This window comes from Cynocephalus volans, chromosome 1, assembly GCF_027409185.1.
Source record: "Cynocephalus volans isolate mCynVol1 chromosome 1, mCynVol1.pri, whole genome shotgun sequence".
Classification (NCBI taxonomy): Eukaryota; Metazoa; Chordata; class Mammalia; order Dermoptera; family Cynocephalidae; genus Cynocephalus; species Cynocephalus volans.
The window spans coordinates 292,975,147-293,119,325 of NC_084460.1; the positions used below are offsets into that span (position 1 = coordinate 292,975,147).

Sequence of the window (144,179 nt, forward strand, 5' to 3'; positions counted from 1 at the left end):
GATTTGAACACCTGATGAAGGTAGGATCATGAGTTACTGCAAAACAATACTCAACTACTTACTTAAAGTGACCAATATCTTCAAAAAAAAAAAAAAAATAGGAAGTAACATGATTATGAAGAATCTTATTTTTTTCTAAGTGAGAAAATTTGTTCTCTTAAATAATCAAGGACATCATAAAGTCAGCACAAACCGGAGGTTATTCTGGTAAAACACTGAATCTTTGTTCTCTAGGCAAACTACACAGAAAGTAAAGGATAATGTTTTACAAACTTGTATTCATTTCCTCTTGTTGCTCTAACAAATTACCATACACTTAAGGGCTTAAAACAGCACAAATTTATCATCTTATAGTTCTGGAGATCAGAAGTCCAAAATTGGTCTTGCTGGGCTAAAACTAAGGTGTCAGCAAAACTGGTGCCTTCTGGAGGCTTTAGGAGAGAACCCACTTCCATGTCTTTTCTGGCTTCTAGATGCCCCTTTCGTTTTTGGCTGGTGCCCCCTTCCTCCTTCAGAGAAGTAGCGAAGCATCTTCCTGTCTCTTTCTGTTTCTATTCTCATATCACCTTTCTCTCATTCTGACTCTCCTACCTCCCTCTCATAAGCGCCCTTCTGATTACATCGAGCCCACCAGATGATGCAGGATAATCCCCCCACCTTAAAGTCCTTAACTTAATCATATTTACAAAGTTTCTTTTACCACGTAAGGTCACATATTCACAAGTTCCAGGGATTAGTATGTAGACATCTTTGGGTGGGAAGCATTGTTCAGTAAACCACAAACTTCTTTATTAAAGACAGGCCAATATTTTTCTCTTTTTAACAGAGGAAAAACCAAATTCTAGCTTTGCATCAGAATATTTGATACTAAAGCTCTTTAATAATTTTACAAATAAATTTATCAAACCTTAGCCAGTTTTGACCTGTCAAAACTCCCTTTTCTAGAATCTTCTTTAGCTTTCTATACCTATTCAGGTTGTGTCCTACACTTTCATCTTTCTCACTGGGGAACAACCAGTCATTTTACTTGGGGCAAAACTACTCCTTTTTCCCTTAACAAAACCTATCCTGAAACGTCAGTTTCCAGGAACTGCCCGTCTGTTTCACTCAGCCACCCTCTCCCGTGGCCTCTGTTCTCTTCTTTCTCTGCTATTATGAAAAAAAAGGGGACCCCTCTTCCTTCTTCTGTGCTCCTATGGAGCCTCCTTCATCCTTAGGGTCCTCTAGGTATCTGTGATCTCCCCTCTTTCCTGTATCTTCAACTTCTTTTTTCTTTCTTTCTTTCTTTGGATGACTGGTCAGTGCAGAGATCCGAACCCCTGACCTTGGGGACACCATGTTCTAACCAACTGAGCTGACCAGCCAGCCCCAACTTCTTTTTAATTATTCCTTCCCATCAACATTTAAACATCCTCAACTCTCTGCTATCTTCCAGACCCTCTCTGGACCAGACCTTCCTCCCCAGAAACCCCCACCCCACTTTCCTGTTGTGCTAGCTGTCCTATTTATTTCCATGTCTCTCATTCACACCTTAAACTCACTGCCATCAGGCTGCTTCTTTGCCCAACACTCCACTGATACAGTTTTCTCCAAGGTCACCAAAGTCCTCCTGTTGCCACATCCAACAGGTACTTTTCAGACCTTGTAATAGTCACCCCTACTGCAGCATCAGACAGCTCATTATTCTTTCTCTTGAATTGTGCCTGCAGGACTCAATGCTCTCCTGTTTTCCTCCTGTCTCCTGATTGCTCCTAGATAGTGTCTGCCTAAATAAACAGCCCTGCTACCCACCAGCTGCCTATATCCAAAGCCCAGATTTCGCCCCAGATTTCTCATTCTCCCTTACCATCTACATTCATCAAATCACCTGGTACTACCTTCTAAATGTTTTTTTCTAACTGATTCACTTTTATCCATGCCAACTGCTACAGTCCTAGCTCAGGTCCCCCTTGCCCCTCGCCATAACGAGAATGGCCTCCTACTGGCCTCACTGCCTCTCATCCACAGTGCACACCAGGATCAGAGTGGTGCTTCCAAATCTATTGTCACTGCATAGCTTAAAGTTTCAGTGCCCACCTCTCCACCCTATGCCCACTGCCTTCATGTTAAAACCCAGTCTCCTAAACATGGATGATATGGCTCTTCAAGGTAGGACCTTTGCATACATATCTTACCTTACCTGGTGACAGATCTCCTTCTTAAACTCTAAGCTCTATATACTGAACCACTCATATGCAGTTCCCCAAATTCACTGTGCTTTTGGTGCTATTTGCATAATTTTCCTTGAACACTTACCCCCATCTTCAACCAGCTAAATCTTATTCATACTTCACATCTCACTCCTCTATAATTGCCCATTTACTCGCGTGTATTTCCAGGATTATAACCACACCGAGAGCAGGCACCATGTACCGTTCAATGTCTCATTCCCACTGTCTGTGCTCAGTTATCATTTGCTCCCAATAAGTATTTGTTGAATAAATAAGGTTTCAATGAGATTTGGAGCAGGTTTGGTGAGTCTGAGGGTGTAGGGAGGGTGGGGAGATGGGAGGAGCAGATAAATAGAAGAGCTACAGAGTTCAGCGACTGCAGTGTCCAGGGCGGAGCTGAACAAGTGGTTGTTTCAGTGGAGTGGAAGGGAAGGTCACTGGAGCAGAGAACGCAAGGGAACTCTGATCCAACAGATTGGGTGAGTGGCACTTGCGTTGCCCAGGAGCAGTCAGGCACCCTGTGGGGTGGGAAGGTTGCTGTGAGTCAGGCTCCGAAGTCCTTTCACAGATGGTGTGATTAAGGCAGGGAGGAGCCTTTGTGGCCCAGCTTCAAAGGGGGACAGGAAGGGAAATGAGAGTGATGGAAGATTGACTCAAGAAGAATGATGACCCCCTGCCTTGTGACCCTTAGATCTGTGGGCATGGTGCAAGAGAATGAAGGGCCTCTTTTTGAGAGGCCTTCAAGATGAAAAGCTGGTAGAATTTTCCAGAAAGTGATTGTGCCTATCAAGAAATATTTTAATAGAAAGGGCTTTCTAGAAAGCCCAGTAGAAGGGTTTAGAAGGTGTCTTCCCAGTGTAAATCCAAGTAGTCAAATGACATGATTCCTTCAAGTTTGGTTTCAGAATTTGTTGCAAACCCTGCTCCGGAAAGTTCTACTGTCTTGCTTCTCAGCTGTAGTGGGTTTATCCCAATTAAGAGATTAATCTGGAATCCTACTCTGACCCTTAAAGCAAAGGACTCAAAGCTCTGCATATGGGATTATCCACCCCCATGCATTCTTTTATTCTGTGGGAAATTGGGTCCTGGCTTGTTTTCATGAAATGTCAGTACAATAAAGGCCTCTCGTTGGGACTACAGTTAAAAAGAACTTTCATCTTAAAAAGAAAAAAGAAAATTAAGCTATGGGGGTAAGGTCCTTAATGAACAAAATTTCAAAATTAGATAACACTTACAGTCTCACTTTCCAGGGCCAGGGGCCAGGCACCTCCCTTCCACCCTTCCAGGGTTAACAGAGAGGAGCACAGGGACAGGCAAACAGCACCCACCCGACTCCAAGGCTGCTCAGGACTATTGTCAGCTGATTTTTCTCTGAGCCCAGACTGCCCCACAAGGCTCTTCTCTGCAAGACTGCCTGGTTTTTCTAATAGCCTCCCATATGCTTGAGATAAGTCGTGCTTGGTTGCGATGGACTTTACGCTTAACACGCTGATGTTTTACTTATATTTCATATGTTTTAGTTAGGTTTTTCATCTGTCTACCTATGTATCTACTAGGGCACTTCAAAAAGGTCGTGGAAAAGTAGAATTTAAAAATTATACAAATCTTTCCGTGAACTTTTTGAAGTACCCTCATATGATCATGAGCAAGATTAGTCTACTTTTCTTTTTCTGTGTTGCATTTATTGAGGTTTTGGTATCATGCCAATACTATAAATCACCAGCATCTTCCCCCACCCACCCCCAGCCTGTTAGAAATGCAGAATCATGGGCCCCAGTCCAGACCACTGGAACCAGTATCTGCATTTCATCAAGATCCCTTGGCAGTGCACATGCACACTACAGTGTGAAAAGCTGCCCCAGGCCTGGTCGTTTCTGAAAACTGCTCCTTCCTTAATCTCAGTGTCAAGCAACCTGGCCCTCCAACTAGCTCCTCCTTCTTTCCAGCTCACTCCCCTACTGTGCTGATTGCAACAATCCTTTGACAACTATGTCCCTCCAGGGATCCTACTTACCACTTTTGCCTGGTCTCTCTCATTCCCCACCTCCTCTTCCTCGCTCCTTCCTCGACAGACTTGGATTCAACAGTCCAGCATCATTGCTAATTCCATGTACATCCTTCCACCTTCCTTTCCCCTCTCTCCCTCCATGGAATTATCTAGCAAAAATAACCCTGGTAGAGTCCAATTCCCCACTTTCCTGTGCCTGCACCTTCCCAGCAAAATGTGGCTGGTGAAAACACAGAATAACCCTACCGACTGGTCCTGCACACCTCCTCCTCTTCCCTCAAACTCCCAGCACCTCCTCTCCTTCTCCGTTCTGCCTGTTTCACTGAGAAAACAGAGGCCCTCAGAAGGGACCGTCCACATGTCCCCAGCACCCAGTCTACCTGGCTCCCTAACTCTGTGCCCACATTCTGTCTGTCCTCCTGTGCTGTGAGTGAACATCGCCTTGCTTGTATCCAAGACCTTCCACTGGACACTGCATCCTTCCCCTCTTAATCAAGAACAGCTCTCCAGAAAATGTCCCATCCCACCTGCATATCAAACTTTCCCTCACTACTGAATCATTCCCATCAGCATTTAAGCATGCTGTAATAGCTTCCATTCTAAAACCAAAATGAAATAAACCAAAAATCTGCTTTCATCCCACATTCCCCTCCAGATGTCACCTCATTCCTCAGCTCCTTTTTAGAAGCAAAACTTCATGAAAAATTTACCTTCACTCATGATCTCTCTAGAGTCCCCTTTTTTCTAGAAATCTTTCTAGGTCTCATTCTTTCTAGAGACCACTCCAATCAGACTCCCCCACCTACCTCTCCATTGAAACAGCTCTTACCAAGGCCATTAGTTCCTTGGTGGTGCTGAAACCAATGACCAGTCACCAATATTAACCTAACTTGAACTATTAGCCACATTGGCAGCAGTGATCCATCTTCCTCTCTGAAAGGTGTCTCTGGTCTGGTTTTCCTGCAGGTGATTCTCTTCAATCTCCTCTTGCCACACGGGCTCCTCCTCCTCTGAATCCTTTGCTGGTTCCTTATCATTCCCCGACATCTCAATGTTGAGGGACTTGATCTCAGTCCTTGCTTTTTCATAGCACACACTCCCTAAATGATCTCATTGAATCCTGAGATTTTACCTACTCCAAGGATTCCCAAAATTCTAACTGCAACCCAGATCTCTCCCTTGAACTTCAGACTTCTATATCCAACTCCTACTTGGGTATCCAACAGGCAGCTCCAACGAACATGCCCCAGAATGAATTCCTGCCTTTCCCCCTTCACTTGCTTCTGTTTAAGTCTTCCCCATGTCACCAAATTGTATCTTACAGTTGCTCGAGGAAAAAAAAAAAATTAGAAATCAGCAAAACCCTGTCCCCTCTACCTTTTAAGTGTTTCTGGAACCTGACCACTTCTTTACTCCTCCACTGCTACCACCCTGGACCGAGCCCTGTCTTCTCTTGACTGAATTACCTCAACTGCCTTCTAACTGTTCTCTCTGCTGAAATCCTAGGCTCATTAGCCCTGGTCTTCACACCATAGCCACAGTGATCCTTTCAAAATGTCAGCCTATGCCCATTCTCGGATCAAAACCCACCAAATAGCTTCCCATCACACTTAGAGTAAAACCCCACGTCCTCACTTGGGTCTACACGGTCCCACTCTCTCCTCATCTCCTTGCTCTCTCAGGGCTGTGGCCTCACTGTCCCTCAAGCTCACCAGCACATTCCCACTTCAGGGCCTTGTCCTGCTGTTTGCTCTGCCTTTCCATGCACAAAGCTCACAGGCCCTCACTTTCTTGGTAGCTGCTCCCTGGAGGAGCAGGACACATAAAAATACTCCACACTCTCGCCCCTCCCCACCCGGCGGTGTTTTTCTCCACAGCACTTAAAACTGTTCGATGCTGTGTTGATTTGTTTACCGTTTGTCTCAGTCCCCAGAAGAAGGGACTGTTTAGTTCACTGCCCCACAACCTGGAATAGCGCTGGGCACATAGTGCTCAGAAATACTTGTTCGGTACAGACTAAAAACAAAGAAACAAAAAACATGTATACATGGCATTTTTATGTACCAGACTCTGTTGTCAGAGCTTTGCAAAAAAACCATTAACTCGTTCAGCCACATAAGCCTGTGGTAGGTACTACTGTATTTTGTATACAAATATATACCAGGGTACTTCCAAAAGTTTGTGGAAAAATAGAATTAAAAGATAATTTTCCATTAAGTTTTTGAAGACCCCTCGTGTGTGTATGTATATATATTGCAGTATATATATGTTAAATTTAATGTGTGCGGAAACCCAGGCACAGGGATGTGAAAAAGCCTAGGGATACTAAACAGTGGAGCTGGGACTTAAATCTAGGCTGTTGAATCCTATTAATCTGAACGTTCCATCACTTTCCACGCTCAGCCGGGGATGCTAAAATGAAGTTGTCTGTCCCTCGCATATGAAAGAATGCGTCTGCAGAGACAGCTCCTAGGCTTTCGCAGAAATAAAGCTTTGTGAAAAGTTGAGGAAGTGGTCATCGGACGTGGGAATGAGATTCCTCCAAGAAGAGTGCTGAGGCCGACGAGAAGGTGCTGAGCGCCAACATTTCAATGGAACCTGAGAAAGGAAAAGCCTCCCGCGCTTCTGCTTTCCTCTGCGTCCCCTCCGGCTTTTGCCAGGAGTGGACTCCTGACGCCCTGAGTCCTCCCGGCCGCCTGGCGGCGCCCGAGGCCGAAGGGGGCGTTGCGGCGCCGCCCGACGTCGCTCCCTCGGCGGCTGCGCAGTGCGCACGTCAAAGCCGGGCTCGGGCCGGGAGCGGGGCGCGGGGAGCGGTGCGGCCTGGGGAGACGCTGAGCTTTTCCGGAGCCGGGCGAAGGCGAGGGCGGCACCGGGCCCCGCAGCAGCAGCCGGAGCCCGAGTGATCGAGGGGTGCATCAGCGCGGCGGTCGCCGCGGGAGCCCCTGGGCCGCTGTCCGCCTGCGCAGCCGCCGCCGCCGCGGGAGTCGGTCGCCGGGAGCAGGAGCGGGCGGAAGACAACGGAGGGGCCGAGCGCCCGAGCCGCGCCGCGGGGACCGAGCGAGCAGCCCGAGGCGGCGGCGGCCGAGGACGGGGACGGCGACGACGCGGAGGCGGAGAGGGAGCCGCCCGGCCGGCCCAGCCCCGTGAGTGACCCCCGGCCCGGCCCTGCTCGCGGGGCGGACGCCCTCCCGGCTTCCGCCTGCCTCACCGGGCCAGTCACCGGCCCCGGGGCTGCCTCCATTTTCTCGGGTGGTGGCTGCTCCGGCCCGGCTCGGCCAGGCCTGTCCTCCTCGCCCGGCTCGGCTCCTCACTGAGCCTTCCCTCTTGCTTGCCCTGGCGCGGGGCTTCCCGGGGCCTGCGGCCGGCCTCCCCTCCCACTCCCTCCGCGGTTCTTTGGCGGGGCTGTTGGCGTGGGGCGTCCCCGGCCAGCGTCCGGAGGGCAGGGAAGTGCAGGCCGGGCTGACTGTCACTCCACCGCACCCTGGGCTCCGGCCCCGGTAAACTTCCTGTTACCGGGAGGCAGATACCATCTCTGCGGCCACCAGTTAGGAAAAACGCCTAACCGATTTCTGGTTAGGAATAGTGCGGTGGAGCGTTCCCGAGTTCACTTGAACCTGCTGGAGAGCTGACTGCGGCCGGGCGCCGGAGTCGATCAGCACCGGGGGGATTCAAAGGTGAACCGTGTGCTGCGGGCTCCTCCCCCGAGGAGCTCATGCTCTGGTGTGGGAGATAAGACAAGTACACAAATAACCGCGATACCAGGAGGAAGGTGATAAGTCCGGAGAAAGATCTACACAGTGCTACAAAGGCACCCAGAGCGACCGGTCGCCTGCGCCTAGCAGAAACCTGGAAGACTTCCCGGGCGAGGCGGTGCTGAGCAGGGTCTTGAAGGCCTGGCTGATAGACGAGGGTTGCAGAAGACTCGGTATGGGGGTGAGGGGTGTGGAGGGGGCGCAGCAACTAGAGGACAGAGGGAAAAAGGCATGGTCTAGAAATCGTGGACTGTTCAGTTTGCTGAGGGCCGTGGTGTGTGCGTTGGGGTGGGGGTGGGAGCGGCTAAAGAGGTATTTTGGGGGCCAAACCCGTGAATGCTGTAGAGGAGCTGTTTGAGCGGCACTCGAAAGGAAACTTAGAGCTCATTTCTCAGTGACTCATGAGCCCGGAAATATAGGCTAGGAGATATTAAAGGCGCTCTTGTGAACGAAAAGAGAGGAGGAGGCCCAGTCAGGAGCTGACATTCTGTGCCTTGAATATAATGCAGTTTGAGATCGATTTTGACAGCTTCCCGGATATTCAAGTCAATCCATGTTCAGGCTAAGCAAAGTATCTTTTGCAAAAAAGCTTCATTAGATGTCAGCCTCTTAAGAGGTAATGGAAACATGTATATAAAATAAGCTTACTTATATGCATAAGGCATTTCCATTGGTGCATTCGCTAAAATGCATTCAGAACTTCTTGCACCATATATTTGGTGTCTGCACTTTGGGAGTACTGAACTAAACCTAAATTAACTTATTTGACATGGCATTTGTGTAAAATAGTCTAAATGGATGACTTTAAACAGTCAAATTGTTACTAATATTCAGGGATAGAAAGTTGGACGTAGACCTTTTTATAGAAAGGTCAAACTTTTTAGTTAGAAAATCTTTATAGGAGAGCCAGAAGTGAAAGTTTTAGCTTGTAGTTTTTTTCAAATTACTAGCTAATACTTAGCTGTATTTGAAGTCCAGAGTATATGATCTGTGAAAGCAGTTTAGAACCTATATTGGCTTTGTAAGCACTTATTTGTTGTTTGTGTATATGACAAGTGTGCCAACTTTTGTCAGTTTTAAAATTTTTCGCTTATCAAAGTAATACATGATTTTTGTAAAATGCAGGAAGTACTTGAGAAAAAATTTTTAAATTATCTTCTGTAATCTTACCACTTAGATTTGGTTACAGTTAACGTTTTTTGCATATTTCCTTTCCAGTCTTTTTCTATATATATTTTCTTTACATAATGAAATATACTGGGTGCATATTATATACATATATATATTTCTTTTATTAAGCTTTTGTCATTAAATATCTTCATATAAAAGTTTTTACCCAAGCAAGAAAAGTTTCCTTAAATGTATTATTTCTTTCAGATGAAATACAGTAGTCATGCTTAATATCTGCTACTGTGGACAGAACTTTTTCTAAAGGCTTCTTGTTTGAAGTGTATTATTAATTTCTTTATAAGATTGGATCCTAGTGCTTATTGAATAAAATTTTTACTATTTGGCAGGGTGCATGTTGTCATAAAGTGTGGAAGAGAACACACAGATCTCTGCTGTATGAGTGGAAGTACTTTTAAAAGGGCACTATGAAAAGATTACTTCTACGGCTTGTATACCATCTCCCATGCACTGATATAGCGCTCCTTCCCATCCCCCACTCCATTCCTAAAAAACCATCTATACTAGGGCCATTCATATAGGTTAACTACTTTTTGATCGTGACATCACAAAAGTTCAGGCTGGATGTATTTAGTTTTTCTTTTGGCATTTCTTTAGTAAAATTTAGAATTTGTCATGAAATGATTTGCTGCTATAACAAAGGGAGCTTTTGTCATTCAGTTTTCAAGGCAGCTCATTTTAGTTCATCATTAGCATTTTAGACTGCAGGTTCTTGTATTAAATCTGTTTTTTCCCTTGTGCTTTACATTCTAAAATGTACGAGTATTAATAAGGTCTCTGTTTCTGTTTCTGATGGCATATTAGGTTAATGCTGAGTTAGACTATAAGTTTTCATAAAGCTAATATAAAAGAATAGCTAGGAAAGTCCAGTTCGAGTATGGGGTTTGGTTTTATAATTTGGTTTTATTTGAATCTTTATGTGCATACTGCAAATGTATACACCACACAGCATCTTTATTACTTTCGAATGTTTACTAGAGGTCTTTCTTTTGATCAACTTTTGTGGGATTATAGATTTTTGTAGCTACTGCCATACTTTTTACCTGAGAGCCTTTTTCTTTCCCTGGGAGATTGCCAATCATTCAGTTTTGCCATCTTCCATAAAAATACAGACACAAATCCAAACTACCCCCCCACCCCACCCCTTGTGAAAAAATAAAGCCCAGTAGTAGGACAGAATTCCATTTCAAGTAGCGTCATTTGGTTATTTTTCAGGTAGTGTCTTTCTGTTCCACCTCTATTTAAAATATTCATTTTCCTCTTTTCCATGGCTTCTTTTAATTAGGGGTTTGATTTTATGGATATCCTCAGGTAGTAGAGAAATAGGAATGTAGTAGGTGGATTAGTATGGATAGTGGCACAACTTTGGTTGGTAAAACTTTGGTTTTTACGAACAAATGAAACGGTTGTGTGATAAAATTGTGGGAAAGAAGATCAAATCTGGGAATCTCTGGGTTAGATTACTTGTGACTTATTTTGTTATTTAATTTTCGAGGTGTAAAAGACCTTGTGTTTGTATGAATGCAGACCAAGCCAAGTAGCCTAAAAATTGCACAATGATTTAGTCATCAGTCTATTTTTTGGCTTCATTGGAGAGAAGACTGGTATTGAGCTTTCTGTAGTTAAGGAATTGAGCTGCATGCAAGTTCTTTGTGTGCACTTAACGACTATTCAGTTGAACCATAACCACTGTTTTTATCAGTCCAGAATATGGGGGCAGAGCAAAGTGAGGCAAATATTTCCACCACCACCATTTGTGGAGTAGATCAGTCTGGGAATAAAATGAGAAATGTTCTGCTTCTGTTTCTCAGGCCCTCCAAGGATTACAAAAAGAATTTTGGGGGGATTGGGTGGCAGATCATAGACTGGTGATGAAATAAAGTTAACAACAGCTTATTGCCATCAGCATTTTGAGTGTGTGTAGTCCTCAGTTGTGCCATTTCTACATCACTGAGCTTTCTAGTTCCACTGTGCTTTTAACTTTTCTCCTGAAATGGTAGGGGTGAGCGGACGGCAGAATTGTGGTTTATAGCAGCTGTGATGTTAAGCAGGCAGGGGAAAGGAGAATGGCATGCAGAGAATTGCAAAAGGTCAGTCAGGTGTGAAGTGGCCCCAGAGGAGGAAGGTAGCCTGCCCTGGCCCATTTATGTTAGCCATGTCCAGTACATACTTATATGTATAATTCTTAATAGATTGTGTCTAACCTGAGATTTTGGTACTCAGATTCAGAATATAGTGTTTTAAGTTATAAGTTTGTGTTTGTTTATATGTGTGTATGCGTTTTTATATGTGTTACCAAGACTGAGAAAATCTAATTAACCAATATTTAGTGGCAGTCTGGTTTTATATGGTAATTATTCCTTTGGAGCATTATACTGCAGATAAATTGTTGCAGACCAAGAAAGTGTGATAATGTTAAAATATCACAACACTTTGATTATTTTGATAGAATGTTTGTCTGGGAAACAAAACATACATTTTGTAGCTTGATCTTAATTAAGTTGCTGCTTTATAACCTTGTCTAATGAACTGTAGCTTGCTCTTTTACAGAGTACTGTTATCATGTTAGTCACTGTTGTCTCCCTTCACAATAGATTATATATATCAGCTGTATTTGGGCACAAGAAAGAAATAGCGTGAACAGGTTTCTGTTTACATGTATATAGTTAAGGCCTACTCTTGGATTTACAGAATTTGGAGAGGCAGTCTTAGTGAGTGCTTGAAAGCACAGGTACAGCCAGACCACCAGGATATGAACTCTTACCCCTCCTTCTATGGGCTCTATAACCTTAGGCAATTTTTTTAATCTTTTATCTAGCTTAGATCCTTGAATGGGAATAATAATAGACTATATCTGAGAGGGTTGTAGGAGGATTAAGTGAGTTATTACATCTAACGTACTTAGAACAGGGTCTGGCACATATCAAATGCCCAGACGTAATAAGTTTTGTGATGCTGATGCTGGACTGTTCCAGGTGAAAGAAATCTTTAGAACTTCAGAAATAATCTAGGCAGAATGGTTCTTTCAGCAGGTGGGAACACTGGGGCCCACTAACTAGAGCAGTGTCTGGTTAACTTTGAGCTGTAACAGATGGAGCTTTCAGTGAGATGAGGTTACTTGCCTAGGGTTATAGGGCTTATTAACCACAGGACTGAATCTAGAGCCTGTTTCTGTTCATTCTTTATACAGGGTGCTTGAATGAAATTAAGTTTTATACTTTATGCAATAATGTCTTCTTTGAATAACGTTTATAAAGATTGTATTTACAATATATTAAATACTCTTCGGCACATAATTTTTAAAAAAGGTTTAATATGCTAATGTCCATAATATTCATGATGTAGCTGGCAAGTTTTTTATGTACGGGGCTGGGGGGAGGAGTTGTATGAAGTTAAAAGTTGAAGTAGACAAAGAATCAAGGCAGGTGAACAAAAAATTACCACATAGCTTGTGGGGAGCAAATTACCACTTGAGTGCCATTAACTGTTGGGCCAACCCCTGAAGTAGATAGTATTGTCCCTGGCATCATTACAGATGGGAAACCAAAGTGAGGGGCTTGTTTAGGGTCACACAGACATTGCACAGTTGAACTAGGATTTGAACCTAGATCTCCCTCACTTCAATGTGTGTGCTCCCTGCAATACGGTATGACTTGCTTTCCTTACATGAAATAATTTTATTTTCCTCCTTAGGGTCTTGGTTTCTTGTTGATTTTTTTTTTTTTTTTTTTTTTCTGTTTTGGCGGCTGGCCGGTACGGGCTTTGCTGAATATTTTTAGTTTAGTATTTTAGAATGAAGGTTTATAAATAGAGCCTAATGAGGATTTAATAGGTTTCCAAATAGTAACCACATGTTATGATCCAAAATGAGATGGTTTATTCTTAATGCTTTAGTTGTATAGAGTCATAATTTGATAGTGGTTTATAGTTTTGTTACGCCAGTAGGTAGTATTTATTTTTCATGTTAGTCTTGTAGAGAAGATTGGGAGGCATGTGTTACAACAGTGGGAAATGCAGAAGCCTGGGAATCGGAAGATCTGGGCTGGGTCCTGACTCGATGACTAAACATGTTGTCACTCTGGACAAGTAACTCCACCTCACTGGGCTTCAGTCATCCCATTATTATACCAAGGTGCCCAGATTGAAAACCCCTCAAATCTCTTTTGCTCTTATTTTCAATGATCCTATGTGTGTAGGCTTCTGACTTGCCTTTTTCTCCTATACTAGGTACCTCATTTTGCTTGTGGCCTTTTTTTTTAATAGAAAATATTGATATTTATTAGCATAAATTTTCAAAATTGGTATTCATTTAGTGAATTTATTTTTACCCTAGCTCTTTCAAAAAATAATTTGAGACCTGCTACCAAAAAAGGGCATAAAAATAAGGTATTAGGAAAATCAAGTTTAAGCAAATGAAGACAGGGCAACAAATAATGGTAGGCCTTCTAATATCTGAAACAAGAGGTGAAACACAAGCTACATTATCAAAAAAAAAAAAGAAAAGAAAAGAAAAAAGAGAATATTTTCTTAGGACAGAGAAACTTTTTTCCCCTGGCCATTCCATTTTATTTTATTTATTTATTTTTATTGGTTATTGCTTGCGGTCTTGAAGTCAGTTTCTTTATGAGAACTTCATAGCATGTTTCTGTGCTTTAACATTTTTTTCTCCCAGTTGGTCAGATGCCTGGTGTTATTTCACAGTTCTCTGCTTAGGGTGATGTAAATAACATCAAAATATGTATTTTCATATTTGCTACTTTGTGCTTATAAATAAATAGTTAAGAACTAAATGTTATATGGTTATAAAGTACAGGCTTATTAAATTAGGTTAATAATTAACAAATCCTCAAGCCTTATACCAGTTTCACTGTCACAGTTGTATTGTGAAGTTCTATGAGCTATTTGGTTTTGGGGGAAAGGAAGAACATTAATAAACCAAAGGCAGTGGGTGGAAAAGAAAGGACCAAAAATGTAGAATAAAATTTGGGGATGTCAAGAAAACACTAAGGTAGTTTTCTTTGGCTGTAATTGGTATTAATCGTCTACCTACATAAGGGTGGTATGCTGGCTTAGATCTTAGGGTCCTTGTTAGCCCAGAGTTCTATCACTGATAAGTAATGAGGATGCTTTCACCACCCATGAGTATTTATAACTCCTCAAATGTCTATGATTGGTTAATTTGGTCCACAGTTGTTATTGCTTATTTTGCTGAATACTTTTCTAAATGCTGGGTCTCAAGGAGTTCTTAAATGCCTCTTTCCTGCTTTGATGGCATATTATCAGCCAGCTTATTTACTCCTGGATTTTCCAGCAGGGAGACAGAAACTCAGGTCACTAACATGGTCCCACTCAGATGTTTTGGCTCCCATCTCTCTATTTACAGTATAGTTTTTTATCCTCTGTTCAGCCTTTGTGTGACTTGTAAATTTTTCCTATGCATGTAAGTTGTGTCCCTCTAGATTGAAATTTATTTGAATTGAATATTTTTTTAACTTTTTAAAATCTGTCTTCTCTCCCCTTCCCCCACCTTGTGTTTTTAGCATATAATACATTGTTTCTATAAATTTAAATGATACAGCCGCATAATAGTACCATAAAACTTCTGTTCAGCAGGGATGAAATTCTTAACCAAAATACAATTTTCTGTTTATCTTTACTATATTTGTGCTTATTTGAAAGCGATTTATATACAATAATAGCTGAAGCTTATGAGGATCCCCCTTTCCCAGATAAGTTTTACATAAAGCAGTGTTTCCCAAATTGTGTTTTGCAGAATACTAGTCTTATGAGAGATTAGTAATTGTTGGTAGGAGAGGTTCCAGAATGAAATTTTAGCTTGGAAAAACACTGGGTTAAACATAGTTAATCAGATTTTTATTTTTGATGGTGATTGTGTTACTGTTTTTCTGCAGAGCTTGTCAGGGTTTTTAATAATGTTCATTGTGACTGTCCAGGAAGGAAATATAATGTGCAGTATTTCCCAATTTGCCAAGTTTATTTGGTCACAAGAACACCCTTTCCCTCTCCCCCTCAATCCAGGAAATACTCGTAAACATTTTGAAGGAGGGTTCCACTTGAAAACAATTTGAAAAACCCTCTTATTTTCATGCTTGTTAGTGTGGCATTCAAAGCATTTACTTTCTGATTGAGATGATAACTTTTATCACGATTGGAATTCAGTTAAGGTTGGAATAATTTATTTTCATTTCTTTTAAGGAAGAATGAACAGTTTAGATCAGTAGTTTTTCAAGCCTTTTTTTTTTTTAACTTCAACCCACAGTAAGATATTACATTTTTTGATCAGTGACCCAACACACACACATTCTCAAAACTGAAAAAGAAATTTTATGAGACAATACTTAGGCCTTAGTATATATGATGCATTTTAATACTTCCTATTCTATTTTTAACACTTGTATGAGCTATTAAAGTAATTTACCATGCAATTTGAGAAACAGTGCAAGATGATATGATTTTATAGAATCATAAGATGTTAGAGTGAGACTATACCATAGAGACTGTTTTATAAGTGAGAAAACTAAAGCTCAGTGCAGAGATAAGAGGAGGAACTCTAGACTTAGAATTCTGGATTTAAATCCTGGTTGTGTGTTGTTGGGCAGAGCGTTTTATATACCCTTTCTTCTGCAGCTTTCTCATCTGTAAAATAGCAGTAGTAGACCTGATGCATAAAGTAATTGTGAGAAGTCAGTAAGAAATGCTGTGCAGTGTCTGATATGTCCTAAGTGCCCGGTATATTTTAGCTTTTATGATGACTGAAGATCTCAAATTCTTTCTGCTGTATCATATGTACTTTCAAAAATATTTCAAGACTTTGAAAATGTTTAAGCAGCCTGTAAGTGAACCTGGACTTTTTTTTTTTTTTTTTTGTCGTTTTTTCGTGACCGGCACTCAGCCAGTGAGTGCACTGGTCATTCCTATATAGGATCCGAACCCGCGGCGGGAGCATCGCTGCGCTCCCAGCGCAGCACTCTACCGAGTGCGCCACGGGCTCGGCCCATGGACTCTTTTGATCTATGGTTGAATGTATCATTTGTTGTGATATCAGTCCTCTGAAATAGTAAGTTTCAAAATAGCCAAAAGGACCCACTTAAAGTTGTTTTGCCTTATAGTCGCAAATGGACTCATAGTTGCCAAACTTTATGCTGAATTTTTGTATAGTTCTAAAATCATTCTTTTTAAACAGTATCTTAAATTTGGAGTAATCATTATAAGCATGTAATTAAATACAGATGTGCAGAAGATACCTATATCAGTGATTAGAATTCTTTTAGTTTAATGCACTGTAAGAACAAAAGTTGCTATCTCCAGTCTTACCCCATTTCTGCAGGTTTTTAAGTTCTTCCATCCTCGAAATTTTATAATGCTTTGGGGGGTTAATTTTGTGTCCTGACCTAAGAAAAGGGACATTTAAAGGTGATTAACAGTGACGAGGGCAAATTCCCTACTGTCTTAAACATAGCTGGCTACTTCATATAGTATTTATGTCACCTACTGAGGCATTTGTGTTTTATAGCCCTGGATTAAATGTTTCTCAGTTTGTTTCTTTTATCGCCCATTTGTCTTCAGTATGGCCTGAAGTTGCTGAAATAAGAGGTTCCAATTAGAATCACTGACACATACTAATTCAATATGAAAATAGCATAAAGATTCTCTACTTATGTCAGCAGGAGGAATGAGGTAAAAAGAACAAATAATTGCCAACACAGCACATATATGTCAGCTGCTGATACGTTGTTTAAGACCTCTGTAAATATTTACCTCATTTAATTCTATAACAACCCTATTTGAGAAAAATAAATAATTGGTCTGAGGTTATACACCTAGAAAAGGGCCTAGATTTGAAACCCTGGTTGCAAAGTTTGAACTATTTTGGCGGGTGTGCAGGGGGGGGGGGAGGGCAGCTGGCCAGTAACAGGAAACAAACCCTGGACCTTGGTGCTATCGACACCACACTCTAAACAACTGATCTAACCAGCCAGCCCCCTGAACTTGTAACTTGTCATACTCTGCTGTCTCTACCACAAGATACTGAAGTGTAGAATCATCTGGAACATAAGAAGTTTCTGACATAGAAACAGTTGAGGTCAAGCCTCCTGGTCAGCATGTGTGATATCCCATGACACTGAGAGAACTTTCACATTACTGAGTTGCTGTCAGTGATCTTTTCGAGCCCTGAAAAAATGGAACCATGCAGGGAGATAAGAGAAGTTAAAGAACTGTTTTTCAAAAAAAGGAAAAGGTGGAATCCATAAATCATAGAGGCTGAACTTGATGTTGTTTGCTGGACAGAGTCCTTAGCTCAGTATTGATTTCTAGAAGCTACCATCCATTTATTAACTATTTCCTTTCCTAATAGGATTTTATTAAGTGTCTTGGACAGGGATGTAGGCAAGATATGGATATCTAACAGAATTCACAGTTTTGTCCGTATTTGTTATTATCTGAAAAATGTTAAATTACACAGTTTAAGTTGGCCTATGTTCTAGGACTTGAGATTCATCTTAATGTTTTTACAAGTCATTTTACTTATACTCATTTATTAGAATATAGCTATCTGATGAATAGGCTTTTCTCAAATGTGTGTGGCAAATTAGTCACAGATAGGATGGGCTGCATCCCTGTGCCTCACCTTCTCAAGAAGGCAAGAAGGAACTAAGAATGGTAACATCTCCCTGTTTGTGCACACAGCAGAGTAAATACTTACTAGTTATATATAGTTAAAATCATTCATTCTTGTTCTTTAAGATTGTCTATAACCCATTTATTTACTTAAGAGCTAATCTTGGTCTTGTTCACAGAGTGACTGAAAGATGAGTTGATGAGAAGAGGGCACCCCTTCCTCACAGAAGCTAAAAAGGGGTGGGGAATATTACCTTTTCCTTTTTTATCCTATAGAAGCACCACCAGTTTTTAAATTAAATGTAATGAAGACAGAAGGGATCAGTGTGTTTAGCATAAGATATTGTATCGACACCCCATAAGTGTTTGTAAAAGTCAGTATTGTCCTTTACAGAGACTTTTTGTTGTTATTCTTGAGAAGAGGAAGGAATAAGAAATAGGGAGTAGGAACAAGACATAGGCGTATATCCAGAAGAAAGTGACCAGACAGACACTGTGTCTAAATTTGTACTTCATACAGCTTTGAAAGATCTAATCGTGAAAGTGGAACTGGTTGTTTTTCAGAATTGTCTAAAGAAATAGAGCACTTGAATAGATTGTTGGTCATGGACTGTATTAAGTATATGTTAAAGGCAGTGGCCTCCCAACCATAGAGGTGAGGGGGAGCTCCAGACCCAGATAGTGTAGAAATTATAAGTTCTTTTTAAAAATTTGAAAAAACTATCTCATTTATTCTAGATCCTAGAAAAAATACCAGAAGATATCAAATTCATGTTACAAAACTAGCATAAACTCCTAGAAACCTAATAAAATATAAAAACAGCAACCTGATAAGACATTACAAAGGAAGAAAACTATATTCCAGTTCACTTATGGAAGTAGCCATGAAAGTCCTAAGTAAAACACTGGCAAATTTATTTAAATAAGAAATGGTCAAAGAATGCAACACTTGGTATTTACTATGTGCCAGATCCTATTCTAAGTACTTTACCTGTATTATACCAGTTAATCCTTACAACCCTAAGAAAAGGGTTATTATTATTACCCTCACTTTACAAATTAAGAAATTTAGGCCAAGAGGTTAAATAGTCTACTGAAAGAATAATTGCAAGTAAGCCACAGAGCTTGGTTTGGGACCCTTGGGGGACTGGAACAAGCATATGTTTAACCCTCAGGTTGTATCATCCCAATGTTGTGCCAAGATAACAATGTTAATTAAATAGTTCTTCCTGAGTTATGAGCTCTTGAAATCAGACAACAAAACAAGGATGCCCAATAACACTGCTGATGTTTGATATTATCCTGGCCAATGCAAGAATACTTTAGATAAAAGATATAAATGCTGGAAGAAACGGGTAGAAAATAGCAATATTTGCAGATGGTCGCAATCTTAAACCTAGGATAACCAAGAGAATTAATTGAAGAGCTAAAAATAAGAGTTAAGTAAGATGGCTGTGTACCATGTAAAGATATTTAATAATTGGTAGCATTTTTCTTGCTAGCAATAAAAAATATCAGAAGAAAAATTTCATTCGTTATTGCAATAAAAAAATGGAATGCTTAAAATGGGAGGATCTATGTGCAATGTTTGGGATCTCTATAAAGAAAACTATAAATCTGATTGAGTGATAAAAGACTTAAATTATGATGAAGAGTTACCATATTCTTAAATGGGAAAATTGAGTGTTATGAAGGGAGAAAATTTTTCCAAGTTAAATTACTGTAGTATTGGCCAGAGAGTACTGTCAAATTTTTAAAAAGTCAACCTGTGGAACTCAGTATATTTATTAACCTACTACGTGAACGAGATCACACATTAATAGGAAAAGAAAAAGAATTATTTAGCAAAAGATTTTTGGATAATTTGTTATCGTTTGGTAAAAACAGTTTTGATAAGCTATCCTTTATGAGAAAATAGGAGGAAAATAGAATGAAAAAATAATATGGATCTTTCTATAAACTTTTTGAAGACCCCTTGTACATCTGATGGAACAGTGAATAAAAAACATAAATTAGAAAATTTATATGAATTTTTATGAGAACTTTGGGTGAGGAAGCAGCCTTATTTCCATTGCTATCAAGTAATCATTGAAAGGAAAAAAAAAAGCTTGTGAAAAAATTTTGCGTGAAGATGGACAGAGAGTTGATATTCAGTAGAAGCACGCACAAACTGATAACTGCCATTTACTAGTAAACGCCTCTTGTGTTTTTTTTTTTTTTAATTTTTAATTTTTTAAAAGATGACTGGTAAGGGGATCTTAACCCTTGACTTGGTGTTGTCAGCACCATGCCCTCCCAAGTGAGCCACAGGCTGGCCTTTCCTCTGTGTTTTAAATGCTGCCTGGGACACTTTATTCATGTTAAAATTTTAAGTCATCTTATCATTTTATGAATAATTGAGACTCAGAAAGTGAATGTTTTGCCCCAGTGGTTTTGGTGCATAGTTTTACTATAGAGCAGAGCTGGGATTCAGACTTAAGTATGATAAAAGCTTTTGCTCTTAACCCTTAAAGCATGCTGCCTTTCAAACAAGTTAAAGACTAAAACATTGGATAAATGAACAGTCAATTCAGATAGTGGCTAAAGAAAATAAATGCAAATCAACAACGGGAGGGGACTGTTAGAGATTTTGAAAGTGGTAATGCATAATGCTAGTAGAGATGCATTAGAGACACAAGACAAGACAGTTTTGTATACTGCCGGTAGGGCCTTTCTGGGAAATAGTTTGGTCCAATATATATCCAGATTGTTAAAATGATCATTTTATTATGTAAGCTAGAGAAAAATAAAATTTATTTTTTGTCCTTTCTGTAAATGTGATCTCCAGTGTCTTAAAAAATCTAGCTATTTTACTAGTTATAGTGGTATGGTTGCTCACTTTTTTTTTTTTTTTTTTTAGAGATCTGAAGTGATTATACTTTTATTTCCTTCACTTTAAGCTGATCATGAAATTTCACAGTGATTTCTGGGGTGGGGACAGAAGGAAGGTGGTGTGAGGAGTCGTTGGGGCTGTGGCCCAGTTGGCCTGAGGAGGTCCCGGGAGGGTGGGCCTTCACTGGGGCAGCCGGAGGAGCACAGATTGCCCTGCTGGTAGGTAGGTGGTGTTCTGAGAGCATCGAAGCTGGTGCGTGATGTCCTATGCAGCTTCCAGTTTCCACAGCTCAGTCGGGCTGCCACCTGCAGTGGCCGGGGAGTTGGTGATCAGCTCAGCTGCCTTGGAGTTGCCCTTGGCAGAGATGATGGCTGCCTTCGCTGCTGCTCAGCCTTTTCCACCAACAAATCTTGTCCTCTCTGCTTCCTGCTGAGCCTCTTGTTTGGCCTCCAATGCTTCTGTGAACTGTTTCCCAAAGGTCAGATGTGTCAAGGACACGTCATCCAGGATGAGCCCAAAGGTTACTGCTTGCTCCATCAGGTCATTGCTCACGTGTGTGGAGACCAGTTCCCTCTGGGTGATTAGTTCTCCAGCATCAAAGCAAGCCAGCACTGACTTGAGGATGTCTGTAGTGATGGAAGGCAGCACATGCTCATCGTAGTCCTCACTGATGCTGGTGAAGATGTGAGGAAGCTGGCTAGCAACAGGCCAGAAAAGGATGCACGATGTGATGTTGACATTCTGTTAATCTTTGCTACCAGTGATGACTGGAACATTACGTGGTCTAGAGCAGCAGTCAAAGATAATTGGTTTCTGTACCCAAGGGATGAGAAAGTGAGTCCCTTCCCCTACCACAGTGTCCTGCACTCCGTGGAATTGGTCAAAGATGACAGCTCTGTGCCCAGCGTCCACATTTTATAAGACATAGTTCACCACGACTCCTGCAGCAGGTAAGGCCAGGCCGAACTTGCCGATGGACTCAAACCCTTTGGCAGCCATGTTTCCTTCTGCTGGACCTATTCACACCTGCTTCCATTCTGACCTGCACATGAATTCCCACTCAACTTTGAATATTCGAACTATTGAATTATATGCTTTAAATAGGTAAATTGTGTGGAATATGAATTATATCTCAAACTATTATTTTAAAAGATCTAGCTATTTTAGCTATTGGGTGAAAGAAGAAAATAGTTTGTTTCTTTAAATCTTTGGATTGTTAAAGATATTTGAACAAGTTAGAGTCTTCCAATTTATGCTGCATTGATTTTATTGGTACATCTCATTTGATGCAGTATCATAAGCCTATAGAAAGTAGAGTTAGTACTGAGAATATCTTAGTGGTCATAGGAGAGAGAGCTGATTGATAGTCCAGTGAAGTCATCTCTCAACAGAAGAACTCAGAAGTTTTACAAGTTTCGGGTTTATCAAATTCAGTCTTGAGAACCACATGCTTGGGCTTTCAGAGATACTTTCCGTCTTTATTTAAAACTCATGTACACACAAGCACAGTCTCTCCTTGTTGATTTTCATTTAGTATCTTTACCTGGGAAGAGAACATGAAGATATGGCCCTTGCTCGCTAGGGGTATGCATTAAAATGTTTTTAAAAAATAATTTTCAAGTATAAAGATGCATAAGCCAGGGTAAAAAAGCTCAAAGATTCAGTGGGGAGAAAAGCTCATGTTGAGATACTGGGCTGTTGGGGAAATTAGATCAATTAGATCAGCCTGTTCTGATCCTTGGCAATGGAAGCAGGATGGGATGAATCATGATGATAATGAAGTGCGTGCCCATAGGGTAAATGGCAACTAGTTGAGCACCTGGCCTGCATCAGTGTTGTTAGTAGGAGATTGAAAAGTTAGTTATTCCATGACATGGGCGTATTCCTCCATAAACCTAGTGAATTACGGATGTTTACTCATTTGAAATATTGAATATTGCCAAGAAAGACTTCTTTTGATCATCACTGTAGGGAAAATATAGGAAAGTGGTCAGGGCCCCTCAGATGTTCAGAATCTTGCTGAGCATTTAATATAAATATGCGTGAGCGCCTAGGTGTTCCTTGGTTATTGTCAAATGTAATTGCACATGTGCGCCCAGGTGTCCTGGGTTATCGGATTTAAGTATAAAGGACGAATGGCTCTGATCCACAGTGCCCCCTGCCCGCAGGATGCTCCTGGGGAGTGGGGGGCAACGGGCAGGCCACCGCCACTGAGGACTGAGCTCGTGTCATCTGCCAATGGCTCCCAGGATCTTTCCCAATTACCTAGCATGGATCCGTGTGTGAGGGGTCTGGTGACCCAGTCTGTACAACGGGTTTGAAGGGTCTGTGAGCCCTAGCCATAGCAGTACAATTGGAAAACTTAGTATAACTAAAACAATGAAACATTTTGGCTTTAGTTATGAATTGCCTTAACCCTTAGCCTTACAATTGGCTACGACAGCAAGATGCCCACAGTTGCCCTAGCCACACAATTAGTGTCATCACTTAGCAATACAATCACTAACAAATATGTGCAGATGATGCTCTAAGTGGAGGGTGCTTTGCCCTTGATAGATGGGGGAATAAGCAAGAACAGAAAAGTTGGCTAGTCATAGGGGAATCAAGATAGTCACGGTTTCGTAGGGGTGACCGAAAGTCTTGATTTGCCAGGGAAAGTACATGTTTATGCCTATTGTCCTCACATAAGTATTAATTGTACCCCCCTTTATTCTCCAAATTGCCCTGGTTTGGATGATAAATTGTCATTTTACCATTTTGCAATTGCAAAACTAGCTGTTTTCTGACCCCCTCCCTTACCCTCCCCTTTCTCACATGCTCTTTTTTTTTTTTTTTTTTTTTTTTCCTGCTGCCAAGGCTGTGCATCAGTTCTTCAGGTGTCTTCGCCTAAGGTAGTTTGATTCTGAAGTGGTAATTCTGAGGCCATAGCAGCTTGCTGGTCCTTCCTTGGAACTAAAAGGTTTTCAGTAGATTGCCTTGACTTTTTTTCCCTTCTGAATGAAGCTACCACTTCTAACTCTAAAATGTTCTACTTTGCCTCAAGTTAGAAACTTGAAAGGAGAGATTCTAAGTGTAAAAACTTTGTTTTTGCCCAAATTCTCTCTTCTTCCACTCTCATGTACGTCGCTTCTCAGGAACTGTTGAAAAAGAAGTTTGGGAGCTCCAGTTTTTAAATGGTGATTGTTGGATGTCTTATAACTGTTAGAAAGGACTATTTAAGGAAATAAGTACCAGTATTCTTATATATTTATGTAATTTTTAATTTTTGATTTTCCATGTCCCTTTCAAGTTTCAGAGCATATTTATCCAAGGGATCAGGAGTTTTACAAAATCATTTCGGGAGTTCAGTTTAGGATAGCCAGGGGAAAAAAATTGCATTTAATTAGCACTTGCTTATATAATCTTGAACTTTATTCTCAATTTGTAAGAATAAACAGACATATGTTTTCACACTTTTTTTTTCTCATGTTTTTTCCTCTGCTTAACAAGACATTTCAGATCTCCAACCGCAAAAGTAGGTATGCAGAGTATATGTAAGAATAAAAGACAGCACCACTCAGTCTTTACTAGACCAGTTTGACCCTCTAGAAGGTTAAGAGGAGAAATGTCTGAGCCCTGCCCTTCAAGCTGTTCTTCTTGGGGCAGAGGACTGGAGCAGTGAAGCTGAAGAGGTAGCCCCTGTACTAATTGGAACTCTTTCTTCCAACAAAGCAGGGATTTAGAAGAATTCTGTCTCAGCGAAGAGTCAGAGATGCCCCGGGGTCTCAAAAACAGTTGGAACCAGAAACACGAACACCATTAAGATTGTCTATTTCCTACCCCCTTTCTCTTCTTGCTCACCCTGTCTTCTCTGTGCAGACCAGCTGTGTCCACCTGACAGAAAATCTGGTTACCTGCGTTTCATGAGTTCTATCATGGCACTTCAGTCCCTGGATAGAAACTCACCTCCCATTCAGCATCAAGCTTGCCTGTCTCTCTCGGTTACTTTGCTGGGGCCAGCAGGGGTATGGTTTGTATAGGACTACAGCACCTCCCATTGGAACTATGTGAACAGTGCATGTGGGGATGGGGAGAAGTTGCCAGAAGGAAATGATGCTGGGGATGTTTTATACAGTGACCCTACGACCTTTCTGAGGATTGTTGGGGTTCTCTCATCTTCCCATCCGATTTGTTTAGGTGTCCAAGATAAAAGCTAAACAACTTCTTGGTTATTTGTTGGCCCTAGGCCACATATTCATTCCTACCTATATTTATTTTGTCATTTATGTCTCATTTTAGCCTTAAAAACAGGCACTCTTTTAGCACCTCTGGCCACAAATGTTCTCAGGGCCTGGGGCTGTCTGTAAAGGACTGGACCACAGGATCCCAAGAGCACTCCACCCCTGCCTAAAAAGCCACTCATACTTATATTCACTCAGCCCTCCCAGAAATACAGAAGGAGAGACTGGAAATATTTGCTAACCAGGTCGAAACATTGTTCTGCATTATTAGCCTTTGGTCTGAACCACCGATATTTGTTGATTGGGTAGCATTTTTTGGTTTATCTCATCATTCTTAGCTTGTTTTCCATTTACATTGTGCTCTTTACCTTTTACTTCCCCAACTGCCTCCAGCCCCACTTGTATTCTTGTTGCTGTCCTTAATTTTCTTATAGAGATTGGAGTGGAATGTAGAATAGTGGTTTGCAAGTACAACTCAGCCATTATTTTAGTTTCTGAATGGCATTTTTTTATACTAGTTGAATATATGAGGGGTCTTCAAAAAGCTCATGGAAAGATTTGTGTTATCTTTTCATTTTTCCGTGAACTTTTTGAAGTACTCTCATATTTTGTATTCGTGGTTTAAAAATATTCTATAAATAGTGTCTATAATGCCTCACACATATTAGGGAGTTGAAAAGTATGTCGAGTAACTTGGGAATATTTTTATTTATCTTTGTTTACCAGAAAGGAGAATGACAGGAACTAAACAGGCATTGCATGCTGGAGTAGCACGGGCTTTTTGAGAGATGGAGGAGCTGTGACAGCCATCTCTCAGGCTACAGAGAAGGCCTGGGCCATTGTTACTCACAGATGGAAATTATTTGACTCCCAAGAAAAATGATGGAAGTCCCTTATTTTGCTCTACACCGTACATGTTGATTGCCTTGATATGCTTTCCCTATCTGACTTCATTGAGTAATTTCTCCCCAAATGGGATGTACCCTTGGCATTGTTACCTCTTTCCACCTCAGCAAGAAAATTGACATGCTGGATTTTACAGTATTTAACAAATTTATCATGGTGGTAAGGTTAAAAGCTACACCCTCATGCTAAAATCAGATTTTTTTCATGTTCCTTGCCTATCATTTTAGGGAAATGGAGAAAATTGGGGGTATGTTTCCCCTTTTCTGTCCCATCCTCCATCCCACCCCAAAGAATTAGATAAGGAACAGTAGAAAAATAAGGAAAGACAAAACGATTCCTAGGGCAGGTTTAGTACACAAACAAATGCATGTCTTTTATACTAGGTAGATGGAGCCCACACACTTGGCTTTGAATCTGAGTCGCTAGAACAAAGAAGGAAACAGGGTCATTTCCAAGAGTTCATGAAATTAAAAGCAAACCAGCTTCTTAGGAGATGCATTATTTTTTTCCAAGAATTGAGAACACTGTGAATTCTTTACTAATGTGGGCTCTGGGTCCCTAGCATACTTCTCTCAAGTCTCTACAGTGTCTGTAAAAGTGAAGTACCTGAGTTCAAGTTTAAGATATCCTAGGATAAGACATATAAGATAATATTAGCCTAGAGTGCAGTTTAATTAAATCATTGGTTTTCTGATACTTTGGAGCTATGGAAGCAGCTGTCTACAATTATTCATTCCACTGAACTTTTTATTAAAATTGGCTACCAAATTGGTTAGACCGTGGTGCTGGTAACACCAAGGTCAAGGATTTGGATTCCCCTACTGGCCAGCCAAAAAAATAAGCAAGTAAATAAATAAAATTGAGTACCAGAGAGGTCTAAGGTTATATAGGCTCTGGTAACTGCTCTGGCTTTAACAATTGGCTGAGCTGGAGAGAAGTCCTAACATCTGCCTTGGAAAACTGAGAAGCTTAACCAAGACTTCATTTCAAATGTAGTTATGTAAATTGACTTGGAGTCCAGTCAGTGTTTTCTTCAGAAAATAGTTCTGTGCCCAACATGCGGACATATTTAATGAACATTGCTTTATGTCATGAAATAGTAGTTTTAAAACAGTTGTTAAATTTATGACATAGAAGCCGAATGTGTAAAACTGATAGGAGTGAGATATTGAGGCTGGAGAGAAGGTGGATCTTCATCTGCTACAGACCTTAGGTAGAATAAGGCTTAAAAGCCACAGTCAGAATCATAGCTAATGTCATTTTTGTCAGAAAAAATTTCAAAGCCTGGATCACCAATCTCCCACTGTTATGTAACAGGCTCACCCTGTTTTCTACCCTTCCCCGCAAGAACATGTTTAGAAAACCTAATTTTAATCAACATAACTTCCTGTTCAAACCACTATGATTCTGACAGGTTGGCAGTATGGTTAATAGTAAACCCAGCATTTGGGAGACATAGTTAAAAACCAGGAAGATAGATTTTTGAGGCTTGCACACGAATGATCATCTCTATTTGTATGTTTTTTGGTAGATTACAGAGCACTTTCTTTTTTTTTTTTTTTTTTTTTTAAAGATGACCAGTAAGGGGATCTTAACCCTTGCCTTGGTGTTGTCAGCACCACGCTCTCCCAAGTGAGCCACCCGGCCATCCCTATGTAGGGATCCAAACCCATGGCCTTGGTGTCATCAGCAACGCACTCTCCCAAGTGAGCCACGGGCCAGCCAAGAGCACTTTCACAAATATTTTATTTAGTCATCACAATCAATTTGAGTAGCATTCCACTGCTGAAATAGTAAAGGAAAAATGAAATCCCATGCTCAAAATTTTTGTTGCAAGGAATAAATTTTTAATGTAAGTAAATACCTGTTGAACTCCTCCTGAATGTTTTGAGGCCTCTGACTAAAACTTAACTTTTTATGGTCCCTTGGATATAAAATGCTTTTGAGATTAAAAAGCAAGTTTTCCAGTTTGACTGTACTGTGATGTCAACACTTACCTGGAAAACACCACTCCATAAAGTGTGGAATGTTCTTTGAGTAATAAAAGAAGGCATGTGGTTATTCTGTAAACAGCACTTGGGTTTACAATGAGTTTTTCACTTTCTGCCTTCCTTTTTACTCAATACTTTATTACCTATCAGAGCTTGATGAAATTACAAAATAATTTTTATTCCCTTATCATAGTTCCGACTGTTGCATTAGGTCTCCAGTCAATTGTAATATATTTTCTTACTCTTACCCAAATTTTTCAGTCTGTAAGACGCAGTTCAAGAAGCCTTTCCTCAGCTGAAGTCTGGAACTTAAGTGCACAGTGTTCTATCTGTCCTCTGAACTTGCTACCCATATCACTTATTTGGGGTTTTTTCATACATGGTCCAGTGGCATGGCACGTATTAGTCTTCCATTGATTGAAGTCTTTTGTATGTGTGCCTGCCTCCCCAGCTGTATTCTGAGTCCTCACACAACTAGCGAATACGTACAACTTCTTACTGTACTTAGGTTTTAAGTTCTCATCTTTTGGTCCACGCACTGAATTTTGACTGTATGATTGGGAACTTCTTCCTCTGAAAGTGCAAGCAAGAGCTTTTATATTTGATCATTCCAGTGAGTTGACAAATGAGGTTCAGTTACTTCCTCTGAAGTGAAACATTTTTTAGCCTCATTATTTCATCTAGAATTTTTCTCTCAACCAGGATCAAACCTTCATGTGCCAATTTGTGTATTGATTTAGAGGGGTGGAAAGGATACGTTGACTGGTTAGGAGAATTCTCAGAGAAATCATCCTTGAGTAGAATGTTCTACATAATCCTCCAAAAGGTCATGAAGTTGTGCATTTTGTGACTCTAAATACTTCTGCTGGAAAAAGTATGTTTACACTAAATACCACCATACAGCAGCCTTTGAGCAGTTGAAAAGAAAACAAACCTTGAAATCTCCAACTATGGTGGTTCAGCTGAGGCTGGTTTTGTGGCATGTTTGTGCTTTTGTGGGCATTTGGCCAGTACAGAAATAGCAATACTTGGACCTTGAAGGAGAGTGATTTTCCAGGTTTATATCTGATCCTGTAGAAATAAGTTTAAGGCTGTAAATTTTAAAAAGAAAATTGTTTTTTTTCAAAATGCTGTTCTTTATTGGAATGAGTAAAAAGAAAAGATAAAAATCATTTTATTATCTTTGGGTGTAACTTTTTAGAACAGTAGCATTTTAAATCTACCTTAATTCTTTGACACACAAGTAATTTTCTAAAAGACTTTGTTTTTTTGTTTTTAGCCCTTTATCTTTACCTCTCTCGTTGCATTTTGTGTGTGGGGGGGTGTACAGTGTATTGGTTCAATACATGCATATCCTGCACAACGGTTCGTTTAGATAGATAGCAGAGTTTTATCCCCATTAATCACCCCTAATCTTTTCTACCCCCACCCCACCCAGCCTCTGATAACCATTATTCCACTTTTTTTTTTTTTTTAAACATACAAAGATTGACTTCCTCATTGCAAAAAGAACTCTTAAAAATACATTAGAAAAATCTAAGCAGAAATTTGGTGAAGAACATGAGCAAATAAGTCACATGCCCCCAAAGGAACACACGTGGTTAATAAGTACATTCTAGGATCTGGTTGCAGACAGGGGCAGGGCTGGCCTGACCCCCATCTCTGGATCCCCAGCATGGGCAGGTTCCATTGTTGGCCTGGATGTGCCAAGGCTTTCTTTCTATTTGAACTTTTGTTTCAAGTTTTCTCATCCATTTATAGTTCCAATTTTGAGTTAGTCATTCTTTTAAAGGAATTGTTTTTTTAAAAAAACAGGATTGGCTATTTGCTTTTCTTATTTACCAAAATGTGGATGAGGCCATGATGTTTGCCTATAATCATATGGACTATGTTTACTTACACAGCCTTGTGGCAAAGTGAGTAGTAAATTTAACCAGAAGAAAAATAGATTTATAATTTCATTCTTGAAGATTGATGGCTTCACATTTTTATAACACAGACATTTATTAACCTTTTGTATTGTTAAAATACAGAGCTAATTTGCCTAGAAATGTTCACATTTTCTGAAACTAATTTTAAAAATATGATAATGTAACTCTTAAATCCTTAGGATATTGGCTGGTCAGATCACATATGGAGTGTGGAATCCAGTTTGGAATACCACACTTTTTGAGAGGGACAGTGACAAACTGGAATGCCTGGAGAATAACTGAGAGGGTCCCCTGGTTGAGTCAGCTCCCCCAATGTTCATCTTCTTTATCTGTAAACAAAACTAAAGCTGGATAAATTTTACAGGAATTTGGTTTCCACTATGCTAAATGTAGTACAGATTGAATGTGGATATATGAGTGGCTCTTGCTCCCAGACAGCTCACGGGGTAGGGTAGAGATGGTAATTTATACATTAACATGTCTGATTAAATTGTTCAAAATGCTTTGAGTTCTTTCTTCATGACATCTCTCATTTTCAGCTCACCTCAGTCCTAGATGGCTCGGTGCTTAGGACATGAGGATACAGGTCTACCTCAAGATCTTATCTGATGGCCACTGAAATGGCTGCCCAGGTCTGATGGTGTATTTTGTCAACTGCTAGTTCTAATATTTGTCTCTGGCTTGGCTTGGACTGGGATGAGGTCTAGGGATGGGGATTCTCTCATCATTATTTGGAATCCATTTCTAAATGGCATGTCTATAAATTGAATTTTTAAATATACTCAAATCGTAGGCCTATAATTTTGAAAAATGTGTCAAATAAGTTTATGTAACGCCAGTACTTATTAAACATGTATTTAGGTATATATTACCATATATAAAAAGTATACTTTGCATCCCCAAAATAACTTAGTTGGTGATTAACTGGAGAAAAGTCATTAATTTATATAATGAATTTCTTGATTGACTTTTTTTGCTGACAACTAAGTGGTGCTATAATGAAAGTAGCCCCCCGTTGTCAAACTGGGTAATATAGGGAGACTTGTTAAATGAGGTTCTACTAGAATGGCTTATTTCAGAAGAATATACCATTATTTAATTGTAAAAAATGTTTGATATCTATAAATATGGAATCTTGCATTCATATTAAACATACAGTTGCAGGCCTAGTAGGAAATCCAAAATTCATGAAGGAAAAGATTTATAGATAAAGCTATAAGAAAATGAAAACTTTGTACATTAAGTGACAAAGTTGAAATGCAAATGGCAAACTAGAACATACTTGGGGTGGGGGGGGAATCCATAACAGCCAAAGGATAATATTCATAATTACACAATATCTTACAAATCAGTAAGAGAGACTCCAAATCTAGTTGGCCTGTGGGCAATAGAGATGTACACACAATTGAAAATATGTTTATTGTCCTCAATGATCAGCAAATTCAAATCAAAAGAATTGATCAGAGGGGTAGGAAGAGGAGGAGGTCAAGAAGATAGAATTTTTTTATCTGGCAGATTAGCAAAAATCAAAAGGATTGATAGGGCCAAATGTTGACTAGTTGGTGAGGAAATGGCTGCCCTTGTGTAGTGTTGATGGCTTTGCAAATTGGCATAAGCTTTTGGTATGAGTTAAGAATCTTCATGTTTTTTGTCTCTCAGACTACTGCCTTTGCTGAACATCTCTCAGAATCTTCATTTTACCCTGATATCTGGCATACAGACCTGCACAGAACATTGTGTGGTCTTTTTGTGGCCAGAGCAGCCCTTTGTTTAGTCATCCCTTATGAATAGCTTTCTAAGGTGGGCAGCTCAGGGTTCATTTCCTCAATTTTTGTGAAGATAAACTGATGTAAGTTCAGTGACTGTTCTGAGTCAGATAGGTTTGGCTAATAGAGAAGGGGACAAGCAGTGCAGTTTCTTTTCCCTCACTCACTTTATATGACTTCCAGGGACAACTGGGCTAGTACCTTAAGACAAAGTGAAACTGGATAGTCTGCACAAGAAGGAAGGGATGTATACAGTAACTCATTAGAAATAAGACCCAAAGCCTATGACTTGAAATAATGACAGAATAATCTATCCTTTGGAGAAGTGCTGCAGTGAACCCCTGCTGACTCAGGAAAGAGCTGTGTTGGTCTGACAGTTTCCACTATGAAGAAAGTATGTTTGCCTTTATAATTAATTTAAAAGACATTAAAGGTATTCTCTGTGAAATTATTGATAAAAATATTGAAAGTTTTGCCAAGCTACATTTTACAGAAGATTGAAACATAGGGACATAGACCTTAATATTTTAAACTCACTTTATTTATAATGTTAGTAAGCTCATTCAGAGATTCATATTCATTTGGTCACAACTAGAAGAAAGTCATTTAGAAGAATACTCCTTGTTAAAAAAAAATAGAAAAGAAAGAAAGAATACTGTTGACAGCAACTTTTTTTTGGTCCTGAACAAACTACGTTTCTTTTAAACAACAAAAGACATTTGACAACTGCTGCTGGAGCCAATACTCAACTGGGGCAAAAAGCAAATATATAAGGAGAAGACTTTTTGTTGTTGCAAAATCAGAAATTGCGTGTGTGTATGTGTATGGGGGGTGCTATCGGAACATGGTGAATGAAGTCACAGAGCTCTGATACCTGTTACATTCTTAACTCCTAAGAGTTACTTAGCTTTGTTCAGTTTGGTTAAAATACTTCCAACCATATCTTTAAGTAAATTCTGGAACTGTTTAAGTGGATGTTTATACATGCCCTACCTTGTACACGAAAAGATTTAAGGCAGCTTGAAATAGTCTATTGTACTTAACTATCGTAACTTTAATCTTTGAAATCCATAATGACTGCATGGTACACTGAAATTACCACAGTTAACTTTACAATAGTAGTATGATTCTCTCAGTAAGTATTTGAGGTTTAACATGAAGTTTCTGTTTGTAAAATTAACATGTAGCTTTTTATAAGAGCTGTTGCTTTTTAGAAGTCCTTGTAAAATTACTTTTCTCTAAAAAATCATGTACTACTGTAAGCCCTCTTTCTCCTATAAGCAAATATATTCCGCTTTTTTGGTCAAATGAAAAATGAACTTTACCATTACTGCATAGTTCATAAACATTCATAATTTGACATATCTCACATTTAGTATAAGTAAAAACTTTCAGAGATTAACAGAAAGCATTTTTTAGCAGAACACAAATACTTGTAAACATTTCATTAAATACTCATTCTGTAATTCATTCAGAACAAAAGCTATTAATTGAAAATATTTTTCTAAACATTTAACTTATGGTAATACTATTAAAGATAGGTTAGCAAAAGAATTATATAATACTTTAATGACAAAAAAAGAATTAACAGTCCATATGACATACATATATAAAAGGTACATTTAGCTTTAGGATCATGGAGAATGTTCTACTAACAATGGTCTACCCTCACCTAAATTGTTAAAAGGTTAAAAAGATTTGAAATCTTTGAAAATCTTTTTTAAAATATTCTGGAAAAAATATAGGCATATGTCTAAAAGAGCTTCATTTTAGTTAAGACAGCATTTTCTCAAAGGATGAGTGTATGGAGAAGCTCATGGTCATCCAGACCAACACATGTGCCCCACAGACTTGGTTGGTACTGGAAGGTAGTTTATAGAATTTGTAACCTGCTCTCTATGCAATGCATAGCTGAGATTTAATAGAAAAGGAGTTTGGGTTGTCAGAGATGAACAATAAAGATCTTGAAAGCATATGAAGCAAAGGTATGGGCCAAGCTTTTTAAAAATTTTTAAAAAAAAAATTTTTAATCTTGGAAACCCGGAATAACCCCTACTAGCTTCATGATATTTGAGCACATCATCGAATATGAGCAAATATTTTAATAATGCTTTATTTGAGATTTTATCAGTTACACATTATTACCTTTCCCATGCTGTAGAAATTCACTCTGTCACAGTACTAGAGACCAGATGTCTAAGTAATGAAAACCGATGGTAAATTTTGAGTCCTAGTTTACTATAGAACCAAAATAATAGACTTTCTCTGAGGAATGAGGGATCAAAAAGTGTCCCACTGTTTCTTTAACAATCAAAAGAAATAGTTCATTCTACAGTATTCTACAAGTATGCACCACACACTATTTTAGTTTGGGGGATACAACAGTGAAGGAATGAAACCAACAATGTGCTTGTTTCCTGAGACTTAGTAATAGAAAAAAAGGGAGACAGGTAAATGTCAGGTTGTGCTGGAAGAGAATGAAGCAAGATAACGAGATGAGAGCGGGAGAGAGGTACTATTTTGGAAGCAGTGATCAGGGAAGTCCTAATTGATAGTGTGATTTGAGCAGAAGTCTGAGTGAAATGAGGGCTAAGAGTCCATGGTGATTTGGGCTAAGAGCTCTCCGTGAACAATATGGAGGATGTGCCTACGCTTGGTCCAGGAATGTCAAACCAGGAGTGTAGACGAAGCCTAGAGTGAAGGAGATGAGAGCAGCGAGGAGCAGATCACAAGGAACCTTGTAGGTTTGGTCAGGAGTTCAGATTTTATTGAGTGAAATGGGAACTCAAGGTGGGGGTGGTGGGGGTTGAACAGACAGTTCTTTGTAAATTGCACATGAGAGATCTTACATTATTTTAAACATTGCTCCTACTACCACCACCAGTATGGTGGTTTACCATCTAGGCTATAAAAGAATTTCAGTATGACTCCTGCATTGCATCCAGTGTTGACCATCATGGAATCTAGTCAAGAAAAATTAATTGCAAAGCATACTTCAGTGTCTTGTACGTTCTTGAACACTTGATTTTGGTTTTGACGTAATTGATTTAGAGCAACATATTTGGCAGCATTAGTAATTTACCAAAGGTTCGGCTGCTTAAAGCTACTCATGGTTTATTTTTATTTTATTTATTTATTTTTTACTTTGCTGGTCTTGCTAAGGCATCACATCTTAATTGGAGCTAAGAAGGGCATACATCCCGTCCATCCAAGAGCTGAATCAAGACTTATACGCAGGCTTAAAAAGGATAAGACTGCTCGTTTTATTCCATTTTATATTACTATCCAGTCTGTAGATAGATACCTTATCTGTCCATTTTGATTCTGGAAATAGTAGTCATTGATCAGGTTTTAGAGGTAAGGGGAGGCGGGGGGAGCTATCCCCTACTACTATTTATTCAGATTTTACCATATGTAGACTCTGATCTAAGCACTTAAAATCATGTAATTTAATTGTTACGCCACATTGTGAAGTAGCTGTCATTTTTCGAAATGAAGAGATGAGGAAAGGGGGATTAGATGTCTAAGTCAGTTAATTAAGGCATGGTGAAGTCAAAATCTGAACCTAGGCTATCTTTAAAGACCATGTAATTAACTACTGTGCTTTATACAACTTCCCTGCACAACCAAATAGGTAGTCTAGCACCTAACACAGTATCTGTAGATATTTAGTAGTTGTTTAAATTAAGCAACATCAGCCCAGGAAGCAGATTAGGTCTTAGAGCCAGCTATCTAAAAAAAAAATGGGTTCATGCATGTACTACATTTCACACTTTCCATGACTGCTTAATTAAGTACCTTAATAGTCCTTATATGCAACAATCCTATTATTGTGTGTTGGGTTTGTTTGGTTTGTTTGCACTTTTTGCATTTGACCACCAAGTTTATGAGTCAGATCTAACACATATGTTAGTATGGAGTCTTATGAACTCAGCTGTCTAGGAATGTGTTGTCATTCAGCAGCTTTTCATTATTGTCTCTAAACACATACACCCACAACCACACACATCAGAATGTTGTCTTGAGAGTAGGCACTCTTGATGCCTTATGTTTGTGGCATATAGTGAGTACATAGTTATTTAAAAGAGTGAATGTCCTAATGACTGGCTTATGTGCCATTTGACTGCTTTCTGTTATTTGCCAATACTTACGTGAATAGGAGTGTGTTGCTAAGCCAAAAGCAATCAGATTGCCAAAGTTAGGCAGTACCAAACAGTCCTAATTTTAATAGCATGGACTTTTATTTTCCCAGGGGGTGTTCTGTATACCCTCCAGCACTTTCTTTGTACTCTTAGGAATATTAACGTAACAGAGCAGTGATCTGAAATCTTTGCGCTTTGTAAGACAGAAATGACCATTTCTAGTGTCATCTGGTCTCCATCTGTTTTGGAGAAGGGAGTAGACTCCCAGTGTAAAAAAAAACCCCACACATATAAGGCAAGTAATAAAAAGGAGAATATAGAGAATATATATCAAACTGTTAATAACAGCTGTGTTTATAGGTTTTGCAGGTGATTTTCACTTTCTACCTTATGTAATCCCTTAATGTTTGAATTCTGCATAATGAACAGTAGAACAATTATTTAAAAGCTAGAAATTTAATTCTCGTTGATGGATTTAGATGCAGGAGTAAGTAGAAAGTCTGTCATTATTCTGACCCCCTGTCCCCCCTATGGAAGCTAGTGAACAAGAGCATGAAAAACAATGCTTTTTTTTTTAATGGTGATTTCAGTGGTCAGTAAATGTCCCAGTTATTATGACAACCAAATTTTCCAGAACATCCCTGTCTTAGTCCATTTGTGCTGCTGTAACAAAATACCTAAGACTGGGTAACTTATACAGAACAGAAATTTACTTCCCACAGTTCCGGAGGCTAAGTTCAAGATCAAAATCAAGGTGCCAGCATCTGATATCTGGTGAGGACTGCATCATCACATGGTAGAAGGTAAAAAGGGGACATTGTGTCCTCAGAAGAGAATGAACTCGCTTCTGCAAGCCCTTTTTGTAGCGACATAGATCAGTTTTTAAACACCTCCCATTAGGCCCCACCTCCCAATACTTGCATTAGGAATTCAGTTTCCAACACGTGAATTTTGTGGTATATTCAGTCCATAGCAATTCCTTAGGGGTGATAGGACAACCCCTGGCCTGTGTGGAGAATGGTGAGGGTCTACGCTTGTATCCCCTATAGGGAGGGATACACTGTAGGGATAGAGAGATTTAGAAAATAGAATTGACTGAAATTGTGAAATGATTATATATGGAAGAGTTAAGCAAGCGGAGTGTGCTTTGACAACCAAGTTTTGTGACTGAGTGAACAATGGATCCTTTCACTGTGAAGGAGAACATAGAAAACGAAGCAGGATTTGAGTGAGGTTTGGGTTGTCTGGAGGACATCCATAGGGAGCAGCAGTTGGAAATGTAGGCTGATTGGTTGGGGCCGGAAATAGATTTCACATTGTTGAAGCCATAGATGAGATCACCCAGAGGGAATATAGGGTAAGGAGACAGCCAAGGGTGGAAACTTGAAGGACATCAACAGTGAAGTAAAAATGAGTCATTGAATTAAATGCAGAAAAAATAAATAAATGCAGAAAGGGCATTTGGAAAAAGAAAAACAACTAGTAGAGAGCAGTACATGAAAGCTAAGCAGGTAAAGCTAAATGTCTGTACTGATTCCTTTCAGCAGATTTAGCATGCAATGCCATAAGTGTTCATTTTAATATATGAAAGTAATATATTAAATTACTCCCCTCTTCCCACAATATTCAAGTTACATTTTCCCTTCAAGGCTTTTTTTAATCTTTGGGATTAAAGCATACACCACTGATTACCATCAGGAGCAAGCCTACCCCCAGTTTGAGAAACATAGGTGTGGGTTTCCACAGCCCCCTTGAGAATTCTAACAGTGGCTGACTTTGTCCCAGTTGCATTAATAATTTTGGCTCAGCCTGAGGAATCCTGCTGAAGTTTGTTATGAACTATTTTTTTGAAGGGATAGGGAGATAGAAGGGATAGTTGTATTTGAAAGCTAAATGAATGATTTCAATTGTAATATGTATTTCTGCCCATTTCCTTCATGAACTCCAATTATAGCCAAAATTTAGTTTAGGCTGTTTTAAAACAATATTAAGAAAAATTTTGAACATACTGAAAAGTTGTGTAACTGTGATAACCCATATAACCACCATCTAGATTTGAAAATTACAATTTTACTATATTTGCAAATGTGAAACTCTGGCTTAGAAATAGTTAGCATATTCAGGGAGCAAGAAAGGACATCAGTGTGGCTAGACCTCTGTGATAAAGGCCAGAGGGCTGTGCTGTGAATTGGAGATGAGTAAAGCCTAGAGGACTGTCATAAGGACTTTTGATTTTATTCTAAGGACAGTGAAAAGTTATTGAAGGACCTGAATCAGTGGATTCTTGTTGCTATTACTTAAAATTCCCCCGAATACTTATATAAGGAAATAAGATGATAAAGAAGAAATGAGAAAGGCAGGCAGATTGTTATAGAGAAAGGTATCTTTTAACCACCTGAAGCCTTATTTAAAACCATTGCTTCCTCTAGCTTGGGTATCTCCATTCTCAGAATTGTCAGTTCCAAAAATCAGACATGTGCCTATGTTACATATCCTTCAAGGTCATAGAGCACTCTGAATGGTACTGCTTGATGGCCCTTTGGAAGGCACTCTCTCCACTCTTTAGAGAAAGCAGTACCAGCTGAAGAGTCCACTCTTAAAGGTATCTTTACTATCCTTTGAGCATTGTCTGAAGGTCATATGTTGTTCTGTGAAGGTATTAACTCCTGTTTCTTGTGAGTATGGATTGGAGTAAGGAGATTGAAGCAAAAGAGTTGAAGCATGAAGCTCAACTCATTTTAAAACTAAGTTAGCATTGGATTCCAAATCCTCTTGTTTCTCTTTATAACTAAAATCAATTAGTGATTCATGAAAACTGTTTAGTCACCTGTGTATTTTTTATAATGGAATAAAATAGAATATATCAATTTTAGCTATGTGTGTGTGTGCATGCACGTGCATGTGTGTATAACAAGTAAGTTTCATATTGTAGATCATGACAAAATTTGAAAACGCCTGCTGCTTCTACTGGCTCTGTCTAACTTAAGAGGTTAGGAAGTAAGCAGCCTTACTTTTCTCTGTCATTCAGTGCCTCCTTTCAAGTGTTTTATGGATAGTACTTTTTATGAATTAAGGATGGATTATTTTGTTTTATCCATTGATTTCTTTAAATTTAGTTTTTGGGTTTATCCAAGTATGTAATTCAAAGAGTCATTCTAAGAAAAAAATACCAGATCCCCATCCTTTTCCTGCTCCCTGTAGGTAATACCTTTCAACTGTTTTGAGTAATTGTTTTGGTGTCTTTCTCCACATCTTTAATGAACATGCTTTTATGACACATCCGTGATTTCACTGTATTGCTTGTGAGACAAAGTACATTGAGACATGTTTTTGCCTCAGTAGCTGCTTTAATTTTCTTTATTGTACTCATTGTAAATTCAGTAACACAAAATCAGTACTTAGTAGCTATATGCACATAAATCTAACATGTTTAAGAACTTTATTTCTTAAATCATTACTTTTTTTTTTTTTTAACCCTTTTAGCAATGTTCTAGGTACATGTATTGTCTATCTACTTGGTCATCACTTAGGGGCCATCCTTGAATTGTAAGCTTTTCTGTATTTTCGATTATTTTAAAAGTTGATTTACTGAGTGGCATACACATTACTATAGGATATTTAATACATAGCAAACCTAGACATAAAAAACAAATTCTTAAATGCAGAAGTTTTAGGGGGGGTTATTTCCTTTTTTTTTTTTTTTTTTTTGCCTAGTGAAGTCTTGGGTAGTTAAGAGGTTGTGAGTCTGAGGACATAAATGAAGGAAATAAAGGATTTGTTGACTGTTAATGCACTCATACTTTAAAAATATGGGCCATATACTTTTACTTAATTGTTCTTTAACTGTATTTTTAAAGCTGAGTCATAAAGTATTTGTGTGGGTGATGGGGAGAATATGAACATGTCACGAGTAACTTCACCAATGTGATTGGATTCTGCTGAGGAATGTTCAATTCTTGTTTCGGGTACTTGTTACCGTGTTTTCTCAGAGTACAGTCTTATTTATATGTTCTGTAAAATCTTAGCTGCCTGATGTATTAAATTAAGAGGAATGATTGTATCATACCTCCCCTTTCCCTAACAGAGGTATTTTATGAATGTGTTCTCTTTGGCAGCTGTATTCTTTATGCTGTGACCAGCATTTGGTGTGTGGTAGTACTTTTTAAACTTCCTTTAACCTGGAAAGTCACCTCTTCCACCATTGAGCCAGAGCCGAAAATATCTCCGTTGCATAGCACCATAACACTTCCTGCAAAATACTGTTAAACATTCCCACTCTCCATCCAGCATTGACATATATAGCATAGCTGCTATTATTTGCAGAGTTACAGATAGGAAAGATATGGACTTATTATCATAGAACTTATTGTGAGTATGACCCATTATGTTTATGGAGAAGCAACCTGCATGTCTCCCCCAAACCTGTTTAAAAAAAAAAAAAAAAGTAATGGAAAAGACTGATCCAGAATTTGTGTCCTATCTAACCAGGTAATGAGAGAAACAATGTAACAGCTAGTTGGGAGTGACTCCCCTATAGTAAATTCAAACTTATTGTCATAGAAAAGATATTTAGAAGGGGAGTTTAGCATCCTTGAATGTTGAGAACCTACAGTGGAAGACATGTATTAGGCTGTTTTTCTTTGATCAATGAAGCTGTGGTTTTAATTTAATCAAAAAAGGATTTATAAGCTGACAGAGAGTGAGATAGGCAATTTTGGGGGATGGGTATTGATCAGAAAGATCACATCAAAACATGTTGAGAGGCTGGTCTGAGTGCAGTGGTGTTTATCACTAATTGATCATGGCCAGTAACACATTTCTTTGTTCCTTCTCCACTCCCACTGCTTCACTTGACTAATAATAATAATAATAAACATGTTGAGAAATAACATACTTGTTTATGATTTAATTGTAGGCTTAACATCATCATTCACTTGCATGCTATTTTTCCCTAATATGTGTTCTTTGTAAACAGATATGTAGGTCACTGTATCTCATAGTTCAGGGAAGAAAACATTCAAGTTCTTTCTTCAAATGAAATCTTAGGCAGAGTTCAAAGCAAATGTTATGATACCATGTAATGAGATATTTTTGTGTTTACATTCGGGGGGAAACAAAGAAGGGTTGGGGTATCTGAGACCTACCTACCTCTTCATACTTTGGTGTGGGGATGGGGCGGGGCATCTGGGGCAGTGAAATATAGGATGTTGGAACTCATGGTTTGAAAACCACTTACTAAGTGAGCCATGAGATTCTTCTGAAAATTGTTATCTTTTCTATCTCATGTGAGGCTGTTTAACGCCTGTGAGTTTAACTTCTTTTAGTTTATTTAGTGAAAGAAATTGTAACGCAACATCTTCCCAAGTCACTTCCATTGCTTGTTTTGTTAACTTCAGTTTTTCATGGTGGCTTCTTGAAATAGTCATATGTCCTCCTTTTGTATAATATAATATTGTGGTTTATGTAGTTGAAATGTTGTTTTCTGCTACCAACAAAATTAAGAACTTCCAGAAGTTCATTATCCCCGGTGTTTTATCCAGTGAATTCTTTCATAGGAGATGATCACACCTAGCGTCAGGCTTTTTTACCTGCCCGTAATCCTGCCAACTGGGCCAATTGTTGAGCTAGGGCTGGGTCTGGAGCTCACAGACCTCTCAAGCCTGTTCACAGACTGGGTCACAAACCCTTCACACGCCAGGCTGGGTCCCCAGACCCCTCACACACCAGCATGGCGGACACCCAAGGCAGTAGATGCCAGCCAGGTGGCAACACTGCCCATGTGCACTAACTCCATCCACACACAACTTACTTACAAAGAATGTACTGCACCACCCCAACCACGCCTAAGGCGAGGGGGGCCTGATTAAATTATTTTTCCAACACCCAGACAGAAAGAGTATGTGTCAAAACTGTCACATAAGGGATTTGAAGATCTGATGGGAGAGTTGTCCAAGGTGCCATCCAAGGTTCTCTCCAGCCATATGACCCTGTGACTGACTGAACAGGAGGATAAGTGTGCGAAGGAAGCGTGTGCTGTGTTTGGTGCAGCCTGCTGGTTGGCTTAGGAGGAGCACCATGAACACTGGGAAAAGAACATCTGGAGAGAGCTAAATAGTAGGCCTGTTGCTCATGCTGTTTGGCCAAGCCCCTTGCCTAACTTTTTGCCTCAATTTCCTCAACTAAAATACCTATTAATTGGAGGCATATTGTGGTGGTTAAGGATACTTTGGATCAAGACAGATCTGAGCTTGTTTTACTACATAATACCTTGAGTCAGATTCTCAACCTTGCTAAATTTCACCAGTAAATGAGAGCAATAATGTCCCTCAGGTGATTGTTTGAAAGAATTCCATGAGATGGTGAATTAAAGTGCTTAGCATTAGCATCAGCTGGCAGAAGTCATTGCCCTGTGAGTGGTAGTTGCTGCTACCTACACCAGCGTGTTCCTCCTCAGATGGGTGGTTAGGAGAACAGATGATTTGAAAAGAAAAAAAGTGTTTGGAGAAGTACAGAGTGTTCTATAATTCTAAGACTTCTCTGTATTATCATTTCTTGCATACATTGGTGTGTTTCCCAGTTCCTACTGATTCTGAAAGTCATACAAAATGACTTTCTCACGTACTGGTTTTTTTCCAGTATTAAGATTTAGAAAGTATGTCTTCTGTCTGTCCCACTTTTTCTCACGTGAGCCTTGTGCTGTATTCCAGGTGAAGCAGACAGAGTGTAGCAGAGGCCTCTGTTGCTGCCGTCATGCCGTTCCCATTTGGGAAGTCCCACAAATCTCCAGCAGACATTGTGAAGAACTTGAAGGAGAGCATGTCCGTTCTGGAAAAGCAAGACATTTCTGACAAAAAAGCAGAGAAGGTATGTATCTGGCTTTATATATATTTCAAATCTTCTAATTAAGAGCAAAGGTAAGACAAGTTATGAGGTAATTTTTAAAAATCAGCAATTCCAATTTGGGTTTTTTGGGGGTTTATAAAATATAGTCCTAAAGCAGCATTTGCTGCTTCTGAAACACAAGCTTTCTCCTATACTTCCATCTAACATCTTTATAACTTTTTTCCCAGTTTTTTAAGTTTATTTAGATTGTGTTTATTTCATTCTTATAGTGTTTTATCTGATTCTTAAAATCAGCGTTTCCACCAGCAGTCTTCCTGGGATCTCTCTCCGGGTTTTCCTTCTATGTTCTCTGTATCCATGCCAAGTATCTCCACCTACCCAGGCACCACAGTCCAAAACCTGACTTTCATCCCAATCTCATCTTGCTTGCTCTTCCCTAAAACATCATTTTTCACTAAATATTGTGTCTTCTACTTCCTAAAGTGTTAATCGATTCTGACTTCCATTCCTTCTTGAAGAACATCCTTATCTTTCTTATGGACCTTAGAAGTAGCTTTCTTACTGCCCTTTGTAAAACAACTTCTATTTTAAATCTTTAGTGCAGACTCTTCTCATAGCACACAAGACCCTTTGTGATCTGGTCTCTGCTTCTCTAGGTGAATTGTAACCCCTCTCCCTTATTCTGTAGGCTCTAGCAATCTCAACTAAGTCAAATAATCAAATAATATTGTTTTTAATGCCTTTGTTTCATTCCTTCTGCCTAAAATGTTGTTCCCCTTCACCTCATTTCTACCAGAGCTCCCATTTATCTTTCAAAACTACCCCAAAACATTACTTTTCACTAGATGGCTTCCCAGAAGACTCCCTCTTTTGTCCCAACTCTCCCCCCTAAAATGAATCTCCACCATTTGGGCATCTGTCTTGGAAACGTCAGAACTGCCGCCATCTTCAACCTGATTTTGTTTGTGTTGCACTTTTGTCTCCTTTACTTAGACTTGTTGGCTCTTTGACCAGTGTGTCATTTCTGGCCTACCTGTGCTCTGTACCCTCTACAGTACCTGACTCCCATGGGATGGATGCCTGCTGTTTATTGAATGAGTGTTTGATTGGAATGAAATCTTCCATACTATCTTTTTATTTAGGAGGTTGTTTTCTGTCTTGAGATGAAGATTAGAATGCTTAACTACTACCATCTTTTTAAGTCTAAGACCTGTAGTTTACTAGTATTCTGACAAAGAAGAGAGGTTCATGCTCATGGGATTAAGATGTGTAATTACAGGCTATTGAATTAGTATATTTTTCTTTCATTAGATGCAGTCTACAATTTGTCAAATTTTCTATAATTCGACTTTAGATCTTCAATGGAAATTCTAGGCAGTTTCTTTCACACCTGTATTAAGAGATGTAGATAAAATTTAATAATATAAAACTTTTAAAAATCTTTGTAATTAAAAAGAATTTTGCCTTAGGTATAAATTAAATGCAATACCATCTCATAGTTCAGAAATCAGAAAGTAAACATTGAGAAATATTACTCTATTCCATTCTCTTTCCCATGTGATAGATGACCACTTTATTACTTTCTTGTGTTTCTCTATGCAGATAAAAGAGATATGAATATATTTTTTCTTTTTATACACAAAAGGTAGCATACTATATTCTATATAGTAAGCTTTCTACTGTCAAATGGCTTTCAGGGAAATTGTTATTCTAAGGAACTACAATTTTCAAGTAGCTAAGGATAAGGATTTGTCTCTAGGACCCATGGAGGGGTAGGGAGGGATTTAAAAATTTTTGTCTTTTTATCTTATTTATTTCTGCTTTGAAATCCTCAGAAATATTTGATGCTTTCTTTACTTCTTAGATAGAATGTTGTAATCATTGTTCAAGGTGGTCAAGCTTATTCATGATGTATTCAAATTTCCAAATTTCAGAATTTAAATTTGGCAGCAAATACTGTTGTTTTCCTTGAAAGGACAGGTTCACTTCATTCATTTTTGAGAAAATGTCTGCCAAATGTCCAAGTCTTAATAATTCATCACTTTCTCTCCCAAGTAAAAATGAGGTTCCTTAGTAAGTCTCATAACTTAAACAATTATATAAGTGCCTTTTCTTTAAAACAACCAGTCATATTCTATAAGGAACCAAAGACACTTTATATATATATATACACTTTAACATTTGTCACACCAAATGTTAAAAATAACATGTGAACTCAAAGGTCAAGATTTAATAAAATTAATAATTTTTTACCGCTTCCTCATAGGCCTTCTTAAGTGAAACTGGCCTTCTTTCTTTCTTTTTTTTTTTTAACTGAGTGTGTGGTGATGAAGACTGCAATGACTGCTAGTACAGTTTGGCGTCACTGCCTGATTTGTGCCAAAATGTCGGCACCATCAGTACAAATAGCAATACAGTGGGAAAAAGGCAGATAATGTCTTAGTATTGATATAAAAACAGATTTAGCCTCACAGACCCCTTGAAATGGTCTCAAGGACCCCAAAAGTCCACACTTTGAAATGTACTGTGAAATTAGTGGAAAGTGGGTGGGTGGCTGCAGGTAGGGGGAATGTCCTTCCTAATTTAGATGGGTTATATAGGGTAAGTCTCATCGTGAAGGTGGCATTGGAGATAAGTCCTAAAGTGATAGAAGGCAAATTTAATCTCTAATGGAATCCATATCATCTGCTTGACTAAATCCAGTGATTTTTCATCCAATGGCATTTTTGCCCTATAAGGGGACACTTGGAATGTCAGGAGACATTTTTGGTCATAACACTAGGGGAGGGCTGCTAGTAACAGCTAGCTAGTACAGCTTGGAGATGATGGTAAACATGAAATAGCCCCTCACAATGAAGAATTATCTGACCAAAAAATGTCAATAATGCTGAGGTTGAAAACTCCTGCTCTAAAACCAACATTAAGCAAGAATAGGGTAAACAAAGCAAACAAAACAGTTGAATTTATGAAAAATAAATTTCAGTTCAAAGGAAGGGGTCAACTCTGAAAAACAGTCGATGCAAATTACTTATTCTGAAATAGATTAAGACTAGGAGGGAAAACCTCTGAAATTTCCAGTTCACTTTATCAAGTTTCAGAAGGAAGTAGCAACTAATGTAAATGGTGATGAAGAGGGAACTTAGACCTGAAAACAATGGAAAGATGAAAATCTAATCAGTAAATTAAAAACCATGAAAAACAACTTTGATATCATACAACTTGACGGCAGTTCCGTAAAAGCAGGGTGCTTGCTACGCTCTGTTATTTAGCATTGTTCTATAAATTCTAGCCAGTGCAGAAAGAAATGGTTTTGAAATTTAAAAAAGAAAAAACAAACAAAAAATCCACCAGCTATTGCAAATAGAGAAAATTACAGTGTTGAGGTATTCATAAATGTTTATAAAACACAAGAGAATCAATGGGAAAATGAGAATTTATTAGGGCAGCTAAATGAATAGAATGTTCATATCTTCCCTAAATGCCAATTATAACTATTTAGAAAATGTACTTTAAAAAAAAAAAAAACTCATTTAATATAGCAACAAAAGTATAAGATATCTGGGAATACTTTTATCAGTAAGTATGCTGAACCTATATGAAAAAAATTACAGAACTTTATTCAGAGGCACAAAAGAATACTTGGTCTGTGTTATCAGATGGAAAGATGGAATATAATTAAGATGCCATTTCTTCCCAATTTAATTTTTAAGCTTAAAGCAATTACATTCAGATTACAGGAGGATCTTTTAGGAACTTGACAAATATAAATTCTCTATTTTAAAGCAGAACACATGCTTCAAACCTATTCCACTCACAGTTTATACAATCAGAGTTAACAGAACTCTATCCTCCTAGTTTTTCATACATAAGTATTGAGAGTCATCTATGACTGCTTTCTCCCTCCCCAAATCTATCCACTTTATCTGGAAAAAAAATTAAGAATTCATAATCTAACCACTTCTCTCCATTTTCCTTGTTACCAACCTAGTCTGAGCTATCATTATCCTTGCACTGAATTACTGCAGTGTCCTCCTAACTGGTCTCCCTTGCCTCTCTACAACCATAGTGATTCTTTCAAAACGTGAGTCAAATAATATTTCCCTTAGAGTAAAAGTCAAAGTTATTACAGGGGTCTAACGTAAGTTTTGCAGGCAAATCTGGCTTTTCCCTTTTTTGTAAGGCTCATGAGCTAAGAATGATTTGTACATTTTTAAAGGGTTGGTTTAAAATGCAAAGAAGTATGTGCAACAGAAAACTTATGTGGTCTGCAAAGCCTAAAAGACTTACTATCTGCCCCTTTACAGAAAAATAAATGCTGAACCCTGCCCTGGACAGCCAGGCCCATGACCCTCAGTGGTCTCTTCTAATACTCTTCTCCACATTGGTGTCCTTTCTTTGTGCCCTCCAGTCACACTCCTGTCCACGGTTTTTTGTATTTGGCTATTCCCTTTACCTGTAATGTTTTTTCCCTAGCTCTCTATTTGGCTCACTCCCTATCTTTTTCAAGTTTTTGCTCAAATGCCACTTTTCACCCAATTCCCCATTTAAAATGCAATCCTGCTGTATGGCATTCCTATTCGCCCTTATTTTGCTCTATTTTCTCATGTAATATACTTAACAATGTTTTACTCTTTCTTTCCCCTCTTAGAATATAAACCTTCTAAAGACAGAGCTCAATAAATATTTGTATTTGTTGAAAATGGAATCAAAAGTGGTGTTAACATGAAACATTGTCCCCTTGTTTTCTTCTGAACTCTTAATGTTAGGTGAATTAGAACAGATATTGCTAAGAATATTGTAATAATTTGTATATTGAGTTTGTGACTAAGGACAGGGTAACATAGCTGGGTATCTTCTCTGGATGCTGTGACAGTGGCAAAGTATTATATTTCCTTTTAGTATTACCATAGTAAGATTAGTGACCTTTCTCAAGAGGTCCTCTATCCTGGTGGTACTGGTATCATCCATATCATCCATACAGCTCTCGTTATCTTCCCCTGTACTTAAGGGTGATTAGAGGACATTTTCCATGACTAGATGAATAAGTTTACCTAATGGATCTGATGACTGAATCACTGTGAGCTTGTTGGCAGGGCTCCAGTGATCTACTGCAAGATAGAGAACTTATATAAGGAGAATTAAAGGCTTAATTCGCAGAGTTTGTGAATAACAAAAATTGGGGAAGGATAGCAAATTCTATGGGTGACTGAATCAGTCACCAAATAAGGGTCAATTAGCTGGGGGTAGTGGAGCAGTGGTTGGAAGGAGTATATAATTTTAACTGATAAAATGCAGTATGGATAGAAGTATGGCTCTGTACTCAATCTAAAAAAAACAGACTAGATGACAGCAGAGAAAATAGAATAGAATCATTAAAAATGTTTGATTAATCTAAAATAAGGGAGAACAACAGGAAGGTGGGATTAGATAACAGATGGCACAAGTAGAAAACAAATAAGATGATAGACTCAAATATCAATAATCACATTAAATATAAATGGTCTGAATACCCCACTTAAAAGGCAAAGATTATCAGATTGGATGAAAAAGCCACAACAATGTGCCTACCTATAAGAAACATACTTTATAGGCAACGAGTCAAATAGGATAAAAGTAAAAGGATGGGCAAAGATATACTTTGTTAACACTCATCAAAAGAAAGTTGGAGTGGCTCTGTTAATAGTAGACAAAATAGGATTTAGAGAAAAGAATGTTACCAGTGATAAAGAAAGTCATTTCATGATAAAGTAGGGGTCAGTTATTCCAGTGGACATAACAATTGTAAACATTTATGCACCTAATAACAGAACTTCAAAATAAAGCATATATGAGCCAGTTGCCCCCCCGAAAACACACAAATAACAAAGCAAAGCAAAATAAAACAAACAAAAACTGATAGACCGGCAAGAAGAAAAATAGTCAAACCTACAGTTATAGTACAGATTTCAATATAACACTCTCAATAATTGATAGAAAAGTAGGCAGAAAATCAGCAAGATTTTATAGGAGACCAGACTGATACTGTCAGCCAAATTGACCTGATTGACATTTATAGAACACTCCACTCAACAACAGCAGAACACACCTACATGGTCTTTTGAAGTGCACGTGGAACGTTTACCAAAGTAGAGCATATTCTGGGCCATAAAAAGAAGTCTCAGGCTTGATCCTAAGATGGCGGTGGCTGCGGCGGTTGGCGCGGAGTAGCTGAGGTGGAAAAGGCGGCCACTGGGCCTTAGGCAGTCGGGAAACTTGTGGATCTTCCTCTTGCCGTCTCTTAAGGGAGGACTGCTGCTGGTGGCCAGTCTTGGGGGCTGACCGCCAATTTGCCCTTGGCAGGAGAGGCTGCCTCATTTACAGGCAACAGCTTTGAAGTATGGAGCAGGAAAAGAACTGTTTCTTAGCTGCAAAAGTGAGTCTCTAAACAGGGAACACGGGGCCGGGGCTGCTGTTGACGCTGCCAGGATCCCGGAGGCCAGGGCCACTCTGAAGGCGGCCAACTGCCCTATTCAGGATTTGAGGTTTCAGGCCGGCATAAAAGAAGATTCCTGGGAGCGCCCGAGCCACAGGACCGAGTGAGCAGCCCGAGGAGGCGGTGGCAGCCAAGAACGGGGATGGTGATGACGCAAAGGCAGAGAGGGAGCCGCCTGACCTGGCACAGCCCTGTGAGTGACCCCCAGCCTGGCCCTGCTCGGGGGTCGGACACCCGCCCGGCTCCTGCCTGCCCCACCGGGCCACTCACCACTCACCCCAGGGCTGCCTCCATTTTCTCAGGTGGTGGCAGCTCCGGCCCGACTCGGCCAAGCCTGTCCTCCTCACCCGGCTCGGCTCCTCACTGAGCCTTCTCTCTTGCTTGCCCCGGCGCGGGGCTTCCTGGGGCCTGCTGGCCAGCCTCCCCTTCCACTCCCTCCGCGGTTCTCTGGCGGGGCTGGTGGCGTGGGGCGTCCCCGGCCAGCATCTGGAGGGCAAGGAAGTATGGGTTGGGCCGACTGTCACTCCACCGCACCCTGGGCTCCAGCCCCCGGTAAACTTCCTATTACTGGGAGGCAGATACCATCTCTGCGGCCACCAGTTCAGAAAAACGCCTAACCGATTTCTGGTTAGGAATAGTGTGGTCGGAGCGTTCCCGAGTTCACTTGAACCTGCCGGAGAGATGACTGCAGGTGGGCACTGGACTCGGTCAGCACCGGGGGGATTCAAAGGTGAACCGTGTGCTGCAGGCTCCTCCCCTGAGGAGCTCACGCTCTGGTGTGGTAGATAAGACAAGTACACAAATAACCGCGATACCAGGAGGAAGGTGATAAGTCCCGAAAAAGATCTGCACAATGCTACAAAGGCACCCAGAGCGACCGGTCATCTGCGCCTAGCAGAAACCTGGTAGACTTCCTGGGCGAGGCGGTGCCGAGCAGGGTCTTGAAGGCCCAGCTGATAGACAAGGGTTGCAGAAGACACGTCCCAGCCCAGCCCAGTGCTTACAGAGCAGGAAACGTCCAGCTAGGGAAGCGGAGGCTCAACAGAAACCACACACCCTGTGGGGTCGCCACTGCATGATCCAACAGCTCGAGCCAGTGCGCACAGAACAGGGAGAAGTCCTGCATGGGAAGTGGAAGCACAGCAGAGACCACACACCCTGCGGTACCACCCCGTGATCCAGCAGCCCAGCAGAGTCCAAGCTGAACAGAGCGGTGGCTCCCCGGAGAGGCCCAAGACCCGAGGCAACCACACACACAAGGCACTAGAGGCCAACTGAGCAGTCACGGAGGTAGCCATACTAAATTGGCAACCACAGCAACATCTTAGTCAATAGTCTCAAACCTCTGGACTGTGAAACCCCCTGCCACAATGAATAAACATCAAAAAAAAGATACCAGAAATACAAAAAATCAAGAAAGTACACCACCAAAAGTTAATAAATCTCAAACTCTAGATCCTATAGAACAAGAAGCCCTTGAAATGACTGACAAGGAATTTCGAGTGATAATTCTAAGGAAACTGAATGAGATACAAGAAAACTCAGCTAGACATCATGATGAAACGAGGAAAAGTATACAGGACCTGAAAGAGGAAATGTACAAGGAAATCAATGTCTTGAAAAAAAATGTAGCAGAACTTGCTGAACTGAAGAGGTTATTCAGCGAAATAAAAAACACAACAGAGAGTTTAACCAGCAGGCTTGTCAAAGTTGAAGAGAGAACCTCTGAACTTGAAGATGGGCTGTTTGAAATACCACAGCAGACAAAAAAAAAGAAAAAAGAATCAAATACATTGAAGAAAATCTGAGAGAGATATCAGACAACCTTAAGCGCTCAAATATCCGAGTCATGGGTATCCCAGAAGGGGAGGAAAATGGAGGTTGCATTGAAAACATGTTCAAGAAAATAGTGACAGAAAACTTCCCAGATATAGGAAAAATCACAGATCTTCAGATCCAGGAAGTTCAACGATCTCCAAACGTATTCAACCCAAAAACGCCCTATCCAAGACATGTTATAGTCAAATTGAAAAAACTCAGAGACAAAGAGAGAATGTTAAAAGCTGCAAGAGAGAAGCGTCAAATCACCTATAAGGGAGCGTCAATCAGGCTAACATCAGATTTTTCATCACAAAACCTAAAAGCTAGAAAGGAATGGGATGATATATTCAAAATACTAAAAGACAAAGATTGCCAGCCAAGAATACTCTACCCTGCAAGGCTATCCTTCCGAAATGAAGGGCAAATAGTATATTTCTCAGACAAACAAAAACTGCGGGAGTTCACTACCACACGACCACCCTTACAAGAAATCCTCAAGGGAGTACTGGGTTTGGTTCCTGAAAAATAACTACCACTGCTATAAAAACCCAAGAAAAAGGGCCGGCCCATGGCTCACTCGGGAGAGTGCGGTGCTGATAACACCAAGGCCCCAGGTTCGGATCCCATATATGGATGGCCGGTTCGCTCACTGGCTGAGCGGGGTGCTCACAACACCAAGTCAAGGGTTAAGATCCCCTTACCAGTCATCTTTTTAAAAAAAAAAAAAAACCCAAGAAAAATCAAAACCCACTAGTATAATAAAAATGGCTTTCGTGAAGAGAAAACAAACAAAAACGCTATCTACAACCTAAGGAACCAACAAACACAAAACAAACAGTAAATCAGAAAGCAAGGAACAAAAGACACCTAAGACAACCAAACACCCAATAAAATGCTAGGAATAAATCAACACCTTTCAATAACAACTCTTAAGGCAAAAGGCTTAAATTCCCCAATCAAAAGACACAGACTGGCTGACTGGATTAAAAAGGAGGACCCAGCTATATGGTGCCTACAAGAGACCCACCTCACCCATAAAGATTCATATAGACTAAGAGTGAAAGGATGGAAAAAGATTTACCATGCAAGCAGAAAAGAAAAACGAGCTGGAGTAGCTATTCTTATATCTGGTAAAATAGACTTTAAACTAAACACCATGAAAAGAGACAATGAGGGACACTACATAATGATAAAAGGACTGATGCATCAAGAAGACATAACAATCATAAATATGTATGCACCCAATGTTGGAGCAGCCAAATTTATAAAACAAACTCTATTAGACCTAAAGAAGGAAATAGACACTAATACCATAATAGCAGGGGACCTGAACACCCCTCTGTCAGTATGGGACAGATCATCTAGGCAAAGAATCAGCAGAGAAACACAAGATCTAAACAAGACTCTAGACCAATTGGAATTGGCAGATATCTACAGAACATTCCATCCAACAACCTCAGAATATTCATTCTTCTCATCAGCACATGCATCATTCTCCAGGATAGATCACATAATAGGTCACAAATCAAGTCTCAACAAATTCAAAAAAATTGGAATTATCCCATGTATTTTCTCAGACCACAATGGATTAAAACTAGAAATCAATAACAAATGAAACTCTGGAAACTATACAAACACATGGAAATTAAACAACATTCTACTTAATGACATATGGGTCCAAGAAGAAATCAAGGAGGAAATCAAAAAATTTATTGAAACTAATGAAAGCAATGATACATCATACCAAAACCTGTGGGATACTGCAAAAGCAGTAGTCGGGGGGAAATTTATTGCATTAAATGCTCACCTCAGAAGAATGGAAAGATGGCAAGTGAACAACCTAACACTTCACCTTAAAGAACTAGAAAAACAAGAACAATCCAAACCTAAAGTTAGCAGACAGAAAGAAATCATTAAGATCAGAGTAGAACTGAATGATATTGAAACCCAAAAAACAATACAAAAGATCAATGAATCAAAAAGTTGGTTTTTTGAAAAGATAAATAAAATTGACAAACCATTAGCATGGCTAACAAAAAAAAGAAGAGAGAAGATTCAAATAACAGAAATTAGAAATGAAAAAGGAGATATTACAACTGATTCATCTGAAATACAAGGAATCATTGAAGACTACTATAAACAACTATACACCAACAAGTTTGAAAATCTGGAGGAAATGGATAAATTTCTGGACACACACAAGCTCCCAAACCTGAACCATGAAGACGTAGAAAATTTGAACAGACCAATAACAATAAAGGAGATTGAAGCTGTTATCAGAAGGCTCCCAACAAAGACAAGCCCAGGACCAGATGGATTTGCAGCAGAATTTTACCAAACATTCAAAGAGGAATTGACACCGATTCTTTACAAACTATTCCAAAAGATTGAAACGGACGCAAATCTCCCAAACTCATTCTATGATGCAAACATCCAGGTAAAGATATAATGAAAAAAGAAAACTACAGGCCGATATCCTTGATGAATATAGATGCAAAAATCCTCACTAAAATACTAGCAAACAGAATACAGCAACACATACATAAAATTATTCACCACAATCAAGTGGGATTCATCCCAGGGATGCAAGGTTGGTTCAACATATGCAAATCAATAAATGTGATACACCATATTAATAAAGTCAAACACAAGGACCATATGATCATCTCTATAGATGCTGAAAAAGCATTTGATAAAATTCAGCACTCATTCATGACAAAGACCCTCTATAAGTTAGGTATAGAGGGAAAGTATCTCAACATAATTAAAGCCATATATGACAAACCCGCTGCCAATATCATCCTGAATGGGGAAAAGCTGAAAGCTTTACCTTTAAGAACAGGAACTAGACAAGGATGCCCACTCTCACCACTCCTATTCAACATAGTGTTGGAAGTACTAGCCAGAGCAATCAGAGAAGAGAAGGAAATAAAGGGCATCCAGATTGGAAAAGATGAAGTCAAACTGTCCCTGTTTGCAGATGACATGATCCTATATATCGAACAGCCTAAAACCTCTACAAAAAAACTGCTGGAATTGATAAATGATTTCAGCACAGTAGCAGGATACAAAATCAACACACAACAATCAGTAGCATTTCTTTTCTCCAATAGTGAACATGCAGAACGAGAAATCAGGAAAGCCTGACCATTTACAATAGCCACCAAAAAATAAAATACTTAGGAACTGAGTTAACCAAGGAGGTGAAAAATCTCTATAATGAGAACTACAAACCACTGCTGAGAGAAATTAGAGAGGATACAAGAAGATGGAAAGATATCCCATGCTCTTGGATTGGAAGAATCAACATAGTAAAAATGTCCATGCTACCCAAAGTGATATACAAATTCAATGCAATCCCCATCAAAATTCCAAAGACATTTTTCTCAGAAATGGAAAGAACTATCCACACATTTATATGGAACAATAAAAGACCACGCATAGCCAAAGCAATGCTGAGCAAAAAAATAAAACTAGAGGCATAACACTACCTGACTTTAAGCTATACTACAAAGCTATAATAACCAAAACAGTATGGTACTGGCATAAAAACAGACACACTGATCAATGGAATAGAATAGAGAATCCAGGAATCAACCCACACACTTACTGCCATCTGATCTTTGACAAAGGCACCAAGCCTATTCACTGGGGAAGGGACTGCCTCTTCAGCAAATGGTGCTGGGATAACTGGATATCCATATGCAGGAGAATGAAACTAGACCCATACCTCTCACCATATACTAAAATCAACTCAAAATGGAGTAAGGATTTAAATATACACCCTGAAGCAATAAAACTTCTTAAAGAAAACATAGGAGAAACACTTCAGGAAATAGGACTGGACACAGACTTCATGAATACGACCCCAAAAGCACGGGCAAGCAACGGAAAAATAAACAAATGGGATTATATCAAACTAAAAAGCTTCTGCACAGCAAAAGAAACAATTAACAGAGTTAAAAGACAACCAACAGAGTGGGAGAAAATATTTGCAAAATATACATCTGACAAAGGATTAATATCCAGAATATATAAGGAACTCAAACAACTTTACAAGAAAAAAACAAGCAACCCAATTAAAAAATGGGCAAAAGAGCTAAGTAGGCATTTCTCTAAGGAAGATATCCAAATGGCCAACAGACATATGAAAAAATGCTCAACATCACTCAGCATCCGGGAAATGCAAATCAAAACCACATTGAGATATCATCTAACCCCAGTTAGGATGGCTAAAATCCAAAAGACTCTGAACGATAAATGCTGGCGAGGTTGTAGAGAAAAAGGAACTCTCATACATTGTTGGTGGGACTGCAAAATGGTGCAACCTCTATGGAAAATGGTATGGAGTTTCCTCAAACAATTGCAGATAGATCTACCATACGACCCAGCTATCCCACTGTTGGGAATATCCCCAGAGGAATGGAAATCATCTAGTCGAAGGTATACCTGTTCCCCAATGTTCATTGCAGCACTCTTTGCAATAGCCAAGAGTTGGAACCAGCCCAAATGTCCATCATCAGATGAGTGGATATGGAAAATGTGGTACATCTACACAATGGAATACTACTCAGCTATAAAAACGAATGAAATACTGCTATTTGCAACAACATGGATGGACCTTGAGAGAATTATATTAAGTGAAACAAGTCAGGCACAGAAAGAGAAATACCACATGTTCTCAGTTATTGGTGGGTGCTAAAAATTAATATATAAATTCACACACACACACACACACACACACACACACACACACACACACACACACACAGAAAAACACCGTGGGGGGAGGGGGAAGAAGATATAACAACCACAATTACTTGAAGTTGATACAACAAGCACACAGAAAGGACATTGTTGGGGGAGAGGGAGGAGGGAGGCAGGTATTGGTAAGGGGCAACAATAATCAACCACAATGTATATCGACAAAATAAAAGTTGAAAAAAAAAATTATCATAACCTTTAAAGAAAAGCAAAATAAAAGAGCTTGGACATTAAAAAAAAAAATAGAAGTCTCAGTACAGTTTAAAGGATAAAGTTTTACAGTGTATGCTTCATGACTGCAATTGAATTAAATTAGAAAACTGTAACAGAAAGATCCTTGGAAAATTCAAAAATATTTAGAAACTAAATGTCATACTTCTAAATAATTCGTGGATCAAAGAAGATGTTAGAAAATAGTTTGAGTGGAATAAAATGAAAACACAGCATTTTAGAGTTAGTGGGATGCTGCTAAAGCATTACTCAGGGAAATTTAGAGCACTGAATGTCTATATTAGAAAAGAAGAAAGGTGCAAACTTCCCCGTAGAAACTAGAAAAAGAAGAGCAAATTAAAAACAAAGTAAGAAGGATAAAGGAAATAACTATCAAAGCAGAAATCAGTTAAATAAAAAACTAGAGAAAATTAAAAGATCAATAAAATGGATAAGCAGTAGCTAAGACTGATCAGGAGAAAGAGAGAAGACACAAATTACCAATACCTGGAATGAGACATTTGATGTCAACACAGATCATACAGATATTAAAAGGGTAGTAGGGAATATTATGAACAACAATATTTATGTCAATAAATCTGACAACTTAGATGAAATGGAGAAATTCTTTGAAAGACAAAAATTGCCCAAGCTTACTTAAGAAAAAGTAGGTAATCTGAATTGCTATATACAAGTAGGTGAAAATTTAGTTAATAACCTTCCCGTAAGGAAAACTCTAGGCCCATATGGCTTTACTGGAGATTTCTACCAAAGGTTTAAGGAAAACATAATACAATTTCTATGCTAACTATTCTAGAAAATTCAAGAAAAAAGAATAGTTCTTAACTCATTCTATGAGGTCAGCGTTATTCTGATACAAAATCAGACAAAGGCATTATAAAAGAAGAAAACTACAAACTGATATTCCTCACGAACATAGCTGTAAAAATTCTAAATTTTAACAAATTGAATCTCACTATAGGATAATGTGATGCATCATGACCAAGTGGGATTTATTCCTAGAATGCAGGACTACTTTAACATTCAAAAGTCAATTAATATAATTCACCATATTGATAAACTACATGTCAATATATAAAAAACAGAAAGAAAAAAATAAAAGCACCCAGTATCCATTCCTGATTTAAAAAAAAAAAAAATCTCTACAAACTTGGACTGGAAGGGGCCTTTTTCAACCTGATAAAGGACATCTACTGAAACCTGACAGCTAGCATTATATGTATGGAAGAGGCTGAATCATTTTATTTCTAAGATCAAGTATAAGATAGGGATGTTCATTTTCACCACTTCTATTCAACTTTGTACTTGAAGCCTGTGCAGTCAGGTGAGAAAAAGAAATTAAAGCCATCCAGATTGGAAAGAAAGAAGTAAAAACTTTTTTTTGTAGACAGTATGATCAAATACATAGAAAAGCTGAAGGAATCTACAAAAAAACTAGTACAGCTAGTGAGTTTAGCAAGGTCACAGGTTACAAGGTCCATATACAAAAATCAACTGTATTTCTGTACAGTAGCATAGCAATGAACAAAATCAATATTCGAAAATACTACTTCAGAATAGCATTAAAAAATATGAATTACTTAAGGATAAATCTGACAAAGGAAGCAAAAGACTGTACACTGAAAACTACAAAATATTGCTAAGAGAAATTAAAGACCTAAAGAAGTGGAGATACACATTGGTCGTGAGTTAGAAGACTCAATATTGTCAAAATATCTGTTCTTTTCAAATTCATCTATAGATTCATTGCAGTTCCAGCAGGCTTTTTAAGTAGAACAGCTGGTTCTAAAATTCATATGGAAATGCAAAAGTCCTAGAATAATCAAAATAACTCTGAACAAAAAGTTGGAGGGCTCACACTGTCTGATTTCATGAATTATAAAGTTATAGTAATTAAAACAGTGTGGTATCAGTGTAAAGATAGACAAATAGATCAGTGCAGCAGATTAGGGGGTCCATAAATAAATTACATATGTATGGAAAATTAATTTTTGACAAAGGCACAAATGCAGGTCTGCAGGGAGAGGATAGTTCTTTCAACAATTGGTGCTGAAACAGTTCAATAGTCAGATGTGGTTTAAAAAAACAGACCTCATGCTGTATATAAAAATTAACTCAAAATGGATCATATAGTTAAATGTAAAACCTAAAATTATAAAATTTCTAGAAGAAAACAGGAGAAAATCTTTATGACCTTGGGATAGATACCAAAAGCACAGTCCATAAAAAAACTGATAAATTGGAATTTATCAAAATTAAAACCTTCTGTTCTTCAAAAGACACCATTTAAAAAATGAAAAGACAAGCCATAGACTGGAAGAAAATCTTTGCAAAGCATATTCCTGATAAAAGATTGCATCCAGAATATATAAAGAACTCTTAAAACTTAACAATAAGAAAACAAAGAACCCATTAAAAATTGGGCAAGAAATTTGAATATACACTTCACCAAAGAATATATACAGATGGCAGATCTGTATATGTTCTATGAAAGCAGTTGAAAAGATGTTAATCATTATCATTAGAGAATTACAAAATAAAACCATAATGAGATACTACTCCATAGCTGTTAGAATGGCTAAAATTGAAAATAGTGACTATACCAAATGTTAGCAAGGATGCTGAGCAAGTGAACTGCTGGTAGGAATGAATATAAGGTGGTACAGCTGTTTTGGAAAACATTTTGTCGGTTTCTTATAAAGCTAAACTTAAACCAACCATGTGATCTAACCATTCCACTCCCAAGTATTTACCCAAGAGGACAAGAAATATATTGTTCACACAGACTTGCATGTAAATGTTCATAATAACTTTGTTTGTAATAGCCCAAAGCAGGAAATAGCCCAGGTGCATGGATAAACCAATTGTCTTACATCCATGTAATGGAATACTACTCAGCAATAAAAAAGAATGAACTATTGCCATATATAACATGGACAAATCTCAAAATAATTATGTTGAGTGAAAAAAGCCAGACTGTAAAGAGTACATAATGTGTGATTCTGTTTATACAAAACTCTAGAAAACAAAACTAATCCATACCTACAGAAAGCAAATCAGTGGTTGCTTTGCGTTTGGTGGGGACATGTGGGGGTAGGGTGCGAGAGGTAGAGGGAAGGGACTGCAAAGGGGCATAAGGAACTTTTGGGTGGTAATGGATATGTTCACTATCTTAATGGCTTCATGGGTATGTACATAATTCAAAACTTAACAAATTGTACACTTTAAATATGGGTAGTTTGTGTGTCAATTATAACTCAATAAGAAAAGACTGTCAATCTTCCAACTGGGACAGATGTGACTTAGAAACCACATATATGTGCCCTAAGAATAGATAATGTAATATAGCATCCAGAAAGGCTATTGGAAGGCTAAGTTCCAATAACAGAAATATACTATTTAAAGTCAAAACAATAATCTGTTCTGTGTGGGCAAGTCTACATGTGAGGTTGTGGAGAAACTGGAGTGTTAAAAGAGGAGTGGCCAAGTTGGCATAGAAATCCAAAACTCTGGCATGAGGAACAGTTGAATGAATTAGAGATGTGAGGTGTGGCATAGAAAGAATAAGATTTGAGCACAATAACTTTGAAGGATGGGGGGAATCACTATAGCTTTTAGTAAAATTTTTTAGGAGACCATCTGATGTGAGGAAAGGGTTAGACCTGTTTCAGATGGTGGCAGGAGATAGAATTCAGACCTGTGGAAGTAAGACAGAGTCCAATTTTGTCTTGATACTAGGAAAAATAATAGGTGGAAGTTGGCTTCTTTGGGAGATAGCAAGTTTCTCTGGAGATGTATTGGTATGGGCTAGGTGACCACTTAGTTTAAGTGTTGTAGGAGGAATTCAAGATTTGCACTGTTAGGCCGGCCCGTGGCTCACTCGGTAGAGTGCGGTGCTGATAACACCAAGGCCACGGGTTCGGATCCTATATAGGGATGGCCGGTTTGCTCACTGGCTGAGCGTGGTGCTGACAACACCAAGCCAAGGGTTGAGATCCCCTTACCGGTCATCTTTTTAAAAAAAAAAAAAAAAAAAAGATTTGCACTGTTGACACATCCTTACATTGATACACCACCATACTTTGCAAGGTGCTTTTGAAGAGAAGCCTCCATCTTATGTTGAGGTAGAATAGTTTGCTGTTGTTATTTTCATGATCCAGATGAAGAAAGCTGTTGTTTCCTAGGTAACCCATTTTATTAGAGTTGGAGATGGAATTCACACCTACCTCTGCCAAACCCACGGTGAAATTATGTCTGTTTCTACTTTATTCATCATATCCACCGGTATTTTCCCATTCATTTCTTGTGATCTCTTAGACAAAATGATAAATACAATGTTTGAGTGTTTATTCCTTTATTTGTAATGTGTTGGTATTTTAACTTGTTTTATATGGTACACACTTGACATTTTTAAGAATTATGTATGGTACACATAGATTAGCCCCTTAGGAACTATGCCACAACTTTTTAAAGAATTCGTACAAAACTAATTTTTTTACACCTTTAAAAAAAATGGTTTATCTTACCATCCTTATTTTTAGGTAACTGGGGGACAGGAGTGGGACAGGACTTATTCTTTCACTGTTAACAGTCAAATAGATGTGGTGTGTGTAATGACTTTTTACACACTCTTTGCCTGCTGCATGCTATATAAAGAAGGTATGCTGCCTTGCTCATTGTATACTTGTTTCCTTTCATCACCATGAGTGCATGTGTACACAGGGTTGAATAGCTATATTCACTTATTGCATGCGAGGAGTAAGTTTGCTGGCATGTTTAAGATGGGGGAAGGGAGTAGCTTTTTCAGAGCATGGCCATTTAATAGTGACTCATGGTTACTAAACTTGTTGAGAGTAATCTTTGACACCAGAGGGTTATTAATAGGTTTTTCTTAGTCCATGCTCTTTCAGTTTAGAATACTCAGACATTTTCTTTAGTAAAGAGGTGGGGGGGGGGGGCATTTATCACAGGAATTAATGTAATAATAGAAATGTTTTCATTATCAAATATTTAGTACCAGCAGTATTTGTCAGTTTACTTTTAGATTTTATTGCACATCTTTGTCTTTTGAGAACTTTATTTCTTCAGCAAGGTCATTAATCCCTTTTTGAGAATGAATTGATATTTAAGGCAGCAAATAGAGATTGGTATATATTTAGAGGACTCTTGTTTAAAATAATTCTTTTGCTAAAGGGTGGCTGTAAAGAAACTCAAAAAAAGAAAAATGTAAAACAGAATAATAAATGACTTAAGCCTCCCCACCCCCTGTAAATCTGAGTTCTTTGAGGCATTTCTCAATAATGACTAGATATATGTAAATTATAATAAATTTGATTATGTAAACTAATGGTGAAAACTTAGTCATTTCTAAATTGTTTCTAAAAAAGATGACTTTATGAACAATGATTTCCATTGGAGTTACATTTTCCCTATGCCAAATTTCATGTGCATAGTCACTGGCAGGGCAGAATTGCTGTCATCTACTGTCATTACCTCTGTTGTCTTCTCTTGAGAAGATTCCGAACTTGGTGAATCCACAGACATTTTAGTGCTCTTTGTGTGGGCAGATAGGCATATGGATCAAATCTGTTCCTATTCTTGAGGAGTTTATAATCTAGTAGAGGAAACAGGCATGTAAACAATATAATATAGAGAAACTTGAGGGAACCAAGAGGACAAAGCAGTTACTACCTCTGTCAGAGACAGGTACAGAGATGGCTTAGGCTTGAAGTGACATTTGAGCTAGTTTTCAAGGTGTTTGGCAGGCAAAGAGAAAGGGAACAGAATGTGAAATAGCCTAAACTATGTCATGTTCAAAAACTAGTGACAAGTTCATTGTGGCTTTATAAATGTGGGGCTAGAGGGGTACGGTGGGAGGTAAGGCTAGAGATGTGAGCTCTGGCAGATCGCAGGGGCCTTGTGGACAGTCTCAGGATATATGTATTGAGGGAACTAAAGAAGTCCGTTGTTGTTGTTGTTGTTTTGCTTTGTTTTAAATATTTATTTTGAAATTATTAATACACATGAAGTTACAAAAATGAGTTCAGGGAGATCATCTCCCTTACCTTTCACCTACTTTCGCCCCAGTGGTAACATGTCACATAGCTATATAAGTATTAAAACCAGAAGATTGTCATTGGTACAATCCATGGGCCTTATTGAGATTTCACCAGTTTTACAATTTGGGTGTGTGTATAGCTCTATGCAGTTTTATCACATGTGCAGCCATGTGATTATTAAGAATGTTATATACATAGAATTATACAGTATGTGACCTTTTGAGATTGGCTTATTTTCCACTCAGCATAATTGCTAGGAGATCCATGCTATTAGTGTGAGTATCAACAGTTCATTGCTTTTGATTGCTGTGTAGTATTCTGCAGGATGGATGTAACACTGTGTGTTTAACCGTTGACTTGCTGAAGGACATCTGGGCTGTTCCCAGTTTGGGGCTATTATAAATAAAGCTGCTATGAATATTTCCATACAGGTTTTTTGTGAACATATATTTTCATTCCTGTGGGATAAATGCCCAAGAGTACAATTCCTTGTCACATGGTAAATGCATATTTAGTTTTATTAAAAACTGCCAAACCTTTTTTCCAGACCTGCTATACCATCCTACATTCCCATGAGCGAGGTTTCAGAGTCAGAGAATGGTGAAAGTGAATGTGTGTTTGGGGAGATAGACATAAAGGCAGAATATGAACTTGGTAAGGGAATTCCGATGACAAGGAAAGGTTAGGGGTAAAGAGGAGAAGAAAGATATGAAGCTAGATTTCCAAAAGAGACTTTAGAGGATTTAATGGTTTTCGGTAGTCAACTCCAGATTCACATACCCTTTGCCCATCTTCTACCCACTGAATATTTTCCAGAGCATGAGTCAACAAGCTGCAGCTCAGGTTGGCCCACTACCTGGTTTTCTAAATAAAGTTATGTTGGGGGCTGGCTGGTTAGCTCACTTGGTTAGAGCGTGGTGCTACTAACACCAAGGTCAAGGGTTCAGATCCCCTATTGACTAGCCACCAAAAAAATTAAAAAATGAAATAAAATTGTGTTGGGACACAGCCATGCCCATTCATTTTCATGTGGTCTATGGCTGCTTTCCTGCTGCAGTGGCAGACCTGAATTGTTATGGCAGAAACCAAATGACTTGCAGAAAGCTTGCCACCTGCTTATCTAGAAAAACTTGATATATATTTCTGATGAGAAAGATTATAGCAGGGATTCTTATTTTGGTTAGAAATTAGGGCAGGTGGCAAAGGAATTGGTCTTTTGTGTGTATGTGTTTATGTTGATTTTAGACTTTATGTTCCACATAGTGCAAAGGGTACTCTGGAGATGGAAGTAGGTCATGGTTTCAGGTACTCTTCCTCCCTTCATCCACTTTTTTAGTACTTCTTTATCCTAACTTGTATATTGGGATTCTACATAAGATTTTTATTTCAAAAAATGTCAGCAGGCAGGAATGGAAAGTAGGTTGTCAGTGGTTAAGATGCTATGATTCCATACTGCAGCACCACTTCAAACAACATGTTCAACTCGAAATTGATTTTCTCCTCCTCAGAACTGGTCTCTCTTTCCCTGACACCTTTAAGAAATGTTGCTTTTTTGTCCCTGGCTCAAAACATTGGAGTCATTGGATTTTTTTCTTCCTTACTTCAGCATCTGTTTGCCAAAGTCCTGTTCATTTATTTAATCATTGGGGGGAATGGAGGGGCACAAATGTATGACTTCTCCCTCTTTGTCTTTTGTAAGCACTTTTTAGGGAGTATGCAAGCGTGTATATGTGTGTGAGAGATCTGTTGCCTTCATTAAGCCTGATAGTTTAAATTTATTTTTATATTTATACCCATCTATACAAAGTAATATGTTCTAATATATGCTCATTCAAAAAGTTTAGAAAATACAAAAGAGTATAAAAAAATAAAGCTCATTGTCAGTTCACTACTACATGAAATGACTACTGTTAACATGGTGGAATATTCTTATAGATTCTCATTCATATTCAAACTTTCTCCCTCCCTCTCTCTCTGGCTCAGATAAGAAAATGAGTATGGAATCATGCTATTCTATACCTGGTTTGTTTTTTGATTTTAATGTTAACATCTTTGCATGTCAGCATTAGACCTCAATTTTTTTTTTTTTTTTTTTTTTTTGTCGTTTTTTCGTGACCGGCACTCAGCCAGTGAGTGCACTGGTCATACTTATATAGGATCCGAACCCGCGGCGGGAGCGTCGCCGCGCTCCCAGCGCAGCACTCTACCGAGTGCGCCACGGGCTCGGCCCAGACCTCAATTATTTTTAAAGATTGCCATGGTCTTCCATTTTATGGGTACATCATGATTTGACCCGTTCAATGGGATAACTTTTATTTCTAATTCTTTGCTGTTGTAAACAGCACTACTTGTACTTACATCTTTGTAAGTACTTTGTCTATTTCCATAGGGTAAATTTCTAAAAGCGTAATGGGTGAGTCAGAGGAATTTCACCTTTTAAATCTTTTTGATACATTTTGCCAAATTGTCCAATAGTAAAGTTGTTCCAATTTGTTTTTCCTCCAGCAATGTGTCTAAAAGTCTTTGTTTCTGATATAAAAATTATATATTTATAATTTCAAGTTGTTTTTTATTATTATTAACTAGAATATCTTTTTTGTAAGGTGTTTAATTTTTGAATTAGCCATTTCTATACTTTAACCATTTTACTCTTGCTATGTTTGTCTTTAAGTGTACTTTATATAATAAAGCTAGTCTTAACTGGTAACTATTAAAAGCTGGGAATAAGGAGGAGGGCATCCCCAGGCTTGCATCCTACCAGATAAAACCCTGTTCCTTCTTCATCTGCGAGTAGCCACCTTGTCACCTTTCATCTCCTAACCTCAGTGATTGGGTCCAGAGCAGGAGTAGGTGGTGACAGCTATGAGTACTTTGTGGACATGGTCTGGAAGCACTATGGGTAAGTGAACTAACTATCTTCTCAGATCTTCTAAAATTGTATTTTTGCATTCCTTTAGTGATGGTAAAATAGTACAGTGATGTGTACTGTGGGAGTATTGTACTTAAGGAAAGAGATTTAATACAAAAGCTTCTGAGTTTTTGGAGGTCTTGAAATAGGCCATTTGTACCAATGTTTGACTTGATAATTGCTTATTTTCACACCTCGTTTTATTTTTTAATGGGAAGGTCTCACAGCTTTAGTGCTAGTTGGTGAGATTATTATGGACACTACCCTTGAAAACTTGAAGTAGTTACCTGTCTCCTCACCCTGGGAGAGAAAGAAGTTTAATTCTAATATTGTTATTAGTGAGGTGAGCATTAGATGTGAACTTTGGGATATTGCTTACTTCTTAAGTTGATTCTGTAATTTAAATATTTGAATTTAAAAATATTTCTTAAAGATAATTAAAAACGAAGTCATTATCGTTTGGTTGTGTGTAGGATCCAGTGAGGTGTCATATTTTAGGATTAATATGCCTGGTCCCCATGGGACTTAGGGACTGCACTTCTCAAGTCAGAGCCTTGATTCTGAGAAGCTCTGCTAAGCCCTAGACTCTTTCCTCTGTGACTGCTCTACTGAGGTGTCTCTGAATTCCTACTACATATGGCTGCTTGGTAGAGCCACACTGGACAAATCACTTCTCAAAAGCCATAAGAAAACAACCAAGAACTTAAGCAGAATCTGAACTTCTCACCACATCATTTTCCTGTCAAGTGAGTGGGCTTGTTGCGAGGGACTGTTCTCTCACACGTTTCTCTCCTTGACCATGTTTTCATAAATAGTTGGCTTCTGTTAATAAAGCATCCTGTACTTATGAAACAGTATGAGGCTAACTGACCTATAAAAGTGTAGCATCTGTGCCTTGGAACACCATGTTCAGCTGACAAAAACTTCCCAGAAAGTTCAGTCAGTTAACAAAAGCATGAAGTTATACCATGTGAAAATCACCATCTTCGACTTGGGAGTGGAATGGGGTATTTAGAAGAAGTGTAAGTAAGCCCTTTTCAAAGCCATTGAATATGTTAGGACCTGAGGGGTACATATGAGAACTTATAGCACTACAAGGCCAGTGACTGCAATAAGGTCACAGCTGCAGTAGGCATCAGAGGAGGAGAGAACCATGGGAGCAAGGGAAGGGATTGGGGCCATAGAGGCTCTGAGAGTGGGGAGTAGTTGTGTGAGCATTCAGACTTCCAGGTTAGCTTTGGCAGAGACCAAGATGTACAGGGGGAGAGAGTGAAAGATGATAGAGCAAAAAAGAATTCAAGACCTTTATTTGGAATTTGAGAAATGGAATGGATCTCATGGGTCATCTGGGCCAGCCTCCTTAGTTATCAGATGATCCAGTAAGGTCTAAGGGGTTTCCATGAGGCCACACAACTGGCAAAATTGTACAAGGGGAACGTGAGTCAAGGCTAACCACCTCCTTGTTTAGGGGCCCTTTCTCCAGCACACAGAAGGAGCCATCAGCCTTGGAACTAAAGTAGGATGCCCCTTACCTGTGAAGGTAAGAGAATGGATGAACTTGACAGATTTATAAAATGGTTGCAAAAAGAATTCCTTTCACTCAGCTTCCACAAATGTTAACATCTTACATAACTACAGTACAATGATCAAAATTAGGAAAATAGCACTAGTTAATTAGTTAATACTATCAACTAATCCACAGACCTTTTTCAAATTTCATCAGTCGTCTCACTATTCACCCGTTGTCCCTTTTGTGGACCAAGATCCAATTCAGGATCACATGTTGTATTTAGTTGTAGCATTTCCTAGTCTCCCGTAATCTGGGACAGTTATTCAGTCTTTCTTTAGCTTTTATGACCTTGACACTTTTGAAAAGTACTGGCTAGTTGCTTTGTAGACTGTCCCTTGATTTGGATTTGGTTTATGCTTCCTCACGATTCAACGTAGGCTGTGATTTTTGGCAAGAATACCTCAGAAGTGATCTTGTGCCCTTTTCAGTGCATCATATCAGGAGAAACATGATAGCAATAGTCTCTCTCATCACTGGTGGTAGTCGCTTTGATCACTTCATTAAGGTGATGTTTCTACTGTAAAATTGCTGTTTTTCCTTTTGTCATTAATAAGTATCTTGGGGGACTGGGCATCTTTTCTAAAAGTGATTCTAAGTGTGTTGCCAGGGTTGAAACAGAGGATGACAGAAATCATCAAGATGGAGTGGGGAAACTGGGAATGTTTTAACTAGAAAGTCTTAATACAGAAAGAGTGAAGCTAGATGTTCAGATCTGGAGTAGAGAATGAAAGACTGAAGCCTCTTGAGGAAAGTGGAGCAGTTTTATGTTTCTAGGAGTTACTGGTTGGAAATCAACCCAGTTTAAAGGAATGTTTCTGAACTGGATTGAAAGCAGTTGAACTGCATGAATCATTAGTGAACCTAATGTGCACAGGTTCTGTCACTTTTTCTACAATACTTAGAACTCTGAAAGCTGAAGTAGAGAACGTTTTGAGTAAAGCACATTCAAGATTGCATAGGGGAGCAAGAGGCTTTGAGCTACTAGCACAGGCAGCACTGAAACATGCAGTCTTAGCAGGACAGGTAACATGATCATTGAGGGGCCAGTGGGTTAGGCGACAGGTGATGGTTTCAGCAGTTTAAAGAGGTTACAGCATTTGGAGGAGGTATAAGTGTGAATAGCTTACTTGGGAAGTGTTAGGGAACAGACAAGGAGGTGGCAGATAAGGAGGATGTGGTCAGAGAGGCAGAGAACATATTGACATATTGCAGGCAGGCCAGAGATGGGGACCTGGGCACAGTCACTAACGTGAACACCGATGAGGGGAACCAAGTCTCATCTGAACAAGAGCAGCCAAGTTTCTGTGTTCTGTGTGTATGGCATCTTCAGTCAGTGAATACTTGCCCAATTTCCTTTTCTTGTGAAATACTTTACTATTAAAACTTTCCCAATCATCTTTTGATAATATTTGGCCATGTTTATTTCTTTTTTTTAAAAAAAAAAAAAAAACTTTTTGTTTAATCAACTTGTAATTGTCCATGTAATGGGGAACAGAAATCAAACAAATAGCTGAAATATACATATAATTAAAAGTCATCAAATGAAATAACTTAATCTCTCATTTATCAGGACTGCTAATAAATAATAAAGTTGATTAATTTTAGTTTTTCTTTTATATTATGCTGCTGATTATCCTATGTAGGTGATATCTAGCCTTGGAAATGCCCAGGTTTGGAAGTCTCTTATTCCCAATGTCCATTATGTGCTAATATTTGAGCACCTTCTATCTGTTAAATCCCATTTCAGTCTTTAGGTTTATATTGGGATTGTTTGTGGCACTGTTTTTTGGTGTGGTTGGTAGACCTCCCTACCTATGTAGACATAGACCTACATAACTGGTTATTTGTTAGAAATAAATCTTAAAAATTGAGGGCCGACCCTGTGGCTCACTTGAGAGAGTGTGGCGCTGGGAGCGCCGAGGCCGTGGGTTCGGATCCTATATAGGGATGGCCAGTGCGCTCACTGGCTGAGCGTGGTGCAGATGACACCAAGCCAAGGGTTATGATCCCCTTAGTAGTCACACACACACACACAAAAAAATTGTAATGAACATTTTGATTATATAATTTACCTCATTCTTTTTTTGCTCTTAAAAAAAATAATAAAAGTAAAATGGGATTTGTAAAACATTCCAACAAGTCTGAAATAAAGCAAAAGCAATAAAGGAAGAGCAAGTTCTTCCAGACTTTTCTCTGTGAGGTCACAGGGAGTTTGGCCGTAAATTGAGCACAAGGCAAATCACAACCAAACTTACCTTTGAAAACTCCTCAGTTGCCCGTACAGAACAATATACAGTGTGGGCATACTGTGACTCAACATTTCCAAAACAGCAAGTATTTCCTCCAGTGTTAGATCAGACTGCCCATTCTGCAGTTGAGTGCCAGATACAGTAGATGGCTTTCATTTGGCTCCGCTTGAGGAGATGTCCACACTACAAGCTGAACATGCACACTGAGACCCAAGCTCAGGGCATATATGCTCGTTAATTTAAATAGCCAGCATTACTGAATTGATCAGCCAGTCTCTTGCTCACAACTGTAACTCTTTGTTGTAACTCATTAGTTGATTCCCTTTCTTTGAACTGCATTTATTTTTTTCACATCTCAGGTGATTTGTTTCTTTGCTCATTCTTAAGGAAAGTCTATTCTTGCCCAGTATTGGATTAAGATTTTGATTCCTAATTCCTTTTCCTTTTCAGTGGCTAAAAGATTAGTTCTGTTGTGATCTTGTTTTGCTCGTTTGATGATCCAGCAGCCTGGGGAAGGTTAAGAGGTGGGAGTACAAGTTGGGTATATTTCTTTCCCACGTGTGTTGTTTTCCTGAATAAATCAGGTGAGCTATGCTCTGTTCTTTTTCTGGCCAGACTTAAGTGTTTTGCACAATCCCTGTTTGGTGTAGAAATGTCTGTTTCTGGGTTCTGGTGAGATCTCTTCCCTTAGACTTCTTGGTGAGATGTTGCAAGGTTGTCCTTTCAGTTCTCTGTTTCTGCACTACCTTTTTTAAGGAATCCTTTGACTTGTACCAAGGACATTCCGGGCATAGGAAACCACATGTGCAAGGACCCTGAAAGAAGACCATGTTGCTGGAGTATTGGTGAATTGTAGTGCAGAGTAAGGTTAAGTAGGTAGGACTAGACCTTGCAGGGTTTCACTGACCATGTTATAAAGGAATTTTCTGCATTCTAAAAACAATAGGTGAACTATTAGAGCATTTTAAGCAGAGGGAATATTTCGATTGTATTTTCTTATGAGAAGATCATTCTAGTTGTGATGTGGAGAATGGATAATAGGGGGTGTAAAGGAGATGGAAGGAAACCAGTCAATGAGCTATTTAGTAATCTAGGCAAGAGTTATGGGAATTTTGATTTGGGTGGTGATGGTAGAGGGGGAGATAAATGGATGGATTTGGGAGAGTTGGCGATGAATTAGATATTGGGGCGGGGTGAGGAAGAGGGAAGAGTTGAGAATGACTCCAGTATTTCTGACACGTATAATAGCATCAAAGTGGTATTGTTACCTGAAGTAGGCAACAAGGGAAGAATACCAGGCAGCGGGGCAAGATCAGGAGTTCTGTTTTAGATGCATTAGGTAGGTATAAGTAGAGACATTTCAGGCAGGCTACTGAATGTACCAGTAAGGCCTGGGAGAAGAGAACTGGATTAGAATAGGAATCTGTGAGGCATCTGCACTTAGGTGTTACTTAAAGCAGTGGGTGTAGATGAGATCACTTAGATATAGAGACTATAGAATGAGAAGAGGAGGGCCCAGTACCCTGCCTTGAGGAATTCCTGATATGTAAATAGCCTAGTCAAGGAGGATGAGCCAAAAAAGGAGACAGAGAACCCGAGAGATAAGGGGAAAATTAGAGTGCTGATGACTCACAGAGGACAAGGGAGGAGCAATTTTTAAAAGAGAGTATAATCAACAACTCCAAATGCTGCCGAGAGCTCAGACGTAATGAAGACATGGCATGCAGCTCATTGGTGACTAACCAAAAGCTTTAAAGTACTAGTTGTAGAAGCCACATGGGGTTGGCTGAAGAGTGAAAGTGGAAAGAGAGTTGGACTGTAGCAAATACAGGCAGATGTTTTGAGAGGCTTAATTATGGGGTAGTTGGGAGGGGGTTGTGAAGTCAAAGGACAGGATATCATTTTGATTTTGTTAAGGGAGTCTTGTTCATGTTTAAAAACTGATAGGGAGAAATCAGGTGAGAGGTAGAATCAACTGCATGAGAAGGAGGTGAAATAATAGAGTGAGTTCCTAAGGGTGTGGGGTTCAAAAAGTAGGTGAGGATTAATGTAGGTAGGAGAGTGTCATGGTCAGCCGATGAGGGAATTCCATTGGTGTTTCCTCCCACCTGTAACATAGGTGGCATCTTCTGAAAGGGAAAGGGGCTTTATACATGAGTTCAGGTTACCAGTCAACTCAGAAGTATAATAAATCACTTTCTAATTATGTCCCTGCCTCTCTCCTCCCTTTTTTTTTCAACAGCTTTATTGAGATATAATTCACATAGCATACAATTCACCCATTTAAACTGTACAATTCAGTGGTTTTTAGTTTATTTGCAGTTATGTGCAACCATAACCACAATCAATTTTAGAACATTTATCACCTCAAAAAGAAACCCCATAACCTTTAGCTATCACCTTCTTCTTTTTTATTCATCTTTTACGGTCAGAAGAGAACATAGAGTATGGTCTGTGTATTAGTCCATTTGTGTTGCTTATAACAAAATACCTGAAACTGGGTGATTTATAAAGAAAACAAAAATTATTGCTTACAGTTTCTAAGGCTGGGAAGTCCAAAGTCCATCTGGTGGTGGTGACAGTGACCCAGGGATCTCACATTGCAAGATGTTGGAAGCGGAGAGAACAAAAGGCAGACTCTCTTCTTTTAATGCCCTCAGAACCATGCCTGCGACCATCATTTTTAATCCATTCACTACTGCATGGTCCTACAATCCAGTCACCTCTTCAAGGCTCCACCTTTCAATTACCATAATAGGATTTCCCACTCTCTTAACAGTCACAGTTTCTAATACATAAAACTTGGGAGACACAAGTTAAGTTTCTAATACATAAAACTTGGAGGACACAATTCAAGCTTCAGGGAGTTTTGGGGGGACATAGTTCAATCCACTACAGTCTGAATTCAAGTTTAAAATCATACAATGATTTCAAAGAAGAGTATAAACTGATGTGTATGAAGAGTTGCTAAGAGCTTTAAAACTTTGGTCTAACCAGAGAAGCAATGGAGGCTGAGGCCTGATACTTATGCTCACTGGTGTAAAATCAACAGACAATACACTCAAAAAACTATTAGATGTCAGATTCTTCCCTGACAAAGAGAATTATCTGAAGAGTAAAGATTAATAACAGAACTGAAAAAGCAACACATGTAAATAGATTATAAGAGAATACTTACTGTTGCTGAATGAATTTTTTCCTTGCCCAGAAAAATTATATTCTTGAATACTTAAAATTTGCATAGGGGATGATGAACTGCTGTCAGAAATCTTGAGGAATTACAGAGAATAGGGTAGTAGTAGCAAACTGGAAAAGGTAAAGGTTCTGCTTAACACTGACACTGAGTAAGGTTTTATGATGGGATTATTAGGAAGATGTTTTATAAGCATTTAGAAAAGAAAGTCATAGTAGAAATCAGCATAGGCTTAGTAAAAAGATCATACCGAATTAACTTCATTTCATTTTCTTATAGTCAGGAAATCAAGGTATTTAACATAAAGCCTTTTGAATATGATTTGAATATAGGCACATATACAAGTGGTTGAGCAGCCATGCCCAAAGGTTATTATTAGATTATTACTAGAAGAGGATGATGATTCAAAGACACGATGATGGGCCACTCATGGTTCTTTCCTTTTCAGCATTTGGTCAGTGATTGAGGCAGGCCATGAGAGGCACACCTATGAGATCTTCAGATAGTGGAGGAACATTATTAAAATACTGAGGAAAAAAACCCAACACACAACCAAACCGTTGTCCTAGAATTTTATACCCAGATATAAAATATCTTTCAAAAACAAAGGTGAAATAAAGAATCTTTGACACAGAAAAGGTGAAAGATTTCATTACCAGCAGACTTCTGCTACATGAAATATTTAGGAATTCCTACTGGCAGATGGAAAATGATTCAAGTTGAAAATCTGTATATACATAAAGGAATGGAAAGCACTGGACATAATGATATCCATATGTGAGCACGATAGCTGGTATATTGAATATCCTTCAGAATCCAGAAATACTTTCAGTTTTGAATGATGGGCTGATTATGAGATTAAATAGTGAGAAGAGTTAAAGCCTTCACTGCAGTGTCATTTACCCATTTAAGAAAAACATTTGGAAAGATCTGGCTTTAACAAGCAGTGCTTGTGAAAGCCAAAGACATTTAGTTCACTCTCAACACTCTCTTAAAGGTAGCCTTTAAGGTAGCCTTGTATCTTAAAGGTAGCCTTGGGCTGCATTAACATTTGCAACAGGGAAGTAGTGGTCTGGTGTCTTCCGCATCATTCCATTCTGGATAGGGTTGGAACATTAGCTCTACCTTTTTTTTTTTTTTAAGGAGGATAATTAAATAAGCTGAGTGGAGGTTTTCTGGAGAAGATAATTAGGGAAGGCAGGCAAGCTGCCTTCATATAGAACCCTTCAGGTGGAAGAAAAGTTAGAATACTGTCTGTTCTGCAGTTCAAACCCAGGGCCAGCAGACAGTGTAGTGAGGCAATGTTTGTCTCATTATAGAATTATCTAACAAATCTCTGATTCTGAAATCTCATACTGCATTACTGGACACTGGGAATATTTAAGATGAAGCAATGTGATCATTTGGTAAGAAGGTTAGAAGGTTGTGAAGGGAGTACCATGGGACTAGATAATCCTTTAAGTACCACTAAATGCTGATGTACTGGGAATTTCCCGGAAGTGTGCTTCTGGTCACAAATGCTTCAGTTTATCTTTGTTTTTGACGTATCTTTAATATTCCACTTAAGTCTCCTTTGTTGATTTATTAATTATAACTTTTTATTGTGTGGGGGGATTTTTTGGTTTTGTTTTGTGGTTGCTTTAGGATTTATAGTATGCACCTTTAACTTATTACAGTCTGTCTTCAGGAAATATTATACTACAGTATAAGAACCTTAAACACTGTACTTCCATTACCCACCTTTGAGGTATTATTGCCATGCATTTTTGTTCTACGTACGTCAGAATCTCAGGATACGTTGTCAGTTTTGCTTTAAACAACCAATTCTTTTTTTAAAGACATTTTTTAAAATAACAGGGAAAAATCTTTTATATTTACTCACATTATTATGTCCAGTGCTTTTCACTCCTTTGTGTATATACAGATTTTCAACTTGAATCATTTTCCATCTGCCAATAGGAATTCCTAAACATTTCATGTAGCAGAAGTCTGCTGGTAATGAAATCTTTCACCTTTTCTGTGTCAAAGATTCTTTATTTCACCTTCGTTTTTGAAAGATATTTTATATCTGGGTATAAAATTCTAGGACAACGGTTTGGTTGTGTGTTGGGGTTTTTTTTCTCAGTATTTTAATAATGTTCCTCCACTATCTTTTGACTTGTGTCATTTCTGTCAAGAAGTCTGCTGTCATTCTTTGATTCTTTGTAATGTTTTTTCTCTCTGGCTGCTTTTAAGATTTTCTCTTTATCACTGAAATTTAAACAATTTGATCATTCCATGCTTTGGTAGAGTGTCCTTCGTAGTTTTTGTGCTTGGGCTTTTTCAAGTTTTTGGCTTTATGGGATGATAGTTTTTATCAAATTTGGAAAGTTTTCAGTCAGTATGTCTTCAAATATTTTGTCTGCTCTTCCCCTTCCTTTGGAGACTGCAGTTACATGTATATTAGATTGCTTAAAGTCATCCTGTAGCTCACTGATATGATCCCCCCCCACACCCTTTATGTTTCATTTTTGGATAGTTTTTATTGCTCTGTCTTCATGTTTACTAACCTTTTTCCTCTGCAGTTTCCAGTCTGCTATTAATCCCATCCAGTATAATTTGTGTCTCGGATTGTAATTTTTATTTCTAAGTATTTGATTTGGGTCTTTTTTTATGTCTTTCAGTCCTCTGCTTAACATGCTCAATTTGTCTTAGACATATTGAATATAGTTATAGTAACTAATGTCCTTGTTTATTAATTCTACCATCTGTATCATTTCTGTTTCTGTTGTTCAGTTTTTCTCCTCATTATTGGTTATATTTTCCAGTTTTGATCCTTCCCAGGCTTACTGTTAAGCTTTGTTGGGCAGGACCAGAGCAGAGTTTAGCTCTAGACTAAACTCTGCTGATGCCCTGTGAATATGAGGTTTTCCTTTTAGGCTAATGGGAACAAAAGCTATTTCCAGCGCTGTGTGAGCTCCATGGTCTGTTCCCTGGCCTTGGCTACTTTCCTCACACACATGGGCTTGTCAGTACTCAGCTGAAGATGGGAGTGCTCTGCAGATCTCTGACACATTCTTTCTGTGCAGCTCTCTCCTCTCTGGTACTCTGCCCTGCAAACTCTAGTCTCTTTGTCCTCACTAGATTCCCAGCTCTGCTCCTCAGTGCATAGAGGCCGTTCTGCCTGGCTCCCCTCCCTGTGCTGTGGCTGGCAATAAGCTAGGGCACTTGTTTCTCTTCTCCCAGGGATGACTGTTCAGTGCTGCCCGAAGTCCAGTGTTTATAAGTCATTGTTTCACATATCTTATCCTATTTGTTAGTCTTTTTCATGGGGAAAAGTAAATCTGGTCTTTATTCTCCTAGCTGGGCCAGAAGTGGAAGCTCTTTAGTGACTTTTTCTTTATTGCTGACCCCTTAGCTTTGTACTCGAAAGCTTTTTTCAGCTTCATTTTCTGCTATCCCTCCATTATTTCCTCTAAACCTTTTCTCCGGCAGACCTTGTACTTCCCCTTCTGCCTCATTCCTAGCTCATGCTGTTCCTTTCCCATTGATACTTGCTTGTCAGTCTTCATTTTCAGGGTCGGCTCAGGTGCCTCTTCTGTGATGTTTCCTTCCCACTTTTCCCTCTGTTCTGTTTCTGTCATACGTAAACATGGTTTTTGGTGCTCAAGTGCGTGTGTTGTGTACATGCTGGCCTTCCTATGGAGTGTGCATGTTGGTCCCCATATGCACACATGCACAGTGTTCAGCACCTGAAGGCAGGGATGGAGCTTGCCCATCTTTGTGCCTGTACATAGGTTTTTGGGTATATAATATAGAGAGAAGCTACTTAACAAATGTGGGTGTGTTATATGTTTGTTAAAATGAATTGTTTTTCTCCTCTTCCCCAACCCCTGCCCCCCAAATCAGGCTACAGAAGAAGTATCCAAAAATTTGGTTGCCATGAAAGAAATTCTGTATGGCACAAATGAGAAGGAGCCACAGACAGAAGCAGTGGCTCAGCTTGCTCAAGAACTATATAATAGTGGGCTCCTTGGCACTCTGGTAGCTGACTTACAGCTCATTGACTTTGAGGTAAGAAATCCAGGTCTCATTTTTCAAAAACAGTACTCTATTCATAATCCTTTTCCATATGTTCTCTCCTTTAGAACATCTTAAGATTCCTGTTGGGCTCTTGGCTCAGGAGTTACTGACCTCTGTAAGCATGCCCACGCTGCCTACCTCATTAGTCTAGCCAGGGCAGGAACCCACAGGTGTCTCAGGCTTAGGCCAGGTTTTTTTCTCTCTTTCACCGCACTGTCTTTGGAGTTTCTTAGGTATCCATTAAGCCCGTTCTTTTAGGCTGTATTTAATAAACAGCTGCTTTTTAGCACTGTAAGGATTATGTAATTCAATGATCCTTGGCTCTCAAGGAATAAACATTCTAAAGAAGACCATAGAATGTTGGACTTTTAGAGGTAGGTCTAACTCTGTCTCTTTTTTAACCTGTTGAGAATTCATTACAGCAGAGATCATATGTGTTTTGTTTGCTGCTTTTAAATTTTTTAATTAGTATAACGTTTGAATAGCAGGAGATTTTATACATAATTCTGAATTTCTGGCTTCTCTTGAAAACTTTGATTCTAGCAACATGAGGCTTGCAGTCTTACTTGGCTCCTCAGCTGGAGTAGAGCAGCAACACAGGGCTTCCACAGTTGGGTTTGCTATAAACAGCACAGCCTGCTTTCTGTCTCAGGGCCTGCTTTACCCATTTGCATCTCCTGCTCAGCCCTGGTAGACATTTCAGGTTGTTGCCCAAGCTCATAGAGCTGGATTATGTCATGTTAAATATTTAGTGAATTAAACAGTAAGAGTAATGGTCCTTGATAGCAGTCTGAATAAACTAGTCTGAGTAGCATGTACGGTAAGGAAGCACTCTGGCATGGTCATGGGCAGTCTCTTCTTTGACTCTTTGACATGAATGTGCTTCGTTTTAAGCCCCAGTGTTTATCAGCCTGAGCATTTGGATGTCTGTGCAGGTGTTCCAAGGGAGAAAATGCAGATGGATAGCCAGATTAAATTTTGGAGCCGAATGAGAGGGTGTGATTCATAGGTTATTCAAATATAATATTGATAAAAGAAAATAAATTTACTTTTGTCCTACTGTAGAGCAGATAGAACTAGGGTATTTCCATTTATATAGCTGAGTTCATGTATTTTTAATAGTGTATCAAATTCCAGCAACAACAATTTTTATTTCCTCTGCAAAGTTGGGGATGCACTAGAACATCTCATTTCTCCTTTGCTTCCAGCCTTCTCACTCACTCCCCAACTGAATTTAATAATACTTATTTGGGACTTCAGAAACATCGGTTTAAAAGAAGTGTGTGCCCTTGAGACTGGTTCTTAGGGATTGCCGTTACTGCTCCTGAGCTTGTGTGGGCCCCCGGATGATCACTCTGTGTGTGCTTTAGGTGGTGTGCTGGAAAGCTAGTGTTTCACTTAGCCTCCTAGGGGCTTGTCAGCCTTGTCACAAGTGGCCATGCTGAAACATCATTTGTTAATTTCTTGTGCAGCTTTCTGATTGTAAGGTTCACTGGATGGTGATATTGTCCATCTATTTTGTAACGTGGTGTGATAAAGTTCTGACCTCTGAACTACTGCATCATGGGATACTTAGTACCTTAATTATTCATCTATATAAAGTCTTTCCTTAGTAGACCTAGTTTAATAGGGGGATATGTCTACTTGCCATGAAAGCTCAGCTTCTTACAGAATTCTTTCATTTTTATTATATTGACAGAGTACAGTTCTCTTCCCGTCTCTGTACAAGGAGAGTGTATGTATTGTTCAAACACAAGCACCCTGTTTGAAGCTGCTTGTTTCATTTGGGTGGGATTTCAGATCCCTATAGATTATAAGCGTATGGCAAGGTTTTGCTTTTCAAATGAGTCAGCACGATTCTGAGTTAGAAATGGTTGAATTTGTATGTGGAATGTAGTGAGATTTCACTTTGTCAGCATATTGTTCATGTGAAAAATAGTACACTATTAAAACTTAGAACTTGGAATTATAGATGAAGAAATAAAATAAGAAAATGTAATGTCTGTGAATGTCTTAAAGTCAGATATTAAGTCATAACTATAAATATACAATGGCTTTGAGTTTATTTGGGAGGGTGGATGGACATTTTAATGTTTAGTCAGATAAATATTTTAATGATTGTATTCTTAATAGGGCAAAAAAGACGTGGCTCAAATATTCAACAATATTCTCAGAAGACAAATTGGTACAAGAACTCCTACTGTTGAATACATCTGCACCCAACAGAATATTTTGTTCATGTTATTGAAAGGGTATGTACAATATAATAAAATTTATATTCTTAGTTGAAAATAAAAAAGAAAAATTGCCTTGGGAAAACAGGATGGTGAATGTGGAAAGTGTTTTCTCTGCAGTTTAGTCAGCTCATTTTTCCACAGGTCTTGAATACATTTCCCTCCTTAAAATTCAACCTATTAGCTAAATTTAATTTGAAAATGGCCTACAGATGGAGGTTTAAAAGTAGGTGAATTGTGAGCCTTTAAATTCACAAATTAAACATGACTGAAAGAAAAAAAAATAGTCCTCCGTGGTCTTTTTTCTGTTCTCTAAGATTAAAAAAGTTGAATTTCATCGAATATCAGTTAAGTCATGTATTTAAAGACATCTTCAGCAGCTGTGTGGTGTGCGGATCCGAACCCTTGACCTTTATGTTCTCAACCCCATTCTCTAAGCAACTCAGCTAACCAGCCAACCCTCCTTTGGACATAATATGCACACTCTAAGACAGTAAAATAAAAGCTGCCTCATAAATGGAGCATGGATGCTATGTAACTTCACTTTGTTCAATCAACAAAGTGCATGTTTATGATGTAGTACCCTTTGCTTTTTACCTCTGTGTGTTCACTCACTAACCCACTTGATTTGGAAACTCACAGTGCATCTTCCTGGAATTACTGCTGGACTAAGCAGGCATTTATGTTTAGGTAACCTATCAGTTTAAAAAACAAGCAAAACCAAAAAAGCCTAAAAACTAAAACTAAAACAAACAAACAAAACGAAAAACAAACCCTCCTCTCCCTCATCACTGAGTCTTCCTGACTGGCAAGGGTAACCTCCTGTTGTTTCACACCAGAGTTGTTTGCCAGCTGTGGGTATAGTGTGCATCTGTTTGTCCCAGCACTGATGGTGTTCTATTAAACTGGTGGACAAGCCAGTTACTGGCATGACTGTTGGCATGAATCAGCTTGCTCTCCTACCCCTCGCTTTATAGCTTGCCTCATTCTGATTCATATCTCTGTGGTTTAACACTTCTCCCAAGTTCAAACTTGTTTAGACAAAGCATGAGTCAGTGCGCATGTTGCATGCCAGCATTCTGTTTCCTTCTTTCTATTTCTAACCATCCATGTTGCTTCTTCAGATGTTGCCATACAGAACTTTTGGCATCTAATTTTTTGTTGTTTCCATCCAAGTTTTGTGTGTAAACATGTAGTGAGTTGCCTGAAATTTTGGTGTTCTTAGAGCAGCTTCCAGATGCCTTTGTGTATTTTTAAAGCCAATGTTTCCTTTTCCATAGAAACCAATGGTTATTAAACTCTGTAAATTAGTTAATTCTGCCTGCACTTTTACTTTAGCCAGGTGTATAATGTGAACATTTTTAAATGTCGTGTAAAGAAAGACTTTTGAGATACAGTTTAAAGTTTAAAACTCTCATCTGAGCCAGCCAGAGAAGAAACCTCACCCAGGGAGGAGAAGAGCAGCATGGAGAATGCAGCTGATGCTGGGATCCACCAGAGCTGGTCCCCACCCTTGTTGTGGGAAATATATGTACAACTGGAGGGAATGATGTAACAATCTCTTTCCTATCCATAGCTTCAACAGTTGCTAATATTCTGTCATTCTTGTTTCCTCTATTCCTTGTTCCTTTAGTACTCCTCACACATAATATCACTTCATTATGCATCGCTAGTACATAATACATAACATAGTATAACATACATAACACTGTATGTACATAGCAGAGTATAACAAAGTCACAATACCATTTACAAGCCTAACATCTAATGCCCAAGTTTCACATTTCCTTGGTTTTCACAAAAATGTCATTTTACACTTGGTTTGTTTAAATCAGGTTTCAAACAAGGACCACAAACTGAATTTGGTTGATAGGACTCTTAGCTCTCTTTTAATCTATAATAGTTAATGCCTTTTTTTTTTCTTAATTTATGCAATTTATGAGGGTACTTCAAAAAGTTCACAGAAAAAGCTGTGCTATCTACCCCACGTGAATCATTGTGCTGTAAGTATATACATGTACTGAAACAACACACTATACCCCACAAAAATAAATATAAATATAAATAAAATTGGTGTGGGGAGGAAGTTCACAGAAAGATATATATTATCTTTTAATTCTGTTTTTCCACAAACTTTTTGAGGTACCCTCATATTTGTCAAAGCAACTGGGTCATTTGTTTTGTAGAAAAATTACACATTTTGGATTTGCATTCCTGTGGTATCACTTAACATGTTCCACTATCCCCTCCTTCCTTTAAATTGGCAATTAGATCTGAAGATTTGCTTAGATTCAGATTCACTTAGAGGGGGGGCAGCAATTCTTGGGCGGTGCTGAGTACTTGCTGTTGGGTAGCACTGGTTGTCCCACTTCTGGTGATGTTTAGATTGACCAGATACAGGTGTTGTCAGTCTATAATCTGTTCATTATACTTGTAAAATTCTCCATCAAGCTTTCACCTAGTGGTTTTAGTATCCACTAGGGATTATTGCCTAGATTCAAAATGGTAATTTTCTGATTCTGTTATTCCTTCTCCGTATAATTAAATGTGTTTATTTTATAAAGAAGAACCTTTCCTCATGGATGATTTAGTTATCCCAAAATATAATCTGTATAGGAAAGACAGGTATCATTTTTTCAGCATAATCAGTTGCGTCCCTGGCGACTTCCTTAGATTAGTATTGAGTTTTTGTTGTTTTAAGCATCCTTATAAGCTCAAGGTTTTGCTTTTTTAAAAAGTGTATTTGATGTTTCTCAACCCGTTCCAGTCATTACTTTCTTATGTCCAGATTGCCCTATCTTAGGCCATTGGGAGCTCCTTTAGGTTGGCTCCTTATGGCAAGACCCCATTAGTCTGATAGCTTCCTTGCTTTCTGGCACATGATGACCCACCTTGCTTTTATTGTATGGCTCCTGCCAGATCCAGAAAGAGCCATTTCTTCAAGGAGCCCTGTGAACTATGTTTTAAGATTTTTGTACTTTTGTTGATTAATTAATTTAGACTACTTACGTACAATGTGATCATCTTCTTAGGCTATAAGTACTTTGATGTTAGATATTTTGGGGGGTTATGCTGCTAATTTTAGTATGAATTTGAAATCTTATTGCTGGTGTTAGACAGCATTTGGAAGCAATAGTGGTTTTTTTGTTTTTGTTTTTACTGGCAATTTAAATGTTAATGTGCTCTCCACTCTAGTGCTAACAGGTTGTACAGCATAACTGTTTGCCTTGTACTCATTGGTTTATGATTTAATCATTTAGACAAGCTTGACAAACCCCCAACAAAACCTGCCCAACTTGTTGTACCAAACTGTCTTACCCTTGTCCTTTTAGTCTCCTGCCTATTAAAGATCAGCAAAGATGAAGTATACATCAGCCATTTAGTGAGCAGAGGTTTTAGTTAAATAAAAGCCAGTCAGCATTCAGGCTGCCGTGCTTTAACTGACACAAAGGAGTGCAGTTTTGATCTTGTTGAGGATCTGTGATAAATATATGTACAACAAAAGGGTAATACCACTAGATAACACATCAGTACTACAGGACTTCAGGGATAAAATGTGGTTTCAGTTAATAAAACAAGGGTTGGTAAAAGCCAAGGAACTTAAGATTGAAGTTTCAGATGGTTTAAAATTTGCAGAGGCAGAGAAAAGACAGAAAGCATCTTAATGGTATATCACTAGGAACAAAGGTCAGGGGCAGGAATGAACACAGAGTGATTGGCAACGATGAGGAGATAATCTGCAAGTTTTATGGCAGGGTGGGAGATGGTGATGTACCAAAGAAAGGGGATCTGCTGAGGGGAAGACTGGACATTAAGCCCAAAAGTTTGGCTTTATTTGATTAGTAAGAAGAAATAATTTTAAGCTTCTAAGCTAGAAATGCTGTTGATAGAGTTTCATGTGGAAAGATTTGTTAGTACAGAGCTTGAACAAAGAATCTGGTTAGGAGACATTTGCAGTTCTCTAGCTATGAGTTAATGTGGCAGTGGGAATGAATAAAAGGAAATGAAACTAAGATATTTCAAAATAGTATTTAAAAGTCCTGGTGACACTAAGGATGGGAAGATTTGGAATGAAGTCAGAAAGGTTTAGGACTGTGCTGTCCAATATAGTAGCTGCTAACCACATGTAATTGATTTTAAATCAACTTAAATAACATTTAAAATTGAATTTATCAGTCACGGTAGCCAAATTTCAAGTGCTTAGTAGCCACATGTGGCTAGTAGTTACCATATTGGATAGCATGGCAGATATAGAACTTTTTTTTTTTTTTTTTTTTGGCAGCTGGCAGGTAAGGGGATCCGAACCTTGACCTCAGTATTATCAATACCATGCTCTAACCAACTGAGCCAACCGGCAAGCCCAGATGTAGAACACTTCCACCATCACAGAAAGTTCTGTTAGATCTGGTTTAGACCTGGGTATCTGAGATAAAATAATGATGCCAAATTATAGAAATGAGGAAGAGAGGGAATTGGGGGGTTATTTTGTTGGAGGAGATTTGATTGATTTTAGACATGTTGAGTCTTTGGTAGACCTTTAACTGAAGTTGTCCAGAGGCAACAGAAAATACTATAATTCAGGAGGAGACAATGGGGGGGTGGGGAATTTAGTAGACATGGTGTGGGAGCCATGAGATTTTATGGGCTTTTATTACTAGATTAGAGGCAACAGGTAAATACCTCAGCCAGGCAAGAAACAGGAACAGTCAGAGAGGATAAAAAGGAAAACTGGCAAGTTCGTCCTTCCTTCCTCCCTCCCTCCCTCCCTTCCCTTCCTTCCTTTCTTTCTTTCTTTAATGAGCACTGTCAGGATGCTAAGTAGAAGAATCTGTTATGAGAAATAATCGCTTATTTTAGCCAAGAGGAGGTCTTTGCTGTCCAGTTAGTCATTTCACTAGAGTGTTGTGTTGGGAAATGGAATTTGACTGCAAGAAAGTAGAGGAGATTGTGAGTGGGAAAGAAATTAAGCCAACGTGTAGCTTGAAAGAAAGTAGAAGAAAAGAGCAATGTGTTTGAGCAGGGTGGCAGAGTCCAGTCAAGAAAAGGGCGTGGTGCACATCACAAGGGAGAGGGCCTCTTGCCTGGCTGAGAGGTTTTTTTCTGATTGCAGGAAAGGAAGAGGTAAGAGGGCCAAGATGAGTATAGAGGAAGGTTGTGTGTGCAGAGCTGATGGAGGCCGTGGAGTCCCTGTGTCTGCTGTGCGCATGTGCTCAGTGGCCTTCATGCTCTCCCTGGTGGAGGGAGGCACTTCGTGAAATCCTCAGGACTAGGCTTTCAGCTTTAATGAAATGTTTACATGTTGCCAACAGTCTTAAAAGTACTGTTTTGAGCCCTGAATTTTAACAGCGAAGTATGATAGACCTATTTAGATACTATGAGTTACTGAATTTGGAAAAATATTTGTTTTATTTTGTTTTTTGGATTTATCTTTGTATGTTCCTGAGTGTTGAGTGTGCCATATGTAAAAGCTAACCCCTTTGTGGAGTATGTGACCCTCAGTGGTTCTCTTCAAGTCTTTTAACTTAAATAATGAATTTTATCCACACACTCACTCTTGTGGCTATTTTTCTTTGGTTGAAGGCAGTCGTCACCAACCAACGTGTATGTATACTCTAGAGTAAATTGACCTGAGCACATGTTGTACTCCTAGAGTAATGCCTTTTGTAACCTTCTGTGGTCACTTAGTTAGGACACGTCTGAAACTTCCTGTTCTAAAAGTTTTAACTACTCAGTGTTGGAGTTTTAAAAGAGCAATCATGTTTGGGTTTTTTGTTTGTTTGTTTTGTTTTTGCAGGTATGAATCTCCAGAAATAGCTCTAAATTGTGGAATAATGTTAAGAGAATGCATCAGACATGAACCACTTGCAAAAATCATTTTGTGGTCGGAACAGTTTTATGATTTCTTCAGATATGTTGAAATGTCAACATTTGACATAGCTTCAGATGCATTTGCCACATTCAAGGTAACATAAAAAACTAGAATTCTAAACATATTTGCAAGTCAGATTAACAAGCCTGCTACTTTTCCTTAACCACTTCTGCCCTCCTAGTCTATGCACAGGTGCCCTCTAGTGGGAAGAAAGAGGATATATTTTATATGTGTATGTGTGACCGGTATATGCAGTAGAGTCACAGCTTTAAAAGGGTGGGAAAGTTAACTTCTGAAGTCTATTTAAAAGACAGAAGTCCTGTGTGGTCAAAATTACCCTTTTTTGTTAAATAACACATTAAGTACAGTATACAGATATACAGTACATCTGACAATCAGGTTTTCTCCTGTGTTGGAACATTCTGTAGCAGTTTCTTTGGTTAAGCACCAAGTGAAGTAGTTGGCTTCTGTTCAGGGGCCATGTTAATTTGGAATATACATGTCATTAAGTACTAGAACCACATTCAGGACAGAGATATCCACATTGTGGATAGGCCCCAGGGAACATGGACTCACCTCCCATTTCCTGCTCGCTCCAGAGCATGTCTAGTAAATGCAGTGGGAGGACAGAATCACTTGCACCATTCAAATTGTTATGAATCCCCCCACCACACCCCCCAGTGTACAACTGCATACTTTTGTTTTGAGTTGCAAGGTTCTGTTCTATTGAAGGTATATAAATAAAACAGTAATCTTTTAATTTTATTCACAATGAGAGTAAGCCTTTTTATTTTACGTTCCCTTATGTAAAATGTCTGACCTTATAAATGTTTAGAACTATTTTAATATAACCAGTATTTAGCATACTTACATGTATCCTGCTGTGCTCAGAAACCATGAACGCTGTTATAGTAAGAAGTAGTCACTTTTCTTGTGAAAGTTCAGTTTCATGATTATGAAGAGCCCAGGAGATAATGAGCACACACCCTGATCTCTGGGTGAAATATGCACTTCACAGTGAATGAATATAGGATGAAAGCCTGGGGACCTGGTCATTAGGATTTCATATCGAATGAGAATAAGGTCATAGTGTGAGAGGTACCCAGGGATTTATTTCCCAAAAACCATTAAAGAGGGTATCAGAAGCCTTAGGTAAGACCTCAGATATTTATATGTCAGTGCACAAAGCAAAATGAAAAAAATTTGAGATTATAACACAGAATGGTTACTATGATATCTCAGGTATCACTGCAGTTGGTGGGATAGGACTCTTGATTAGGGTACATCAATGGAAGGATGTGCCCCATTCAGAAGCAGAGACCCATCAGCCATGAAGGGAGGTATAGTAGCACCATGTGTCAAGGAGAGAGTCCCCTGTGTGGAAGGATAGCCAGGAGGCCAAGAGTGGTGACACTCTGGGCACACGAGGGTGAAGGAAGAGGACTGAGAAGCAGCAGTGGTATGGGAGGATGCAGCCAGACCCCTGGCCACATGGAGGATGTACTCCTGGCCCAGATAGCAAAATTGGCTCACAGGTGTGAGAAGTGCTGCCTACATGTCGGAAGTGAGATGCTCAGTATCTGACAAAGTCTCAGCCAGGGTTGCTGCTTTCACATAATTCTCACCAAGGAGAAAATAGTGGTGATGGAATTACTATCAGTAAAGCAGCCCTGTCAGGTCATGGTAGCCAGAAAGGAAAAGACTGGGCAGAGCCAGGCTAGGTAGTCTCTACTTGAAGAAGGGAAACTTCAAAACCAACACAGGATTCTGAGGCTGAGATCTAGGAGAAAGAGCATCGAGGAGCTGGCTTGGATCTCAGGTGTTCCTGATTACACAAAAAGGGAAGTTAATTAGAGGTTCTTTAAAGAGAACAGAGAGTTCTCCACAAAACAAAAAGCTGCAGAGTCCATGTCCAAAAGAGAGGCCCACACCTACCAGCGTAATCTCAGGGCTAAACTACCAAACAGAACAAAGCTACCTCCCCACTCCTCCCTGAAGGAAACTCCAGTCAGAGCAGGGAGAAGGACAGCAAAGACAGGCTGCGAAGCGCCACACCTACAGTGCTTTCAAGGAGGAAAGGAGAGCTGCTCCTCTCCTGCCTTGCTGGTGCCCTCTTTGCAGAGGGTATTTTATCATAGGAAAGGAGAATAGATGTGTGGTTCATCCTTTCCTTTGAGAACTGACAAAAACTTCCTCCCCAGAAAATGTATTCTACACACACAAAATTTCAAACAAAAGCAGCTTGTCCACTACCTTGGATTTACAGCCCCTGGAACAGGTGCTGAGTCTTAAAAGGAAATTAAAACTACCTGCTCTAAATGTGTCTAAGAGTCTTAGTTTGAATGAGTGGATACTGAGATATTATACTGAGATATTAACCAGATGGCCAAATATTTGTTAGTGATTTTTTTTTTTTTTTTTTTTTTTTTTTTGAGGAATTAAGGAAATGGGGAAGGGCATCAGAAGGCCAACAAATATATTCCAGCTTTCCTGAATAAAAGAAGGTAGATTCCCCTGAGAGGCTGGTAGAGCTTGAAGCTTGATATTATACCTGTGTAAGGTTCTAGAAAGTATTTCTAAAGAGATGATTTCTGAGCATTTTTGAAGGGAAAGTGTGTACCCACAGCCAGTGAGGATTCACTAAGAGTAAGTTCAGTCATGCTAATCTCATAGATGCCAGTAGATCGGGGGGTTGAGGGCGTGGCTGCCTGAGTTCAAAGCAGTTCTGTTGCTGATTTAAATTCCATATCTTTATCTTAAAATGTGGGTGATAATATGTCAGGATTATTGTGCCCCACACAATCTGTGTGCAGTAAACATTAGCAATTAGAATTCCTTCACAGCAATGAGGATATTCTATATGTTGAATAATTCTATGAATCTGTTCTCATAGAACAATAAAAAAGGCTGAGTTAGATGGAGTTTCAGTATAGCAATTCAGAACTACTTGAATGCCAAATCCATTTGCTGTTAGCAAATGGATTGCCATCACCCTGAAAAGAAATTTCTAGTGGATCTCCACTGGGGTTTCCCCACCCAGCCCAGCTGAACATTTTTATTGACAGAAATAAAGGGTGACAAGGATACTTATCAAATGTGTAGGTGCTAGCCATGAAGGGAAAGATAGCAGATAAAGTGGATTATAAAATTCATAAATTCAAAGAGGCCAGAAACTAGCAGAATGAAACTAAACACACCTAACTGACATCTTCCATTTATGGACCCAACTTATAAATATGGGATGGGGAATAAGGGATAATAACAGTAACAGTCAATACTAAATGAGATAATTACTAAGTATAATAGTTAACTAGAATGTAGGTAATTTCATATCCTACTCAAACAACCCTATGAAGGAGATATTGTTATTATCTCCATTACAGGTGAGGAAACTGAAGCCTAGAGATGTTGAGTGAAGTCAGACAATAAATGGGGAAGCCAGAATTTGAACCCAGGCAGGCTGACTTCAGAGCCCACCCTGAGTAAACAAAATCCTGAATACGTCCAGTAAAATTAAACAGTATGATGCTGCTGTCCCCAGAGCTCCATGTGACCACATAGCAAGTAACCTAAGGAGCAATTGATGGTCTCACTCCACTATAAACTCATAAGGTAACAACACATAAATGTGTTCCATTCCAGGCACTACACTTTAAGAGGCACATAGACAAATAGATGACTTTCAGAAGACAGTAGATGGTGAGGGGGACTCAGAAACCTGTCATTCGAGGAGTGTGGTTAAAGGAACTGGACGTATTTAGCCTGGAGAAGAGAAGACTCGGTAGGGACTTGCCATGAGAACACTACTTATATTTGAAGTGGGGTCCTATAGAAAATGGATTACACATATTTCTGTTGGCTGTGACAGTTCCTGGAAATAACTTGGAGATAGGATTTGACTCTAGCACAAGAAGAACTTTCTAACTATTAGAGCTCCAAAGGTGAACTACACAGTTGGAAGAATTAAGTTCCTTGTCCTTGGACATACTTAAAGCATTATATGGAAATAGGGCCAATGACTTGCCAAGGCTCTGTGAAAATAAGCCCCTGGGTTAGCAGTATTTCTTCAGGGATCCCAGGGCTGTCTTTGTCACATGGTGTTTGGGGCCCAAACTCAAACATTTAAGAAGCTTTTTATTTCAGCCTACCCTAAATGTTGGCTGCTCAATCTGCTGGACTTGGACGGTGATACTTAGCCTTTCTCCAAGTTATACCAGGGCCTTGGATATGCTGGAATGCAGACAGGTGGGAGGTCAGAAATCCTTTTCTTCTCCCTTCTGCTGACTGACTCTGCTGGTTTGTGATCACATGTACTCTGTAAACTTTGCGGGTTGCTGACCAGATACTGACTGCATGACCTTTGCCCATCGTTTTCCATTCTGTTGGTGTCCAACCCACACCCTGTTTTGAGCTTTCCAAAGCTGTTACCTATAGTTGCTAAACTAAGGTTCTTCTCATCTCTGAGTAGATAGAGGCACTGTCCGGGTCCCTGTCTCCTCCTTTTCCCAGCTTAGGACTAGCCTTTTCTCCATGCCGGCCCTGAGCAGTTTGCTCCTTTCCTACAGGTGTTTTACTCCCCCAGCCCCCTACCCACTAGGGCTTTCGTCCTGTTAGGCATTGGGGTCCAACTCTTCCCTTAACAATCTCAGAGCACCCCTTTTAAATCTTTCCTACCCCAGGGCCATTGAGATTTGATTCCTAGATTGGCAACAGCTTCCTGAGTTTCCAGATGATAACAAATAGAATCTCCCCCAGATGGGGAGATGTCGGAGGTCCCCCTTTTTGTGTGTGGCCCAACTATGAGCCTCTTGCTCCTGTTTGAGATATATCCTTCAGAGTGAATAGTTGCTTTACTCAAACCTTCAGTAAAAATCTGTTGTGCGACGTGTTTACACCTAGAGGACATTTGCTTTATAGAGCAGACACGTTCTACCTACCTGTTTCTAAGAGTCCACCTCCAGTTGAGAGCCACCGTCTCTCAAGACCCCGCTCCCTTGGCATTTTCTTCCCTCAGATTATGCCAGAACAGTGAGCAATGGGTCCCTTTCATTGTACTTCCTCATGCTGGCCTCCAGATAATTTAGCCACAAAAAAGTAGAAGTGACACTCAGTCTTACATGGATTGTGACACATTAGTCCCTTAATTCATTGACTTCATTTGTTCATTGACCAAGTCTCTGAGTGCCTGCCCTGTGCCAAGCACTGTTCTTTAGGTGCTGGGGATTCAGCAGCAAACTGGACAGACATGCCCTGGCCCTGCCCTTGCGGCACCTACACAGGGGACACCAACCATAAACAAACCACTCACCACGTTATCAGGTAGCAAGTGCTCTTTAGCAGGCATGCATTAGATGCCTTCTGTGCTTAACACAATCCCCTCAAAGTCCTCATGCTCCTCCCCCCTTTTTATCTGACGCCATGGACCAGTGTACTAAGATAATGCAAATTCTCCTGCCGCTTCATCTCCTTCTTGCCCATGAGGGGAAACCTTGTAGCACTTCTTTCCAAATTCTTGAGGGTACTCAAAATAAACTCCAAGTTCTCTAACTTTGCCTGTTTAATCATCAGAGAGGATTTGGGAAAAATTGGGTGGATCCTTCCTAGGCATCCCTGTTATAATCAGGAAATATGATACATATCCTATCCAGCAGTTTGAACAACGCTTAAGTCTTTGGGGTGTGGTAAAAAGCATAATTTGAAGATTGTTTAATGTGTTGTTTTTCCGGATATCTTCCCTGATTTTGTTGGTTCTTTCACTGATGTTATTAAATAGCAAGCTCTTACTATGTGCTGGCACTGCACAGGTGCTAGGGAGTCAAAGCTTAGTAAACACAGATATGGCCCTTGTGTTTATGGAATAAATAAATTCAGTCTAGTACAAGAGAAACTTTAATTAAATAATCCTACAAACGGATATAAAGTTGCAACTGTGACCAGTGCTTTCATGCTGCTGACCAGTCAGGAAGTGTTCCCAGCAGAGGTGATGTTTGAGGTCCGAAGGATGAGTAGTGGGTAACTAGGAAGAGGGGAAAGCCTGTGCAGAGGCCTTGTGGGGAAGGTTGATAACAGAATGCAGAGAACAAAGGCGCTCCCTGCAGAATCTCTCAGACCTGATGGATCTCCACAAGGGAACTTAAGCTGTAGCACTTTCCATATTTGTTTGACCATGGAGCATTCTTAGAGTAGTTCTCAGGACCAGAATTATACTTCAGCATACTTCAGGAAACACTAGTTCATCATAACCCAGGCAATCTTCATACATAAACAGGAAGGAAAACAAGTTAAGGAATGTTGGTTCAGAGAAAAGGGATTATTGGCACTAACCTCTCTAGTAGGTGGCGCTGAAGGAACTTGATTGATTAATTCACCCTGTATTGACTGGGCATTCCTGCTACCACATGTTCCCATTCTCCTTCCCACCTGGAGAGACCAAGGCTAGTCCGTTGCTAACTTCTAGGTCCTTGAAGGCAGGGACCATATCTTTTTGTCTTTGAAGCCCCAGCACCTAAACTTCACCTGGCACATAGTAGACATTTCTGAATGAATGATTCTTGAGTTGTTTCCTAGGAAAGCTATGGGGTGAGGCATAAGCTCTGTTTCATAGTAATACAAAATTGGACTATGGGTCAAACTAATTATTCTACATTTTTGCAGCATTATTCTGCTTACTTAGGAGCTAATGTTTATAATATAATGGGGCTTTTAAAAAGCATTCTATCTCTGAAAACAAGTTGCATTACATAGAATCTGAATGTAACTGAATTTAGGAGGAAGAATATAGAACCTCCAATATTTTTTCTAATACAAGAAATTTCCTCTCTCTTTCCAAGGAGCACTAAATGGGCAGAACATTCTATTTGACATTTTATCCCAACTGTTAACTTTTATTTTACTTTAATTCTTTATTCCCTTTCTTTCAGTTTATATTTCCATTGCTTTATATGTTTGTTTTTTAACTTTTCCTTCTAAGAGCTATAGATCCATGACTAATCATAATTATTAAAATTGCGACTTCAATTATCAATGATTTTATTTATTCTTGCATAGAGTCAACATTTTCAATACAATTACTCAAATGTTAAGTACAGTAATTTTTAACAGCAGTTTCTATCAGGTAAAATGGCGTGGAGTGTTTTAGGATTCTCTTCTGAAAGAGCTAGAATGGAATGGAGAACAACTATAAAAAATTTTTTTTTCTTTTTCTAGGACTTACTTACAAGACATAAATTGCTCAGTGCAGAATTTTTGGAACAGCATTATGATAGAGTAAGTATATGAAATGTTATTTTTAAATAACAACTTATAGGGCCGAGCCCGTGGTGCACTCGGGAGAGTGCGGCGCTGGGAGCGCAGCGGCGCTGGGAGCGCAGCAACGCTCCCGCCGCGGGTTCGGATCCTATATAGGACTGGCCGGTGCACTCACTGGCTGAGTGCCGGTCACAAAAAAGACAAAAAAAAAAAAAAATTATAACTTCTGTTGCTAGAAATGAAAGGTTTAAATTAGGATTTTGTATGAGAGTATTTATTTACATATATAATGTTTTTTAATGGTGATGTAATCATTTCTCTACTGAAATAACATATAGAGTGTTACTCGGTCAGAAGCAGAATTTGATCTTTTTGATTGACACACTGCCCTTTGCATCTTTCTTACTTTAGAAGAGGAAAATTGAGCATTTTGCTGCTAAATGATAATACAGTTAAGATAAGAGAAGTTATTATGTGGCTTTTAAGCTTTTTCTTCCTTTTCCATCAGCTGCCACACGTTCCTCCTCATTCCCGTAGAGAGGACAGGAGGCAGCATGGATAGGACGGGAGCCTCTGCTGCTAACTACCTTGTGGCCATGGCTGAGACCTTATTTGTACAATGAGGACACTAGGCTAGCCCTTCGGTAAAGTCCCTCTCAGCTCTGACTAGTTGTCAGACATTCCTGGTACTAGTGTCCCCCGGGCAAATGTGAAATGGTTCTCAGAGTGCTTTGAGAACCGATTTCCCTTGACCCTCACCTCCATGTGGCAGGCCTGCTTTCCTCAGCGGTGCTTTCTCGTGCCGTAGTAGTCTAAGTACACATTGTCCAACACCTGCTAAATGCTCTTAGAAAAGTCGGAATAATAACAGACCACTTAGAATTCCTAACTATCCCATACAATTTGGCTTAGGTTTTAATTCTCCTACTGGTCATTTGAATTTTGAAATCCTAAGTACTTCATTGCTCGCTTTGTTGCTCAACTAAATTGTGAGATTCTTAGAGGCAAAATCTATGCTTTCTCTTTCTTTTGTGTTCTTTTCCTTGTCTTCCCCCTCACTCCCAGTAACATCATAACACAATTCTGAGTTTGTACTAAGTCTCTCATAAATAGCCTCATAAATGGCTTAAACATTGCTGGGCCTTTGTTTTTATTTCTGCCCATAGTTATTTGGATGTGGGTTTGTTTCTTTTTGTATGTTTCTTGGCTTAAAATGGCAGCACTGTCCTTTCATCAGGGACTTTTCTACAGTAGTTAAAAACATGGGCTTTAGCATCAGACTGCTTGAGTTTGGCTTCTAGTCCACCTTCAAGTCCCAGCCTTCCCATGTGCTAATAAGACCTTAGGCGGCTTCCTTCATTCACCCTCTGTGCCTTCAAGATCTTCAGACCTAGAAGAAGGCTCAGGATAGTACTACTGGGGTCATTGTGAGGATTAGATAAGAATGTGTACGTGAAGTGTGTGGCACGGTGCCTGGAACATAGTAAGCATTTAATAAACGTTAGCTGTTTTATTGTTATTGCCACATGGTCTCAAAGACTTTTTAGCATATTACTATCTTAATTTAAAGCCTACCAAAAATACAGACTAGTTAATTTTTAAGAAATGTATTACAGGCAGTGAAATCTGTTCAATCTTGCAGTAAGATAGTTTCCTACATGTTCTTAGTGGATGACATCAGTTAAAAGGATTTTAAGAAGATGCGTGTAAGGCAACTAACAGAAATGTATATACGGTGCAATCAGACTTGAGGGAAGGAGAAGGAAAGTGGGGAGTATGGGGGTTTAAATAAAGTCAGAGGTGAGGTTATTACACAAACATGTATGCTTTAAAATTCTGTACATTTTGGCTGTGAGATTTCTAGTAACCAAAGCATAGAGAGACACAAAATTGATCATAATATTTGTAACATAAAATGTATGCTGGTTGCTCAAAAGAAACATAGCCTTTTCTAGCACTGGGACCTGAAATAAACTGCTCCCATTGGCATTCCAAAGGGGAGTCAAATTACAGTGTCATGTAGTGGACATAGTCATTGCAGGTGACACTACAGTAAATAAAATGCTCAGCTGAAGTACAGTTCCCTGAAAGCAAGTCGCTGAGGAGCCCAAATGTGGGTGGGGAGATGTCCAGGTGTGCTACTTGTCCTCTGTCCTAATCCAGAGAGAAAAGCTAACGTATCTGGAGGAAATGTGGACTACATACATACTCTTAAGGCATTTCCCCATGAAAACTTTCTTGCAAGCAAACATATCCTAGGAATTATGCAGCAGAGGGGGCCGGCTGGTTAGCTCACTTAGGAGAGCATAGTGCTGGTAACAACAAGGTCACAAGTTCAGATCCCAGTCCTGGTCAAGCCACCAAGAAAAGAAGAAGAAAAAGAATTATGCAGCAGAAAATCTTAACTTGCATTTTCTGTCATGACCTTGAGGTGTACGTATTTTGTGTTACTGATGAAAAGTGGATTCAATTGTTTTGGTCATCATTTGATAATCATTTGAGGAGGAGGTACGGTTTATGGCCTATTCTGAAAAGAGAACTCTAAATTGCTTGCATACTTAATAGATGAGCATCCCACCTCTGCCCAGAGGTAAACAAAAGAAATAATGTATAGGCAGTTCTGGGCAGCTCTAAACCAAGAGGGCCAGATAGTAAATATTTGAAGCTTTGAGGGCTATATGGTCTCTGTTGACACTCCTGTCAAAAGTAGCCATAAACAGTACATAAGTATTTAAAGATATTTATTTACAGTAAAAAGTGAGTGTGGCTGTGTTCTAATAAAACTTTATTTATAAAACCAGGCAGCAGGCTGGGTTTGGCCTGTGGGCCTTAGTCTACCAACCCCTGCTCTAAACCACTCACAAATGGCTAATGAGGATCCATCACAACACACAGGCATATTTATAAATATGGACAAGTTTTCACATGGACAAAGGACAAAGCAGGCATCCTCCAGCACCCACAGCACCCAATAAGTAGTCTCAGTAAAGCACCAGTATCCAACTGAGTCATGCCAATTCTGCAAAATTTTGGAATGTTTTACCTATCCATAGATTAAATAAAAGATACGTATAAAATCTTGAAACTAACTGGCCTCTTCTACCAAGTTTTGGAAGGATCGCCTTGGCCCCGTGTGTCCGTCATTTCTGTTTTCTACTTCCCTGCTTGAATCGGCTTCTGCCCCTTACCATTCATTCCAGTGATGCTGTTTTTGTTAGTAAAGATCTAGGGGACACCTGACAGTTCTTAAATCTGCGGCACTTTGCATCTCCAGGTCTTCACATATGCTGTGCCCTCCTTTTTGATTCCCCAAGAATATCTTTTTCTCCTTCCCATTTCTAAATGAAATCCCTTCCATCCTACAGGTTTGAGCCTTGTCCTACCTGCTCTAGGATATGTACCTATTTAATACAGTACTGAATTTCTCCTCTCTTAACTTCTGTTTCTAACTATTTTCTCTCCTTGTTTTATACATTAAAAGACCAGGTAATTTTTCTCTTTGTGGTTGCACTTTGGATGAATTGAGTTCTTGTTTATAAAAAGTATGAATTTTCTAATCTATCACAGAGAAATGACAGCTGACTTAACAGGGGAAACTGTGGAGAGAGGGGGAATAATGTTTTGTACATATGCAGTTTAGGGTGACAGAGAGGAGTAGATTTGAGCTGCCTGTGGGCCTGGCTGGAGCTAGGAGGGGATTGGTCCTAGGAGCCCTTTTCATGGAGGGGACCAGTGGTGTCTGAGCACATCAGAAGAAAGTGTGAGACATATAGCAGCAGCAGGAGAGTATGGGCAGCCATTGGCCTTTATAGGGTTAGAAGTTTGTACTCGAGCTTTAGAATGTTATCTACCAATGTTTTTAAAAATAACCCTGATATATGTTTTCTTATCTCTTAGTTTTTCAGTGAATATGAGAAGTTACTTCATTCAGAAAACTACGTGACAAAAAGACAGTCACTCAAGGTATGATAGATTATTTTGTGTAGTTTATTTTCCTTTGCCCTGTATTGGGTTTGGGGAAAGGGAGGCGTGCTGATACAGGTCACAGGTCTTTGAGGGAAATACATTTGACCATGGTCAGGATTTTTTGCAGAAAGGAGCAGAGTTCAGCAGTGTCCATGGAGGGTCCTGCCCCCTTCCTGTAAGGTAGAGATATCAAAAGGAAGGAGTATTTTAAGAGGACTTCATCTCCTAGCAGTGTAATAGTTTAGATTTTGAGGCATATTTGTAAAAATTAGAATCATATCAACTAGATGAAGGCCTGCCAGGTGTTTTGCTCCCTGGAATGCTGCCTGAATGTCACTAGCTTGCTCTGTGAGGGAGGGGACAGCCATGTGAGTGAAGTCATGAACCATTGACAGGTTTGGCTGCTTTGTATCAAAACAGGAAATCCATTTGAAACTTAAAAATGTTAAATACAAGATTTAAACTCTAGGACCAAGGTTAGCAAACTATACCCCATGAGCCAAATCCAGCCAACTACCTGTTTTTTAAATAAAGTTTTATTGGAGCACAGACATACTCATTTATTTACATGTTGTCTATGGCTGTTTCAGGCTGCAACAGCAGATTTGAATAGTTGCCTCAGAGACCATATTGCCTGAAAAGTCTAAAATATTTACTGTTTTGTCTTTTACATAAAAAGTCTGCTGACCCCTGCTCTAGAAAATTCTGTGGTAGGTAATAAAGACATATCCCCCATTTTGTCAGTAAGTGGTCCTTACAGGAACTATAGATGGAATCACAAAGGATTTGGGGGAAAAAATCGTAATTCCACTTCTGGTTTTTGCCAGGTCCATTTTAAATTCTGCTCTGCCCAGAATTCTTCCCCTTCTTATGGAAAAATCTCCCTTGAAAACCTTGTCTTTCTGTGGAAAGACACTCAACGACATTAGGAGCATCTGTAAAACTCCTTTCATAAGAACACTATATCTATAATCCAAATTTCTAATCAGATTCTTTCCATCTGACCAGCTGCTTCCTTCTTTTCTCTTAAGGCTTCAACTCCTGCAGTCAGGGATCAGTAATAGCCACAGCTTGGAAATGTGTCACTACTGAAATCATCCAGTCAGCGCCCAGTGCTTTTCATTAATTGCTATTGCTTGGACCTACCCTCCCAGCCATCCTCTTAGATCATTGTTGGAGATCCTTAACTTACCCTCTTCTCCATCTCCGGGTATCCTGGCTAGCTGATCATTTGTTATTCTAATAGCGCAACCCTTTCATCTTCAGGTGGTTGTACACTGCTTTGGCAGCTGTTGGAGAAGTTTCTCCTTCCCATACATTAGCGTGATAGAGTGGCACTTCGTCTCCCCAGCAGTTGCACAAATGTGCACAGCTCGGTGAAGTCAGACAGGACTGCCTAGGATAGTAGCATCTAGGGCCAGTACTCTGCACAGGGGAGAAATTTATTGACAAAGCAGTAAACTTTGATCCAATTTTGGATTCTTGGGCTTCTTGGATAAGGAGAAAGGCTTTCAAGACTCTTCTGCCATTCAGACTTACCAACATGAAAAAGAAGATAGAGACTGCTGTTTGTACTCCTTTAGGAGTGGATGTGAAGCAAATCATTCATTCCTACAATCTGTTTTAGCAGTAGGCCGTGTTGAACACCTCATGAGCACATGGAGCAGTTTTCAGGACCAGTGCTACTTTAAAGATAGATTATAATTTGTACTCTCTTTTTTGCAACCACGTTAGCATTTATTTCTTCCTATATTTATGTTGCCAGCAAATTTATATTCCCGTGTAAGGCTTCCAAGCTTTTCATTTTTATGTCCAAAGAAACTTAAAGAATTAAGAGTCATCTTCAGGTAACTGAACTGAAATGAGGAATCTTCAGATTTTCCTTGGTTTCTGTGACAGAAAATGAACACCATGAAAGCTGTAAACCTTCACATAATACTGACTTTTGAGTCTTCATAAGAGTAAATAGTAATTGCTTCTCACCTTAAATTGTAGATTTTGTGATTCAGGTTGATGTGAAGACTGTTGTCTGAGCTTTTGAGTTCTTTCTATAAATTCCTTATAAATTCTATGTAGAGCAGATTTATTTTCTTGCACATCACATTATTTTTTTGTTTAATATTATGACAAGTTACTTATCTAGAGATGAGTTATCTGGAAACTTAAAGTATCTGAAACACAGCTGGGAGCCCAGAAGGGAAGCAACAAAAGCAGTTAAACCAGGGCACAGTAGCTTTGTTCATGCATTTTCCCTCCCTTAGACCTCACTGCACATCTCTTTACACTCAGGTCTAACCTGTACTCTGTGCACATTTACACTTTTATTTCTCACTGCACTGTCATGAGATGTAGGCACTGTTTTCCACCCCCATTGTACAAATGATGAAACTGAGACACAGAGAAGTTAAATAAAGGGCTCAAGGTCACAGAGCTCACAAGGAGTAGGGAGTTGGGATTGAAACCCAGGCAGGCTGGCACCAGGGCCGAGCTCTCAGCTGCTCTGTCTCTGCCCACAGGGATGCAGCTGGGCACCTCCTCCATCCACTGCAGGCAGACAGCCTGTGCCCTTGACCTCTGCTAGAGGCTGGCATGTTGACAACCTGCAGAGATGACTGCTGGTTTCAGAAAAAGAAAAATGTAGAATAAGCAGTGACAATTTAAAATTTATGGACTTATATGGTATAATCATCTCTATAGAAATCATTAAGTCCTGAAGTAAAAACAGATGCTTTTTCACTTAATTGGTATCATTAGTGATGGGGGGGGGGTCAGTAAGAAAATATTGGATTGTCTTTAGGATACTTTACTTAAGAAGGAACAGAAAAGTATTCACTTTTATAAACGTTTCTGAATCAGATATAATAAAATGATAACTGTGGTGTGTGTAAGGGTAAGTATATGGAAAACTTTGGACACAAAACCCTGTGATCACTCTCTTGGATAGTTTCTTTTTAGTGAGTTAACACAAAATGCACACTTAAAGAGTAGGCTGTGACAGGCTCTGATCCTGGGCAAAATGTGCCTGGAGTGTTCTCTTCAGAGAGCTGTGTCAGACTTACATAGACCTGATGTCCTGAAGGAAAGGTGGGTGTTCAGGTGGCAGAGAGTAGGCACTTGATAGCTTTTAGGTCATAGTTCAGTTCAACAATCTTTTAAGTGCCTGCTAATATTCTATGCCTAATAACGATGATTATAAAATGAATTGTTTTTAAACATTGGTTTTTCTTTGAATCTTAATTTAAGAGTACTTGTTTAAATGTCTTTTTAGCTTCTCGGTGAACTACTATTAGATAGACACAACTTCACAATTATGACAAAATATATCAGTAAACCTGAGAACCTGAAATTAATGATGAATCTTCTACGAGACAAAAGTCGTAACATCCAGTTTGAGGCCTTTCATGTTTTTAAGGTAGGATAAAACCATAAACAATATTTTCTTCCAGAGTTGTTAATCTTATTTCATTTACAAATTACTGAAATATTATTAGACTTATTTTGTTCATCTAAGTGATATAATTCAATTCCTACAATTTTCATATTTATGTGGTATAATACTTAAACAGAAAGAACTAGAAACGATGGATCATTTGGATTTGGGAACGAGAACATTTATTTATAGAGGAGTGTTGTTTATCTTGGCATAGAAGATTTAATCATAAAGTAAGAGCATTTCTTAATGTTTTCCATGGAGGTTTTTATTCTTAAAATTCAGTCTGACCTCCTGTGCCCTGAAATAATTTTTGCGCATTTTATTCTAAAGTCAAAATCTGTGTTTAATACTAACCATTGTGCTTCAGGGCTGGCAGAATGAGCTTGTCTATCCTATTCGTGCTAAGACATGTAATTTTTTTTTTTTTCTCCAAATTGTAAAATAAGGACTTCTAAAGCAAACACTGATTACCCTGACTGTGCCACCTGCCCCAAGCGAGCCCTGGATGTGCGCTTCAGTGCTCAGGTGTCTCTCGCTCTTTCCCTGTGACTCATGTGGCTTTTTCTCCATGCAGGTGTTTGTAGCCAATCCTAACAAGACACAGCCCATCCTTGACATCCTCCTCAAGAACCAGACCAAACTCATAGAGTTCCTCAGCAAGTTTCAGAATGACAGGACCGAGGACGAGCAATTTAATGATGAGAAGACCTACTTAGTTAAACAGATCAGGGATTTGAAGAGACCAGCTCAGCAAGAAGCCTAATTTCCAGTAAATATCTAAAATATTAAATCCAAATTCAGCATTTGCTGTTAGCTATTCAGCATCAGGCACTCTTATCGATTCATGAGGAACATTACTGCTAATCTGCTGTTAAGTGAACGGTTTTTCATTTTCCCTTTTTGTTTTTTAGTCCAGGTTGGAGAACGTAGCTGCTGACACTTGCACACTAGAGCACACATGGGCTTTTTCTTGATCTTTGTGTCACTTCAGAATTCAAAGACTCCATTTGCTATAGGAGTTCTGACGTGACTGGATTCATGAAGGCAAATGTATAGATGAGAGTGTGGTGTGGGGAAGAGGGCACTGATATTACCAGATTAAACCTGCGTGTTCGCCTTCACCTCTGTTGAAGTCCGCGCATGGTGTGGCACGCGCACCAGGCATCCTCACAGCCACTGGACGCCTTGGCTCAAGGATGGTTGCGCCAAGCTGTATTTGAAGTCGGAGGGGAACTGTACCAAGATGTGAGCTTTGGGGGCAGATAAAGTTGACATGCGAATGCATTGATACTGAAACTTAACTTCTCAAAAGTGTGAAGCTTCGTAAGGTTATAAGAAAAATGTGTATATGCTTTTCACAGCTTTCTAGAATTTTTTGACATTTGATTTTCTTGAGACTTGTAAACCTGGATATGTTGAAGGGTATTTGTTAATTTTACTTTTTGAAGGTATTTTAAAACAGTAGAGCTAGCAACAATACCTTGCATTTCATTTCAGCACTGCTTACAGGTTTCTTTTGTATATACTTTTTAGAATGCTCATTTCTTTTAAATGGTTTAATTTGTACAGCAGAGGAATGTTATTGTAGTAGTATGTAACTATTACCTAATACTGAGTTTTTGCAAAAAAAAAAAAAATGAATGCTCATATGTAATTGAAATACTTCAGAACACATGAAAATGCTGATTTAACATTTAAGTATCACAGCATTAAAAGAAAAAAAGTGAACCAAATGTTTGCATTCAATTACCGAGTGGGGTGCCATCAGTCGGCTGAAATAGGGACCTGGAACTCTGTCGGCTACACTTTCCTGCATAATATTGGCCTTATTCATTTAAAATGGGTTATGAATTCTCCAGATCATTCAGTTATGAATGATACAGATTATGCTAAATTAATGCTGATTCTTTGTGTGGGGGGGAAACCTCTGTAGAGAACCTTTTCTTTCTTAGAGTAAGTGATCCAGTACAATAGTTGTGAAACTTAATAATCAAAACTTTGGCTTCTCTTAGGAAAAGAAGAGCTCCTAGTCATAGGTGTCCTATGGGGAATTTTTTTTTAATGTCCTGTTTCTTAATGCTGCAAATTATCAGTATTTATAAAGTAACTGATTTTGCACCACTTTTTTGTTACTGTGACCACGGCAGAACAATGTCTCCTAGACTCTATCAATTTAAGGTTACTAGAATGGTATCTGTTCATCTTAGTGATACGAAGACCACAACTAACAAGTTACAAATCAGAGTTTGCCAGTTTGAATTCAGCATGGCTGTAGCTGATTAAGAAATTTATATAATTATTCTTTGCTAGCCTCTCTTACTAATTGAATTATTTATCAGCCAGTAAAATGAGCCGCCCAATTGATGATGTTTCAGCAGGTTTTCAAACCTTCTTCAAGAAATACCAGTTAGGAAAATATCTCCTGAAGATATAAATATATTTTATTCTATTTAATTAAAATGGCAGTCCACATTATAATTGGTTTTTCTGAGGCTGTCTTTACAAGAACCTGTGTGAAATAATTGTTTTTCTACTGGAAGTAGGGAAAGCCATCTAATCTCCTTGAAAAGAAAATCTCTCGGATGTTGAGGAAGGCAGACTTGCTGTGAGGTGGCGTTCTGGTTCCTGTGGTCTAGTGCTATGTGTCTGGCTTTAGTGTGAAAACATTCATCACGCCGAGTGGAACAAGCCTTGCCAAGCTTGTTCTTAGAACTTTACACAGCAAAACAGCCTTCACTTCGGCAGTTGTGTGGTAGCACTAGAGCCTTCTGTATGGAAGACAGTGAGGGGTGCAGTGTGTCAAAGAAAACATTAATGTGTTACTCTCGCACTGGAATCTGAAGATAAGACTTTGTTTTAAAACAAAACAATGTGAAAACAAAGTTGGAAAATTGCATTTGAAGTTATGATCACTTAATATATTCATATTACCAAAACTATTATACTGGAAGTGGTTTCTTTTTGTGTTATAAAGGTTTCATTTTACATAAAGCAGTTACTTAATGTGATGTTTAACCCTTTGAAAATAAAAAAAAGTGAGGATGTATACATTTGTTAACAATGCCATGAAAGCAATTCCTTTCTCCTGAGGAAAAGTGAATTTCTTATCAGAATATCTGGCTGGCCCTGTAATTTAAATTAAAATAAACTTTTGGAGAAACAGCATTGTCCATCTTTATGATGTCTTTTAGACAGTTGGCATTTGTGTCACCATGGACAGTTCCATTGGGAGACACACAAGCATGAGTTTTGTCACAAACAGAACAGGAAACGGTTATCACACGCTCTTCTTGGTCTTTTTCCCTGTTCAAGCTTTCATACAGCAAAAGTGTGGTTTACGTTTATCTCCCCCATGCTCATGCCTTCCTTGCCCTTCCTCGTTTCACATTATTATGCCTTTTAGTAACAAGTGCCATTTTTACATCATAACTTTTGGGGAGCTGCTCCTTTCTCTTTGGTTCCGTGACCCTTTATTAACACTCCAAGGTAAAGCATGTTGGTCAGGAGCATTTACCAGTTACTAGAGTGGAATTATAATGAAGGAGAGAGCACTGTGGAAGCCTGGTATTTAATAGCACCCGAAAGAATGTCCCTTGTGTGTCCTCCTGGACGCCGCATAACGTAGTGCACATCCCTGCCCTCAGCTTACATTTCATTTAATCCTGCCAGTGAGTGAGATCTCCATTCTCTGGGGTGAGGGTAGGAGACATGCTCTTGCCGAAAACAATGACATCGTCTTCATTCCTGCCAGGTACTTTACTTGTAGTTCTCCAGAGATGACAGGGTTTCATTAAGTCATAACTTGTGACTGCCACTTCCAAAGGTGACCACAATGAGGGCTTCAGCTCAGATTCTTAAATTCATGGTTCAGCTCGAATTCTTCCCACCAGTCACCAATCCAATGTCTTCCCCTTACCCAAAAAAATTAAGAACAGTGTCGAGCCTCAGGTTGCTCAGGGTAGTGTAATTCTTACTCTGCCTTCCTGATTGATAAGGATCAAACCAGATCATGATCACGAAAGCTCTGAGGGCTGTGGTGCTCTACGCTTCATTCATTCTGGAGGCTAGAGCCACTTCCAGGTGATGAGACATCCCACAAAGAATTTGCCAAAGATGTCCTTTGGAGGAACAGAGGACGAGCCAGGACACCCTGCCCTTCGGTTGCTCCAGGGTTCGCAGGGTGTGTTCTCCCGACCACTGCTGTGTCCTTGCTGCATCTTCTTTCAGAGCCTGAAGCCCCGTCTCTGACCATCTGGTTTCCAGGAGGCGTGAAGGACGAGGTAGACTCTCTCCACATGGCAGAAGTCCTCCCGCTGGCTCCCAAACCAACCCCACAGAGAGACCTCGGGAGCAGCCTGAGCACATCCCACTCCAGCTTTCCACTACGGGTGCCCGCAGCTTCCGCCTGCTGACGCTTCACTTCCCATCAACCTGCACACCTCCAGCATGCACCTGCAACCCCAGAGGTGCTTAACGGGCACTGTGAACTTTTGTCCTCCAGGGATTCTGCCACCAGTGTTCACACTGAGGATGGTGGTAGTTGCGCAAGGCTGTGTCACTTCACAGTTTGCATGAAGTCTTCACATTGCGTGGCATTTACAGTGACCTCTAAGGCCTTGCTGATGCCTGATTCTCTATGGGCCCATCCCCACTGTGGCTGGAAGGGGGGCACGTTCCACCTGAGGGCATATCCCTGGGGAGCCAAACTCCAAGGATGGTGACCACCAGGTTTCTGTGCAGGAGACTGCATCTTCTGCAATTTGTTAAATCTTTTTTTTTTCTCGGTAGCACTTCGGTAAGACAGATCCCAGAGATCTGGGGGCAAGATTGACAGTTTTTTCAATATTCTCCACAAGACCGACAGGTTTTACAGATGAGCCTTAGTTCATCAGAACCCCTGTTCTTTGGTAATTTTTCTGTCACCTATATCTTGGTGTTCCATGGAAATAGCATGATCTTGCTCTAACTTTCAGTCGCTGGGTCTTCCATTTGATTGAGATGCAACTGGTGTGCAAAGGCAAGAGGCGGCCAGTGGCCGCAGGAGGAGCTGCAGGCCAGCTGGGGAGGCTTCAGTCCAGGAGAGGCTTCCAGAAGAGGATGCTCCCCAGCTGGCTCCTCCTCTTCCTTTCCCAGTGGGCAAAGGGCCCTCCCTGGAAACGCTGCTCCACACATCCACCTCCACTCGGTGAGACCTCTGCATTTCCCCATCTTACAAAGTCCTCCCCTGTGTGGAGAGAAAGATGGCGAGCATCCCACCGCATCAGGCCCCTGCTCCTAATCCAGGTGGTGCCCTTTCGTGCTTAGTTGAATCTGCGAGGTCCTGGGCTCTCCCCGGACCTGTCCCCCCACTCTCACCCCCATTCCGGGGAACTTCTGGTTTCTGGGGGCTTGCTCCTTTGGAGATGCAGTGAGTGGGGTAGGGTTGGGTGCCAGTCTGTGTCACTTGAACACTAGGAGGACCCTATCAGTGCCCCGTGCCGTCCCCTTGGCACCCACTTCTGCTTACTGTGAATGCCTGTGACTGCTTTGGTGCTCTCCTCTGGCCCCAAGTGCAGGAGTGACTGTCCCCAGAAGCAGCCCTCAGCCGATGATGCCAGCGAAGGCTGGTGGGCAAGTACTCCAGCACCCTTGGCCCTCAGCTGAAACGGGCTCTCCTGCCATCCAGAGCCTGCAACGGGGCTGAGCTCTGGATCCACTGCATTAACCAGCTTGATTCAGACCTTTCATCAGATCTTTCCTTTCCCTGTCTCACATCCCACTCTGTACCATTGTTTCCCGGGATCAAGTCCCAAACCAATGACAAGCATCGGAACCCTTGGCCCAGGGCCCACTTCTGGGGAAACCTAAACTACGATAGGCTCATTTTGTTCCTTCTCCTAAGCCAGAGATGTGAAGAGCCACACTTGCAGTCACCCAGGTGAGGGCCTCCCTCTTACAAGAGGAGGCCAGTGGGACGGCAACACGCTGCTGCCTGCCCTTCTGGAAGCAGCCTTCCTGGCCCTCCTGCCTCAATATTGAGGAGAGACTGTGGCCACCATGTGGGCACTAACGCCTGACACCAGGCTGCTCTGGACCACGGCTGTTGCTGCCCAAGGAAGCATCCTGAGGCCCAGACACGGGCCTACCATCCCCCAGGACCAAGGCCCAATCGGCTGAAGCCTCCAAACACTCCAAAGCAGCTGGACAGGAGGTACCCCTTGCTGCCCAGTGGTTCTTCACATCCATCAAATATGCCAGCAAACCTGGAGAAAGCCCAATCCTTTCACCTTCTGCCCCTTCCAAAAGACTTTTTTGAAAGGTATGGTGTAGCCCTATGGATCGCATAATTGGGAAGCAGGGCTGGGGTTAGGAAATGTCCAGTCATGATAGGAATTTGGGTGGGGACCGGTGGGGAAGGGGGCTCGGGTCTGTGTATAGTCTGGGCCCACTTGACGGTGTCGCTGCTGCTGCGAGACAGCCCAGGGGCCCCTCTGCCTGCAGGGGCTCCATCACCTTCGCAGACAGCTCGCTTTAATTTCTATAAATTCCACTGGGTGGCAGTAGAGCTCCTTGTTTCTAGCAGCAACCAAGCCTGGGGAACTGTGTGTGACTTCAGACTGCGTGGACAAATCCGGGGTGACAAATAGAAAAGGACCTGGGGAGCCTGGGGGTGTCGTGCACCAGATTTCCCTGAGCTTCCCGAGTGCTTTTTTTGAGCAAGAAGTTGTGGACAGTCAAGGGGAGTTATGAAAAGAGACAGGGAGGCGCAGATACGTAAGTGTAAAATGTGAAGGGTAGAATCTTTTAGGTGGTGGGTGTTTGGTTATTTTGTCTGTTTTTCAATAAACTTTATCTTTTGGAAGCATTTTAGATTTACAGAAAAAATTGCAAAGATAGTACAGAGAGAAGCCATGTACTTCACACTCATAACACCTTTCATTACATTGTACATTTGTTACAATTAATGAACCAAAATCAATACATTATTATTAGCTAAAGTCCATATTCAGATTTCCTCAGTTTCTCCCTGACGTCTTTTTTTGTTCCAGGATCCCATGTTACATTGAGTCACGTCTCTGACACTCCTCATGGCTGTGTGCGTTTCTCAGACATTCCTGATTTTTGATGACAGTTTTGAGACGTACTGGCCAGGTATTCTGTGGATTCTCCCTCGACTGGGATTTGTTTGATGTTCTCCTGATTAGAATGCGACTCCGGGGCTTGGAGAGGAAGACCACACACGAGGTTTTCACCACATGGTGTCAAGGGCACACAACTCCTCCCTGTTGACGTTGACCTTGACCACCTGGCCGAGGTCATGTTGGTCAGGTTTCCTTACTGTCAAGTCGCCTTATTTTTACTCTTTCGGTTCTGTATCCTTAGGAAAGAAGTCACTGCGTGCAGCCCACACTTATGGAGGGGGGAGTTAACTACCTCCCTGAGAATGGAGAATCTAGATAAAATTATTAGGGATTTTTCTGCATGGGAAATTTGTCTTTTCTCCCCCATTATGTTTTTTCCCTGTAAAATTCTTTCAATTTTTTATATGCTTGAAATGTTTCATAACAAAGTGGTGGGAACAAAGTAAGTGATTGAAAAAGCAGCTGGATATTCACCCCGCCCTGTGGCTGAGCACCAAGGCCACGTGTGCTCACAGGTGTCCGGGTACTGAGAAACACACGGGGCACCGTCTCCAGAATTCACTTCGCTATGGCCCAGCGACAGCAGCACGTGGCTGTCCGACGGCCATCTCACATGTGCCAGAAACAGCCAGACGTAGGCCCAGCCGCAGGGACCCCCCAAGCACACCCCGATTCCTTGCCTGGCCTCCTCCCCCCATCCAATCGACAGTAAATCATGTTCTGCCTCAAAATGTTTTAGTTTCAAGGTTGCAAGTCAAACATCCTCTAAACTATTAGAGCGAGCCTCCTAAAATCACAAGAAGGATCTTTTCCATTCTTAGGAAAGAGACTTAGAAATCCAATTTGATGATGAAGCGACACAGAATAAGCACTGATTTAAGTTAAATTTAATGGTAACGGACAGCTAATTCTTTGCTAACCTTGCATTTATTCATCTGAGAAATCCATCTACATCTTCCTAAAGCACCCATGACCACAGATCCCATTATTTCAAGTTCTTCATTAACAGCCAAAAATCCTCAATACTTGCCAAGTGCTTCACAAAGCCTAACTCAGTCCTCACAACACTCAGATGGACAGGTCCTCCATTTTCCTGATTTTACAGACGAGGACACAGGCACAGAGAGGTTAAGCCACTCAGCCAAGAGCACCCAGCAGTAGGTAGCAGAGGATTGGACGCAGCAGGCAGCATCTCTTCCCCTTCGGCTGACAGTCTACAACCTCTTCATTCCTCCAGAAAACCTCAGAGCAGGTTATTGAGGCTCGAGCAGTGGCAAAAGGGTCGCAGGATCCATCGGCTCCAATGGACGGTTTACATTAACCGCCCAGGAGGAGAGGCTGTTGCCTGGCACCCTCACCTCACAGGTCACAACCGGAATGTCCTCCCTGCCTGGGCACCTGGAGCCTGTAACAAAGCTCAGAGCAGCGCTTTTCAAACTAGCGTCCATACCGCTCACCTGGGGATCTCCACAAATACTGGCTCAGATCCAGTGCTCTGCTTTACTTAAGCTCCCAGACGGTGCTGCTGGCCCAAGGACCACACCAGAAGGAGCAGCAAAGAGTAGGTGACATCTGCTGCAGGGGCTGAGAATTGCCAGGTCACCCAGCTCCTCGGGCCGAAGGCTGGTGGGACGAACGAGCAGCCTGGGAATGTGTCCAGGTTTGAGGTCAGCGTCTCCAGGATAAGGGCAGGCAGAGAACATGGGGTGTCATAGGGACATCAGGTCTCAGCTTGCTAAGGTCACCCAGATGGCAGTGGCCAACCGAGGGGCCTGGGGTGGGAGACTGGGCGGTGACATTGCCAGCTCACAGTTGAGTCAGGCCTGGCCCTAGCACCCAGGGGTGGGAGCCTGAGCCTCCCATGCATGTTGCACAAACTTCGCGTGTGGTTTCACGGTTTCTCTGCTCAGGTGTCTGCATCCCGCCTAAACTCTGAGCTTCTGAAGACCAGGAATCGGGTGTCACCTTTCTACTTTCAGCCCTCACTCAAGGCCCAGCTGAGAGCTACATCCCAGCAGGGCGGCCACAATGGCACAACAGTAGGGGGCACCATCCACATTCGTATTGTTTTCATATTTGTCTGTTTAACTGGACGGCTTCTGGCAGATGGCAGTAAGGCATCCCGGGGAAGGAGCACCTTTGTCTTAGCGCCCACAAACACCCTCAGGGCTGCATCTCTCTCAGTGGTTGAATGAAGGAACAGCACCCGCAGGGTGGGGCTGGGTGTTCACACTAGCTGAAGGGAGGCGGCTGCGCACCGCACCCTGGGAACTGGGGAGCCACAGGGTCTTGGAGCAGAACCTAGAAAAGCAACTGGCAGATCTGGCCAGAGCCAGCTGTGAACGCCTTAGAGATGGCCCAGGCTCTGGCAGGGAGGACAGCAGGTGCCCACCCTGCCATCAGACCTTCTGAGAGGGCCTGGCCCTTCACAGACAGACCAGCCTGGGAGGACATTCAGGAGCTGCCAGGGGATGGTGAGGGGGGGGAGGGGTTTGCTTGGGGTCTGGCCAGCAGAAAGCTTTCCTGGCTGATATGACAATGGTGACCTCTCCCTCCTGTACTAAGTGCGGGCAGAGGAGGCGGAGATAGGACAGGGGTGTTTTGAAGCTTGATGGCGACCCCTGAATTCCTGGCTCTTCCTCAAGCATCGGCTTGCTGTTGTGCAGGGCAGCAGGGAGCCAACAGCCGAGGGCCTCCGTGAGCCCCAGAAAGCATGGGGCCAGGGAGAGGGTTTTGCAAGAGCGAGCTGCTGGCTGATGATCGCATCCTAAGGAGGGGAGATGACAACATCTGGTAGCTGAGGCACACTGCTTTCCAATTCACTGGGCAACTCGTAGCACCAACACGGGTGAGGCTGGGCCAGACCCCCTGAGTAAGTCACCAGGAAGCAACAGGCATGGGGGTCCCACCACTGCAGCCCCACAGCCCAGGACCCACTGGACATGGAGACAGGACCATGAGGACAGCAGCCGGGCTCTAAGGATGACTGGCAGGAGGCGAAAGCTTCCTAAGGCTTTGGTGTCCTCCCGGGCACAGCCCAGGCCTGGCTGCCCTGTTGGGGAACATTTGTAAAGTGAGAACACAAAAAAGCCACGGCCACAGGATTTCTGTCACACATGTCCAAACACACCGCCTACAAAAAGTGTCCCTGAGATCCCTGTTGGGAGGAGTCAACAGGCCACCGTAGGTGTGGGAGTGGGACACCTGGCTAAGCAGTCTCTTCTCCATGGACACCCATAGGGTGGCTTCCCCTGACACAAATAGGACCTTTGCAGAGGCCAGTATGGCCGAAAATCCTCTATTCCTCATGTAAGGTGTGGGACTGTGACCCCATAGACAAGGGCAGAGGACACCACCGGGAATGTTTGTGTTGTTAGTTGTTTGTGGTGGAATCACACTGGCAAAATCGTTTCCAGGTTGCTCAACCATGGATTCGACGCCGAGGGTTTTGCTGGAGGCTGGCACTCTTCTGTGATGTCGCCAGTTAAAGGATCAACAGTAGAGCGAGTGGTTAACCTTATGCAATTAAAAAACAATATGCTTCTTCAACGATCTCCAAATGTATTCAACCCAAAAAGACCTTCTCCAAGACATGTCATAGTCAAATTGGCAAAACTCAGAGATAAAGAGAGAATCTTAAAAGCTGCAAGAGAGAAGCGTCAAATCACCTATAAGGGAGCCCCAATCAGGTTAACATCAGACTTTTCATCACAAACCCTAAAAGCTAGAAAAGAATGGGATGATATTTTCAAAATACTAAAAGACAAAGATTGCCAGCCAAGAATACTCTACCCTGCAAGGCTATCCTTCCGAAATGAGGGGCAAATAGTATATTTCTCAAACAAACAAAAACTGCGGGAGTTCACTACCACAAGACCACCCTTACAAGAAATCGTCAAGGGAGTACTGGGTTTGGTTCCTGAAAAATATCTACCACTGCCATAAAAACCCAAGAAAAATCTAAACCCGCTAGTATAATAAAAATGGCATTCATGAAGAGAAAACAAGCTAACAAAAACACTATCTACAACCTAAGGAACCAACTAACACAGAAAACAAACAGTAAATCAGAAAGAAAGGAACAAAAGACACCTAAGACAACCAAACAACCAATAAAATGCTAGGAATAAATCAACACCTTTCAATAACAACTCTTAATGTAAAAGGCTTAAATTCCCCAATTAAAAGACACAGACTGGCTGACTGGATCAAAAAGCAGGACCCAACTATATGCTGCCTACAAGAGACCCACCTCACCCATAAAGATTCACACAGACTAAGAGTGAGAGGATGGAAAAAGATTTACCATGCAAACAGAAAAGAAAAACGAGCTGGAGTAGCTATTCTTATATCTGACAAAATAGACTTTAAACTAAAAACCATAAAAAGAGACAATGAGGGACACTACTTAATGATAAAAGGACTGATCCATCAAGAAGACATAATAATCATAAATATGTATGCACCCAATGTTGGAGCAGCCAGATTTATAAAACAAACTCTATTAGACCTAAAGAAGGAAATAGACACTAATACCATAATAGCAGGGGACCTGAACACCCCACTGTCAATATTAGACAGATCATCTAGGCAAAGAATCAGTAGAGAAACACAAGATCTAAACAAGACTCTAGACCAATTGGAATTGGCAGATATCTACAGAACATTCCACCCAACAACCTCAGAATATTCATTCTTCTCAGCAGCACATGGATCATTCTCCAGGATAGATCACATATTAGGTCACAAATCAAGTCTCAATAAATTCAAAAAAATTGGAATTATCCCATGTATCTTCTCAGACCACAATGGATTAAAACTAGAAATTAATAACAAGCGAAACTCTGGAAAATATACAAACACATGGAAATTAAACAGCATTCTACTTAATGACATATGGGTCCAAGAAGAAATCAAACAGGAAATCAAAACATTTATTGAAACTAATGAAAACAATGATACATCATACCAAAACCTGTGGGATACTGCAAAAGCAGTATTAAGGGGGAAATTTATTGCATTAAACGCTCACTTCAGAAGAATAGAAAGATGGCAAGTGAACAACCTAACACTTCACCTTAAAGAACTAGAAAAACAAGAACAATCCATACATAAAGTTAGCAGACGGAAAGAAATCATTAAGATCAGAGCAGAACTGAATGAAATTGAAAACCAAAAAACAATTCAAAAGATCAACGAATCAAAAAGTTGGTTTTTTGAAAAGATAAATAAAATTGACAAACCATTAGCATGGCTAACAAAAAGAAGAAGAGAGAAGACTCAAATAACAAAAATTAGAAATGAAAAAGGCAATATTACAACTGATTCATCTGAAATACAAGGAATCATTCGAGACTACTTTAAACAACTATACGCCAACAAATTTGAAAATCTGGAGGAAATGGATAAATTTCTGGACACACACAAGCTCCCAAAACTGAACCGTGAAGACGTAGAAAATTTGAACAGACCAATAACAATAAAAGAGATTGAAGCTGTTATCAGAAGGCTCCCAACAAAGAAAAGCCCAGGACCAGATGGATTCACAGCAGAATTTTACCAAACATTCAAAGAGGAATTGACACCGATTCTTTACAAACTATTCCAAAAGATTGAAACGGACGCAACTCTCCCAAACTCATTCTATGAAGCAAACATCATCCTGATACCAAAACCAGGTAAAGATATAACCAAAAAAGAAAACTACAGGCCAATATCCTTGATGAATATAGATGCAAAAATCCTCACTAAAATACTAGCAAACAGAATACAGCAACACATACGTAAAATTATTCATCACGATCAAGTGGGATTCATCCCAGGGATGCAAGGTAGGTTCAACATACGCAAATCAATAAATGTGATACACCATATTAATAAACTCAAACACAAGGACCATATGATCATCTCTATAGATGCTGAAAAAGCATTTGATAAAGTTCAGCACTCATTCATGACAAAGACCCTCTATAAGTTAGGTATAGAGGGAAAGTATCTCAACATAATCAAAGCCATATATGCCAAACCCACTGCCAATATCATCCTGAATGGGGAAAAGCTGAAAGCTTTTCCTTTAAGAACAGGAACCAGACAAGGATGCCCACTCTCACCACTCCTATTCAACATAGTGTTGGAAGTACTAGCCAGAACAATCAGAGAAGAGAAGGAAATAAAGGGCATTCAGATTGGAAAAGATGAAGTCAAACTGTCCCTGTTTGCAGATGACATGATCCTATATATCGAACAGCCTAAAACCTCTACAAAAAAACTGTTGGAATTGATAAATGATTTCAGCACAGTAGCAGGATACAAAATCAACACACAAAAATCAGTAGCATTTCTTTTCTCCAGTAGTCAACAGGTAGAACAAGAAATCAAGAAAGCCTGCCCATTTACAATAGCCACCAAAAAAATAAAATACTTAGGAATTGAGTTAACCAAGGAGGTGAAAAATCTCTATAATGAGAACTACAAACCACTGCTGAGAGAAATTAGAGAGGATACAAGAAGATGGAAAGATATCCCATGCTCTTGGATTGGAAGAATCAACATAGTGAAAATGTCCATACTACCCAAAGTGATATACAAATTCAATGCAATCCCCATCAAAATTCCAAAGACATTTTTCTCAGAAATGGAAAAAACTATCCAGACATTTATATGGAACAATAAAAGACCACGCATAGCCAAAGCAATGCTGAGCAAAAAAAATAAAGCTGGAGGCATAACACTACCTGACTTTAAGCTATACGACAAAGGTATAATAACCAAAACAGTATGGTACTGGCATAAAAACAGACACACTGACCAATGGAATAGAATAGAGAATCCAGAAATCAACCCACACACTTACTGTCAGCTGATCTTTGACAAAGGCACCAAGCCTATTCAGTGGCGAAGGGACTGCCTATTCAGCAAATGGTGCTGGGATAACTGGATATCCATATGCAGGAGAATGAAACTAGATCCATACCTCTTGCCGTATACCAAAATCAACTCAAAATGGATTAAGGATTTAAATATACACCCTGAAACAATAAAACTTCTTAAAGAAAACATAGGAGAAACACTTCAGGAAATAGGACTGGGCACAGACTTCATGAATACGACCCCAAAAGCACGGGCAACCAAAGGAAAAATAAACAAATGGGATTGTATTAAACTAAAAAGCTTCTGCACAGCAAAAGAAACAATTAAAAGAGTTAAAATAGAACCAACAGAGTGGGAGAAAATATTTGCAAAATATATATCTGACAAAGGATTAATATCCAGAATATATAAGGAACTCAAACAACTGTACAAGAAGAAAACAAGCAACCCAATTAAAAAATGGGCAAAAGAGCATAATAGGCATTTCTCTAAGGAAGATATCCAAATGGCCAACAGACATATGAAAAAATGCTCAACATCACTCAGCATCCAGGAAATGCAAATCAAAACCACATTGAGATACCATCTAACCCCAGTTAGGATGGCTAAAATCCAAAAGACTATGAACGATAAATGCTGGCGAGGCTGCGGAGAAAAAGGAACTCTCATATATTGTTGGTGGGACTGCAAAATGGTGCAGCCTCTATGGAAAATGGCATGGAGGTTCCTCAAACAATTGCAGATAGATCTACCATACGACCCAGCTATCCCACTGTTGGGAATATACCCAGAGGAATGGAAATCATCAAGTCGAAGGTATACCTGTTTCCCAATGTTTATCGCAGCACTCTTTACAATAGCCAAGAGTTGGAACCAGCCCAAATGCCCATCATCAGATGAGTGGATATGGAAAATGTGGTACATCTACACAATGGAATACTACTCAGCTATAAAAACGAATGAAATACTGCCATTTGCAACAACATGGATGGACCTTGAGAGAATTATATTAAGTGAAACAAGTCAGGCACAGAAAGAGAAATACCACATGTTCTCACTTATTGGTGGGAGCTAAAAATTAATATATAAATTCACACACACACACACACACACACACACACAAAACGGGGGGGGGAAGAAGATATAACAACCACAATTATTTGAACTTGATACGACAAGCAAACAGAAAGGACATTGTTGGGGGGGAGGGGGGGAGGGAGAAGGGAGGGAGGTTTTGGTGATGGGGAGCAATAATCAGCCACAATGTATATCGACAAAATAAAATTTAAAAAAAAAAAAAAAAAAACAATATGCTTCTCCTCAAAAGACAATCATAAAGTAGAAAGACACAAAAGTGGGTCTAAAGGGAGACTCTGGTGAACTTGGTTGGTTCCACACACCTGCAGTTGTGAAGGGCAATGTTTTAAGAACCGTCTCAGTAAAAGGCTCCGTCAGTTTAAACATCACCAGACCCCTCCTAGGCTTTCTGTGAGGACCAAATCAGCCAGTGTTTACAAGGGCCCAGGCAAGGGCCAGCACACAGTAGGCCCTCAGCACGTGCTTGCTGGGAAAACCAGGAGGCGTCCCATGGGTAGCAACGGCCTTCGGAGCACCACTTTGCCTCGATCCATCACCTCTGTTTGACGGATACAAGCACATCCACTCACTGGCATTTGCTGTGCTGGAGACATCCTGGCACCTGTCCCCCATGGGCCACCATGCTTTGTAATGGCTGCTGTGGCCGCTGCTCACTGAGCACTCACTGCCTGCAAGCACGGCGCTCTGTGTGCATGTCTGTCTGTGCGTCTGTGTGTCTGTGCATGTGTGTCTGTGTATGTGTGCGTATCAGCTTGCGGGATCCTCCCAACTGCCCCGCAGGGCAGAACTGACGCGACAGGAAAGCAGTGGTTATGGCCGGTCGTTCTGAAGCTCAGCCAGCCTGAGGGAAAGCTCCAGACTTGACCCCTGCTCCCAGCCAGGATTTAGAAGGCCACAACAGACTTCACTCCTGTGGTAACTAGAAGAAAACAAACAAACAATATTAAAATAGTAGGTTTTTATGACACTAGCAAAAACACTGGAGAAGGAGTCTGGATGAACTAAACTCCTCAGAGTTCTGAGGCTTTTGTAGATGAGCGGGAAACTGAGGCAGCTTCCGCACCTGGAGTGACGCCTCCCCTGGGCGAGAGCAGCCCAGCTGAGGATGGAGAGACTTTGCCATGACAGGGGGAGATCAGCCAGATCTAGGAAAGTAGAGTGGGTTCTCGGGACAAATGAAAGTCTGGGAGAGATCACGAGAATAAACGCAGGAGCAGATCACTTGGCCCAGAAATAACCTCTTCTGAGTTTTGCCAAGAAAGCAGCCATAGGGCAGAGGATGAGCAGAAGGAAACAGCATAATCCCAAACATTTTGGGGTGATCGGATCCTGGGGCTCTGCCAGAGCTGAATCCACAGGTGAACCAAAAGTCGCTGAAATTAAAGCCAGTCGGCTCTCAGTTCAAATGATAAGATCACAGGGTAGTGGCTCAGGAGGCAGGGGTTGGGCTAACCACAGAGAACACAACTGAGTTAACACAACTGCAACCAAGTCAACGCTCAGCTTGTTCTGGAAGGAATTTGAAGGATCCCCCTGCACCAGACGGAGGGAAGGGCTTAGTGAACAACATGACCGTGTATGTAACAACATTCTTCTACAGGTGCAGGAAACTCGACAAACGCAAGTAAGATAAATGCAAAGAGATCCTACGTTGAAGGTACAAAGAGGAAATCTTGAAAACAGCGAGAGAAAAACAACTCATCAGTCAGGGGAACAGCCATACGATTAATGGCCGGGTTCCCACATCTGCAACAGTGGACGCCAGAGGCAGTGGGATGGCATATTCGGAGTGCTCGAGGAAAAACTGTCAATTAAGAATTCTTTATCCAGAAAGAGTGTCCTGCAAAAATGAAGATGGAATAAACATGTTTCCAGATAGATGAAGACAGAGGTTTTATTGCTAGCAAAACTGCCTCAGAAGAAACACTAGAGAAAGTCACTTAGGATGAAAGGAAATGACACTAGATGGTAGGTTGAATCCCCAGGAAGAAGTAGAGTGCCAGAAACAGTAAATATGTAGATTTATATAAGCATACTTAGATAAATACGTTTTTCTCTTATTTCTTCTTCTAACTGTCAAAAGCTTAAGCTTGTATGTAACACAGCAATGTTATGTTTATAATACAAGGGTGCTTCAAAAAGTTCATGGAAAGGCTTACATTATCTTTTAATTCTATTTTTCCACAACTTTTTGAAGTACCCTCGTATATAGACTTACTATCTATTACAATAATAGCACAAAGGAGGGAGGGATGGAATTGAGCTGTATTGGAGCAAAGTTTCTTTATTTTACCAGAATTGAGTTAGTATCAGTCTGCAGTAAATTGTGGTAAGTTAAGATGTATATTGTAATGCCTAAAGCAACCACTAAGTGGGGGGGAGGGGGACTCAAAGTGTTTAAAAATTAACAAAATAATTAAAATGGTATACTAAAAATACTAAAGAAGGTAGCAATGAGAAAAAAGATAGGAGACATATAGAAAACAAATAGCAAAACGGCAAATGTAAATCCAGACATACCAATAATTACACTAAATGTGAATAGCCTAAACACCCCAATCAAAAGGCAGATACTGTCTGGGTAAAAAGCCAGATCCAGCTACATTCTGTCTGCTGGAAACACACCTTAGATTTAAAGACGCATACAGGTTGGAAATGAAAGGATGGAGAAAGATAAACCATGCAAACAATTCAACATAAACTTGCTGTATGACCCAGCAATTCCTTTATTTTTTTATGATTCCATTTATATAAAATGTTGATTACCCAGCAGTTCCATTCTAAAGAATCTTCCGAAGAAAAGTGAAAACATATGCCCACACAAATCCACGAACCTAAACATTCATAGCAGCATTATTCATAACCAAAACCTTGAAACAATCCAAATGTCCAACCACTGATGAATGTATAAACAAAGTATGATAGATCCATACAGTGGAATACTATTCTGCATTTAAAAGGAAAAATCTACTGATACACACTACAGCATGGATGAACCTGAAAAACACTATCCTAATTGAAAGAATCCAGATACAAAAGACTACCTATTGTGATTCCATTTATAGGAACCATCGTAAATTTGAGACCAAAAGCAGATCAATGGTTGTTTAGGTCTAAGGATGGGGGCAAGAATTAATTACAAATGGGCACGAGGGAACATTTTAGGGTGATTGAGATGTTCTAGCACTGAATTGCGTGGATGGTTGCTCAATTCCAGAAATTTACTAAAACTCACTGAATTGAAAAAAGCAGTACATTTAACCCAAAAAATGATATTTGATAGAATGTTCTGCTTCTATTCATCTGTCTTAAAATTTGGAAATACATTAGTGTAAAAACCATTTTGTATTTTTTTCTATTGACTAAATAAAGTATTTTGAGAAATAAAGTAATAATTGATAATGCATTTTTCCTAGCACAAAGTAGTGGTAAAATATCATTGTGATATGGAAATCAAGAAGGCTACTTTAACTTCTATCATGCAAAAAATTTTTTTAAATGAAAGTGAAATAAAGACATTTCTGGATAAATTACAGCTGTGAGAATTCATAGCCTGCAGACTTACCATACAAGAGATACTACAAGGAGCTCATTAGCAGAAGAGAAATGATCCAGATGGAAATAGGAAGGAATAAAGAGAGCCAGAAAAGCAAATATATGGGTTAAGATAAAAGACAATGTTATCACCTTTCTTAATTTTTGTTTTAAAAGGCAATTGACTGTATAAAACAAAAATAATAATATACTGTGTAAAAGTAAAATATATGACAGATAGATCAAAGACGAGAGGAGTCATTATATGGTTGTAAGATTCTTGAGTTATACAGAAGTGGTTTAATAAGAATTTAATGTAGACTGTGAGAAATTAAGAATACATGCTTTATTCTGAAGCAACCACTGGGGGGGGAAATCAAATAAAAGAAAACAAAGACGTATAGCTGAAAAGCCAACAGAAGAGGTAAAACAAAATCAGCATACCTAATTTATTCACAAAAAGACAGAAAAAGAGAAACCAGGAATAAAGAACAGATAGGATAAATAGAAAACAACCAGCAAGACGATGGACTTAAACACAACCACATCAATCCTTACGTTAAATGTAGACAGGGTAAAATGCTCCACTTAAAAGTCAAAAATTGTCAGACTGGACAAAAAAGCAAGACCAGACTATAGGCAGATTACAATAGATGCACTTTAAATATAAAGATACAGATAGTTTAAAAGTAAAAGGATTTTAAAAATCATGCAAACACTACAAGAAAACTGGCATAACCATGTTAATATCAATAAAGTCGACTTGGAGGCAAGAAGCATTATCAGAAGTAAAAGGGATATTTCCTAATGAGAAACAGGTCCATTCATCAAGAAGACAACAATCCTAAATGTCTCTGTACCTAATAGTTTCAAAATACATGAAACAAAAATCGACAGAACTAAATGGAAAAACAGATGAATCCACAATCATAGCTGAATAGTGAACATCCCTGTGGTAGATTGTCTGCAAAGAGAGCCCCCAACAGTTCCTCCATCTTCCAGACACATGCCACGCCTTCCGACAAGAGATGGGGTTAAATCGGCACTGTCCTGTGACTCGCTGTGACTAACAAAATGTAGCAAAAGTGATGGCCCTTAAGAGGCCTGGAAGATTCTCTCTTGGAAGCCAGCTGCCATGTAAAATACCTTGGACTAGACTATTGCATATCGAGACCACATGGAGACAGGAGCCACATGGACAAGTGATGCGTCCTAGCCAATGACTGTGCCCAGACCTCAGGCATGTAAGCGAAGATGGTACCAGCTAAGCTTCCAGGTGGCTGCAGGTGCACAAGTGCCATCGGCCAATACCTCAACAGGCAGAATAACCACCCAACAGACCCACAGAATCACGAGGAATAATAAACTGTTTTAAGCCTTGAAGTTTTGGGTTGGTTTGTTGTGCAGCAATAAATCCCTGAGACAAGCAGACAAACCGGTGAAGAGGGCAGCTTGGCCGCATGGGGACGGCTTCCTCTGGATGCTCCCTGCACTTCGCTGCAGGTGCCGGCCCAAGGGAAGGGTCATGGGAAGTGCTCAAGGAACAGGAAAGCCAGTGACTCTGAGAGGTGGAAGCAAGAGAAAATGTTGAGTAAAATGTCAACCTGGCTGAGATTCCGGAGCTCCCGGCTGCAGCTGTGCATGAGGGCACGCTCATGGCCTCTGAGCAAGGTGGCAGGCGGAGGGACTTGGTGCATCAATACGTGCAACTTTGACGTGGACGTTGACTTACTCTTTCGCGAAAACTCTACAGAGGTCAAAGCCACTCCCGCAGAAAAAAATGGTCTCAGCCCTGCCAAGGATTCAGCGTCCACACCAGCTGGAGCCCCACCAGGCTTGGGGCTTTTTTCCATATATTTCTTATTGCTCAGTGACTGGCAGGCCACAGAAACAAAGAAAAGGGAGGGTGACTACATCTGCTATACCCTGGTTTCAGAAACCCACAGTGTTCCTGAGGATGATGACTTCAGGACGAGAAAAGGAAAGACCATCAAAACAACCGTTGACATCTCAGAGGAGGATGAGAGACGTGTGGGCAGAACCAAGCACCCACTGAGCCCTGCCTACATCAGCAGACACCCAGCCAGCCCTGAGGCACAGGAGCAAGCCCAGCCATGGTCGGCAAAGTCCCCAGCCCATCTCAGAACCAGCCAACCCCAGCAGGCCCTGAGAAACAGGAGCGAGCCCAGCCAAGTCGGCAGAAATGCCCAGCCAAGCCCAGCCCTCACCAGCCCGCTCCCAGCTGACCTGCAGACTCATTACCACAACACCAAGCAGCTCATAGAGCCAGGCAAAGTCTGGCTCCCCCGTGACCCAGGGACCGAGTTCCACATGGCACAGGAGCTCAGGTGGCCCAAACCTCCTGCTTTGGAGCTCCATCCAGCGTCTGATTCCCCACAAGGGCTTCTGCCTCAGCAGACATTTCACCCCTGCAAGACGAGATGAATTTCGTGTCTTCCTTGCTCACGTTGGCCTGAACATTCTTGAAACACGAAGACTGAAAATGCTGCTACTTCTTCCTTAGCGTTTGAAGGTGAAGTCAGTGGAGTAAATCAAAGCCCTTTGAAGGGTCCCCATAAGCCCCCTGCACCCCTCCCTACACACATTCAAGGCCAGCCAGACCCAGAGCAAGGAGGGACCAAGCATCAGGAGATTTATGTGACCTTCTGTGGGCAAGAGGAGGCCTCCGGGGCCTCAGAATGAAAAGTGCATTTATGAGAAGAAAGCACTAGCCAGGTCTCCTGCACTTGTCCCCCTGCCACACCTCCCCTGCAGTCTGCCCTGGTTGTCGGGGCCGGTTTCATTCCAGGTGGAATGCTCTTTGCATTCTCCTTGGTCTGTTGTGGCCAGCAAGGTCCTGGCAACCTGAGGGGCTTCGCAGTGGCCTCAGGGCCATGTAGAATCTGCTGACAGCCATGATGCTCTGTGTCACGCTGGTCATAGGGACACAGTGCCAGGAAGTGGCAGCAGTGCAGGGGACCTTGGACCAGGCCCTGCTCCCCAAGATCTGTTGGGCAGTATGGTCGTGTTGATGGCCACAGTCAAGAGTTTAAGGGCCTCCCTTATGCAAGTAGAGACAAATTGACTTCTGGAATTTCTGCCTTTCCAGGGGAAAGACATTAAATTTTTGGAAACTCAGCCTTATGAAAAATGACTATGAAGGCCTTGATTCAACTTTCATGGAAACCAGACTGGAGAACAAATTATGGAAAATATAAAAACGGGAGGTCATTAATAAAGAAATGGAAATCACCAACTCTCTACTTTGGCTTAAAATAGAGGCTTTTAGAAAAGGACATAAAGAGAAATCTAAACATTCAGAACAAGTTGAGCTGATGGCTGGCACTGCAGGGAACACTGTCTTTAGAAGATGCATCAAAATACATCCAGTATCAAGTACCTGCGACTGAAACAGTCTTCAAAATCCATCGGAAGGAAAAAGACCACCTTTAGGCAGTACAGAAAGATGCTTTGGGTGGAACTGATGGTCTTCGGGGATGCCTGGAGCGGCTTTCACCAGAAGCTAAGAAGGGACGCGGAGAGTGAGTGGACATGTTAAGCAGAATGCAATGCTAGAAAACTCTAGAGAAAGTCAGATCAAGGCTGTGGGTGGCCACTTGCTTAAGAAGGAGGATCGGGTGGCATTCTCGGGAAAGGACAACAGGGATGGCAGGAGCTCGGGACTGGACGGGGCGACCCGTTCAAGAACGAACACCTTCTGGAAGATGGATCAAAAGGAGTTTTGAAGAAACTGATGCAAGTCAGAGTTATTTTAAAACGCTTGGAAGGAAACCGAATGTACGCTAGATGAGCTGCAGGAGCTGAAACCGTCAGTGCCCTCCTATCTAACGTCCACAAACCGAGAAACTCCGCAGACCAACACAGAGAGGCGGAGGCTGCAGCTCCAGCAGGACCTCCAAGTCCTTCCAAACTACGAGAACAAGAAATGAATGTTCACCAGACATCCGATCTAGGGAGAATTTGCCCTTTAACGACAGAAGAGAATATTTCCAAAGCAGATGGCAAGACCGACCAAGCTGGACACTTCCAGTGCACAAGCCAAAATTCTGTCAGGAAAATTCCAAAAGAGCCTGAAAGCCTGTTACTGCAGCCAGACAATTTCCTGTGAGAGAAGAACTCGTGGCAATGGGCGGGGAGCTCTGCTGGCTGAAAGAAACCTTGATAACTTAAGAAAAATGATCCATCAGACAAAAATTACTGAAGGAGAATTTAAACGTTTTGAAGAGTATCTTTTTATCCCTGATGTTCCTGGTGGGCACGTGGCAGAGGCAAGAGGGCCACCAGCTAGGGTTGTCATGTTAAATGCAGGATGCCACTGAATTGGACTTGCATATACTAAAGAACGATTTGGTGTTCACCTGAAATTCACAGGTAGCCAGGCATCGCATGCGTGCGTGTGGACGTATGCTGTGCTGTGCTTGTGCGTGAGATCTGGCAACCCGATCACCAGGGAATCGTCTAGACACGCCAATCCCCAAGGAAGGAGGAGCCTGTGTGGTGCAGGTGTCCAGGGTCTGGTGCCCGGTGTGGAGCAGATGCCACCCACCAGGGCAAGGACCACAGGGGCAGGACCCCTCCATCACGCCAACCCCATGCTGGCACGGCAGCTTCTCCCCCTGCTCGCCCGAGCAGGATGGAGCTCGTCCTGTCGTCCTGACACTGCCAGGTGCTCGGGGGTTTCTCTCGTGTCCACCTACGCAGCTGGCCCAGGCTGGGTTCCTCCAGGCCATGCTTCCATCAGAGGTCAGGTGTTACCCAGGGGGCCTGAGAAGAGGACCTGTCTTTCCCCCCATTCTGGAAAGCCATGATGAACCTCCTCAGGAATTCTCCCCCACAGCACATCCTCCACTGCCAAGAAGAAATGTCCACACCAAGCGCTTTGGCCAGAACCTGAAAACGAAACCAGTCACCTTCTGAGTTGATCCCGCCTTCCAATAAACCTACCTCAGAAGATCCAGAGCCATAAGAAACACTTTCTATCTCCCCAGTACTTTCTCTTATTATTTATTTATGTATTTATTTATTTATTTATTTTGCTATGGGGTAACTATACCATGGTTCAAATGCAAACTTGATAGGATGTTAATCCCTAAATTGTTTTACAACTGATCATTGATCCAAAATCATAGCAATCTTTTGTCTTTCCACTAAAGCAATTTCTAATGTTCTCTTGTTTCATTCCAATGCTGTGGTTAAGTGATTACACAATGTTTTAAATGGAAGCATGATAGAATTATAAATCTAGGATAATATGTTATAAATGCAGCTTATTTAAAAGTGAAATTTATGAATAAATTGTTTCCTTTTCTCCTATTTCTAGAGAGTGTATGAGAGAATTTCTGTCGTTGCCGTTTAACCACCCCCTATAAGATAAAACTGTGGTAGGAGGTTTATGTGAGAAGTTTCACAGCTGGCAATTTTGAAACTCACACTTTACTTTTATATTCTACAGGCTGAATTTCCTCTAGTTGTAAGACTAATATTGCTAGGAGGGCTATAACTAAATAAATACATTTTTGTTTACCAATAAGTTTTATTTGCATAAAAAGTTAGATAAATGAATAAACAAACCGTGGTACATCTACACAATGGAATATTATTCAACAGTACAAAGAAACAAGCTATTGAGCCATGAAAATCTTGGCTGAACCTACAATGCGTATCGCTAAATGAAAGAAGCCAAGCTGAAGAGGCCACACTGTGTAATTCAGTATCACGTTCTGGAAAAGGCAATAAAGGTTGCCAGCAGTCAAGGGGGGTGGGAGGGCTGAAGAGTGAGCACGGGGGATTTGGGGGGTGGGAAATCTATTCTGTACAATACTGTAGTGGTGGATACACGACACTATGCATTTGTCAAAACCCACTGAATTTTACAGCCAAAGAGTGAACCTCCGTATATGCAAATTTTAAAAAACCATTTAGGAGGTCGAGGAAATCCCAGGATGGAATGCAGAATGTGACAAAATAATCTACCTGCGTTATAAACATATGACACGATCTCACTGAAGGGGGTGGGACAGAAAGGTGCTGACCTGAGTAACTTTGGAAATGAGTGGCGTCTGTAAGACTAAAGGCAAAAGAGACTGCAGGTAAGGGCTGTGCTGTTGGTGGTGAGCTTGTATCCCGTGGGGGTACGGTTAACAATTCCAACACTGCTATACATGTATCGTGGAACTCAACGACTAGCAAATGAATGGTGGATGGCGGGAGCCAGGTTTGTCATGGATGGAGTGGGAGTGCACAGACAGACAAGGAAGGAGTCTAGCATGATCCATGGAGTAATGGATTAGAGTTAGAGACATCAGCATGAACTTGATACAGATCCAGATGGTTACATATAGAAATATTTCTAGATATATGTGTGAGTATGTGTATATATATATATATATATATACACACACACAGTAGTATACACACATATATTTCTTTGCTCTGCCAGCTGTGAGGATCTAGAAGCAAGGACTCCCCAGTATCAACAAGAACAGCTAGTGCTAAAACCTACATCTTAGTTCCTAATACCACTCCTCAATAAAAGAAACCAAGGCTCCTTGGAGCAATGGCTGATTCAAGGACTGGGGCAGGAAATAGACAAGGCAAGTCAACAGCACCGGGAGTGTCATAAAGAAAGGAAGTGCATTAAGAAAAAATAAATAAATATAGAAGCCCACGAGGATGGCAGTAGCTCCCAGTGGCCAAAGCAGGAACAATTTGAGCAAAGTACAGAAGTATTGGATTATAATCCAAAGAATAAAATAAAAATTAATACATCCATAACGTTACAATGAAAGGATTGAAGAAACAAATAAATGGTAGAACAGACAAATCTCCCATGCAGAGGTAATTCCAAATAGTTTCTGCAGACACTCTGCCCTCCGGGAGGTAGCGCGCAGCTTCCCACTCTTAAGTGTGGGCTGAACGCAGTGACTTCCTCCCACAGAAAACACATGGAAAAGGGGAAGCAAAGAGTGACTTGACGGTGGAGAAGCCTGACAAACCCTCCGCCAGCCAGGGGATCGAGGTTCACATCAACAGTGATCGTGTAGGTGGCATGTGTTCTTCATACGATGTGATTAAAAAATGGCACTTTTCCTCTGTGGTTTTCTTCCCCCAAACCCATCATCTCAGCATAATCATGAGAAAAACATCAGACAAATCCCAAGAGAGGGACCTTTTGCCAAATATCTCAAAAGTTTCAAGGTCATCAAAAACAAGGAAAGCCTGAGAAACAGTCAGAGCCCGAAGGAGCCTAAGGAAACAAGAAGATTCAATGTAATGTGGTGTCCTGGGGGAGACCCCAGAACAGAAAAGAACATGAAGAAAAAACTAAGGACATCCAAATAAAGTGTGAGCTTTAGTTAATGATAATGTCAACATTGATTCGTTAATTGAAATAAAAATACCATATTAATGTAAGATGTTAATAATAAGGGAAATTGTGTACACAGACGGGAGGATTTATAGCAGTCGTCTTCACAAACAACATATCATAAGAGGGAAGTTTTAAGAATCAGTGAGCCAAGCTTCCACTTTCAGAAATTAGAAAATGAAGATCGAATAAAACAAAGTAAAGGAAGAAAATAATATAAGAGCAAAAATTAATAAAATAGAAACCAGACAATGCTGAAAAGATATAAAGCTCAAAATTAGTTCTTTAAAAAGATAAATAAATTTGATTAACCCCTAGCAAGAAAAATAAAGGAAAAAAATTTAGAAACACAAATTAACAATATTAAGAATGAAAGGGGCAGGAAGAGGGCCCGGCTAGGCAGCCTGAGCCCCTTCCACGTGTCGTGATGTTTCCACAATGCAGGCACTGAGGCTTGGGGCACGTACCCCAGCACCTCAAATTCATCACCTCTGACTCCCGTGACTGCATCTAAGACAAATTTCAACTGCTGCAGGCTCAGTATCACAGCCCGAAGTTCATCTGTGACAAGCTGGAGAGGCAGCGTCACTGTGTGATGTGCTACAAGATGCCCTACAGCCTGGACATCGAGATGTACAAGCCGCCTGAAATCATCAAGAGCCTGGATGGGATTTGTGCCCAGGTCCTGCCTTCCTCTCCCAAGAGCAGCAGCAGCGGGTCTTGGGAGTCGTAGAGAGAGCAGCTGCGAGTCCACAAGCTGTCCCAGCCCCTGACCCCACTGCCCGTCAGCCACCTTTGCTGCCAGTGGTCAGAGCAGGCACTGGCCTCCTCTCACTGTCCCACCTCTCCAGGGAAGACAAGAATGGCCACAATGGTGACAGCCACCAGGAGGATGACGGTGAGAATTAGGATTAGCAGCAGCTGGTATGGGGAGGGTGGGAGGACAAAGGGGAGCTACAGCCACAAGAGAAAGGAATGTTTAGTGCAAGACACGGTATAGTTCAGGATTGGCTAAACTCCAGTAGTATTTATGGTAGCCACCTGCTGGGGTCCTGCCCCTGCTCATGTGCCGCCCCCTAGCTTTGCTCCAACCCCCACCCCCCAGTCTCAGCCTCCCTCATCCTCCCCTGCAGCCTGAATAGATGAATACCTGCTCATACCACAGATGAGGCAAGCTGAGGCCTGGAGGGCAAATGAGAGACCGTGTCAGAAGGGAGCAAAATCTCAACAAATCCAACACCCCCAGCACGTCCCCATTTGGCACATGTGTAACTGATGGTCAGCTTGATAGGCCCCTCATGGCACATGCCACAACCTCCCACTCTGGCACTGCATGCAAACACAATGCTAGCTATCCCTTCCCACCCTGGGCACCCCATGTCTCCCCGCTGGGACCCATCTCTGCCACACTCACCTCCTCTGCTAGTTCCAGATGCCCCCACACCCACCTGGTCCTTCCCCTGCCCACAAGAGGCAAAGGGAAGTTAGCTTAGCTGGGAAAAAAGCATGGTGACAGGTGACCCAGGATTTCCTTTCTCTCCTTCCCAAATAAAGATGAGGGTACCAAAAAGAAAACAAAAACAAAAACCTCTACACAGTTCTGGAGGTTGGAAGTCCAAGATCAAGATGTCAGCAGAACTGGTGTCTTGTGAGGCCTCCCTCCTCGGCTTGTAGACGGCCTACTTCTTTCTCCCTGTGCATTCACATGGTCTTCCTTCACCTGGTGTGTCTGTGTCCTAATCTCCTATTCTTAAAAGGACACCAGTCATATTGGATTAGGACCCACTATAATGACCTCATTTTAAATTAGTTACCTCTTTTCAGACCCTGTCTCCAAATACAGTCACCGTCTGAGATATTGGGGGTTAAGACTTCAACATATGAATTGGGGATAGGAGCACAATTAGCCCACAGCGCTAAGTGTTACTAATTCCTAGACTTGCTCTTTTGTGTTGACAACAATAATTACAGCAGAAAAAAAAAATGTCCTTAAGCACAGCCCACAGGACAGCTCAAGGCCTAAAGAGAAATGCCTCCCACATACAGGCAAAGTTGCCTGTGCCCACATTCCCTAAACAAGCACAGAGCGCCAGGTGGGCCGCAGACCCGTGACTCTGTGGACGAATCTGAACTCCCTCTCACCTTACGGGTGAAACAGCTGCGTTGTGAAATATGAACATGGAAGGACTGACGCAGCAACTGGATGTGATTCTGCACTTTTTTCCTGGTTGAATCTCCTCTTTCACAAAAACCACAGACTCTGGATTTGACACGAGTGGGCAATCCCTAGTACACCCACCTTACCTGGCTTTCCCCTCACTGTGCCCTCACTTCCATGGCACCCCCACAGGGAAGCCCTCCTGACCCCCAGCCCATGCTGGCCATCCTGAGGCTCCCTGCAATCCTATTACATCACCATTTCATTTTCTTCAAAGCACCTGACACTCGTGGAAGTATCACGTTTATTTACTTATTTATTGCCTGTCTCCTTTCACTAGAACATAGATGCAAGGGAATCGTAGGGCCTTTGTCTATGTCTGTTCATGTCTGAATCCCACAGCCTGGCCCTAAGACACTCTCCATCAATAGCTGTTAAATGAATGAATAAAAACTGCTAGATTTTTAAGAGTAGATTTGGCTTCCAAGTGACCCTTTTATATACGTTTTCCAAATAGTATTTGTATTTTTCTGAATCTAAAATATTGAAAATCGGTCGCCTTCCTTCACTGGAGGTGACTCAAACATCTAACATGGAATGAAAACCCAGGAGGTGACATCCAAATGGAATTGAAACTTAGCAGAAGCGCGGCCCTGGAGGCAGCTACAAGAGGGCGCCCCTGGAACCCAGTCAAATCCCGCCTCGAGCGTGGCCAGATGGGGACCCAGGCACCGCCACCAAGAGGTTCCCAGAAGCCCGAGGGGCCTCCTGCTGTCCACCACCACCCCCAAGTCCACAGTCCCCAAAAGTACCTCTCGCCCTCTCCATGTACCATGACAGCAGAAAGAGGGGCCCAGCCTGTGATGGTGTCCCCAGGAATTAGGATGGCCCCCAAAATATTCCCTCTGCAATAGTAACTACAAATGCAGAATTCCTAGAAATACATTTATGACCTATGTAAAGAAAGGCACAAAAGTTTACTGCAGGTCATAAAGCTTAAAGCAAATGGAGAGACGAGCCATATTCCTGGGTGGGAAGATTGTGAAAATGTTGGTTCTCCCCCAAATTAAAGCAAATCCAATCAAAACCCTAATAGACTTTTGCAGACAAGTAGCAGAACCATTCTAAAATTTGTCTTGAAAAGCTAATACATTACAATTGTCAAGAACGTTAAAAGAAAAAAAAAGTAGTGATAACCAACGATTTTAACTATGTATATAAACAGTGCTGGGGAAAAAAATGGTGAATATATAAGCTTAAAGAGGAGACTTTCTAAGTGTACAAGCAAGAAAGAAATCATAATAGAAAAGTCTGATGAATTTACATATCAAAAGAATCCATGAATGCAATAAAGAGGCAGGTGTGAAAATGGAAAAATACCAGTGACTTCTGATGGACAGAGCTAATATTCGTAATACACAAATTGTTTTATGAAGATAAACACATGAATTAAAAAACTGAGAAGGTACACAGATGGGCTATTCGGAAAGAACTATACGACCAATAAACACACAAGAAAATAGCCAAACCTCCCAATAATCAGAGAAATGCAAAGTAAAACATGATGCTCTCTTCTGCCTATCGAACAGGCAAATGTTAGAGAAAAAAGATGGCACCAGAACCCAGAAGGATTCCTTCACTCGGCCAGTTTCTATCGAGCATCTCCCGCGAGCTGGGCTCGCTGCTTGGCACTGGGGCGTTGAATAAAATAACCCTTTTATTCATAGGGTTTGTCCTCTGGAGACAGAGGCGGGCATGGGTAGATGGGCGACAAAACAGATAAACTCATCACACGGTGGGCAGTGAGCGCTAAAAAGAAAAATCGCGCCTGAAGGGGCAGAGAGTGAGAGGTGTACCATTCGACGGGAGGCCAGGGAAGGCAGTTGTGACGAGGGGACACCTGAGCAGAGACCTCGATGACCTGAGAGAACCACGCACAGATCCGGAAAAGAACATTCCTGGCAGCAGGTGCAAAGGCCCAGGGGCAGGAGCCACAAGAGTGTGTTCAAGAAAGGGAAGTGAGTGGTGGTGGGGACGGGAAGAGAGGAGAAGAGGTGGCGGAGCTGAGGTCAAGGAGCCGTCAGGGGTCCGGGAGAGTAGGGTCTGGAGCCCCCTGGCCAGGGCTTTGGGGTTTATTCTGAGTGAAATGGGAAGCCAGAGCAGGGTTTTAGGTAGAGGCTCGGCACGATCCGATTTACGTTTTAAGGCGCGCCCTCTGGCGGCTGCAGGGAGAGCAGACTTTGAGGAAGCGAGGGAGACGGTCCAGGCGAGACGGTCCAGGTGGGAGAGCAGGTGAGACGGTCCGATGGGAGCAGGGTGAGGACCAAGGTGGGAGGAGCGGGCGATCTGAACAGACTTTGGAGGCAGAGCCCAGGGAACTTGCTGATAGATTCGGCATGGGCTGTGAGACAAAGAGAGGAGACAAGGATGGCTTCAAGGTTTTGGCCTCAGCTGCTAGGACAGAGTTGTCCTCTCTGATACGGGGACTGGGACAGCTGGGGAGGAGCAGGTATGGAAGACGAAGCACTTTGACGGCAGGAATGTAGGGTCGCAGCTCTTCTGAGGACAAGTTGTCAATATGGGTCAAATATTTTGGTACAGGCCATTTAAACCAATTGACCCACTTGCAGCAATTTATTTGAGTTAAATAGCAACCTGGGAAGTAAGAAGCACACTGAACATACGAAAGTCTTCGTGGCTGCTTTGCTTGTAAGAGCAAACATTTGAAAAAGCATAAATAGGCTTCAATCAAATAAATACATTGCATCAAAAGATAGACTCCTATACACCCATTAAAATATAACCTGCATTTGATGACATGAAAAGGTGTTCAGAAAATTTAAGTGAAAAAGACAGATCAGGAAACTGATCCCATTTTTTACAAAATCAACTTTGTAAGTGTAAATATACATGAACAGAAAACCCAGAAAGAATATACACCAATTACATATTGATATTGCTAACATCAATTATCCTAGAGAAGTGTAATTATGAAAGAGGCTGATATTATGGGTCACACAAGGTCAAAATCAAGGTGTCGCCAGTGTGGGCTCTTATCTGGAGGCTCCGGGGGAGAATCTGCTTCAGGCTCGTTGTTCAGGTTGTTGGCAGAATTCAGTTTTGTGTGGTGTAAGACTGAGGTCCTCGTTTTCTTGCTGGGTGCCAGCTGGGAGCCTCTCTCAGCTGTTTAAGGGGACCTGCAGTCCTTGTCACATTGTCCCCTCCCTCCGTCCTTAAACTAGCAACACTGCATCGGGTCCTTCCCATGCTTCAAGTGTCTCTGACTCCTCCTTCTGCTACCTCTCTCTCACTTTAGCCAAAGAAGGTTCCCTGCTTTTAAGGGTCACGTGATTAGATTGGACCCACCCAGATAACCCAGGATGTTCTCCCTGCTTTAAAGTTCATAACCTTAAGTACATCGTCAAAGTTCCTTTCACCGTGTAAGATAACAAATTCCCAGGTTTTAGAGATGAGGACATGGACACCCCTGGAAGAGAGAGGAGGCGTTCTGCCTACCACATGAGAAAACGCTGAAATTATCTTAAAGAGAAAAAAAGCAGGATATTAATTAGAGTTTCTCAACCTTGTGGCTACTGACATTTTAGACTGGATAATTCTTTGTTGTGGGGACCGTCCTATGCATTGTAAAATATTTGGTAGCACCCCTGGTCTCTACCCACTAGAGGCCAGTAACACACGCCACCCGCTCGGCTGTGACAACAGAAAACGTCTGTAGACACTGCCAAATGTCCCCTGGAGGTCGAAATTGCCCCCAGTGGGGAACACATACACATACACACGCACACCCAGGGTGTGGTCTCAATTCTGTAAAGAAGCATAGCACGTGCACACACACACATGCTGATATATACGTAGAGGAAAAAACATTGGAGGAAAAATAAAGTATTAACAGTGGTTACCATGGGTTTTGTCATAATAGTTGTCTTTTCCTTTATACTTTTCTTGGCTTATAAGTTTGAATAGGTATTACTTTTAAGCATTATTTTACAAACCAATTTCTCCCCAACTAGATTTTCAAACATGAAATTTATGTCTGCTTTCCTAGGAGAAGTTCTACTCGATGGCCCTTCACTGTTCTTTTAATGTACTGTTGAATTTTTGCATCTCTATTCATAACTAAAACGATATTTTTCTCTTTTATTTGTCAGATTTTTGTGTCAGAATGTATAGTCTATGCCTAAAATTAATTGAAGCATCAATAGAATTAGTTATTCTGTTTGATTGAAAGAACTATCCAGCTAAATGTAATAGCTGCTCAAAATTATTTTTTTGGAGATAATTACTTGAGAAATTTTTTCAGTCCTTTCCTTGATTATAGGGCATTATGATTCCAATTCTTCTCTAGTTCATTTAGGCCATTTGTGCTTTTCCATAAAATCATCCACTTCAGAATGCTTATATTTACTGGATAGAATTGTAAATAACAATACCTTGTACTTGTCACACCCATCATATCTGTACTTATATCATCTTTCTCATTGTATTAATATTTTCTCTCTTATTTATTAATTATATTTTCTAGAGGTTTATCTCTTTTTATTGATTTTTTTCAAAAGAACTACTTGTTCAATATATGTATCAGTTCTTTTTTCCATTTTCTTATTGACTAATTTTCTTTCTTCTGTTTTCTCTAGGTTTGCTTTGATATTTCCTCCCTGGGTTCTTGGTGTTAGTACTTAAATCATTTATTTTATTTTTATTTTGTAATTATAAATTCTTATTATTTTTTAAATTATGGATTCTTACAGCAAGGACTGCTGACTGCTTCCCGATATCCATTTTCCCTTTCTTCTTTAGTAATAGAAACTCGTTTAACTCATTTAATGAGCTCATTGCTACCTACTTTAAAAAAAAAAAAAACACAAAAAAACCCCATTTCTCAGTTTTCCCTGTGTCCATCAGAAATCATTAGAATCTTTCCAGTTGAACACCTGCCTCTTTATTTCATTCATGATATTTTCAGATATGTAAATATATCAAATTTTCCATCATGATTTCTGGCCTGTACACTTACAAAGTCCCCCCTTTAAACTTGTATTATTCACCAGTGTTTTCTTCTAGCACTGTTATTTCTGTTACATTGCAGTCTTTAATCATCATTACTTTTTTTCTTTTAAAGTTCCTGGCAATTGCAATATATAGGCTTTCCAAGGCAAATTTTTAATTTTTTTTTTTTTTACTTGTCTGCAAGAACCTATCAGGATTTTGACTGAATTTGTTTTAATTTGAAAGAAATTGACATTTTCATAATCTTCCCATCGAGGAATGTGGTTTGCCTCTCCACTTACTAAGCTTTTATGCCCTCAGAAGAATTCTTTCCACCAAAAGATTTCAACATCACAAATCTGTGGATCAGACCTAAGACCACGTGTGTGGCAAGACAGTAAACAAAACGACTGACAGAAGATTCTGAGATGATAATGAAAGGCTCTGTTCCTCACCCCATCAGCCCATGCCTGTCACCCATGGTGGCTCCTGTGTGGAACACCACCTGCTGCTGTGGAAGTCTCACCTCCCGTCTGTGAAGTGAATACGACACATTAAAAAATGAGACTCGCTTCTCAGGTGCGCACTCGACAATGAGGTGCACATATGTTCACTGAGATCACCTGACGGAGTATTCACAGCAGCACAGTTTGTAATAGCCCCAAACTGGAAGCAATCCAAATATCCATCAGTCGTGGCATGGATGAAGAAACTGTGGTACATGAAAGAAGACCATGAGCACGAACCCACTGTCCATGTACACAACACGGACAACATCTGAGCAATTCCATGAAAAAGGGAAAATTTTGTAAACAAATGATGTTGGAACACCTGGAGAACCACATGGAAAAGAAGTAAACCTCAACCCCTACCTTCCACAATACATAAAAATAAATGAAAAATAGATCGTAGACCTATAGGTAAAACCTAAAACTACAAAGCTTCTAGAAACAAACATGTGAGAATAAATTCAATCGGAGGTGAGCAAAGATTTTTTAGGCAGGACACTAAAAGTACCGACCATAAAATTAAAAATCGATACATGGAACTTCATTGAAATTATGAACTTCTGCTCATAAAAAGACAAAGCAAAGGGAAAAGCTGGCCACACCCAGCTCCTAACTAGCTTCCCAGAGAAGAAGGGGACCAGAGAGTGGCAGGTGGCCATGAGAAAGGCGGAGCTGAAGGCAAGCGCTGGGCTGCGCTGTCAGAAGCCCGGGGTCTCAGACCTGCCGTTGTCAGAGCACAGCACTGACGACACACACGTCTCCTTGGGGGCAACTCCGAGGGTGGTGGGTGTACTCCTGTATGAGACCCGTGCATTTCCAGAAAGCCAATCCACGGATGCTCTACTGATTCATTACAGCTCTAAGTCTTAAATGCTAGTGCCTTAAACTGTAATAAACCAGATTTCTGTGCAGAACAGCACTCAGCTCCCCAATTTGGAGAAAGGAGCAGACACCTGTAAAAGTTCACATTTGAGGTTTTACTTTTAAAGTGAACTGTTGCAGGGATTGATTCTGGGAGACCTTCCCACCAGAGCCAATCACCCTTGGGTTAATGGGGTGCGTAGTTAAGGGAGAGGGCTCGGCCAAGTGGCTTAAAGCCATCCTAAGCAGACAAGGACTGGAAACAGCTTAGAGATTTCAGCCACATGGAGATGTAGGTGTGGATGCCCCATCAGGCTAGGATGTGTGTGGTGCAATGAGGAAATGGACACAGAATTTTCAAGAAGTTTGGCTAAGAAGAAAAAGAGAAATAGGGTACCAAGTGGAGGGGGAGATGGGGTCAAAGGAGGCGTTTTTTTTAAGGTTAGTACAAGCATGTTTCAGAGCGGACAGAAAGGAAGTATGACAGATGCTTTAAAGCATCTGATGGGGCTGGGGAGGGGGCGGTGGAATCCTCCTTAGAAGGTGGATGAGCTGGAAAGGAGAGAAAAGACAGACATTCCCCCGAAGCGAAGCGGGGGGCACCGTCACCAGACGGGCCGCTGCTGGTTGGGGGCAGGATCTGCTGGCAGGCAGAAGGGTGTTCTCACAGGATGGTTTCCAGAATCTCCATGAAGAGGCGAGCTCAGCTGCTGAGAGGGAGGGGGAATCCTGGAGAGGGCAGGAGGTGGCTGTCGGAGTGCAGACAGAGTTGGCTACAGTAGCAGTTCTGGAACCGGAGTGTACATATAATCACCAAGAACTTGATACAACACAGAACAGTCCCAGAGTTTGCATTTCTAGCAAGTTCCCAGGTGCTGCTGGTACTGCTGGTTGGGGTCACTGCTCTGAGAATGACTGGCTAGAGAAGCCACACCCATCCCACTGTGGAGCTCAAGGGACACCCTCCACATGGACTGCTCTGGGATTGCTCCACTGAGGGTCCCAGAGGAGGGAGCATGGTGGTTCCAAAGGACATGATGGTGTCATTTGCCCCAGCTGAACTTAGCAGGCCCTGAGCAGGTCCTGGAACCAGAGCAGTGGGCCACAGAAGCTCTGCCAATTTGGGTGCAATGAAAGGTCAGAAGGACAAGGAGGATTTGAGCACTGGCAAGAGAGGGCTTGTAATGCAGGGCCAAGGGCTTCCAGCTCAGACATACTCTCCTCCCCTACCAGTGTGCCTTCTCATTTCCCTGCCATCTGTCACACCCTGTCTGTCTTTCCTATTCCCAACCAAATCTGCTGTCTTCCGTGGGGCCTCAGCTGCACCGCCACCCCAGCTCACCCTGCTGTCCTTCTTTACTAAGCCACAAGACCGGTGTGTGACAATGAACTTCACAGTGCCTCCAGGAGCCCCAGGCGTTATTGACCGGCCATACTGCATTCCATCCAATCTAAGATGCCGCCGCTTGTAAGACAACATACTTTAGGTGCATTAAGAAAGAAAACTCACTGCCAATTATAATTGTAAAAGATATCTCGATTTCAAGAGATGTTAAATATCAAAAAAATGTGTTTCTTAGAATCTATGGAATTTGGATTTTTGAGCATCTACCAGAGCAGCAGTTCTGAAAGTATGATCCAAAGACCCTAGTGGTCCCCAAGACCCATTCAGGGGGTCTGCAAGGTCAAAAGTATTTTTGCAATAATACTGAGATATTTGCCTTTTTCATTCCCATTCTCTCATTAGCATACAGTGGAATTTTCCAGAGGCCACACATGTGATGACATTGCTTTGATGGCCATTGAAATATGTGTATTACCTGTGTTCTAAAATCTTCTGAGTTCTAATTTCTAATATAGTAAATGTTGATAGACATAACCCACATAAACAAAAGCTCTTTGGGGTCCTGAGACCAGAAAGTTTAGGAATCACTGCACTGGAAAAAAAAAAAAAAAAAAGGAATCACTGCACTGGGATGTGTGCCCAGCACTTGGCTGGCACGGGGCCCATGGTCAAGGATAAGGAGAGGCACAAGGCAGGTGTACACAGTACTGAGGGTGCACAGGCAAAGGGACTTGCCCAGGCCAGTCAGGGAAGGCCTTCCTGAGGAAGGGGGTGCACGCCTGCCAACCTCAGGCACGTGGGTGCTTCAGCCAGGAGGTCCTGTCTTGTTGACTGAAGATCTGCCCCGTACTAGATCTGAAACCCTGGGTTAAGTCATGCTTATCTCTGTCACTAACATGAGGTTAATGCATAGGTCACAGAGGCTGTGATGAAAATAAAGGATTCAATGCATGGGAAAAAATTCAGCAGACAGAAGGCTTAACATGATCAAATCCTTGGTTGCTGGGTGGGGTCTTGGGCATTTCTGTTTTCTGCCACAGAGCTTAACACAATGCTTGGCACACAGGGGTGCTTGGAAAACACGTGCTGAGTGGAGAAATGAATGTTGGGGGACACTGACCCCATCAAGGCCTGGGAGCTTGGCTTCTCCAAACAGCAAGATTCACGTAGGAGCTTGAGATGCTGATTAATGATAACCTCCTCTCTGGCTCTGGCCCAAACCAAATTCCTCCTCATCTCCAAACCATCTTCTTTCATCTGCCCATTCCCTCCCCCGTCCCCAGGCTAGTGACCTTAGCATCAGTTAGACGTTTTTCTTCTCGACCTGTCTGTCCTCAAGGCTGCTAAGTTCATCCACGATCTGAGCAAAGATGTTTGGGTCTGGGAATGGGCACCGAGGGTCCAAGGCCTCCGCAGAGGACCTGACAGGTAGGAGGTGGGGCAGTGGAGGACCGACTGTCCTCAACAAGCTGGCAGGTCCCCTGCTTCCTCCGTCAGTCCACAGCAGAACCAAAGCTGCGTGTTCAGCCCAACGCTGTGCTGGGTTGCTGGCTCTGTCCCCCACCCAGCCTGGGCCAGGGACAGTGAGGAAAGGACCAGGGCTTTGGTGCCAAGAGACGCCCCAGCAACAGAAGTCCTGCTCCTCCCCAATACCTGTGATGCTTTGCAGGGCAGTGTTGACTGGAACCCAAGGCTCGACACCTGTCCTGGGGCTCTTCTCCCCACACTCGCAGCGGTCTTCCCGGATGGGAGGGAGACGGGCCCGCAGGGCTGGCCACTCATAACAGGCGGCAGCTAACTCGAGAGAGTCAGAGGGCAGGGGCTGCCGTCCTCTCTACTCCTGGCGGCTTCGGCTGCACCCCAGGGGCCCTCGGGAAGGTTTTGAAGGAAGGAAGAATGAGGAAGAAGCACGGTGGAGAGTGACGGAGGCGTGGATGGGTCCAGAAGGCCGGATGGAGGCCAGCAATCGAAGCCCTCTCCCCCACCAAGGACGGTCCAAAGAGGGGGCCGCGCGGGGCAGGTACAGTGGGCTGAAGCGTTTCCAAAGAGGAGGCTCTGAAGTGAGGCAGAGGACGTGGGGAAGTTGGCTACAAGCTGCACGTGTCTGGCGAACACAGTTAACAGAGCCTTGCAGGGATGCTGGTCGTAGAGAGGGAGCGGGAAGGCATCCGGCTGCGAGGGGCTGAGTTCATGAGTGACGAACGAATGAATGAATGTCTCACCGGAGCGCGCGGGCGGGCGGTGCAGGGGACTCGTGTCCCCCGCAGGTCCGGAGCGGCGCGCCCGGCAGGGGTCACTGTGGGCCCCGCCGGCGGGAGGGGGCGCAGGCGCGGCGGGAGCCGGGGCCCGCCCGCGGGGGGCGGGGGCGGGAGGGCTGGGGGAGGGGTTAGGGACGGGGACGGGGACGGGATCCAAACTTCCGGTGCCTGCGGAGCGCGGAGCGGCGGCTGCACAGAGCCGGGCTGCACGGGCGGAGGCTGCAGGGCGGACGCGCGGGCCGGCGCAGCCATGGTGAAGATCAGCTTCCAGCCCGCCGTGGCCGGCATCAAGGCCGACAAGGCCAGCAAGGCTTCGGCGTCGGCCCCGGCCCCGGCGCCCGCCCCGGCCGCCGAGATCCTGCTGACCCCGGCTAGGGTGAGAGGGGCCGGGGGCCGCCGAGGCACGAAAGGGGCCCGGGAGCCGTGAGAGGCGCTGGGGCGGGAGCTCTCGGATAGGGCGTCCTTCCCAGCGTGGGGAGGGGGCTCGGGTCCTGTCCTAAAGCGGCCGCCGAAAGCAGAAGTCGGAAGGGGGTGGGGGGCCGAGGCGCTGGTCCTCGGGTGGACCCCGATAGGGGAGGGGGCTGGCCCCGAGAAGTTCGAAGGGTGGGGGGGCGTCCGGTTCCAACCGTGGGGGACAGGCCGCGAGCTGAGACCCCGGTGGGGGATGGGAGGAAGCTTGGACGTACTCTCCCCGAAGTAGGGCGGTGGGATCTGATCGGATGGGGGGGATTGGTGGGGCGGTGACCGGGGGAGCCTGGTGCCGACGAACGGGGGACGTTCTAGTTTTCGTCCTAGTCCCCAGTGGGGGACTGCGGGGGACGAAGGACGTGCTGCTGGTGTCCACCGGAATCGGCGCACCAGAAAGCGATCAAAGGGAAATCAACCAGAACCGGCCGCGCCGCGCCTCCAGGGCTCCGGGGACCGAGGCCGGGCGCGCACACCCCAGCCCGGCCCAGCCCAGCCCCGGCCCCTCCCGGCCCTCGCGCTGGGCCGCCCGCTCCACGCCGCGGGGAGGGCCCGCTCGCTGCCCCCGCGCGTCGGCATCCCGGGCCTCTCGGGCCGGCTTGGTCCGGGCAGCTCCTGCGCGCCCCGCCCCCGCGGGCTTCCTGCGCCTTCCCTGTGGCCTGCGGGCAGGAGGCATTTCCGCCGTGGAAAACTGTCTGAGCTGCGTGGAGTGTGTCGGGGAAGGGCCCGGAGAGGGCAGGACGCGTGGCGGGCAGGAGGGAGGGGTGCGACGGCCGGCCCAGCCAGGCTTTTCCGTGCCCCGGCAAAGGTGTCTACGCCGCCGCTGCCCCCGCCCTCGGCGGTCTTGGGGCGCACCAAGCGCCCCCCTCCACCACCCGAGACAGGACGAAGAAAGCCTTTGTCTACTGCCCCCCCCCGCCCCCGCGGCCCCCTAACCGCTGCAGGCTTCTGAAGCGCCTTCCTCAACGCCTTGCCCCCTCCCTAAGTTTTGTGCCTCCCATTCAGTCTTGCCCGGGGCTGCTGAGGACGACCTGGGCACGGGAAGAGGGGGCGCTGGAGACGGCCCCAGAGGTGGGCGTCAGCCTGAGGCAGGAAAGCCAGGAGCCTGAGCGAGCTCCTTGCCGTGCGATGGTCACTGCAGCAACCGGCCGACCCCAGCAAGGAGAACTCAGCGACCACCCAGAGCGGATTGGGGGTTGCTCTGCAGCCCCACCAGAGCAGTCCAACCTACATCTGGAGCGCGATGGAAAGGGGGGCACTCCATGTTTGAAGACGGTGGTCTGCAGCTGTAGAAGTTTGCAAGGGGCTCTTCAGGCCTCCTTCCTCTCTTTAGAGGAGGGAACCAGCCTCCTCCCCCTCCTCTCAGCCCAGGGAGGGGGACAGGAGGCAGCGTTTCTTACTCGTTTCTTTTTCCGGCTGTTTCTCCCAGGGGCAGGCGCCCAGGAGAGACCAGGGGGCAGGACCCTGCTGCTGAGAGCCACAAGACTGGGGGAGGGGCGAGCACCAGGCCAGACAGTGGGAAGATGTAGTTCCAACTCCATCAGAAGGCCCACCCACCAAATTTTGCAGGAGTGGCACATTCTCCCGCAGCAGCCTGCTGATGGCGTTGGGCAGGATGGCAGAGCCCAGCATCGCCTGGGTAGTAACCTGTCTCCCACTCTGGCTTTCAATCAGGCTCTGAAATCCAGTGTCCTCTCCGCACCCTCACCCAGCATGAAATGGAAACATCAACATCTTCCTGCGTGCTGTTCTGTTCGGGTGGCCTTGAGCCTGCTGAGGTGCCTCCTCCCCCAAACCTTGTTAGTTGGGCAGGGTCCCCCCCTCTCTGATTGGCAATGGGAAGCTTAGAGAGGGGGGAATTAGGAGGAAGAATTAAAATCCCGGCACCTTCAGGATGGAACTGCATGTTGGTCAACTTTCCCAGGGTGCTGAGGCCCTGAGGTGGCTCGGAGGCACATTCAGGTGTCACATGTTGGCTCTGCCTGTCGCTCTCCATTTGGAGACCCTAGTTTCCCTGCCTGGACAGCAGCCACATTTCCCTTGCCCGGCGCCTGGCGTGGAGCCAGCCCTCCTCTCCTGCCCATTTCACAGCTAAAGCTCAGGACAGAGCCTCAGATGCTGTCAGGGCACTGAGAGGTGGCAGGGCAGGAGGCTGGAGGGGTGGACAGGCACACGGGGAGGCACAGAGAGCTGCATTATGTCTGCAGCAGTCTGTGCATTTTGTCTCACGCTGATGGGGGTGCACAGGAGAGCTTCGTAGAAGGTCTCTTCTGCCTGGAGGTGACCCCAAACCCCTCCTTGGTGTCTGAACTAGACTCAAAAACAAGCTGTAAACAGTGATCCCTGGAAGGAGCACTTGATGGACAGGACAGTGCACCAGTGCCTTTGGGCAGTTGTCGACCAGTGTCCAGGCCCAGGGGACAGGGCAGGGTGGCAGCAGCACCCTCCCAGCAGAAACTCCCCCTGCTTCTGAGCAACAACTGAAACACAAGGAGGATTTTGTCTCCAGACTTGAGGCTGGGAGGAAGTGCCTCCATGGGCTGGGAAGGGATGGAGGTGGGGGCCCAGCTGGGCTCCAGCTGCCCAGCCTCCCCACGTGGTGTTTTGACTCTGAGGTGATGAGAAGACTGCGCTGCTGGGCACTGGTGTGAAGCCCCTACCTCCAGCAGCCACTGGCTGGGTCACTCTTCCCTTTCGGAGGCCCACGGACCAGCCCTGCCCCTCTCCTCACAGTCTGCCTCTGCCTGCATGTACACACACACACACACCAGACACAGGCGGGTGTCGGCATGTACAGACTCACGGGCTGGGGTCTGCAAGAGCAGAGAAATACTTTAAATACAGTCATCTTACCTCTGTAATTCTGTCCTTGGCATTTGCCTTTGATTAATGGCCCCTGTGTCGTCCCCTCCCCCAGCCTGCATACCTGGGGATCAGATTTCACTTTCACTGTGTGTCCTGGCCTTGGGGGCTTGGCAGGAGGAGCTGGGTCTCCTGGAATTGTTGGGGGAGCCGGTCTGGCCAGGCTGGGAGACCTCCTACCCCAGTGCTGCTGCTGGGAGGGGGAGGTCAGAAGGACCTTGGTGAGAAGGCAGCCCTGCTCAGCCCTTCCCTTTGGCAGAGTGGGGACTTTCAGGGATGCCATCTAATGCTGCCTGCCGGAGGGCTTTGGCATTTGGGCGGCCACCACAGGGGCTTTTCACGTTTCCCCATCCTCCGCTCCCTTTTCTGTTCTCTCGGCTGGTCCTTGCGTGTTTCAAGGCTGTCAGCAGACTCTCTTAGTGAGGAAAAAATGTTTATGGTGGAGTCACAAGCACAGCCACTCTGTCCCCCACCCCCAATCTCTCCAAGTTCTCTCCCCCAGGAGAGCTCTGCCAGCAGCGAGCTTGGCTTCTTGTCCTTCCTGAGCCTTTGTTCTCTGGGGACGCCTCGCCTGTCTGGGATGGGATGGAGGTGCAAGCTCGCCTGGCTCCACCAAGCAGAGCGCGCTTCTGCACAGGTGCTGCCCCCAGGCCTTCCCTCTGCAGGGAGGACGGAGGGCTTTCCACTGACCGGGAATCCCTGACCCGGCAGGCACGTACCGGGGGACGTCTGTGCTTTTGCAGGCCCAGGTGGACAGTGGGCATCTGCCACTCCCCCAGCCCCCTGCTGAGGACAAGACTGATGTGCGGGGGGGGGGAGGGGAGGCCACCCCGCCCCCCAGCCTTCAGCCCGGGCCCGCAGGGAGTGTGCTCCTGGCTGCCAGCCTTCTCCCAGCATCCCGCACTTAATTTGGACATTGTCAGTGAGGGACGGGAGCAGGGGAGCTCTCCCCGTAAGCCCTGGGGGTCTGCCGAGTTAATGCTCCAGTTGGCTGGTTTCCCCCTGACCTTTTTGGCCCTGGCTTTGCTAAGTCATTTACTGAGCACCATTACCGGCCTCTGTGAAGCCAATAGGCGGAGGCCCAGGCCCGGCTCAGGTCCCTGGACATCTGGCTCACGTGCCCCAAATGAGTGTGCAGGGAGGCACTTTGCTCAGGAAGCCCCGTTGCCTTGGAAACAGTATGCGATATTTTTCCGCTTTCTAAATGGAAGCCCCCAAATGCCTGGCTGTCAGTAACTGCTCCTGTGGAGAGCAGCGTATTTCCGGGTGTCCAGCGTGACAGTGAAGCATCTGGTCGGGGCGGGGGTGGTGTTTCAGGGAGGCTGATGGCTGGCAGCCAGGGATCTCAAGGGACAAGGGCCCGGGGTTGGGCCCAGGCTGCCTCTGCCCCACCATCCCCAGGCAGGTGGAATAAATATCCCCAAGACCACAGCCTGCAGAAGGGGCCTTTGGATTTGGAGCCTTGGCTTTGATTGTGTAGTATTGGGCCCAGTCGGCAGAGGCCACCCTGGGGCAGGGCTCAGGGGCTGTCCTTCTTGTGTGGGGCTTTATGTCAGAAGTTCCTGTGGTCTGCAAGCAGGGACCGCCATGCTTTTCGGTCTAGCTCTCAGCAGCCTCTGCTCCTGCCCTCACTTCCAGCCCTGCTACTCAATCATGATGCCTCCAAGGGCTCAGCTCTGCAGGCTGGAGGCTGGAGGCTGGAGGGTGGGAGCAGGGTGGCTGAGCCCCGGGGCCGTGCTGGTGTTGTCAGTAGGGTCAAGCGAGAGAGCCCTTTGTTAGCCCTGGCCATGAGAGGGGTATATCCACTGCCCTGCATCAGGTAAGGTGGGGGGATCCCCGGCCTTCCTGGGAGGGTCCTGGCTGGACCCTCTGACCTCCTCAGCCACACTTGGCCACCCCACATATTCAGTCAAGGCCACTGAAGCCCCCTCCTCCTTCCCCTGTCCTCACTGTAGGACATCCATGCCCGGCCTCCCCCATACCTGGAGGCACCTGACCCAGACAGAGCTCTGTAACCCCAGGGGAAACGGGGCAGAAGCAGAGGGCGTCATGGACCTCAGGCCTCACCTTGTCCCGGCGCCAATTTGTGGAGCAGACCCTTGGACTCTCCCATGTAGCCCACCGACTGACTGTCTTTCTCTTTCTTTCTTTCTGTCTGTCTGTGTCTCTCTCTCTCTTTTTTTTTTTTTTTTTTGGCAATTCTCACAAGCTAGCTTCTCTGGTTTTCCAGACTGCAGGAGCAAAAGCACAGCCACTGTGCAGGCTCCACAGCTGTCCGAGGTGGCAGCCTAAAAAGGAAAGGCTCAGCTGATAAAGATCTGCTATTTTTATCTAGCACTTTATCCTTTACAAAGGGCTTTCAGGTTCTTTGTCTCCTTTAATCCCAGCAAACCCCTGTCCAGGATCATCTGCTCACATTTCACATGGGAGACCTGAGGAGGGGGAGGTGCGGTGGCCCACTGGACCCCCTCAGTACAGTCTGGACCTTGGTGTGAGCTGTGCTCCAAGGGCAGGATCACAGCTGGTGCGGGCCTGGCCTGTCTGGGTGGGCCACCTTGCCTTACGACCCACTTGTGACAGCTGGAAGAACAGAAAGGCCATCACTTCTCCTGATGGCCTTGTTTGTGGGAGCCCCTGGGTGGTGTGTTCCCTGCAAGATCCTGGCAGAACTTGGCTATTGAGGTCCCCCCATCTGGTGCTGCTCCTGGAAGCCCCCTGGAAAGTCAGAGCACCCCACCCCCTCTGGCCAGCTGCTGTCCCTGTGGGCTGTGGCCATGTGTACACTCACTCGTGACCTTGGTTAGTGTCCCCAGAGCACAGAGGAAATGCCTGCCAGGTGGGTGGTCCCCACAATCACAGGACCCCGGCTACAGGGTCAAGGTGGGGAGAGGCCCCAGGCCTGTGGGTGCGCTCAGGCAGTGGGTGGCAGTGGGTTTGACCCCAAACCTCCTGGGTGAGCTCCTTGGAGGACAGACCTAGGTGTGGGGGTGCAGGTCAGGCCAGGGCTCCATCCCCGGGCACAGAGGCTGGGGACCAGCTGGCCTGCTGATGAATGTGCCCAGTGAAGGGGAGGGTCCTCCAGATGTTTTCTGTCCTTTTCCTAGGGATGGGGAGGGTACCAAGCAGGGAAGGCTCGGACCCTCTGATGAGGCTCACACTTGCTCCCTAAGACTCAGGCTATACACCCCGCTGTGCCCTAAGATAGCAGGTACTGAGGATGGGCCCTGAAGAGCACAGCAGCCCTCACCCCCAGCCCCACCAGGCCAGGACCCCTGTGCTGTGCTGAGAGATAAGGGCCTGTCCTGAGTGACTTAGACCTGAACCATGTCCCCGCCCTCCCACCACCGCTCCAGGGTGAAGGGAGAAAGGAAACGGGGCACAATCTCAGAACATCTGGCTGGAAAGTGTCACTTAGTGCGACCTGCTTACTTTGTAGATGGGGAAGCCAAGGCCCACAGAGAGCGAAGCTAGTGGTTAGTGGCAGGGCTGGAATGACAAACTCCAGGCTCCTGGGCTGGAGCTCCTCCCCTGCCCCATGCTGCCTCAGCTTCTTGAGGTCAAATTGACCTCTAACCTCACCCTTGGCCATATCTGGACACCGTGGAGGAGGGAAGGGATGGTGGACATTAGAGGCAGAGACAGGCCCAGGGCTTTTGCAGCATCTCCAAGGGAGTATATGGGACTAGGTTAGGGCAGGGGAGGTAGGGCAGACTGAAAGGTGACCAAGGTCACCCAGTGCTCCAGGTAAAGCAGTTTTATTGAGTTTTATACTCACACCATCCACTGGCCCACACCTGTGGCCTGGAGTCAGGTCAGGTTGGCATCCTGGCAGCCCTATGGCTACGATCCTCAGCAGGACCCTCAGATCCTGCTTTGGCTCCCAGAGCAGGTTTTTTTCTAGGAACTTCCTGGCCTGGTCTCCCTGACAGCCACATTTCCCTCCTGGCAGGAACTCTCTGGCTTCTGGAAGCTTCCAAACTTCACTCTGTAGACTTTACTTCCGACAGCCTTCTGGCCACTGCTGGCCAGTGCCTGTGTGGAGCCAGTGTGGATCCAGCATGGATCACAGGCCCAGGGCTGCCTGGCCAGAGACAAGCACTCATGCCCAGACCCTCTAGGCCTCTCAGAGCCCCTGCCCCCAGCAGTCAGTGACTGC

The 144,179-nt window shown here is 41.8% G+C and overlaps 2 protein-coding genes and 2 pseudogenes across 4 annotated transcripts in view; 3 read left to right on the forward strand and 1 right to left on the reverse strand.

Annotated features, from left to right (window-relative positions):
- Positions 1-7,001: 7,001 nt before the first annotated feature.
- On the forward strand, positions 7,002-101,710 carry CAB39 (calcium binding protein 39). Of its 3 annotated transcripts, XM_063101591.1 has the most exons (10): positions 7,002-7,361; positions 42,334-42,490; positions 75,625-75,789; positions 77,932-78,050; positions 83,827-83,995; positions 91,108-91,167; positions 95,047-95,112; positions 98,384-98,527; positions 99,123-99,317; positions 99,460-101,710. In XM_063101591.1, the coding sequence occupies exons 2-9, from the start codon at positions 42,377-42,379 to the stop codon at positions 99,309-99,311; spliced, it is 1,026 nt and encodes a 341-aa protein (XP_062957661.1). In that variant the 5' UTR covers positions 7,002-7,361; positions 42,334-42,376; the 3' UTR covers positions 99,312-99,317; positions 99,460-101,710. The 3 variants fall into 3 exon arrangements, with proteins under 3 accessions (XP_062957661.1, XP_062957658.1, XP_062957660.1); XM_063101588.1 differs by having other exon boundaries at positions 99,123-101,710; XM_063101590.1 differs by lacking the exon at positions 7,002-7,361 and adding an exon at positions 7,594-8,143 and having other exon boundaries at positions 99,123-101,710.
- On the reverse strand, positions 20,851-21,669 carry LOC134363036 (prohibitin 1-like; annotated as a pseudogene).
- Positions 101,711-124,985: 23,275 nt separating the features above from the next.
- On the forward strand, positions 124,986-125,467 carry LOC134369923 (TLE family member 5-like; annotated as a pseudogene).
- An 11,385-nt stretch (positions 125,468-136,852) lies between these two features.
- ITM2C (integral membrane protein 2C) overlaps positions 136,853-144,179 on the forward strand; it is a 13,621-nt gene continuing 6,294 nt past the window's right edge. The window contains exon 1 of the mRNA XM_063098426.1: positions 136,853-137,072. Coding sequence (XP_062954496.1) covers positions 136,947-137,072 — 126 coding nt within the window. The 5' untranslated portion in view covers positions 136,853-136,946. The remainder of the gene's footprint in view (positions 137,073-144,179) is intronic.

Coding starts and splice junctions, on each gene's coding strand:
- CAB39 (XM_063101588.1), top strand. CDS start 42,377: ATGCCGTTCCCATTTGGGAAGTCCCACAAATCTCCAGCAGACATTGTG. Junction 95,113..98,383: donor CAAAAAGACAGTCACTCAAG/GTATGATAGATT, acceptor ATGTCTTTTTAG/CTTCTCGGTGAACTACTATT. Junction 98,528..99,122: donor AGGCCTTTCATGTTTTTAAG/GTAGGATAAAAC, acceptor TTCTCCATGCAG/GTGTTTGTAGCCAATCCTAA.